At 54.9% G+C, this 136,860-nt stretch overlaps 5 protein-coding genes and 2 long non-coding RNA genes across 10 annotated transcripts in view; 3 read left to right on the top strand and 4 right to left on the bottom strand.

Annotated features, from left to right (window-relative positions):
* Positions 1 to 16,012, top strand: part of COG7 (component of oligomeric golgi complex 7) — a 16,728-nt gene extending 716 nt beyond the window's left edge. Inside the window, exons 3-17 of the mRNA XM_061349099.1 lie at positions 479 to 595; positions 1,111 to 1,279; positions 2,095 to 2,177; positions 2,943 to 3,065; positions 4,337 to 4,535; positions 6,530 to 6,657; positions 7,035 to 7,189; positions 8,338 to 8,454; positions 8,962 to 9,027; positions 9,768 to 9,954; positions 11,041 to 11,181; positions 11,629 to 11,712; positions 13,467 to 13,581; positions 14,705 to 14,848; positions 15,694 to 16,012. Of these exons, the coding sequence (XP_061205083.1) occupies positions 479 to 595; positions 1,111 to 1,279; positions 2,095 to 2,177; positions 2,943 to 3,065; positions 4,337 to 4,535; positions 6,530 to 6,657; positions 7,035 to 7,189; positions 8,338 to 8,454; positions 8,962 to 9,027; positions 9,768 to 9,954; positions 11,041 to 11,181; positions 11,629 to 11,712; positions 13,467 to 13,581; positions 14,705 to 14,848; positions 15,694 to 15,860 (1,995 nt within the window). The 3' untranslated portion in view covers positions 15,861 to 16,012. The remainder of the gene's footprint in view (positions 1 to 478; positions 596 to 1,110; positions 1,280 to 2,094; positions 2,178 to 2,942; positions 3,066 to 4,336; positions 4,536 to 6,529; positions 6,658 to 7,034; positions 7,190 to 8,337; positions 8,455 to 8,961; positions 9,028 to 9,767; positions 9,955 to 11,040; positions 11,182 to 11,628; positions 11,713 to 13,466; positions 13,582 to 14,704; positions 14,849 to 15,693) is intronic.
* A 3,854-nt stretch (positions 16,013 to 19,866) lies between these two features.
* On the bottom strand, positions 19,867 to 30,381 carry SCNN1B (sodium channel epithelial 1 subunit beta). Of its 3 annotated transcripts, none has more exons than XM_061349097.1 (14): positions 30,307 to 30,381; positions 28,326 to 28,644; positions 27,000 to 27,352; positions 26,878 to 26,954; positions 26,427 to 26,620; positions 25,526 to 25,629; positions 24,967 to 25,130; positions 24,410 to 24,517; positions 22,462 to 22,579; positions 22,063 to 22,138; positions 21,872 to 21,929; positions 21,287 to 21,348; positions 20,377 to 20,452; positions 19,867 to 20,294 (listed from the first exon to the last, which is right to left on the bottom strand). In XM_061349097.1, exons 2-14 carry the CDS (start codon positions 28,634 to 28,636, stop codon positions 19,911 to 19,913), a joined length of 2,085 nt encoding a protein of 694 aa, XP_061205081.1. In that variant the 5' UTR covers positions 28,637 to 28,644; positions 30,307 to 30,381; the 3' UTR covers positions 19,867 to 19,910. The 3 variants fall into 3 exon arrangements, with proteins under 3 accessions (XP_061205081.1, XP_061205082.1, XP_061205080.1); XM_061349098.1 differs by having other exon boundaries at positions 27,015 to 27,352; positions 30,307 to 30,380; XM_061349096.1 differs by having other exon boundaries at positions 26,878 to 27,352; positions 30,307 to 30,380.
* A 72-nt stretch (positions 30,382 to 30,453) lies between these two features.
* Positions 30,454 to 32,775, bottom strand: LOC133210011 (uncharacterized). 2 transcript variants are annotated; one of them, XR_009724832.1, is made up of 3 exons: positions 32,705 to 32,775; positions 31,041 to 31,179; positions 30,454 to 30,501 (listed from the first exon to the last, which is right to left on the bottom strand). It is a non-coding gene; the product is annotated as an uncharacterized LOC133210011 (long non-coding RNA). The 2 variants fall into 2 exon arrangements; XR_009724833.1 differs by lacking the exon at positions 32,705 to 32,775 and adding an exon at positions 32,483 to 32,602.
* A 10,631-nt stretch (positions 32,776 to 43,406) lies between these two features.
* On the bottom strand, positions 43,407 to 53,890 carry SCNN1G (sodium channel epithelial 1 subunit gamma). The gene is made up of 13 exons (XM_061349094.1): positions 53,782 to 53,890; positions 53,299 to 53,620; positions 52,237 to 52,531; positions 51,629 to 51,822; positions 50,653 to 50,756; positions 50,033 to 50,196; positions 47,067 to 47,165; positions 45,773 to 45,890; positions 45,303 to 45,381; positions 45,167 to 45,224; positions 44,761 to 44,822; positions 44,487 to 44,562; positions 43,407 to 44,074 (listed from the first exon to the last, which is right to left on the bottom strand). Exons 1-13 carry the CDS (start codon positions 53,810 to 53,812, stop codon positions 43,685 to 43,687), a joined length of 1,992 nt encoding a protein of 663 aa, XP_061205078.1. The 5' UTR covers positions 53,813 to 53,890; the 3' UTR covers positions 43,407 to 43,684.
* A 359-nt stretch (positions 53,891 to 54,249) lies between these two features.
* On the top strand, positions 54,250 to 77,974 carry USP31 (ubiquitin specific peptidase 31). Its single transcript, XM_061349093.1, has 16 exons — positions 54,250 to 54,889; positions 62,830 to 62,967; positions 63,427 to 63,515; positions 64,381 to 64,473; positions 65,016 to 65,151; positions 65,647 to 65,791; positions 66,545 to 66,728; positions 67,413 to 67,524; positions 68,106 to 68,200; positions 68,713 to 68,790; positions 68,956 to 69,085; positions 69,826 to 69,945; positions 70,094 to 70,319; positions 71,068 to 71,226; positions 71,900 to 72,052; positions 72,664 to 77,974. The coding sequence occupies exons 1-16, from the start codon at positions 54,302 to 54,304 to the stop codon at positions 74,205 to 74,207; spliced, it is 3,990 nt and encodes a 1,329-aa protein (XP_061205077.1). The 5' UTR covers positions 54,250 to 54,301; the 3' UTR covers positions 74,208 to 77,974.
* Positions 77,975 to 100,587: 22,613 nt separating this feature from the next.
* Positions 100,588 to 110,745, bottom strand: HS3ST2 (heparan sulfate-glucosamine 3-sulfotransferase 2). Its single transcript, XM_061349092.1, has 2 exons — positions 110,258 to 110,745; positions 100,588 to 101,871 (listed from the first exon to the last, which is right to left on the bottom strand). Exons 1-2 carry the CDS (start codon positions 110,719 to 110,721, stop codon positions 101,253 to 101,255), a joined length of 1,083 nt encoding a protein of 360 aa, XP_061205076.1. The 5' UTR covers positions 110,722 to 110,745; the 3' UTR covers positions 100,588 to 101,252.
* Positions 110,746 to 112,174: 1,429 nt separating this feature from the next.
* LOC133210010 (uncharacterized) lies at positions 112,175 to 112,574 on the top strand. Its single transcript, XR_009724831.1, has 2 exons — positions 112,175 to 112,293; positions 112,341 to 112,574. It is a non-coding gene; the product is annotated as an uncharacterized LOC133210010 (long non-coding RNA).
* Positions 112,575 to 136,860: the final 24,286 nt, after the last annotated feature.

Here is a 136,860-nt window from a genome sequence, read left to right as displayed (position 1 = left end):
TTACTGCAGTGGTCGCCTGCAGCTTGTGAAACCCTCAGGTGTCCAGAGATGTGCCTAGTAAACAGTCTTGTGAACCCGAGATAGACAAACCCACTTCTTTTAATGCTAATGCTGGGCAGGTGGGTGACACAGCCCAGTGCAGTGTGTGCTTTGTGAGGAGCAGCTGAGCATGCTGCTGCTCAGGGGAGGCTGCTGTTACCTGACTGGAGACACTGATTTCTGCCTCTTGGGTGTGTAGAGCTTTTCAGACACAGTGGGCACCAAAGGTGCAGCCCAGACTTCAAACCAGCCTTGTGTTGTTTGACCTTGGAGGTTGATTTAACCCCTGTCGCTCTGTCAGCCAGCTCCTTCCTCCTTGTAACAGGGGCATCTTTTCACACATTTTCTATAGGTCCAAGCCAGAAGCGCTCCCACAGGGTAAGTGTCTGTGGCAGTCTTCTCTTGTTTCAGTGGGCAACATGATTTATCTTTTGTTCAGGTCCTGGTAGAGATTGACCGAGTGAAATCTCGCATGCAGTTGGCTGCAGAGTCACTTCAGGAAGCAGACAAATGGAGCACGTTAAGCGCAGACATTGAAGAGACTCTTAAAACACAGGTAGATACCACATTATCCTGTCTGGTCTTTGTGCCTTCAGCTTTGCAGGGAAACTGAGTTTGAAAGCAGCTTTTGAGATGGATCTGAAACAAGAGCCTGTTTGTAAAATGTCATTGCAGCCTTCCAGTATCTGAAGGGGGCCTATAGGGATGCTGGGGATGGACTCTTCATTAGGGACTATAGTGATAGGAGAAGGGGTAATGGGTTCAAACTGAAACAGGGGAAGTTTAGATTGGATATAAGGAGGAAATTCTTTCCTGTTAGGGTGCTGAGGCACTGGAATGGGTACCCAAGGAGGTTGTGAATGCTCCATCCCTGGCAGTGTTCAAGGCCAGGTTGGATGAGGCCTTGGGTGATATGGTTTAGAGCGAGGTGTCCCTGCCCATGGCAGGGGGTTGGAACTTGATGATCTTAAGGTCCTTTCCAACTCTAACTATTCTATGATTCTATGATGGAACTGGTATTAATGCTTTCCAGGGCCGTTTTTGGTAACCAGGTTGCCTCCCCTGTGGCAGGATGTGTCTGTGATTTCAGCCAAGCTCACGAGCATGCAGAGCAGCCTGGCGATGCTCGTGGATACGCCGGATTACTCCGAGAAGTGTGTGCATCTGGAGGCCCTGAAGAACCGGCTGGAGGCCATGGCCAGCCCTCAGATTGTGGCTGCCTTTAACTCCCAGTCCGTAGGTCAGTAGCTCTTGGTGTCATTCACTATGAGCGCAGAGCTGATGGTCTTTAAAGAGTAAAATGTTTGGGTGGGGAGTTCTTGTCCTAAGGCTGTTCTGGGTGTGTGGAGACATGGGGCTTTTCTCCCATTGAAGAGTGTCCCTGTTTACACTGAAATCATGTGTTTTTCTGAAGTCCAGCTCCTGTAATATAAATCTGTAAACGTCCACAGAGCATCTGCTTGTGGTGACTTGCACAGATGAGGAGCACTCAGGTTACTTGGGGCTTTTGTTTCTCTGCCTTCTGAGTCCTGTTTGCAAACAAGGTCTCATTACTGATTACTGATGTATTCTGTGGACAGAGCTACAGTCACCCCCTCACCCTGCAAGCCAGACCTTTGAGGAACTGGGGTTTCAAAGGCTCATGTAAGAGCTAACTGCTGTTAGTCTCGAAGCAGCATACATGGTTAGGTAGCAGCCTGGGGAGTGGTGAAGGCAAAGCTGAGGACTTTGTGAGGTATATTCTGGTTTTGTAGTTAGCAGCTTATTTCTGGAAAACAGTAATTTCCTCCCAAGAAACGCTCTGGCTTTATCCATCTTGGATACTAGCTACATTGAAGAAGTTGCATTCATTCCTTGTGCCTGCTGCCTGTTCGTGTTCGAGTGTGAGTTTTAGGCAGTTCTGCTCCCGTTTGAGAAAATAAGCAAGCAAGAGGTGAAAGTGTGTCTTTCTGTGTAGGCTGTTGTGTGTGTTTCCCACAAAGAAGAATTCTCTTGCTCAGTGAGGCTAATGTCTCACCCTCACCTTTGACTGAACTATTACTTTGTTTTGTTTAGATCAGGCAAAAACGTTTGTTAAAGTCTTCACTGAGATTGATCGGATGCCCCAGCTCCTTGCTTACTATTATAAATGTCACAAGGTCAGTATCCGGATAATCCTTTAATACAGAGCAATAAAAACTTGATCTCTTGCTTGGCTTGGACCGTAGGGGGAGCTGCTACATCACGTATTTTATCTGTTCGAAGGAGGATGGAACCTGTTCTCTTAGGTTTCATTCTCTGACTCCTCTTTCTGGCTCTTAATAGCTTCAGTTACTCCCTCTGGTTTCAACAGTAAGTCTTCCTTCAGGGCTGTGTGTTTCTTCCTGCAATAGACAGAGGATATGTGGGTTCTGCTTGAATTCTCTGCACCTTGTAGTTTTGCTTTGCTTTTCTTGGATGTGGCTATGTCAGCAAAACTTTATTGCTGGGACTTGCCAGCTGCTGAGTTCTGTAAACTCTTTTCAAAGAAGATTAAAAGTTGGAATTCCAGACAGTGCTGTGGCCATAACCTGATCCTCAAATTTCTCTCATGACTGTGACTTTTGAGGATTAAGTTCAAGGCTGGGGCTTGCCAAGTATTTCAACTATTATGTGGAGGTATCGGTTACAGGCTCATTTTATGAGTAAAATACCAATGTTAATTAAATCTTTGTATCAACTAAGAAGCCTCTAGCTTCATGCTGAAAGTCTTTTCCTTCTGTGGTGCTGAACTATAACAAAATGCTATGCTGCAGTCTGGGGAGAGGGGTGAGCGTGGGCATTGTTGTTAGCAGAACTGCTGAACATGGCAAGTTCTCGGTCTGAAATAATATCTGGATCTGTGGACTGTCAGTTCTCCTCTTAGACTGGTTCTTCTTCTGCAGGTGCAGCTGGTGGCAGCATGGCAGGATCTTTGCCAGAGTGACTTAAGCTTAAATCGCCAGTTAACTGAACTGTACGACACACTCCTTGGGACCTGGCACTCGCAGCTCCAGTGGGCAACGCAGGTGCAGTGGCTGTTTGATGCTAGGTTAACAACAGGACTGAGCACACTCCTAATTGTCACAGAGCTCAGAGTAGTTCTTTTGTGCTCACCCTTTGAGTTGTGCTCTGCCTTATCGATGCAAGACAGAGCTCGCAACCTGCTTTCTGTTCTTGTCCAGTTCTTGCAGACAAGATCTGATTTCTGGTGTTCCACCAACAGCAAGGTTGCTGCATTATTGGCATTAAAGCTGCTCTATCACTTTCATCTGTATCTTAAGTTAAAACTAATTTGTTGGTGTTGCAAATGTGTTCTGTTGCAAGACATTTGAAATGCCTGAATTGCTTTATCACTTGGCCCGGAGGAAGCCCTCAGGGTTGTATTAGACTCGTCCATGTCACTGGTGGAAGATATCTGAGAGCTTCTGCTATCACCCCTTGAGTCTGTGTACGTGTTTTTCCTGCCAAGAATAATGCAGGATCCAAAAAAGCTGTTGTCCTTCAGTGAAATGAAGAAAGAAGTTCATGCTCTTGAGCCTCTCACAGAGGCTTTTCATCCATGAAGGGTAGGAGATTCTTATCTTCATGTTATGGAGCCTGGTGCAAGTGCTGGGCCTGTGCTGCAGAGGAGCAGAATGTTCCTTTGAAATGTATTTTTTCTGCCTAATGGTTCGATGTGAATTACAGGTCAGATGTCAGCTTACATTGTAGCAGATGCTCTTTGGTTGGGAGAGGGAAACCGCACCTGGGGCAAAGCTCATCTCACTCAGTCTCCTGTGCTGCATCTGCTTTCTGGAGAGTACTTAGACCTTTTTCACGGTGGTCCCAGCTTTCAAAGCAAATGACCGAGATGAGCTGGCAAAAAACTCCCCATCAAAGGCTGTAACCTGCTTTGTGCTGGAGTTGAGGGTGGTGCATGTAAATAAACGTTCTCAGTTGATTACAGTCTTTCTGACCTTTCCAGCATGAACTTCTGCCTATCTGACCAGTAACTTTGCTCACGATAGAGTACAATTCCTTTGTATTTTAGGGATACATGTGTTTTTTCCCCACACACCTGTGTAAACTGAGCGTTCTGTTTTCAAGTGCCTCTTTCTACCAGGTGTGTTTTTGAATCACTGTAGTCCCTGTGTGCTGCTGATTTCAGGTTTTACCTGTACCTGTCTTCACAGCTCCCTGTGCTGGTAGATGTGGTTTGTACGTTGGGGGTTCTCTCTGCAAACCATCTGCTGCTTTCTGCCAGTTGTGTTCCTCTGGGATAATGCACTTTTGCTTAGTAGCTCTTCTGCTGTCACAGGTTTTCAAGAACCCCCATGAGGTTGTGACTGTCTTGTTGATCCAAACTCTGGGAGCATTGGTGCCTTCCATCCCTGTCTGCCTCAGCACTGCTGTGGAGAGAACAGGACAAGAAACCAAGCTGAATAAGCTGCTGGAGCTCTATGATGCCACCGTCCACTTCGCAAAGGGGCTGGAGGTGGCGATGCTGCCCAACCTGAGTAAGGCTCTTGCACTGTGTTTTGTCATTCTGTTCATCAACTCCTTTGTAAAGTTCCATTTGGGATTTAATTTAGTTTTACACGGAAGGAGGGATTCTCTTCTATGGTATTGACCTTTGGCATTTGCACCTTTGTGTGTCTGTACATGTACGTGGCTGTCATGGTAAATAATGTTTAGCACTTTTATGAGCATTACTATTTCTTCTGCCTAATGGTTGAGGAAATGTCTCTAGGGAAGCTATCTGTGAAGCCCATTGTGAAAGATTACAAAGCATTAAAGTTGAGGAGTTTCCTGGAACTAAGTCACACCTGGCTAAACAAGAGAAAACCTGCTTGCAAGCTGCATCCATTGGGTGCTGAAGTTTTATTTTGGTAGTTTCTCTGTTGCTACTGGCTTATGCGATAATCAGGTGAAAACGCAAGGCCAGATACTATTTCTGAACCACTGGTAATTTATTCCCTAGCAGCATCCTGGGTGTTTGATACAAAGTCTAACCTGTGCTTTCCTTATCCTCCGATGTTTGTCATCTCGTTTTGGTCATGACTCAATGAATAATTCCCACAAACCACAATGTAGTGAGGTGTTGTGTTTACATAAGTTTATGCCTCATTTGAACTGTTGGCTATTTATAGTCCTTTGTTAATCTACTAGGGTCCCTTCAAAGACTGGGTAAGGGAAAATCCTAAATTAAAGCTAATGGAGCATTCCTAATGCTGCTTTTCCTGTGTTTGGTTCCTCGTACCATTGTCTTGAGCTATTTCAACCCAGATTCTTACTTGATCATGTAAATTACGATTACTGGGCAATTTCAGGGAGTATGACTGTCATTGTGTCTGTTTTTCTTGTCTTTGTGTACTCTTGGCAGTCATTTTCTGTCTTTGGCTTAGCTTAATTTGTGGTTCATGGTAGAAATGATTAAAAAGGACTTGGGAAAATGGAGTCACATTCTAGAAGATGGTGGCATAGGAAGACAGCTGCTGCCCGGCTGTCAGAGTGTGTGTAAGAAAACCCCAATAAACCTTCATTTCCATCTCTTGCTGTGGGGTAAGATGTTTGGCAAAAGAAGTATCTCAAGAATGGAAAGGCAGGTGACTCAGCACAACAGAGTCAAACCAGTTCCTACATATGTGTATATGAGGGGAGGGTTCAGTTATGATTCACAGGATAATTCAGGCTGGAAGGAACCTTAGGAGATGGTCTATTACAACCTCCTGCTCCAAACAAGGTCCACTGTGAGGCTGGACCATGTTTCTCAGGGTATTGCCTAGTCTGATCTTGAAAACATCCAAGCATGGAGGCAGCCCAGGCTTTGGGCAGCCTGCTCCATTGCCTGTTTGTCCTTGGGGCATAAAGATTTTTCCTTCTATCCAGGATTCAAAGTAATTATGGTTTGCTGCTAGTTTGAATTTGGCAAAGCTTCGCAGTAACAGCTGGTGTCCAGCTCTCATTTGAGAAAGGGTGGTTCAGACCTGGTTTTCCTTTGGGTTTGCAGCTCTGCTCAACAGGGTGGCACTGAAATACTGAGTGCATGCTTCAGCTTCAGCTGTGGTTGAGGAACACTGTGAAGTAGAAGTGCCAAGTGGATCGAGTTAGTGTCAATTTTAAGTATTAACTAGGCCTCCTGATAAATGAGATTGCTCCTGTTGGAAGGTGTGGGAGTAGTGTGTTTCACTTCTCAAATGGCTTCACTCCTTCCCTTCCACTGGAGGGTGGGATGTTTCATAGATTCTTGTCACCCAGGCTGTTGTAGAGCAGTGAGTGATAATTTTCTTGTTGAGGTAGAACATCTTGGGCCTAGGAAGCAGGTAGAGATAATAACCTTGGTTTTAAATAAATAAGTAAAATCTGTGTAGATGAGACTTGAAGCTGCTGGGCAACATTCCAGGGCTGTGTAGGCAGCAGGCTCCAACTGAGGGACTGCTGCAGGTTGCTTGAAGCAAGGCTTATAGTAGCAATTCATCCGTTTGTAGACTAAACACCTGATTCCTTGTAGAGGAGCAGAACCTGGTGAAAGTGATGGAACTGGTGGAAGCGGTGTACGGTCCCTACAAGCCCTATCAACTCGAGTATGGAGACCTGGAAGAAGAAAACCTCCTCATTCAGATCAGTGCAGTGCCCTTGGTAACGTCTTTGTTCAACTACACAGGGGGAGGCTTGAAACTTCTACTAAATACAAGGGTCTTTGTCATTGCTCTCCTTCCTCTTCTTAATTTTTTGGGAATGTTTCCTGCTTGCAGTATATGTTTTTATTGTTAAGTAACTTAAGAAGTGAAGTGAATTCAGCAGCACTGTCAGGTTGGCGGTAGCTCCTTCCTTCTTCACACAACAACCAGCACTGTGTGGATCTGCTGGAGACTTTACCATAATATTAATGTCAACCAAGAGCCTTCTTCAGGTTCAGTAGGATACTGGGAGAATCGAGTGCTACACAAGGTGTCTTTAACATCTGGACACTCACTGAAAGGAAGGTCAGGCTTAACTTTGTTGTTGTTATTTAGGAGCATTGGGAAGTAATTGACTGTGTCCAGGAGCTGAACCATTCAGTCAACAAACTCTTCATCCTGGCTTCTGGAGCCATCGACAACTGCATTAAGCTCACGGATGGACTGGGAGTGTGTGGGCTCCTTAAGGCCCTGAAAGCTCTTTTCTCCAAGTAAGGTGCTTTTAGTTACACTGCTCTCTTTATCCTGAGGGAGTAGCAAGTACTCAGTTTGTGGCCAAGGACTTTGTAGCTTACGAAGAAGGGCTGAGAGCGGAAAGTATCTATAACCAGAATGCATCTGATGTTCCCTCCTGTTGCTTCCTTCAGGCAGTGACTGTTTCTTAGGGGAAAATGGAAGCTTTTAATGGCAAAATCAGAGACTTTTCTTGGCTGTTTTCTCTTCTGGTTGGGCTGAAATTTGTTTTTAAAAAGTACTTTTGGAGGGGAAAATATTTCCCAAAACAGCGTGAGACAAAGACAAATTTGGCTGAAGAAAGTAGATCTCAGCGGGGAAAAATACACCTACTGGGACAAGTGACCTCACATTAGGAAGCTACATGAAAGGGCGAGGTACCCTATAGAGTGAGGTTCACTGCAAGTTCTGGTGTTGAAGTATCACTGACAGCCCACTTAGATAGCGTTCCAGTACCCATTACCTCCTGATACCAAAAGCGCTGCTCACAAGGTATAAATCAACCTGTTGCCTTGGTGCCCTCGGGGGAAGAGGGAAGCACACCTCTCTGATCTCACCTTCTTTATAGGCAGTTACATAGCAGTGTGCATGCCTCCAGCTTATGGGCATTATTTAAGAAAACGGGGGGGTGTGGAAGACAAAATGTTCTCCTTTTATCCATGTTCTCATCTGGGGAGTAGCTGAGAAAACAAATTCATGAGATTGTTGTCGCTGTGTTCCTGGAGTAGGGGCCAAGTGATGCTGGAGTAGCAGTAGCCTTATAAACTTCTTCTGGTCTTTTCTAGGAGGTGTCACTGGGGCATTGGTAATAAAAGTGTCTTACTCAGACCTTCTCGTGGGAGTGGAGAGTTTCTTGTAACCCATATGCAGCAAATTGGAGTAGCCCCACAGTATCTGCTACTCTGAGTTTCAGCCTGTCTTCTAGTGTAGGGTTGAGTGGGCTGTGACTGATCAGTTGTTCACATTCGTGTGTTTGGACTGGAACAAGTGTCTCTTCTGAACTCCTTTTAATATTCCTGGTTCTTGGTCCTTGTAGAGGGCTGAATAGGCAAACTGCAGGCCATGCAGTTGTGCTGCTCTCAACCTGTTCTCTTATGCTGGTGCTTGTCTCCATTCCTTGATACAGGTATACCTCTGACTTTACAAATACGTTGCAGTCTATACGGAAGAAATGTAAACTGGATGATATCCCGTCAGATTCCCTTTTCCAGGAGGACTGGACTGCATTCCAAAACTCTGTCCGGTAACGGGGGTTTCTTTTGCCCAGCTCAGAACTGATTTTTGTATCGGCGTCAAAGGGAATTACTTGGGGTCAGTTTACACAAGTGCTTAGTGCAGGCTGCGGGGCTGTGCTCGCTTGGTTGCAGTGCTGCTGGGAGCCTTGGTGTTGGTGACTGGGTTTCAGGTTGCTGCTGGCACAGTAAGTGCTGTGAGGCTCCCCACCCTGTCTGGAGCAAGGCTGCATGTCCTATTGCTTGGAACATCAGCAGCTCTTAGAATGTTCCCGGTGACTTGGAGCCACCCTTAGCCACGATGAGGAGCAGTATGTGTGTGGATGAGGCTGTCGGGCAAAAAAAACCCAGGTTGTTGCCAAATGGACACAGTGAATAGCCAAATTAACTGTTGATGGATGTGGCCCCTGTGGGCTGTGGTTTGGTTCTTGCATTTTATAATCATTTCTATGGGGGGGATCCTGGCATTATCTGCCTCAAATCTCCTAACATGCATTTTTTGTCTTGTCCTTTCCCAGGATCATTGCTACCTGTGGTGAGCTCCTTCACCAGTGTGGAGACTTCGAGCAGCAGCTGGCCAACAGGTGAGCACTGCTGAGTTCATTTGTGAGCTGTCAGCACAGGAACCAAGCTGAGAGAAAACAGCCACCAAGGCACTTCCATTGTGCATGGAAGGAAAGCAGAGCCTGGGAGTTTCCCCACACTGCCCTCCCCATCTGCTCAAATGTCAGAGAATGGTCATGGACTGTTCCACTCTCTTGTGCCCTGTGACAGTCACAAGAATCCTTTCTCTTGGATACGTGGCTGGCTATCAAAATGACACCACAAATGGGGTTGGGAGGGAATTTTCCATCAGCTCAAACTGGCAAGATTCTGACCCTCCCTTGTGAGATGGGGCAGGAATCCTTCACTGGGGTGGGTGTAGGTGTGCCTTAACCCATCGATTCCTTGTAACTTGAGCATCAAGCACAGGCAGCACGTAGATCTTTGGTTGCTTGTAAGCATTGCACTGCTCAGCCTCCTGTACCTTGAAGTGCTTTATTCTGACTTGAGTGCCTAGGCTCTGTATAGGAGACAGGGGCTGCAGGGGGGGAAGCTGGGTTTGTTCTGTGTTTGCCTGGTGCCCTGAGAGCAGAACCCTCTCTTCCTTCTCAGTGTTTTTGAGTTGCAGGCTGGATGTGAGTGTTGGCTGTCGTTAGTGTCCGCCACCAGTTAATACTCTCCTGAAGTGGTGTACATGTGGTGTGGTTCCTGGGGCCAGCATGAGAAGCACAGCGGTGCCTGCAGAGGATGTTGCTGGTGACTTCAGTGTGTTTGTTTTCAGGATTCTGTCCTCCGCTGGGAAGTATCTCTTGGACTCCTACAGCCCCTGTAGTTTTGCTGGCTTTCAGGATACCAGTTCTGCAGAAAAGAAGAGCTCCATCAAGAATCCCTGGCAGGAATACAATTACCTTCTGAAGGAGAATCCATCCGAGTATGCCAGCCTTATGGAAACACTTTACACTCTAAAGGTAGCTTTGATGCTGGGGGAGTGCCTCTGTCCTGGGCTGCTGCTGGGCCCACAGGTGGTAGATGAGACCCGGATTCCCCTTGCAGGGTGATTACTTTTCACCCTGAGCTGCAGCCTTCTGATGGGCAATGTTCCAAGTCTTCCACACAGACAGCGATCCATGGAGAGATAAAATGTCCAAACCCAGGAAGCCTGGACTCGTTCCATCTCTCCCCAGATCCTGGCTGTGTTTTGTGAACATGCCCTTATCAGTTCAGGTGAGGGAGGTTTTTGTCACGGAAAACATTGGGAAGATTGTGTTGGAGCCGTCTCAAGTTCTGGAGCCCACAGACTGGCTTCTCAGGACTTCCTTTGCCACCTACGCTCTACTGCCATATCCATTCTGAACTATCATTCTGCAAGATCATTCAGGCATGCATCTGTGAGCAGGGTAGAATGACTCCAGTTATCTCCTGATCTCAGTTATGTTTGCCATCATTGGTCACGTGTGGTTGTGAAGTCAAGGTTATGAGTCTCTTGTTTCCTCAAAATGTTCAGATTTCTTCTGCGCTTCATCTACCTGCAACATGTGAAGCTCTGCCTTCAGTGTTCCGTGTTTGACTTTAACGTTTGCTACATAGTCAAGTTCCAGAGGTACTCCTCATGGAAGACTTTTGCTTAGTTCCATGCAGGGAGTCAGTTGTACCCTTTGAGTGAAAGTTGGTTTTGCCATCTTCTCTGCAAGTGTCTTGGTGCCTGTGCTGGTGCCTGGCCTGTGCTGGTGCCTGGCCTGTGCTGGTGCCTGGCCTGTGCTGGTGCCTGGCCTGTGCTGGTGCCTGGCCTGTGCTGGTGCCTGGCCTGTGCTGGTGCCTGGCCTGGTGGAATGTGATGCTGGTTCTTTGTTCTGCACTACAGGGAGCAGTGCACAGTTTCTGTCATCACTAACTGGTTGGAATAGGGCATCCCAAAGGAACCAAGCTGTGCAGTTGCAGAGGACAGCTCTTTTGTATTAGGATGACCTAATAAAGATCTCTGAAGGATGTTAACATAGCCTCTCTGTGGGCAGCTTAGTGGCTTCTGTATGTAAACAGTTTTCTGTGTGTGTTAGGAGAAAGGAACGAGTAACCACAACCTGTTGTCCTCATCGCGATCCGCCCTGAGCCGCCTCAACCAGCTGGCACACCACTTGGCTTTTGATTCTGTCTTTCTTCGCATCAAACAGCAGCTCCTGCTCGTTTCAAAGATGGAGGTGAGTGGTGGGGGCATTGCTCTGGTGAGGTTTACCCATGGGATGGACACCTTAGGGCAGCTTACTGTTCGCTATTGCTTACCTTGCTCCTGTTCATAGTTTCCCTCTGGTATCGCAGCTCTTCCATGAGCTACAACGAGTGGCAAAGTTTGCATCCCTTCATCCACAGCATTCACCACAGACAGCTCTTTGCGAGCTCTGGTGTTAGTTTGAGATGTTGCTTTGACCTGCATGAGCACGTGTTTCTCACAGGGAGCTGTGTGGAAAGGGGTGTGTGTTCTGGGCCTGAAGGAGGATGAAGGAAGCAGTGTTCCCACTACCTGTCTTCTGCTTTCTGAAAGTCCTTGGGTAGTTGCAGTTCATGTTGCTTGGTGACCCCTTCCTGAATACTAATAGATTTTGTCCTCAGGGAAGTCATAGGTTCATTCCTCACATTTTGCCTTACAGGGTTGGAGTTCCGGTGGCATTGGTGAGACCCTGACAGATGACCTGCCCAACTTCAGCCTGACTCCTCTGGAATATATCAGCAACGTAAGAGAATGCTGGGGTGCTACTGGAAGCCCAGCACTCGGGGAATCTCTTCCACATTTCCCCATTTTTGTGTAAAATCCTAATGTTTGTTTAAGTTATTACATGATGGTGATAGATGCTCTCAGTGGTCCAGCCCTCATCAGTTGGGTTGTGCCATTCATTGTAGCTTTTGTGAAACCCTTGTCAAGTTCTGGACCAGGAAAAGAAGTCAGGAGCACAAGGAGTGGTTCTTCTGTTGAACTGCACTGTTTACAGTGTTAAATCCTGTAATGGGATGGGAACTGCCAGCTTTTGTTTGTAGGGGTGAACACTGACCACATCTTCCTAATGCAGCTCATGTAGCAGAGGAGCTCCTGCAGTGTGTTCTGGGGTGATTTAATTGTACTAGGAAGTTAAAAAGTCTTGAACTCTTACCCTTCTAATCCCCATGTGACTCCCTGGTTTCTCTTTCTGATGGAATAGCAATGAAACCTTCCTGGCAGTAGGGTGTCTGAGTGGCAAAGGAAAATGAACTGTGCATTCGTTCTGACTCGGCACCCCTCGCTTCTGTGCTGCTGAACAGCACCCAGACAGCTTTCCCGTTCTCTTGGTGGTTCAAGTCGCTGCCAGATTTGCAGTTCAGATATTAATATGAGCTGCTGTTATCTCAATACAAAGTATAATTTGATAAGGAAGTTTTTATGCTACTGGCATTCTGTGCGTTACACAGGGAATGGTTTTTCAAGGGCAGGCTTGGTTTAGATAGCTCACGGGCAGTGGATAAGGTAAAGCCTCAAGGGAAGGTTGCTGCTGAATTCTGAGGAGCTTTCTGATGAGTGCAGTTCACCAAGAGCTGTGTGTGTGGTTGGCAAGGGAATGAATCTTCTCACCTGCCCCTTTCACCAAGAGTTAAAGCTGAGATGTGTGTGATTGTTACTTGATCCTGTGAGGAATCAAAGGACACTTCTGCCTGTCCAAGGCAAAGAGGAACTTCAGAAAATGTCAGATGCAAAGCATTTGTTTCCTGACATCTTTTCAAATCCACCCTTTATCCTGCTGCTGAGTGATAGGTGGGCTAAGACTAAGCCAAGGCTTTCTCTTGGGTAGTCTTGAAGTAACACCCCTGTATTGTGCAGAAAACGAATTGATGTGGTGTGTGTGCTGCATAGGTGAAAAGGCTGGTTGATGTGAGCTCAGAAGACACTATTGATGAGTGCCCCATAATGGGGAGGCAGAGTACTCTGATCTGTATCTGCACCTAGGAAGAGTCTCTGTAGCAGCAGGTAATCATTTAGTAACAGTGCAGTATTTGCTGAATGCCTGAGGTTCTGCAGCTCTGGTGTGAATTTGTGAGCAGGGTCCTTTTCTGGGAGTGATGTATTTCTGTAAGTCACTGTTACATTGCCCCTGGAGTGTGGGTTTCTTCTTCAGTGGTTTTGTTTGCTTCCATCTCTTAGATTCTGCTCTAGAAAACAAATGGCTAGGAACACTCCAGAGAGCAAAGATTTGCTTGGAGGAGCAGTTCTGTGCACAGGCTCTTCCTAATGTGATTGTTTCAGTGACTGCTTCTCTGACCTTGTGAAAAACTGTTTCTTGTACAAAGTGCAGCGATGAGCAAGAGCCAATTTGTTCCTGGGCAAATGTAGGTTAGCGAGTGGCTGTCAAGCTCAGCTATCTGCTTTCAGGTGTGGATTACTGCAGTTGACTTTTCTCCTCTAGCAAAGTACTTGCTTCACGTTTGTTCAGTGACTCAGCTCTTTGTGCTTTTATTCTAGATTGGGCAATATATTATGTCGCTTCCTCTCCACCTTGAGCCATTTGTCACTCAAGAGGATTCTGCTTTGGAACTGGCATTACATGCTGGAAAACTGCCTTACCCCCCAGAACAAGGTAGGGTGAAACCAAAGACTTGAAGTGTCTGAGGAAAGCTCTCACATTTTGACATGACACGGGTGTGATGTGTTGTGCTGACAAAGCTGTTGGAAGTCCAGTTCTTATTATCTGGTCATGCTGTTTCTTCCAAGACTCTCGTGGTGGTACCCAGGAGGAGCCTCTAACTAATGGGTAAAATGTTTTCCAGTTTCATTCAAAGCAGAAGCTTTAGCTTGGTCTGAAGTTTAGTGTTTGTTGAAAGATGTATTGCTGTTTCTATCCCAGCCAAAACCAGGGCAGACGCTGGCCACAGTGATGAAAGCCCTGTGCTGGAGTAAGTGCAATGGTTGCTGCTGTCTGAGGCAGCCACAGTCCTCAGGCACAGAAGGTGCCTCTTCACAGCTTTCTCCCCAGAGCACACTGCAGGCTTCTTGCTGCATGTTGTTCCCCAGTTTCTCGCAGCAAGCTGTGTTTTGGCTCACGTTCCCTCTTCAGATGGCTGTCCCTACCTGTGTGTCATTCATCCTGCTGCAGTAACAACAGTAGCTGCATAATGCTTCCTGGCAGGTTGGCAGCGCACCACGGTTTGTGTGGTTAATCTGTGTTTACTTCCACTGACAGTCAAGGAAGCACAGAGCTTGGCAGTTAGGTCTCCTGAGCCTGCTGAGGACACACTCTTTAGTTCAGAGGTTTTTGCATTACGTAATTTGTCATCTTAAAGCATTTACATTTTAATAGCTCGTTAATTTTCAAAGCACTGATGAACATGGAATGCTTTTAGAGCTTGAAAAAGCCCCCATGAATCCTTGGCATTGCTGTAGTTTGCAAACTGCTCCTGGGAGGTGATCCTGTAGAACGTGACAGGCAGTGCCACAAGCTCAACCTGATCCCCTGTCAGCCCCGTGGAAATGACCTCCCTGGAGAAGTAGCAGAGGCAAGTAAAGTGGTTTGGGGCTTGAGCTAGCTTTCAGCGTTGTGTAGCATCAGGGAGGATATGCAACTGCTTTGACTACTCCAAAGAGCTGATCAGCTCTGGATACTGTAATGTCCTGTTGAAGAAGCAGTTACCCTTCCGTCTTGTAATAAAAGCAGCACCAATGCAGGTGAATGAGCTGCCAGCTAAGGAGAGTTCTCTGTGCAGGAGACGAGGTGCCTGAGCTGGACAACATGGCAGATTACTGGCTGGGCTCCATCGCCAGGGCCACGATGCAGACCTACTGCGAGGTCATCCTGCAGATACCAGAGCTCACCGTGCACTCCACGAAGCAGCTCGCCACAGACATTGGTAAGTGGGGGGCACACGATGTCCACAGGGCTGCTGCTGGAACACAGGGGCTGCTCTGTTGTTATGTGAGATACGAAGGAGCTGCAGTGTGTGTTTCTGCTGTAGTTATGAGTGTGTTGGTCTGATGCCCAGCACGGTGGAGTGGTTCACAGCTGCTCTTCTGCAGTGTCCTGTCACTTCCCTCTGCGAGGGAAGGGTGGTTTTGCAGTAGGTACTCCTGCTTCTTCACTGCTTCGCGTTTCTTGACTGTGGAAGTCAAAGTCCTTCAGAACTGAGGATTCCCTTCCAGTCTTAGCAGGGAAGGTCAGACTATCTCCTCAGCTCGCTGGAAAGTGTGCTTGATGCCACTGACCTTAGCGAGAGTCTTTTTGGTACTGCCTAAAGACAAGCCTGTGGATGTGGGGCTGGTTGCTCAGCATTCTCCCTGCCATCCTCGATTCCCCAGCTGACTCTGAAGCAGTGAGCTGCAATTCCCTCCTGCCTCACAACCCTTCACCTCTGCAGAACTTCCCAGCTTTGTTGTAAGCTCTTTGCCTTTGAAAGCGTGATTGTGATCCCTTATCTGTGACTGTGGTGTCTGACCACCCCGAGGGTGTTGTCTGCAGGTACTGAAACGTGACAGAACACGTCTCAGTCCTCTGAGCAGAGCAGGCAGTGTCCACACCAGGTTCAGGAAGCCAAACCTGTGCAGCAGTCAGCACAGTCAGCTTCCAAACCCACTGCCCTTCCCTGTGGGTTAGAGCCATCCGTGGCAGCGTTCTTGCCGCTGGGAAGAAGGAAGGATAACCATCACCTGCCCCGTGTCTGTGACCTGTGCAAGCACATGTTTATCCTTAACCTTGCAGATTATCTAATAAACGTGATGGATGCCCTCGGCCTTCAGCCTTCGAGAGCGCTGCAGAACATCGTGACTCTGCTGAAGGCAAAGCCAGAGGACTACCGGCAGGCTGCGAAAAGCACGCCCCGCAGGATGGCCAGCAGCATCGCTGCCATGCGCGGCCTGGAGTGCTAGTGGGGACATCCCTGTGCTGGACACAGCTCTGGGGCTGGCCTGCTGGAGTTGGGTTCGTTTCACTCTAGGCTTTGTGAGGACTGTGCACATCTCTGGGGATTAGGGGAATTAATTTCTGAATACCTTTTAATAAATGCCTTTGTGTAGGAAAAGCTTGTTCCATTTCTCCATCTCTAGAAACAAGGGGTCCTACAGGCAGATCCACCAAAGACTGGCTGGGTGAGCTTGACCAGGCTGAGCAGCGCTGGCTTCTGATTGAAATGCTCTGCTGGTTGTTGGAGAGCTCGTGCTCTGTGCTTCTGAGGGGACTGGCTTCATCAGAGAATTTAATCACTTCTGAATCTGAAGTGACGGGGTAGGTGCAACAGAGATGGGCCGATTGGAAGCTGGGCTGCCTGGAGGCCCTTGTCATTGCTCAAGTCTGTCATTAGTCACAACATCAGGAAGAGAGTCTCATCAATTAGTAGATGAGGCATGACCAAGCTCAGCACTGAGAATAAAACCAGTTTTGTAGGTTGTTCCTTGTGCCATTAATGTCTTCTTCTGAGAGCCATGAAGTTTATAAGAAGTTTAATGGAGGTGTTGCTCTCTTGTAAAGGTTGTTAAGGCCTGGTTTATAGTGCTTGGTAAAACAGCTCATCCAGCCCAAGTGTGTGTTCTCGGGTCTACAAGAGGTCCCACAGCTGGAATGCCCACCTGCTGCCTCTGCTGAGCAGTCCCAGGACTGGGTCAGTCGCACCAACATCTTTCCTGTGTTTGTAGCACACATGTAAGGTGCTGATACAGGCTTCTGGGTTACCAGTGGTGCATTTTGTGAGTGAAATTGGGTTCCTTGGCTGTTCTCAGCTGGACTTTGGTGAAGTTTCACTGCTACAATTGCAGTCTGGGGAGGTGAGGAGAGCACGGGTGCTTGATAAAGAGTTCTTGGGGTTTGTGAATCTTGGCACCTAGAGCACTGCAGAGCAGGGGAGTGAACCGTGTATTCTGGGCTGGTTTGAGCTCGTGGCAAGGTTTCAGTCAGACGTTTGCTCTTTTGTGTCTGAGTATGGAAAACCTGTTTTAAAGAGTGGGGGCTTCTCCGGTGCCTCATTTGGCTGTGGGAAACCCCCTGTACACACCTGCACGTGCCAGTGATGCTTCTGTGGGGCAGAGCCCAGCCCCAGAGCCCGAGCCGGGTACCAGGGACACTCACCATGGTTATCAGCTGTCAGACACCCTCTATAAACCAGCAGTGACTGGAATAGTAACACCGGGAACACGCTGTTCTCTTTACCTTGGTGTGAGGCGGGTGAATCCGCTCCCTGTGCCTCTCCCATCCTTCTCCTGCCTTGTCACTGCCCGGGGAGGGTTTTGAGGCTGTTTGCCACCCGTTGCTGTGGTGTTTCATGGGGCCACAGGCCCTGGGCAGGCACCAGCTGGGGTAAAGGTGTGCGGAGCTGGGAGACGCAGGTGCTGCAGGGGTGGGTGAGAGGGACACAGCTCTGCCTCCCCCCTCTGCAGGAGCTCCCCATGGATGCTGCTGTCCATGAGCAGAAGAGCAGGCTCTGGGGGATTGCTTTGCCCTGCAGAAAAGCATCTGATGTCCCTTAGCCCTGTCTGTATGTTTGAACAGCTCTTTGGGCCTGCACAAGACCAGACTTCTTGGTAGTGATGCTGACAGTGTTGTCTGGAGGTGAGGATGCTGGAAGAGTTGCCCAGGTTCTTGTTCTCAGCTTCCCAAGTGTTCTAAGCAGATCGCTCTGTCGTGTCTTTGGAGGGAGCGGCAGTTGGAAAATCCTGTCCCTTCACAAGAGGTGAAGGAGGCTGTGCTGTGGGTTTATGGTACCTGGGGGGAAGCATCCCCTTGGGGAGATAGGAAGTGAGGAGTCGGGCAGGAAAAGTCTAGGACAACCTGCAGGATCTGGATTTCTCCATCTTTACAAGCATCTCAAGTGCCTTGTGTCTGTCACCTCCCTCTCCTAGTGTTCGCAGCAAGCCTGTTGCTTGTTTAATGTGTAAAAGATAATGGTGGTGTTTCTGAGGCAACACTTGGGGAGGAATCGCTCCAGTTGCTAAGCCCCTGTAAGCATTAAGTTGGTGGAAGGAGTCGGAAGCTCTGCAGTGAGCCTGCTCTGTCAAGTGGCGCAGCCTCAGCTCCTGAATAACCTCCTTATCTCCGGAGTTCCAGGCAGTGGCAGTTAAAACAAAGCCTCCGGCTCAGGAGGTCTGTGAACTGCCCGGGAAGGACTGGCTTGTGCCCATGCCCTGGTGCCAGCTTTTCCCCTTGCATCCATTTCTGGGCACTGTCAGAATGAGGAGCCCCAGCGCATGGGCTGCTGAGCCTGCTCGAGGAGCAGAGTGAAGCCTCTGCAGGGTTCCTGCATCAGGAATCCCAGGTCTGGCTCTGGGGGGTTTAACTCGCCCCTTGCTGAGCATCCCACACGTGCTGAGCAGGAGGTGGTGGGAGTGACACTGAGCTGAGACCCAGCGGGACACGAAGGAGCGGCCACAGCCTGCACCAGGCCCTCCTGAGCCCTCGCTCAGCAGCAGAGAACCCAGCCAGGCTGCGAGAGAGGTTTCAAAAGGGCTTCATTAGTTGAGAGCCTTTTTTAAGAGGGTTTGAGCTCCGAGTTCCTGCAGTCACCGAGTGGAACCGAGGAGCTGCTGTGGAAATTCAGCTACCGAGGTGAGAGAAAATGAGCGCTTTCAGTTCCCATCGCTTTTGGGGCGAATCGTGGTATTTTAAAGTTCGTGCATCAAGTCTTACAAAGTTAAGACTGCAGAAGTCCTGTGCGTTATCTTGTACTGCAGCAGTGTGAGACCGGCACCTCCAGTGGGGCAGGGTATTTTGAACACAAAATCCATTGTGTGGGGCAGCACCAGGGGAGCCGGTGGGATCCCATCTGGCAGAAGGAGCCCCAGTTTCTTGGTCCTGCTTCTGGGCACCAGCACCAACCCCACCGCCACCAAGGGCAGATGGGGACCCTCGGCAGGCTCTGCCCTGGCAGCTCTGCACCGGGACGTGGTGGAGCATCGAGTGGAGGAGCATGGTCCTGCCATGGGCCTCCCTCACCGCTGTGCCCAGCAGCTCGCGCCGCGCCGGGCACCGTGCCCAGGACATCGTGTTCCCAACGCCCGAGTGAACCACGCGATCCTGTTTCCTCTGGAGGTTCTGTGGAAGCACCTGGGTAAGGCAGGGCCAGGGGTGGGTGGGATGGGATGGGATGGGGCTGGGGGAGCCCACTGCCCGCTCAGCACAGCCCCATGGGGACCACCGGGCCTCTCGGTCACCCTCACATCGGGGTGAGCACAGCGCATCCCTCCTTGGAGCTGCGCCGCTGCCAACAGGAAGCACGGGGCAGTGTTTAATAATGGATTTATTGCCCCGAGCGGTGCAGTCAAACCGCCCGGAGCTCCCCTCTGCCTGGGAAATACCTGAGTGCTGATCTGCACACAGGAACGGCCGTGCCCACCCGCACCGCAGCCCTGCGCAGCCAGCACACACACACAGGGCGCCCGCAGGCACAGGGATGCTTGGCTTCAGTCTGCTGCTGCTGTAGCTGCTTAGGGGTGGGAATACGGCGACCTTGGAAGTCAAAAGCTGGGTCCCAACCCAAGGGTTGACCATGGCGCAGCATCCAGCATCAGCACATCCCAGCCTATCCCCAGCACCGCCAGCCTCAGCCTGGTGCAGCCTCCATTGCCACCATCCGCTCTTCCCACTGGGATGTGCTTTCTGCCACCCCTTAAAAAGAAATGGTGATGCAGGATTGCACAGCAGATCTGATGTATAGAGGCTGCACATATGGATGGGGCTTGGAGCAAGCTGCTCTAGTGGAAGGTGTTCCTGCCCATGGCGGGGATTGGAACTGGGTGAGCTTTAAGGTCCTTTCCATTCCATGCTTCTATGAACATACCAAAGGCAGAGCCTGACACCAGCTCTGTGAGGGTCATGACCAGGTTTATTGGACAGAGCTTTTCACAGCGAGCAGTGGGGAGGGAGGGCAGCCGGGGCAGAGCAGGGGGCTCTCAGCCCATGCCTGCACAGGGGGTACCGGGCGCACTCGCTGCTCACTCGGTCTCTGCATCGCTGTCGGGCCCGAGGCCATCAGGGGGCTGCACCCGCAAGGAGTCGTAGTTGGGAGGGGGGGTGCCGGGCTCAGGGGGCAGCTCCTGCTCCTTGTCCCTGTCCCTGTCCGTGGGCAGGGTCACGGGGACCTCGTGCTGGAAGCCCAGGTTGGTGTGAGCCTCCACCAGCTCCGACACCGTTGGCGGTGCATCTGGGTACCGTGCCTGCGCCCGCCTCTGCTTCAGCCCCTTGCACCAGCTGATGATGTTGATCACGGTGATCCAGAGCGAGTCGATGATGATCTCCCCGAACTCGATGAGGCAGAGCACGGAGCCCCCCATCCAGAACCCAAACTGCCCCCCCAGGCTCGACAGCAGCCACACGATCTGCGGGAGCAGAGCCCGGTCACCCACTGCGGACCACCCCAGGAGCTGAGCCCCATGTGCGGAGGGCAGGGCCGGCACTCACCGTCGTGGCGGCGGACTCGGAGATGGTGCGGTAGTTGTACTCCTGGAAGTAGATGTTGAGCTTGATGATCCCGTTTCTGCAGGGGACAAGCGGCAGCTCAGGGCAGAGCCGGGATGCGCGCATCCCCTCCCTCTGCTCCAGCTGCACAGAGCCCAGCCCAGCCACCCGTGAGCATCCACCGAGACCCCTGCCTGGCACCTGGAGAGCCTACAGGTGCCACTGACAGGTCCTGAAGCTCCTCCTGGGAGTTCCTCTGGAGCTGTTTGCTCTGGGCTTCCAGCTGCCCTGCTTGATCAGAGGGGCCAGCACCCCTCAGTGCCCTGCTCCTCGTGTTCCTGAGTGCACAGACAGAGCCCCAGCACCATGACTGACCACAGTGCAGCAGCTTAGTGTGTACAGGTCAGCCAGCACCAGTGAAACCGTTCCCTGCCTCCCTGCTTTGGTTTGGGTGGTTGGTAGTGATGGGTTTGGGTAGGTTGGGGCTTTTTCCATGGGGAAAACCTCTTCTTTTTCTACTCTAATTTAGGGTTTAGGTTCTCAAAGGGTAACTCGGCAGCTACCCGTCTTGGTGCATCCCCTCTGCTGCTGCTGCTGTTGCTGCTGGCAGACTGAGAGATGCCAGAACATCGCGGTACAGGGGCTGGCCCCTGCAGCTCGCAGCTCCCTGTGTGCAGCTGGGGAGAGGGGCTGCCGTCAGCGCTGGCTTTGGCTGACCCCGGTTGTCCCCGTGGAGAGCAGAGCTCATGCACAAAGCGTGTTTCAGCCTTGCTGTCTGTATCCTCCAGGCAACCACGCGCCAAATCTTGTCCTCCCTTTGCATTGGTGTGCTCTGGCCCATGGCCAAGGCTCACGCTAATCTAATGTTAACAGCCTCAATGGAGGAGATAAAGTGGCTGTTCCTTTCACTCACCTGTCCAGAGTCACGTTTGTTGACATATCCCTCTCATAAGATAGAATATGGAAAATCCAGTCCTAGGGAAACAGAACGCGCTCAGAACCAAGCAGGAGCATCCCCTGGGCCCTGCTGGGGCAAGAACCTGAGCCTGGGGCAGGAGACAGCAGCGATTCACCCATCCAGAGCCCCTGTGCTTGGCAGCGTGTGGGTGCCTTTGCTCTTTTGCTGTGGCTGAGCCTGTGCTGGAAGAGCGGGGTCCTGCTGGCCACAGCCTCCCCAGTTCAGGGTCAGGGGTTCTTGTTATAAAGTGCTGGGGGTTTCTATAGGGAATATGTGCACAGTCCTCAGCACCCACATGCTCGAATAGATCAGAGGTCAGCACAGGTTTTGGGCTGTCACTGGCACCAGGGCAGGACCCCGGGCAGGAGGAGCTGCCGTGGGCATATCCCCCCCCATCCCATCCCATGGTCCTGCTGCCTGTTTGCATCCCGGAGCTGTGTCATTTGGCAAAGAGGCGGTTGCTACCCGGGCACTAGCCCAGGAGCGCCGAGTGATTCATGGGGTAAGGATGGGTGCTGCAGGAGCAGGAGCCGGGGGTACCTCGGAGGCTTCGGAGGGCCAGTCTGCCATGGAGATGGTCATCTTGTACTGCGTGTCGCTGCGGAGCGAGGGACGGGGCGTTAGTGGGAGGCTCCCCTCTGGAGTCACTGGTGCTGCAGTGGGAAGGTCGGGATCGCTGGGGGTAGCACAGGATCCCCTCCATCACTGCCCCATGTGGCCCCACTACTTACTTGCATGTTTCCTTACAGGAGTCGATACAGATCTGCCTGTGCCTTATACTTGACCTCAGTGATGAATAGCAATATGCTGTTGGGTGAAGACAAAAATCAAAGCACGTTTAGATGAGGGCCTGCTTGCTGGATTGCATCAGTATCATGTAGTAAGTGTTTAGGTCTGAGCCTGCTGCACAGGCTTGCTGCTGCCCCTCTGACCTTCCTTCCCTTGGGATACTCGGGCAAAAAGGTCGCTCCTTCTGCCAGCACTGACCCCAGTGCCCATGGGGAGACCTCACACGGGCAAAAGCCCCGGAGCTGTGCCATTTACTGCAGCAAAAAAGCCCCCATGCCCTCCCGCCCCCCTGCACCCTGGGACCCTGGGGTGTCTGTGCAGGTGGCCCTGCTCACACTTACCCCAGCCTGGGTAATCTTCGTTATTGCAGTAGTTTACCCCCTGGGGCAAAGGGAACATGTAGTGCCCGCAGCCGCAGATCTCGATCATGTCCCTCTGGAAGCAGGAGCGCAGGCAGGCCTGCGGAGGGAAGAGGGAGCTGCTCAGCCGAGGGCTGGGGCTGGGGGGCTCTGCGCTGGCTCTGGGAATCGCTCCGCTCCCATCAGTTCTCTCCCCCTTGCACGGAGCAGAGGATTCCCTGCCTGCAGGGGTGGGGGCTGCCGGTGCCCACCCTGTGCAAGCCTCCTCCGGCTTTGCCCTGGTGAGAGGCGGCTGAGCCAAGCTGCCCTGGCCAGGGTTACGCTGCGCTTGTGTGTGTGAGGCATTTGCACTGCTGCCCCTGGAGTCTGGAGGCACAGCCCAGTGTGAGCTGCCCGAGGGGCTCTCACCCCCCAGCCTGCTCCAGCCGCACAGAACCTGCTCACTTCTCACCTATCCTGGGGCTCTATGGAAGGCACATGGCTCCCAAAGGGAGCACAAGGGCTCTGTCTCACCCGCGGTCCCTGCCGTTGTCTCCAGGTTTATGGGACAGACTGCCCAGGGGCTGCAGTCCGCTTCAGAGCAAGGGCTAAAAATACCTCGCCACAAAGAGCAGGTTTTGAACATGGAGTTATCTTATCTGTGCATCTGCTGCTCCCCTGGAAGGGACTGAGCCCGGCTGCAGCGCTGCCGTTAGCTCAGCCAGGCGTGAAGCTGATCAGCTGAGATTGGAGCGGGCTGGGCATGAAACAGCGCACAAAGCACCAAGAACTCTAGGGGAAGAGAATGACATTCAGCAGCCCCAGCTCGGCAGAGCAGCCAGGGAGCTTCGGTGCCGTAGGAAATGCTTCCAGTGGAAAAGCCTGAGAGGTCTCTGCAGGGATGTGGAGTGCACGGGCCCAGAGCCCCCATCAGCGTTTACCAGCTTTGGAGTCACAGTTCAACCCTCCCAAGTGTTTGCTTAAACGTTATACAAGCATCTCAAAAAGAGGGGTAGAGTGGCCCAAATGGCAGTTACATAAAGGCAGAAATACATCCCCCCCCCCCGCTAGAGCAGAGCCCCGGCTTTGGGGTGCCTTGTTCTGGCATTGGTACATAACCCCCAATGGGTTTTGATGTTTTCCTTAGTGCTGGGTCTCACCCCCAGAAGCGCTTCCCCTTTATGTGACAGCCCATTACAAGTGAACCAGCCCCTCCTGCTTACACCCTGGGGTTCTACAGACTGAAGGTTTCTGAACACTGAACTTTCTCAGCCCAGTTTTTAAGTGCAGAAAAGGCAAAGCTCTGGCTTCATTTCCCATGGAAAACCAGTGGGTGTTCTCAGGGGGAAAAAAGGCTCAATTCCCTTAAAGGGGAAGGGATGAAGAAGAGCAGGAGTGTTGAGGAGAGGAATCCCTCCTGTACATCGCTCTCCTGCCAGGGACAAGCATTACTTGTGTACACAGAACATGAGCTGCTTCACGCAGCAGAGCAGTGCCATCCCTGAGCCCTGGAGCTCGGTGCTTCCCAAGCAGCAGGAGCCAGCCGAGCTGAGGGAAGGGTCCCATGGGTGTCCCATGGGTGTCCCACAGCCCTCCCGGAGCTGCAGCCACGGCTCAAAGCCCTGGAGCTTGGAGGAGTTGTCCTGGGGGGCTTGGATGCTCAGGAGCAAAAGGGAACACGGAAGAACCAGCAGGGTTTAAGGGAGCAGGGGCCCGGGCGCAGCCTGCTCTGGCTTTGCCTGAGGGCTCTAAGGTGGCCGGGCAGGAGGAAAGGACCAGCACTGACCCATGCTCAGCCCTTCCTTCATTGCCAGAAAAGAGGGTTCCTGGCTTCAGGCTGTGCTTTCTACTTGACCATGGCTGATGCTGCAGTAACCCTGCTTGCCCATCAGAGAATTCAACTGGTCATTTTTCCTACCCGGCTTTGTCTGCCTGAAGAGAGCGGTGTTACCTGTATGGAGTAGGAGGTGTTATATTCACTGTAGAGGTTTTTCACAGGGACATCAGACCCGTTCATGGTGCAGTCGCTGTAGGGATAGCCCATCCGCTCCAGTTCATCCTGAAAGAAAACCAAACCAGCTATCGTGAGTACCTGCTGGTCCTCCCGGGCCCCAGTCTCATTTTCTAGGGTGTCTGTCAGTCCCATATTCCTTTTTGGCTTTGGGACAGATCAGGGTCATGGGCAGCAGCGCTGAAGGAGGTGCAGCGTTGCCCAGGGTGGATTGAGGCAGATGAGGGTGCTCAGAGCAGCCTGTTTTAGCAAGGCACCTTCAGACACACTAAAGGAAGAGCCAGCAATGACCTGAGCTCACTATTTTGGCTTCAATAAAGCACTTTGCCAGGACAGTTACATAAAAGTCTCCATAAACTGTTCCAGCCCGCAGCTAGCCCATACCATGACTCTCTTGGTTTGAGCCAGTTCAGCCAAGACTTAAAACAAACTTGGTTGCAGTCCCATCAGATAACATTATTCTCAGCCAATCTGCTCAGGAGGAATGCTGCACATACCACCAGCACCCCGATGGAGGTTTCCGTCCCGGGCATGGCATAGATGCCCTGATCCTTCAGGAAGGGGAAGCTCTTCTGTTGGTGCAGCATGAGCCTGGCCCCGGCGGCGGATGACAGGTAAGGGATGTAGTCCTGCTGGCTGATGTCCAGGATCAACTTCAGCCCTGGGACACCAGACAAAACACTCAGGATCTGTATAGAGATGTGAGTCTTGGAAGAACCCAAAGTCGCTTTTCCTCTCGCTGTGCACAGAGGGGTCAGTTCCCCGGGGAAGGGCCGGGTCTGGCTGCCACAGCAGCCTCACGTGTGCCTAAATCCGCATGATGGAGAGTGCTCTGAATGGAGACACCCGAGTGTACGTTCAGACAGTGCCCCAGAGAGTTCCGCTATCCAGATGTTGCACTTCTGCTACGTGTCACATCTGTGCCCACAGCACTTGGCTCTAAGTGGCACGTTTCCCTTCGGGGGGCTTCCCCCCTCTGCTGCAGTGCTCCAGAGGCCCAGGAATCACAGGGCTGCTCTCCAGCAGCAATGGGCACTGCGGGCCACTCGCTCTTACCAAACTCAGCTCCCGGGTTGGAGGAATTCAGAGCCTCTTCGTCCATGCCCCAGTTGAAGATGTAGCAGTTACCATGGTCCGGGTGGTAGATCTGGGTGAAGTTCCTGCAGGAACCATGCACATAGAACTGTGACTCGGGGGTTACAAACCAAGCCCCGTGGTGGGAGCAGCGCTTGGCAGCCACCCCTGGGACCCACTTCCCATCGCTTCGGTTTTGGATGCCTGTGTGGAAATCGCAGCTGATGAAGTGAATTCAATCATTCTGCTGCTGGAGAAAAGAGCAAAGCCAGGCCCACCCGTGCTGAGAGCCAGCCGCTGGGGACAGCGCTTGGTGGGAAGGGGAAGGCACAGCCTGTCACACCGACGAGAGGAATAATTGCCTGATGGGAGCTGCGGTAACAGGCTTGGGCTGGTGATAAACCTCAGTTGTTGGCAGTACTCGGCTCCCTCTGCAGCAGTGGAGGCTCCTGCTGCTGCTGCTGGGGGGGGCACAAGGATCACAAGCAGGTGAGAAATAGGGATGGCTGAAATGTGCCTCGGAGCCTGTGTAGGGAGAGCAGGGGCTGTACGTGGGGCTGCACGGCTGTGCTGACTCAGCACTGGGCTGGCAGCTGCTGGTCACCCTGGCAGGGCCCTTGGATGCTCATAGTCTCAATACGTCACGAGCAAAACAGCCCATCCAGAACTGAAACTCAAGCCAGCACTATCCCAAACAACCTGTTTCTGCCAGGACCACAGCCAGAAACCCTCTGGGAAATGGTGTTAGAGTTAAGGACCACCAGAGACCTCTATTAACTGATATATGCCTTAAAAATTGGAAAGCAAAAGGCTGCCATGCCTTTAGCATCCTGTCCCACTCCTGATGTGACAGGGAAGGGCAGGGAGCTCGGCATGCACCTACTTGTAGTTGCAGGGTTCAGCGCCATAGAGACAGGCCAGGATCATGTCCTCTGCCTGGTATCCCATCCTGATCCTCTCCTGCAGGGGCACTTTGGAGAGGATGCTGGTGGACTGCAGGATGTACCACTCGGTCACCGCCTGCGCCGCGCTCGTGAAGTTCCTGTAGGTGCAGTTGTCGGAGCCCGGGTGGCTGCACTGGGGGGACACAACAGGCAGGTGTGAGCCGCCTGCAGCAGGGACCCACAGTGTGTGCCCCCCCTCTGCCTGGCGCCAGCCCTGCTGCTGCACCGGGAGATGGGAGCTGGGCCCAGAGCAGGCTGGGTGAACCCCTCTGCCGTGTGCAGCCAGGGGGAAGAGACACCGATCCCCACGGCACATCCCTGCCGAGGCACCCAGTGCTGGACATCCCTCACCCCCCCCCCCCCCAGCTGCCTCCTTGGGACCCATCTCACCAACTTCACTGCCAGCTTGTACTTCTTTTCTTCCAACGTGGTGTTGGCCGGGGTCGGTGCGGTGGCAGTGTGGTTGCCTGCACTGTGGTTGCCTGCAGTGTGGTTGCCTGCACTGTGGTTGCCTGCAGTGTGGTTGCCTGCAGTGTGGTTGCCCGCACTGTGGTTGCCCACAAAGCTTTCATTGCCCGCAAAGGCTGCGATGTCCACAGAGCTTTCGTTGCCCGCAGGGGTCGGGGTGTCTGTAGAGGACTGGATGCCTGCAGTGGTCCGGTTGGTCTCAAAGATGTCCAGGATGATGGGGTTGTCTTTGTCATGCTCGTCGATGAGGACCAGGGGGATCTGGTACCAGAGCTCCAGGTCGAGCGGGGGGGAGATGCTCTCGCTGCTGTTGCCCGGTGAGGGCTGCAGGATCCTCTCCAGCGCCGCATCAATGAGCCGGTCCAGTTCTTTGAGCAGAGGCTTCGCCTCCGAGTATCTGAGGACAGAGCAGTTACGGGTGGTGTGAGGGCAGTGGGGATGTGCAGCAGCTCCCGTGCTGCAGCCCCGGCTTGGGCCTGCCTGGGGACCCCTGTTCACTGCCTAAGGATTTACTGGAGAGCAACAGGAGCCTCTATGCAGAGCACGGGCAGCCCCACAGGAACATGCCTGCAGCCAGGTGGGAAACCAGCAGGAGGATGAGCAGAGCTCGCACTGTGAACCTGCCAGCGCAGACCTGAAGTGGGGGAGTTTACATGAAACACCCCTAGCAAGTGAGAGAAGAAACAGCCCCAGAGCAATTCCTGCCGTTGGTTGAGCGCATCTTGCCTGGGGCTGCAGTACTGGGTGGGTAGCGTTTTAAAGCAGCTCTAACAGGAATCAGTTTCTCCTTTAAAATGATGCACGAGTTGTGTCGCTGCAGCTCCCAGCAGACAACTGCTGTTTAACCAGCTCGTGTGGCCGGAGTGACAGCCATAAGTGGTACGTTCACAGCGAGGAAGGAGGAAGAACAGAACTATGGGGCAGGAAAGAGGCTGATTTTGGTGGTGACAGTGATTGAACTTATCCCTGAGCCAGGGGAAGTTGTCAAGGAGGCAACAACCACCATCAGATGAACTGATACAGTGAGGAAAGGCAGGAGGAGCGCAGGCACACGAACACTTGTCTGGATCTGAGCCATCCACTGCCACACTGTTCTCCTTTATTTAGCTGTTAGTGCCAGTTGGTGACTCCATTGATGCTCCTAATGTGATATCTGAGCCAGGAACAGGTCCACGGTGCCTTACACCAGCAATACCTTACACCATGGCACCTTACACCAGCAGTATCTTACATCATGGTGCCTTACACCAGTAGTACCTTACACCACGGTACCTTACACCTGCAATACCTTACACCACAGTCCCTTACACCATCAGTACAACTGCGGGTGTTAAAGCACAACTGGGTGAATTAGGCTGAGAAAGACTTACCTGTAAGGGTTGGCATTGCAGACTGTGACTGCTGGGAACTTCATGGTCTTAAAGCCGATAGAGAGAGACGAGGTGACGTTGTAGGACAGGTAGGTGTTGATGAGGATGCCCCACTGCCAGAAGACCAGAGATGCAAAGAGCAAAGTTAGGAAGAACCAGATGAGTTTCTTCTTCGGCCCCTCTTTGATGATGCGCTTGGGGCCGTGCGTGTTGGTGTTGTCGCAGTACCAGACCAGCAGCTCCTTGTAGGTGTAGCCGGGGCCCTTCTGCAGGCGGTGCAGTGCCCGGATGAAGTACTTCTTGAGGTTCATGCTGTGCTCTGCGAGGGGAGAGCAGACCACAGGCATCAGAACGATGGTGAGGAGCAGGTTGGTATCACACTGCGTGCTCTGGGGCTATCAGCAAAGCAGAAGGGGAAGTTATGTGGTGGCACCACCATGGGTTTATAACGCAGGAGCTGTTCAGAGCAGACGTTCTGCAGGGTCATGGTGTGGCAGTGAACAGCCCCTCTCTCCCGAGGGGGTGTGAAGGGCAGGTTTGTGTTTTGCTGCTCCGAAAGCACCCAATGGTTTTGACACATCCTTCCAGCCCCACAAGGGTTAAGGCACTGGGACCTGCTGAACGTGTGCCACCAGTGACTTACCCAGTACCAGCCCCGGGCCCTGCAGGTGTTGCAATACCCAACCAGGTCACTTTTTAGGAAGCAGGCACTTGGTGTGCAAACTGCTCCGTCTGCAGCACCGCCCGAAAGCTTTGCCAACACTAGATGGACCAGGCAGCACACGCAGGAGCGGGTTTGAAGCGAAACAGTGCTCAGTGTTCGAGCTAACACAGCGCTTAGGACAGCTTTTGTTAACAATAAAAAGCATCAGAGTGCAGCAGGCCATCAGAGGGGGCAGGAGACAGGGCCCTGGTACCTGCAGCACCTTTCCCAGCACCAGGAATGCTGCTCAGTGCTGCTGCCCGCCGGAGGAAGGACAAGGGATCGTTCTTTTCCACCAAATTCCTTTGTGTTTCAGATAGTATCGGTATGCTCGCAGTGCTTGTGTGAGGATGCTGCATAGCTCACATTCACACTGCGAGTAAATAGAACATCTTGTGCTGCTGTTTTAAGGTGAGAATCTGTGTTACCAAATCTCACTATCCCGAGGCAGGATTCAAAACAACCCCAGGCAGCTGCTGAGGGTGCTCTCCAGGTTTAAATGTAGACCAGAGTCAAGGACTGGTGCTGTGTGTAACTCGGCATCCCAGAGGAGAGAGGGCTGAAAGAGCACAACATTGCACCCGGGAGCAGCGCCCAGCAATGCAGAGGCTGGTGATGAAGAGTGGTACTTGCAGAGCTTGAGAAAAGTATAAACCCAAAGGATTTTATGGTGCCTCCCTCCATGATGCAAAGGGAGATGGGGATTTCCATTGCACACCCTGTTGCAAGTGTGTTGGATGCAGCCTAACACCCTGAGGTCTTGATGGGAGAGTGCTTTGGAAAGGAAGCTCCAGCTGCTTCCTCCAAGATCTGAGGCAGGCTCTACTCGTGTGGAAGTGTTTTGCTCCCCAGGGAACGCGTGTCCTGGGACTTCACCTTTTAGGTGTTTTAACTGATCCAGAATGTTTCTTCCCTGATGTCAAAGCTATGGGACCTGTTCTCTGCCAGTGCTGCTCCATCCTGTGGCCTCGCAGGGCGCCTGCCAGCAGGAACACAAGCACGGGATGGGGATGGGATTGGCTGGAAGAGCATCCTCAGGCAGGATGCCTGCAGCATCCCTGCCCCACCATGAAAACACATGGATCCCCACATCAAAAAAACAGGCTAAAAAAAGGTGTGCTGGAAATACAGCAACCAGCACCCTTCCCTTAGGTGTAAGCTCTGCTTTTAAAGCAGTCATTTGACAGAAGGATGGCGTTAAGCAGAGGCTGTGCTTGACCACACGTGGGTGACACCGGTTTGCACTCCTTTTCCTCACTATCATAGTTTTCTTCTTACCTTTATTTCCAGGATTTTTCCAGACTTCCTGTTCCTTTCTCCCTGATGAAAGCCTCCTTCTGTGATGTTCCTTGTCTGATGGGAAGCTGAAGCCTGTTACGGGAGTTCCTCACCCCAGGGACAGAGGCTCAGTGCTGGGATGCTGCAGTGGTGGTTTCAGTGCCCCCCTGCTCCTGCTCTCCCCCATCAGTGTACCTGCAGCAGAGAAAAGTGAGGGATGACAAAAGCCCCCTCTCCATCAGTGCACAGGTGACTGTCACCTTCCTAAAGCCCCTCTGGAGAAGGGAGCAGAGGCTGCGGTGGGAGAGGAGCTGATGGGGAGCTCAGGGATGTGGCGCATGGGGATGTCCCACGGTTACACACTCTGTCTCTGCTGCTGCCCCCAAACCCCTCATTCCCTGCGCAGTGTGCGACACTCATGGGCCTGGGTGTTTGGGTTTATTTCTTGTCTGGCTGCTGTACTTCCAGAGCCGGCTCGGGGAAGGGGAACACGCACCCAGTGGGCTCCCCCACTCCTCCTCCCCTGCATTTCTCATTGTCACATTGCTCTGGCACACTTACCCCTGACATACCAATGTCAGAGCCTGAGCCTGGGCCCCAAGAGCCCTGCAGTGCCGGGGTGCCCTCAACCCCTCTCCTGGCAGCACCCGCACCCCCGTGGTGACTGAAGCGGTCCTAAAAGAGCTCCTGGCTCTGGTGTGGTTTGTTCCATGCTGTGAAAGAGACGTCCTCACCTTGCCCAGCAGCCGCGAGTCCGGCCCTGCGTCAGCCCAGCATCGTCGCAGCTGAAACTCCTCCAGCTCACGGCTGAGATCAGACTCCTGCCTTACGAAAGGAGCGCGCTGACTGTGCCCAGCCTCCTCTGGGCTCTTCCTGCAGCGATTCCCACCTCAGAGAAATACAGACATAAGCAAAGCTGAGGGAGGCTCCAGGGTGGTACCTTGGCTGCAAAACCGCTCCAGCACTGCCAGCCCTGATACTGCCATTATTCAGTACTTTCTCCACTGGGACAGTCAACAGCGACTCCTCTCTGATCACCAGCTGCTGCTCTGCCATCCTCTGCAGAGCCCGGTGTAAAGACCTGGCTTCCCCAGAGGAGACTTTGATCCAACCTAGCAGCGCTTTCGCAAATTAGAGGCAATCTGTTTCATTACATCACAAGTTTGCAGGTTAAGAGAGAGAAATGGAGCAGGAACAGATCAGCAGGTGAGGACAGCCTGAGCTGGGGATGCTTCGGAGAGCGGCTGCCTGCTCCATCACCCACAGCGCCCGGTTGCGCCGGCGCCTCCAGGTCTCCAACCCCAGTGGGCACGCGTACAGCACTCCAGGTGTTTACAGTCTGCGAGTTTAGAGAGCGCTGCCTGGCTCTCTGTGCCCTACGCTCCATCATCCCTTCCTGCCCTGCCTAACCCTGCGTTTCCCTCAGTGGCCCTGTCTGCTTGGATGATGACAAGCCTCGCTCCTCACTCCTCACGTGCCAGTAAGGTCACATTGCTGAGAGCTCTCTGCTGCTTGTGCAATGAACAACGTGAAGCCTGGGATGTAAGAGGAGCAACCCCAGCAGCTCCCTCCCCACCACAGAGCTCCTATCCCGCGATAAGACCCGTGTCCTGGGGGCAGCAGCCCGAGGTGAGGGCATGGGTCCCGCAGCAAAGGAAGTGCATAGGGAGATACTCAGAAAGCTGCACTTTGCTCCCGTACCTGTTATCAGGGAGATCAAAGAACCCCAGCACAGACAGGGGTTAAGGAAAAAAGACAGCACCTGACCCTGTGCATATCCCTATATCCCAACAGCACCAACACTGGCAACACTGCTGCACAAGCATGCTGACATGGGGCGACTTCATGTCTGCATCATGCAGAAAGACACCACAACCGGACTGATGGCATTCCCCCCCGCTCTTCAGAGAGGGAATCCCGGACAGGTTTGTTTTGGAGGAGACTTAAAGCTCATCCAGCTCCAGCCCCTGCCGTGGGCAGGGACCCCTTCCACTGGAGCAGCTTGCTCCAAGCCCCTGTGTCCAACCTGGCCTTGAGCACTGCCAGGGATGGGGCAGCCACAGCTTCTCTGGGCACCCTGTGCCAGCGCCTCAGCACCCTCACAGGGAAGAATCTCACTCCTTAACCGCGCATCCTCTACTGCAAGAGGCGGTGGCAAACCCCGGTGAGGTCTCACCGCGGGCACTTCACCAACCGCTCACACCGGTCCAGCCCCGCCGCGCCGGCCCCTTCACCCCGGGGCTGGAGGGAGGATGCCCGCGGGTACCGGCATCAGCACCGGCACCAGCATCAGCACTGGCACCAACATCAGCACCGGCACCGGCACCGGCACCGGCACCGCCCGGGGTGAAGGAACCGGCGGCCCCGCGCCCCCCGCCCTCACCCGGTCCCCCCCTACCTGCTGCGCGGCGCCGGTAGCGTCCGACCGACAGCGGGACCGGTCCCGCCCCGTCCGCGGCCCCTCCCGCCGGCCCTGCCCACCCCGGTCCGGGCCCGCCCGCCGGCCCCGCCCGCCGCGGCTCTCCCGGGCCTCCCGGAGCATCTTTGGTCACCCCCGGAGCGGATCCATTCCACCGCGGCCCGGGCCCGCTCCCCGAGGGCTGAGGCTCCGGTGCCCTGGGCTCCGGCAAGGGGAAGGGGCGGTGGGAATGGATGGGCACAGGGAAGGAGGTGGCCAGGGAGATGCTGCCGGGGCTGGAGCAGCTCTGCTCTGGGGCCAGGCTGAGAGAGCTGGGCTGGGGCAGCCTGGAGAAGGGAAGGCTCCTGAAGGGGAGACCTTAGAGCAGCTCCAGTGCCTAAAGGGGCTACAGGAAACCTGGAGAGGGGCTTGGGACAAGGGCCTGTAGGGACAGGCCAAGGGGAATGGCTTGAACCTGCCAGAGGGGAGACTGAGATGAGCTCTTAGGCAGAAGCTCTTCCCTGTGAGGGTGCTGAGGCGCTGGCACAGGGTGCCCAGAGAAGCTGTGGCTGCCCCATCCCTGGCAGTGCTCAAGGCCAGGTTGGACACAGGGGCTTGGAGCAAGCTGCTCCAGTGGAAGGGGTCCCTGCCTGTGGCAGGGCTGGGACAGGAGGAGCTTTAAGGTCCCTTCCAACCCAGACCAGTCTGGGAGATCTTATACAAGAGCACAACCATGTAAAGTGAGTTTCTTGCCCTGGTTTGAGATGCCACGGGGGTCAGGACATCCCCTCATGGCTTTTGCTTTCCTCACTCCAACCATGCCCACAACCAGCTATGGCCCAGTCCAAGGCACTGCAGGTGAACTGCACGAGTGCCTTTAAAGAGGTTTAGAAGCCTTTTTAAGAAGATCTTAGAATCCATTTTTGAAAGACCTCCTTTCCCTACACTGGGGCCAGCTCTGTGCGTGTGCGGGAGCCCTGGGGCCAGCAGTGCTCTACAGCCACAGCCTAGAGGTGAAGAGCATCTTGAGTGACTGTGGGAGATGTTAACTCCTCGCAGCAGAGCAGTAAATGGGTCTGACCCTCCTGGGACCATAAATCACTGCAGAGCAGCACAGCATTGGGAGAGGCCACGACTGCCTCTCACTAGGAAACGTCCTCGCAGGTTCTCGTTCAATCAGGACTGGGTCAGACTTTCCCAAACGTCCCCTGGTGCCGTTGTTTGGGAACAAAGGGGATTTTTGTTGTTAAAGCTCAGCCGCTCTGCCAGGACTGGAATCTGGGCTTGTGTTTGAGCAGCGCTTGCAGGTGGAGCTAGAACGAACAGGTTGGATGGCCAGTACCAGGGCTCACCCGGTTCTCAACCCCGGTCCTGTCAATATAATCACCCTCTATCGCTACTTCTTTCCCCAGAGAACAATGTCTGCCACCGGCGCTGAAGAATAGAGCTGAAAATAGAGCAGGCTGCGTTTGTTCGCGGTGTGAGGGAGGCATCAGCTGTGGAGCCAAATGACCTTGAGTTGGGCTCGGCTCTGCCTTGTCTCCCTTGCCTCATGAGAACGTTTATTTCATAAGCAAAACCCTCCTGCTAAAAATACAGCTGAACACCCCGGGGGAAGCTCTGCTGCCGCCCAGGCATTGTGCTGCAGCCGGGCCCTTGTGCACCGCTGCCAGCAGCCAAATACAGCTGAGACCCTATGAATGGCACCACCGAGCTGACCCGTGGTGTTCCCAAAACAGCGGCTGGTCCTGCATGGCTCTGCTGAACGGGAAATGTTTTACTGGTGGCTGGAGCGGGTACAGGCAGCCTGAAAAGGTTTCTGGGATGGTTTTTAGACCTGTACATAGGTGAAGAGGTTCTTGTGCCAGAGCCCAGGGCAGAGACCCAGAGACAGCTCTGTGGGGAGGAAATCACCCCAAAATCACAGTTCAGGTCACTGGAAAACCCCTTTGACTCATTCATACGTGGCTCTGTGTGAATCTGCATCGCTCGTGGGTGAATGATGCCCTTTGGTGGTGCGGGAGGTGAGGGGCCAGCCTTTGGTGCTCAGGGATTTGGGAAGCCTCTTTGGGCTCCAGAAACAGGAGCGGTGCCCACGGCTCTGTGCCTGGTGTTACCTGCGAGTCCCCTCTCCCAGCCACGGCGGGCACGATGGCACTGCCCATGCAGCCGCTCACGGCACTGGCGTGCAGCAGGACCTGCCAGACCGACGTGCTCGGGATGAGTCACGGCTGCAGCCGTTTCCCGTCGGACGGCTCCGGGTGTGCGGGCAGCGCTCCTGCCAACCGGCACCGGGAGGAGGGCGCCCATCCCATGGGCACTGCTTGTCCCATGGCCATCGCTCTCCCTGTGCTGGTGGGGCCGGGTCTGTCCCATGGGCACTGCTTGTCCCATGGCCCTCGCTCTCCCTGTGCTGGTGGGGCCGGGTCTGTCCCCATGGGCATCGCGCACCCCATGCTGGTGCCCTGCATGGTGCTCCCCCCTAGCAGCGGGGAGGCTGCTCCTGCCGCAGGAAGCCGGGCATCACCCGTTCCCTTGCAGGGTGCAGACAGGCTCGTTCAGCACTTTAATTGCCCGGTTTATTGGGTGCACTTCCAGAAACATGCTGTCCCTAAACAAAATAGAGTAATTTAGTTGTGACCAGTAAAATCACAGTGGAACGATAGCGAGCATCTCACCAGCCAACCTGCTCTGGTAACCGCTGCATATAAAACCTTTTTAAGTGACCTCTGTTTGCGTTACAAAGATCAGGCAGTAAAACCAAGGCTGGTTTTGTTTTACAAGCAGCAGCAGAGGGAAGCGGCCCCCCCGGCCGGCTCTGGCACTGCGTGGTCCATGGCTTCGGAGTGAGGGGCTTGGTGGGCGCCTGGGCTCATGGTGCTGGGTGCAGGTACCACCTCTGTGAGCTGGTGGCTCAGGAATGGGAGGGATGGGGTAAAACCCAGCTTGGGGACAGTCCCACAGTGCTCTCAGCCTGAGCACTAATGACCCTGGTGACTGAACCTGGACTCAGCCCACTGGGCTGTGCTCCTCTTAGGGGGTGAAACCAGGAGGATGCTGTTGGCATGGGGCTATGATTTGTCACTGATGGGGTTTCCCCAGACCCACTCCCTCTCTAATTGATGTGACAGGGAATTAGCTGCACTCCTTTGCCTTTTCTGACATAGAAGTTATGGGAAAAAAGAGCCTCTGGCCAGGACCACATTGTCCAAAGATGGGGTGTAAGATGGGCTCTGGCCCCGGGATGCTGTGGCCCAGGCCGTGGAGCGCCAGCGTGGCGCCAGCCCAGACGGAGCATCATAAAGATCCCTGTGGGCCGGGGCTTTATGGTCCTCTCCCATGTTCTGGGGGAAATGTGAAGTATTTTGTGCCGGTGAGTTTTTATAACAAGGACAGGAGCGGGGATGATTGCCCCGTGTGATTGTGCAGGGGAACAGCTTGTCCCTTCCCGGATTCGTTATGTAAACTTGGGTGAGAAGGTCTTAAAACACCAGCGGGGACGGTTCTGAGCGAGAGGCGTTGTGAAAACACGGTGATTCACTGCGGGTCCGGCCAGCACCTGCCTCCAGCCACCCTGTGCGTGATCGCACCTCCACCAGGGCTGCGGCGCGCTTTAGACCCCAGCTGGGTGGGTTTGATGAAAGCAGGCGTTTGTCCATCCCTAGAACCAGATTTGGACAAAGTGCATGGGTGGAAGGAGGCCGCAGGGATCCCATCAGCGTGCGCTGGAGCCGGGCTGGCTCTCAGGTGGGCAGGAGGTGCCAGGCTGGCCCCGCAGAGGCTTCGCTGGTGAGCGTCCTCCTGCGCCTCGTGTCCTGCTGCTGCCGAGCAGCCAGGGCAGTGGGCATGGGGATGGGCAGCGCAGGACAAGCTGAGCAGGGCTGGGGATGTGGCTCCCACCCAGCTCCTTCTGGAAGGGAAACTGAGGCAGGAGCCTGAGCCTGGGGGAGACGAGGCGGTGCGGGAGCGTGACAGCCAAGTGCTGAAGCACAGGGATGATGCCAGGCAGGACCCAGCGCCAGAGCACGCTGCCTGCGTTTCCCTGCTTGTCCCTCGGGCTGTGTTGCAACCAGGCCCGGAGCGGCCGGGTCAGTGCCCGCAGCTTGCGGCTGCTCCTGCCTGGGCCCGAGGGACGAGCCCCAGTGCAGTGTGTCCTGCTGGGGCAGGAACCCGCTGTGCCGCATTCCCACCCGTGCCGCAGGGACAGAGCCCCTGCCCGCAGCCGCTGCCACCCGGCTCCCACGGCTGCGGCATCCTCAGCACCCACTGCTCTGGAGGCAGGTGGATGTGATGCAGGAGAAGAGCCTTGGCTTTGGGAAGAAGGGGGCAGATGGAGGAGATGTCATCAACCCCCCAAGGGAAGCGGTGCCCCAGCTGCCAGCACAGGGAAAAGCTGCTCTGAGCCTGCGGTTGTGCAACCGTGCCACTGGGCGTGCGGTGCTGACGGGGCACAGCAGCACCCATTTGGGAGCAACCAGGGGCCGGTGGCTGAGCATCGCCCGGGTGCTAGGGTCTGGCTCGGTGGGTTCAGGCTCTCACCCATCATCATTCACCCACAGCGCTGCCCTCGCAGCGTGGGGCACTGAGCCACCGGCACGGTGGGGCACAGGACGTGCTGTGAGCAGGGTTACCCCGGTGCTGCTGGAGGTGTGAGGAGTCGGTGGTGACTGCACCTCCCGGTCCGTCCTGTTTGCAGGGAGATGCTGGCGTGGGGATTAGTGCCGGGGCCGTGTCGCAGCATGTCACTGCGGGTGCTGCAATCCGGGGTTAACCTTTGACTCAGCGTGTCTGAAACCTGCAGCACTGCCAGGGCCCGGCCTGTGCTCGGGGTGCTCCTGGAGGAGCCTCCGCATCCCCATGGGGTGGTGGGGGTGGCTAGGGCCTGGTATTGTGGTGGGAATTCTGGCAGTGCTCAAGGCCAGGTTGGACACAGGGGCTTGGAGCAAGATGCTCCAGTGGAAGGGGTCCCTGCTTGGAGCTGGATGAGCTTTAAGGTCCCTTCAACCCAAACCAGGCTGGGATTCTATGAATTGCCCCAGGGCAGTTGAGTGGTGGTGCTCACCACTGTGGGACCATAGAGCAGGAGCTGCCACAGCCCTGGGAGCCCCTTGCTGGGTGCCTGGAGGGGACACTTCTCAGTGCCGATGGTTACGGAGCTGGATCACCTGCCCCGGAGGTGAGGGTGAAATGGAAGCATCCTCAATGTCCCGCCTCCCAGAGCTGCATCTGACTGCAGGGCCCAGGTGGGGGCTCAGAGCCTGAATGGGTTTTCCATAGGCATGTGCTGGAGATGCCTTTCCCCAGCCCAGCCCCATTGACATTAATGAGGCATTTAGCTCCCAAACCTGTGTGGACCACTGGATGTCGCCAGTGTGGAGGGGGCCCAGGCAGCCCTTAACCCCCTCAATGCTACCCAGATGGGAGCAGCTTTGGGCAGCTTTAAGCAGCCATCTCCTTGCTTCGAGGGGCTGCAGTCACCATGGAGGCTGACATCCCGGGGCTGTGGCCATGATGGGGCTGGGGACAGCGGTGCCTTGGATGGCTGGGATGAGGATGGGGCCAGGCTGCATCTCAGATGCATTCTCCAAGGAATCTGTGACTTTCATTGTCGCACTCCGGGCAGGTTGGCCGGAGGTTGGATGCTCCCATTTTTCTCTGCATTTCCAGGTGTAATTCAGCCTGACCAGGAAACCTCCCATCCTTCCCACATTTATCCCTCCTGTTTCGAGTCACTTCTGTGCTGGCTGCTCCTGAAGAGCCAGGGGAAAATCTTGTTCTCCACCAGGAGAAGCCTTTGCCCAGCAGTTTTGACCCTCAGAAACACTGGAGGAGCAAGTCCTGCTGCTGGAGGTGGTGCTGCCTCTGCCCCTGCTCTCTCACTGCGCAGGTGTTGGTGCAGTGCAGCTGGGAGCACTGGGGTTGCTGCTGGACCTGTGTGCTTCCACCACAGCTCAGGCAGGATGAGCCCCTGCAGCCTGTGAGTGCTCTGGGGTAGGTCAGGACAGTAACTATGGAGAGAGGCACCCACAAGCGAAACACCTGAGCTCTTTGGGTTCAGGTTGGGTTGCTTTGAAGGATGGATCTGATCCATGATCCTGAAGGCTGTTACAGGGCAGCTGTGCATTAGCTGAGAGGAAGCAGGTCCTGGCTCCGGCCGTGCATGGAGGTGCCTGTGCCCGCAGGACCCGGCAGGACCCGGGCCCTTTCACACCCATTTCTGTCTGCGCATCCCCCAGCGGATTCCTGCAAAGCTTCCTCCCCATCATCCCCTTCCCCAGCAGCTCCTCCATCACCTGCAACCTCCTCCGGCTAGGAGCTGCAGAAGAGCACAGGCACAGGTACAGGGGCAGGGACAGGCACAGGCACAGGTACAGGCACAGGCACAGGTACAGGCACAGGCACAGGTACAGGCACAGGCACAGGTACAGGCACAGGCACAGGTACAGGCACAGGTACAGGCACAGGTACAGGTACAGGTACAGGCACAGGCACAGGTACAGGCACAGGCACAGGCACAGGTACAGGGGCAGGGACAGGCACAGGCACAGGTACATGCACAGGCACAGGCACAGGCAGCCTTTCCCTGTGAGTCACCAGCTCCTGGTGCTGCAGGGCTGTTCCAACACCTCTCCCTGGGGTGTCCTTCACGCGGTGCCTGCGATGCTGCCTCTGCCTTTGCAGCGTGTTCAGGTACCGCATGAAGCCAAAGCCATGGGGCTGTGGAGCTGGGGCCATCGTCACCCCCACCGGGACCCCTGAGCTCCCTGGGCTCCCACCAGTGCCCTGGAATGCTGGCCCATGGGAAGAGCTTCCCACCCCACCCCGGTAGCAGCAGCGGCAGAAGGGACATCGCCTCCACAAGCTTTACAGCCTCTTGTTCCCATAAAGCCCAAGCTGGTTTACTCAAATGCTTTCGGTTTATGATGTTCAGCGTGTGTCAGAGCTGATCCTCGCACCGTCCCGGGCAGTGCTCATGTTTAAGGTGACTCAGCAGCTCAGTGGAGCTCAGTATTAAATTTGGGATGAAGTAATCCCTTTCTGGAGCTGCTCCGCTGCTTCCTGCTTCCCAAGGGTTATTCATGCAAGGAGCAAAGGTGCTGCATCTGCCCTGAGTGCAGTAAATGCACCTCCAGGAAACCAGGGCTTTTCCAAGGAGCTTGAAGTGAGTGTTTGTGCCAAAAGGTGCTTGGACACATCTTGTGTTACCCACCAGCGAGGCCTCACAGGCACGCTGCGGGCAGCGTGATGCTGCAGCAGCCTTGCTCCCAGTCGCATGGTGCTTTCCCTGTTAGGACTCAGCCATCGGGTGCAAGGTTTGACCAGTCCATGCTGCAGGACTGGCACTGCTCAGTTTATTTTTAAGGCCTTAGTTTTGCTCTGGGAAGCCTTTGGCACAGGGTGCCCAGAGAAGCTGTGGCTGCCCCATCCCTGGCAGTGCTCAAGGCCAGGTTGGACACAGGGGCTTGGAGCAAGCTGCTCTAGTGGAAGGGGTCCCTGCCCGTGGCAGGGGTTGGAGCTGGAGGAGCTTTAAGGTCCCTTCCAACCCAACCCAGGCTGTGATTCTGTGACTCTAAGCCTTTCTAAAAGGAGCACATCACTGCAAGGCTTCACCTTCCCAGGTACCCCAGAGGAAGCACTGGGAGCCAGCCTGCAGGCACAGCTCCAGGCTGCGATGCGGTCGGAAGCAGAGGGACAAGAGGCCATGTCCCCTCGGCCCATCCTGAGCTGTGCTGCAGGGCCCGGTGCACCGATGCTCCAGCAGCAGCTGCAGGAGGTTCCCATGATTAGCACCTACTGATATAACCCAGCCCTTGGGTCAGGGGGGAGATAGAGTCACTTGAGGTGCTGAAGAGGAGCTTCTGTGAGAGGGGATAGTGCTGGAGAAGGAGCCGTGCAGTGCCAGTAGTGAGCAGAGCTTCTGCAGCCTCTCTTGGCACTGCCTGTGGTGTGCTATGTGAACAGAGCTGGTGCTGCACACACTGGTACAGGTGAGTGCTGGAGCTGTGCTATGTGAACAGAGCTCGTGCTGCACACACTGGTACAGGTGAGTGCTGGAGCTGTGCTATGTGAACAGAGCTGTGCTGCACACACGGGTACAGGTGAGTGCTGGAGCTGTGCTATGTGAACAGAGCTGGTGCTGCACACATGGGTACAGGTGAGGACTGGACCTGTGCTATGTGAACAGAGCTGGTGCTGCACACACTGGTACAGGTGAGTGCTGGAGCTGTGCTATGTGAACAGAGCTGGTGCTGCACACACTGGTACAGGTGAGTGCTGGAGCTGTGCTATGTGAACAGAGCTGGTGCTGCACACACTGGTACAGGTGAGTGCTGGAGCTGTGCTATGTGAACAGAGCTCGTGCTGCACACACTGGTACAGGTGAGTGCTGGAGCTGTGCTATGTGAACAGAGCTGGTGCTGCACACATGGGTACAGGTGAGGACTGGACCTGTGCTATGTGAACAGAGCTGGTGCTGCACACACTGGTACAGGTGAGTGCTGGAGCTGTGCTATGTGAACAGAGCTCGTGCTGCACACACTGGTACAGGTGAGTGCTGGAGCTGTGCTATGTGAACAGAGCTGGTGCTGCACACATGGGTACAGGTGAGGACTGGACCTGTGCTATGTGAACAGAGCTGGTGCTGCACACAGGTACAGGTGAGTGCTGGAGCTGTGCTATGTGAACAGAGCTGGTGCTGCACACACTGGTACAGGTGAGTGCTGGAGCTGTGCTATGTGAACAGAGCTCGTGCTGCACACATGGGTACAGGTGAGGACTGGACCTGTGCTATGTGAACAGAGCTGGTGCTGCACACACGGGTACAGGTGAGGACTGGACCTGTGCTATGTGAACAGAGCTGGTGCTGCACACACGGGTACAGGTGAGGACTGGACCTGTGCTATGTGAACAGAGCTGTGCCACTGCAGTGTTCTGCTTTGCTTTTCCCTAGGGAGGTTTTCCCTGTCTCAGTGTTCTTAGAGGCTGTGCTTTGTAGAACTGGAGTCAGTGCTGGCCCCATCAGCCCCTGGGAGCTGGTCCTTACCCAGGTGTGGCTGAGTCAAAGCAGCTCCTATAGAAAGATGCAAGAAACTGGTAAGGAAGGCACTTACTGTAAGGTGTTACGTAGCTCTGAAGGTTGCTGTCATTTCCATCACTGCTGTAGCCAGGATGGCTCATGCTGCTTATGTGAAGGTGTGCATGTGTTTGCACAGGCTGTCAGTCTTCCTCTAGGTCTGGTCTGCTGTTCTTGCAAGTGGGGCAAGCCTGGTGCAATGAGGGTGGTTGGTGTTTGATGTTGCCTTAGAGGTGATGAGATGAGCAGGGTTTACTCCAAACACCTCCCCTTCCTGCACTAGAGAAGGGGCTCTGGGGCAGAGCAAACCCACTCCTCTCTTCTCCTGAGGTCTCCAAAGGACCACCTGGAGAAGACCTGTCTGGGAACAGTGGTTTCAGCCACCTTGGTGGTGAATGCTGTGTTCCAAAGGGCATTTTCATTGTGCTCCTGAGCCAGGTGGAGCAATGTGCTGCAGCACAGGCCTGGGGACCTGGCCAGGCTGCTCGGGGTAAGTCCTGTATCTCCTGGCTGTCTGTGGATAGACTTGTCTATTGGTGACTTTAAAACGCCAACAAAACAGCAAAGCAATTATTCAAAAATATATCTTTATTTTTTTTACTTTATCAGCTATTTAAATAACTCAGTTAAAATATCTTTTATTGCACATCAAAGAACCTTTCTGGATTCTATATAAGCTTATACAGAGAGAGCAAAAGAGGCTTTCTTACACTCACACATGCGCACGCACACACGTGCTCTGAATCATTCTTGCTCTACAAAACCCTAAGCAGCCAACCCAGTGTAGGCTATGCTCATCCTCAACACCTACAGTGTGCTCTAGACAGCTAAGAATCGGCTATGGCAGGAAGGAGCTGGGTGCAGGACTGGCAGCAAGTGGAAGGGTACCCCAGGGGTCTCCCCACAGCCATGTGGGTGCAGGCAGTGGCCTGGCTCAGTGCACAGGAGGCAGAGTGTGAGTGTCGATGCAGCACTGTGGAGTGGAGCAGGTGTAGGCCAGTGGATGATGTGCCATGGGCAGATGGATCCTTCAGCCTCCTCCTGCTGTGCGTGGAGCCCAGGGCACTCTGAGGTGCTGAAGTGGGTGTCAGTGCTGGGGCTCAGTAGGAAGAGCAGCAGCTCCTTTTGAGCCTGCTGGGGAATCACATGTGGCTGAGGCTGCCCGAAGAGCTCCTCTGAGACTGTGATTTCCAGCTTGGGTGATGTGGAACCAAACAGGGTATGCAGTTCGTTGCTGTGATCCAAATTAGATTTCATGCTCTTTCAGATGATCCTTTTGGGCTGACTTAGGCTCTCCTGCTCAAGCTGTGTAATGACTTGCTCTACAAGGACATCTATGGCTTTCTTAACTTTTCATCTCGGAATAAATTGCTCCTCAGGCCACCTCATCAAAATTCAACTTGAGAGCTTTCCTTTTATCCTTTCTGTGCTCTTACCAAACTGTCATGCCCCTTCCTGCAAATGTCACGCTGCATTCCTCAAAGCCCTGGGTTTTTCCCACAAGTCAAGCAACACAGCACAGAGCAATTAGTTATCACTCAATATGGCACCAGTTTTCTGAAGCTGTGGAGCTATTCCTGCCCATACAAGGGGGTGTGTTCAGTTGGTTGCTAATGATGATAATGCCTCTGTCTGGCGAGACAGCTCTGTGCCACATCCTGCTCCAGCCATCTCCTGCAATGATTAACTTGAGAACTGAATGTTGTTGAAGTTCCTAATGTCCCCGAGCCCTTGGCTTTTGTGTCTGAGCTTTGCTCAGAGAAGCTTTGACTGCAAGTTCAATCCCTGAATAAGGGTCTGACCCGAAAGGCCTTCAGTGCTTATTTGGGTATGTGCCTTTCCCCCTGGACACACGGGTCCAGCACCCACCTCTTCTTCTGGCACCTGGGTGGGTGGATAAGTAAGGGTCAGTGCTGGCCAAGCTCCAGTGTGTCGGGCAGCTGCTCCGTGAAGGCAGTCTCTAGCCGCAAAGTGCTGTAGTTGGGGGGGGGAGTCCTGGGCAGGGGGCTCTCGTGGGGCAGCGGCAGGCGCAGGGCGGTGTTGAAGGTGGGCAGGTCCTCGTCCATGCAGACGGGGTTGTCGTGGCCCTGCCTCTCCAGCTCTCCGGCCTGCGGAGGCTTCCCTGGCCGCTCCCGTTGCCGGTTGCTCCACCACTTCTTTGCCTTTTGCCACTGGCGCCGCATCACGATGGAAAGCGAGTCGATGAAGAAGACCTCGATGATCTCAATGACACACACCACCGAGCAGCTCATCCAAAGGCCCAGCTGGCCTCCGAAGTTGGAAAGAAGAATGACGAGCTGGAAGAGAAGAGAGCACAAGGTTATGGGTTCCTGTGGGCACCAGTTCCATGTCCATGGCACTATTATGGTGTGTGGTGAGTTTGTGCTGAGCTGGGGCACCCAGAGCTTGCTGAGCACTACTGAACGTGGAGAGCCCTTCCTCTGCTGCCTGGTTATCCTCTCCTGCTCTGCTCTGGCAGGAGCTCAGTGCTACACGTACCATGGGGAGCCCACCCCAGTGCAGGGCTTGGGACTGGACAGTTGGAAAAGCAGCCCCATATAAAAGTGCTGCGAAGGGTAGGACTTGGCACATCATCCAGGCAGTTTCCTGTCCCTGCTGGATGGGACAACTCCCCTGGCCAGATGAAAGCTTCCAGCCTGCCTGAGGGAGGAAGAGCCATATCTCCTTGTGGGTGAGGAGGGAACTCACCGTGTTGGCAGGATTCTCCGAAATGAATCTCTCATTCAGGTCTTTGTAAAACACCATGAGGTTCGCAAGGTCTGTCCTGAGAGAAGCAAGAGGCAGGTTGAGGGTTTAGTAAAACAATAACATGAAACATACTGAAAAACTATGCAAATAACCAGTTGGACCAGTAGGGCTGGGCCGCTCTAAGGGAGCTTTTTTCCCAATTGCCATCATTAGGGCTGCTGAGATTGTATCTGAGCTTGAGGTGCAAGCTAGAAACACATACAGGGAAACTTACTTGTTCAGCTTCTTGTTGATTTTTTGCCCTTTGTCCCAAGAGAGAACTCGAAGCATCCAGTCCTGGGAAAAAGACAGAAAAAACTGTTATAGCTGTGTGTGCTTGTGTAGAAACCCCCTGGTAAGGAAGCTCATGCTCAGCACCTCCTCAGACCAGTGTGGGTGCCAGGACTGAATGTGTGTGATGGGTCCCTGAGGGGATCTGCCAACCCACAAGCCAAACCTCGGTTTAATGGTGAACCCCTGAAGGGAAGCCCTGACCTGGTCACTATAGCCTGAGCCTCTGGGAGGAGCAGCACTGGAGGGCTAACAAACACCCCAGGGGCCCCCAGCTTCCGCTGCAGCTCTGGGTTTGTAAAAGCCTTGCTGTGCCACGTGCTGTCACCACACTGTGATTAGGAACTCACCTCTGACACGGTGGATGGCCACTGGGCGATGCTGGTGGTAAGCGCCCACTCCTTGAAGCTGGGGAGAGAGGGAGGCTGTCAGCTGGGAGCTCGGCTCTCACCAGGCATTTGAGCTCTGGTCATGGGCAGGACTCACCTGCAGGCATCTTTGCAGATTTGCTGGCAGCCCAGTTGCTCCTTCACGAACTTCTCGTGCAGCTTGTAGTAGCAGTACACTGCAAGAAGGGAGCAGGACATGTGGATGAGAAGCCAGAAAGAAAAGCTACCTGTGCTGGAGTGGAGCTTCTGGGGTGGAGGTGTCCTTTGTGGCCATCACCTCTATGGTGAGAATAAAAAGAGTTACCCTGTAAATATTGCAAAATACCCTGAGAAGTAGTTGTCACTTGCTACAGGCATGAACAATGGCCTCACCAGGTCAAGTGTGGTGTGCACAAATGACAAGCAATTAGGACAACTGTCAGGAACAAGTCAATCTAAACAAGAGCACCAGTCTCAGGCTCTGGTACAGGGTCTGAAGTGGGCTGAGGAGGTGCTGGGTGCAGGTAGGGCTGGGCTGTGGTGCTATGGCCGGCAGCTGAGGCATGTGTGGTGTGTTTGAATACTTACTCCAGTTGGGGTTCTTCTTGTAGTTGCAGTACTCTGCCCCAGCGGGTAAGGGCTGAGCGTACTGGGCACAGCCACATGAGTCCACCATCGCCTTCTGAAAGCAGGAGTGCAGGCAAATCTGGTGGAGATAAACCAAGGGCTGCTGTGCCTCTGCAGTGCCAAGGCCCAGGCTGTGTCCACCTAAAACCATCCGCTGTTTATACCAGTAAGGTGGGAGCTCCACTTCCCTGCGCCTTAAAGCTCTGTTGCTAACGAATATAAATAGAGGCAGAAAGTGCTGTGGAGGGTGTAGGCTCTAGTGCAAGAAATGAGTACGCTCCTCTCTGAGGGGGGCTCTGAGAGTGCCCCCACTTGCCCTACAGCCATCAAGAGCTTCAGTTGCTGCAGTTGCTCTTTGCACAGCCAAGGAGGTTTTCTGTCTGCTGTGGCATGTGGTCCATGAATCAACAACTAGGTGTGGGAAGTGACTCACTGGTGAAAACGTTCACAGCTTTGACCAAATTGTGCTGGTGCCTATTTGGAGACCTGGAGTTTTAAGGATTATTGGGCAGCAGTCAGTGTTTTGAGCTAAAACTCTTAACGGGTTGGAACAAGCAGGAACTAAGCTTCTCTTTTTGAAATCCCAGTCAAGCCTTTTGGTCCCGGTCCCAGCCCTCCTGAGCACTGAGTTTCAGCGAAGTACTGTTATTAAAACCTGAGATAATGTCTGTGATGCTAACTGGCAATACATCACAGCAGCTTTCAGGTATAATACCCCATAAACCAAAACCCATTCTAGGCACAGGCTTTGCAGCCGGCAGCAGCTGATATAATTACAGTTCTTCAAGTGGAGAGTGCTACAACAACTGACACCCTCCAGGAGGACCCAATTACAGAAACCATGCAAAATTAGTGGAAACTTACTCTGCAAACAAACATCCTGCTATCTGGATACTGATTAGATGGTATCTGTTACTCTGGAGAGTCCTAAAGGTCACAATTTCTGGCTTCAAGGGTTACTAAGCTGCAACATTTACTTGGCCAATATTTTCCAGTCTCACATTGCTTGAAAATTGCCTAATGAGCTCATGTTCTTTCTTTATCTAGCAGGGTGCCTAAGGGAACTTCAAACATCAACCACTTAGGAATAAAACTTGGATTCTAAAAAGTGCTGTGGTATTTTACATCAGTGGTTAAGGGCAGTGACCCCACGCCTGCACTGCTCGCAGCCTCAGATCCTGAACTCCAGAATATCAGAAGGCTTTTTAGGAAGGTAGTTTTCAAGCAATTGACAGAACAAATGCAACAGATTTACCTGGAGTGAGTAGCTCTTGTTGTAGAGGTTTTCTACTGGAATATCAGCCCCGGTCTCCGTGCAGTCACTGTAGGGTTTGCTCAGCTTGCGAGACCGAGTCTGAGAACCAGGAAAGAACAAACCTTGGTTATGGAGTTCAACGCAACCGCAGGATTTAGTGGCTGTTCATCACAATTCTGAAACCAAGTGCTGGGGCAGGTCTGAGCAGCACCTTTAGCTTTTGCCATCTCAAATGATTTGTCAATCACTTGCCAGAATAAGGGGTTGTTTTGTTTGTGATTTCCATTTCCCAAACCACAGTTCTGGCTGAGTTATCTGCTGCCTTCACTGAAAACCTCTGCAGGAATGCTGAGGTGCCATAATCACAGCATCGAGGATCTTTCAAAGCAGAGTTATTCATATGTATGTTTTCTGTCATTGCTAAGTCCTAGAGGCACAGTTTATCCTGATGTGTTTGTGTTTTGAGGGAAGGGGGCTGTTGGTTGGGTTTTGTTTTCTTTCCCCTGAAAACCCACCTTCCCAGGCTGCTGTTGCCCTGGCTGCTCCTGTTCCATGGCTAAAAGAGCACTTTAGGCTCTGCGAGTGCTCAACAGCACCTCTCCAAAACGTCTCTAAACCAAATGTTTGCACCACCTTCAGGACTTTTTCCAGGTACTGCTTTGACCCTTCCTCTCTGATAAATGCCAACACCTCTTCCTGTTCTGCAATCTCTGCCCAGACAGAGAGCTCTGAAATGCCAAGTGCCTGTGAGGTCTGATGAAACCAGGCTGGGAGCCCTCAAACTCACAAGAGCTGATTTAGGCTGCACTATTGCTTCCTGCAGCCTGCCTCACCTCAGCTTGGAACCCTTCTTATCTTCCTGCAGTAATTATTCACTTCATAACAAAGAAAGTGGCCTGAAACCACGAGAAATGACACCCATTTAAGGATCCATTCACCTATCTTTCCCTACAGAGTTTAAAATTAGGGGCTGAACCTAAAAAGGATCAGTTCAGTAGGAACCTGAGAAAAGCCTGCTTACCTTCAGGCACTGACTATGCATCTGCAGGTTACCGAGGTCAAACCTGATGGCTAATTACCACTTCTGTCTGCAGCAATAGGTGCAGCTCTAAAGGAGCTGACATGCATGATACAAGTCAGATCCTTCGGAAAGGTGCTCAAATCTCTTTGAAGGGGACACAGAAGCAAGTGGTTTCAGTATTAGGGATGGATTACTTCTGAAAACTGAATGAAACCAGCTTTTAATATGCTTTTAAGTTCCACAGATAACCTAGTGTCAGCAACCTTCCTCAGTCTGCTGTAGCATCTTCCACCAGATGACAGATCCTTTGTATAGAACTTTTCTGTTGTATCGTGTACTCCTATAAGAGCTAACTTATTCATTCAGTTACTGAAATAATTCCCAAACTAAATATTTAACTGAAGTACTGAAACTCCTACCAAGCAATGCCTTGTTTGCATTCCAAACATCTTGGAGTATTTTTGGAGGAGGTGAGGGGGGGTAAGTCCCAGTACACAGCAGAAATACAGGAGCAATAACTGGACACTGACATTTGCATCTGGGAAACGTGGATTGCCATGTTCAAGCCTGTAGTGAGCAGCACTGTGTGTGGCACTTCGCTGTGTCCTCCTTTGTGTACCCGGAATGTGGGTACAAGGAGTGATCCAGCACCTTAGTGGGGCAGCCCTGTCCTGACAATCATGACTCCCTCTTGGATGGCTCTGGAGTAATCACAGCTATTTGTTTTGAGTCCAGAAGCTGTGCCCAGCTTCCCTCTTGGCTGTTATGTTAGGATGCAATTGCATCACTTCCTCATGCCAAATCTTTTAAACACAGCCACTGAGATACGTTCAGTTTTGGTTTTTATTCTATATGCAACAGTCCAAATGGACCGTGCCAGGAAAATGTTGCATTAAATACTGAGGCTCTGCCTGCAGTGACCGTCTCCTGTACAGTGTAAGAGTGACAAAGGAAACAGTCTTGTGAGACTCTGCCTCCTTTACACCATCCTGGCTCCAGTACCTCCTAGTCACTTTATTTCCCACGTAGCATTTACCTGGCTGGTCAGACCAAGGGATTGCTGCCCGGTTTTCCAGACAGCGGGAAGATAGTGAACTATTTGCAAACTTAAAAAACATCAGCCCTGTTCTCAATGTCTTTTCTTATGCAGGCACCAGCTCAACCTGGCACACCCAGCCGGGACAGATAAGGGCTGGCTGATGGACCCGACCCACCATCAAGGAAGAGAAGGCAGAACTAAACTGCTCACTTAACGGCCATCCAGATGAAAGGGGAAGGTCTGGCTGGCGAGATGGCTCTGATTTCACTTCTCTGCCATGCAAAGCAGCCCCTTGGGTCAAATGCCCTGTCTGCACTACACTAACAGGGGAAATTTGGAGCTGCAGCTCCCCCTGCCCTCACTGGAATGTTTCACTAAGCTGGCAAAGGCAGAGTCACTGCCCACGAGGCACTTTTACAGCTGGGATAGCAAGAAGCCCACAGAATAGCTACAGGGGTTGTACTGCAGACCTGACCCCAAGGCAGGTTCCCCACAGCTCCAACTCTTTCCCTTCCTCCCCAAAGCCTGCGTGGGATGCGAACTCGGCTGCTGATTACCAAAGCGCAACGAGGCACTTAACACATTTCTGTGGTTGTGGATTTTGCTGTGAAAACAAAACAAAAAAAATCCCCTGGAAAGGCAAGGGGTAGAGGAGGAGGAGAACAAACAAAATCCCCGTGGCTGGTTGGCTTAGCGAGACCTGGTTTTCCAACAGCCTCTGCGCAAAGGGAAAACTTTGTTCTGAAAAGTGCTATCACAGGATTTTCCTCGGGCCACTTGAGCTGCTCAAGTGTGAGGTGTTAGAGCCTTCCAGCTGCTGGCCATGTTCAAACATCTTCAGTTGGTTCGTATCTACACCTGTCTGAAGGCAAAGGGGCAAAAGGACATGGGACTGCTGTCACTCACAAAGTGCATCCCGATGGAGGTGGCCGCTGCGGTCTCAATTTCTGTGCCGATGTCTTCAATGAAGGGATATTCATTCTGGTCATGGACGATGATCTTGGCTCCTGTGGATGTCACCAGGAAGGGGTTGTAGTCTGCTTCATCTATATACAGAACAACCTGCAGTCCTGAAGAACAGAGGCAAGGCAGGAGCAGTTACACCAGAAGCCAGAGCCACTTTTCTGAGCAGGGAGAGCAACACAGTTTGTTTTATGTTATCTGGCCTTAAGTAGAACTGTAACAGCCAAGCAGAGCTCTTACAATGCTAGACTGAGACCCTTGCAGCAAGCACCGTCCCTCTGTGGCCCCAAGGCCAGTGAGCAAGCTGTGTCTCTGTAGAAGGTAGCTGAAACTTACTTTAAAAAGTTATATAAGCGGGAAGCCGTAATTCCCGATGGAAAACATTAGTGATGCAATGGTATTATCTTTGTATTCTCTGGCAATGGTTTGCACTAGTTCAAACAAGCATTTCCCCAATCTGCTTGCACATCTAGAGCCAACACATCAATCACTCTCCAGTGGGATCCAGTTCACTGAACCACTGTTATCTAACAGCAGTTCTCAGCCTCCGGTCGGTCTCTTACCGTACTCGCTGCCGCCCGTGGAGGTGCTCAGCACCGTTCCGTTTTCTCCGCTGTTGAAGGTGTAGCAATTCCCATGCAGGGGGTGATGGAAGCGAGTGAAGTGCCTGCAAGAAATCAAGTGCTGTCACACTGCCCTCGGCAGTTTTCACTGTCTGCGGGAGCAAATCAGCAGAGCTGGGCTCTTTGCTTTGGCAGAGATGTGGCAGGACAGGATGTTTCCCTTTTTTTGTTGGTGGTGATTTATTCTGCTGAAAAGCGTGAGTCCTTTTCCTAGTACCTTGAAAGTACATGGCAATATGATATGGCTTAATAGCACCAGGAACTGAAACGTTCAGGAGGTTGCTGTGTGGGAGTGGGGGCTGAGAGGGTGGGGAAGTGCATTTACAGCACTAGGAGGAGGGTGGTGGTGGAAGGGACACAGTCCTCTGTCATTCAGCAGCCAAGGGTCTAAAGGATCTTGGCTTTCAGAAGAGCTGCTGCACAGGGGAGCTGATTCAAACACATTCATGTCTGTCCTCTGAGCATCCCATCCCACTCAAGCAAATGTCTTCATTCCAAGAAAAGACATTTTGCCTTTGTGCAAGTACAGACACATGCAGAACGCCCTCAGCAGTGAGTGGTACAGGGCAGCTTGCTCCTGGCAGTGGGGAAACCACTGAAGCCAGGTACAAGTGCAGTCTGAGCCCCGTAACTGTACAGGGAAACTGATCCTGCCAGCACACACAACTGCACTGCCACCAACATAAACAGGGAGATTTGATTCTGCCAAACCCCACAGGTTTACATGAAATGTGGACACCAGAACACGAGGGTAAATGAAATTAAAGAGAATAATTAAAGCTGATGAAGACGCAAATGTTGGCTTTCATTTGGAAACGGCTCCTGCTGGGATTCATCGAACACCAAATATTCAATTCCTACACACTATGTACTTGGAAAAAAGCCGTTAAGCTGGAGGGATGTTCTGTGCACTGACCTTTTGTCACAAGATAGGCCATCAAAGAAACATGTCAGTAGAAGGTCATCAGCAGAATAACTCAATTTTTCTTTAGTCTCCAGGGGAATTTGTGCCATGATGTTCATGTAATGCAGCTTGTACCATTCCTGGATGGCATTAACACCAGAACTGAATGTATACAGTGCACACTCACTGCTGTTGTTTGCATCACACTGATAATTACAAAGGGGAAAAAGCGTTTCAGGTGAAATGAAATCAAGTGTTCCACAAGGTACGGGTGACCCCCAGCAATGCACACACAGAGTCAGAGTGGCACCAAGGGGACAAAGGGGCAGCAAAGACCTTTCATTCAGGGCTAAGTGATAGGATCAAATGTTTCAGGCCCAAAGGAAAGGTCACGGGAAGCACTAAGTCTATTTGGGCAGACTTCAGGAAGGTATTTCTCTTCCAGGGAGCTGGAGCTGAATCTGCAGGCAGCCACGGAGGCCTGAGTAGAACAGCAGGTGGAGGGTTATTCACTATAAAGCCACCTAAGGAAGCAATAGAACTGGCCGAGGGACACCAACCCAAAGCACCCCTTTGCTGCCCCACAGGGAACTGGCTGGCCGAGGAAGAGAGGCACTCACCAGCTGAAAGCCGATGATATCGTTTGAATCCCCGGAGTTCACGATGGATGAATCCTTGTGAAAGACGCTGCCCTCTATTTTCCTCTTCTGGCCACTGTGAAAGTCAGTCGCCGTCTTAGAGAAGTCCTCAAACTTCAGCAGAGGGATCTGCTGGAAGAAGTCGCTCCCTGAGCTGTTCCACTCATCCACCGACCGGCGCACCTTGGACTTGCCCTCCGAAAAGCCGTAGAAAGTCTCCAAAGCCTTTTTTGTCTCTTTGTCCAGCTCAAATAAATAGTCTTTCATGGCACTGTACCTGCATTGGAGACAACATGGTAAGAAGTGACATCCTATCTCACCTCACCCACTGCACTATACATCCTATCCCTTGGGACAAGACTCTGTGCCACAGACTCACATTGATCTCTCACCACCCCATCGATCCACACCAGAGCAGGCACAGCTCTGGGAAGGACCACAAAAAACAAAGCAGAGACTAAGCTACAGTGAGAGCCCTCAGACTCCCAAGCTCCCTGGAGGTTGTGTCAGCAAGCCTGAGGAGGCAAAGCATGTGGCAACAAGGTTCTGCCTTTGTGCCAAGAGGAACCCGGGGAGCTGGGTCACCCACAGGGCCAGGCAGGGCAGCTGGGAGCAGAAAATAATTGATGTAAATACAGCAGAAGAAAAAGTATTGCTGATGGATAATGTCAAAGCATCCTATGAGGTAAGGAAGAGGCAACATAAGAGTGACAGACATTCCTTTTCCAGTATTCAGGAGATGCCGTTGCTTGTAATCCTGAAACCTGGGTCCTGGAAAGATGGGGATTTGAAGAGAACCACGGAGCCGAGCAGAAACTGTCTGGAGCTGAGACTAAATCGACCGAGTCCAGTTGAGCAGGCAGGGTGTGAGTGTAACCACGCGTGCGGAAAGCGCATCGGCACAGAGGTGGATGTGGTACTCAAAGTGCCATAGAGGGGAACCCGGGCAGGCGCGACTGCGGAGCGCGGCCCAGAGGAGGTTTGGCCATGGGCTGAGAGGATGCCCAGCGGCGGGGCTCACCCTCCCCGGCACCCCGAGCTTACTTGTAGGGGTTGATGTTGCAGATGGTGACGGCGGGGAAGGGCAGCTTCTGGAACTGGACGGTGACGGACACCGAGGCGCTGTAGTAGTTCATGAGGAGCTCCGCGCACTGCCAGACGATGAGCCCGACGGCGCTGAGGGTGAGCAGGATCCAGAGGAAGCGGCGCAGGCGGCCGCGGGACACCACGATGCGGCGGCAGCCGTGCGTGTTGGTGTTGAGGCAGTACCACCGCATCAGCTCGCTCAGCGTCGGCGCCTGCGGGCCCCGCACCGGCAGCGTCCGCTTGATCCGCGCCGTGATCTTCTTCCCGGGGGCCATGGGAGCTGCGGGACACGGACCGCGCCGCTGAGCGCGCCGGGGGCAACGGGACCCCCGGCCCCGCCAGCACCGACCCAGCGCTGACAGCTCCGCTCCCCTCCCGGCCCGGCCCCGCCGTGAGCCGGCCCCGCGCCCCCCAAGGCAGCCCCCGCCCGCCCCGCCTCACCTCGGCCGCCCTCGGGGCCCGGCGGGGCCATGCTGCGCTCCCGGCCCCGGCGCCACTGCCGATGGGACGGCGGCGGCCCGCCGCGGCACCTACCCCGCCGCGGCCCCGCCCCGGCCCGGCCCGGCCCGGCCCGTCCAGGCCTGCCCCGCCCCGCCACAGCCACCGCCGCCCCGCTCCGCGGCCGCGCAGCGCCGCCACACGGCGGGGTTGGGGGGCGCGGCGGGGCCGGGCGGGCAGCGCGGGGCAGGGCCCTGCAGCGAGCGGCAGCGGCCGGCGGGACCCCGCGGGGCGGGGCAGTGCCAGGGCAGGGCCCCGCTCGCTCCCGCCCCGCCGCCGCGCCAGCAACAAAGATGGCGGCGGCGCAGCACCGCCTGCCCGCCGGTCACGTGAGGGCGCGCCCCGCCCCGCCCGCTGCATGGCGGCGCCGTGAGGCGGCGGAGCCGCGGCGGCTGCGGCCCGGCGGCGGGATGCTGCGGCCGGCGGGCTGAGCGCGGGGGGATGCGCGCTGCGCCGCGCAGCCATGTCGCGGGTGAGCGGCCCCGGCCCGGCCGGCAGCGCCAAGGAGAAGCGCTCCTTCAGCAAGCGGCTGTTCCGCGGGCGGGCGGCGGGCGGCGGCTCGGCCCCGTCCGCCTCGCCGACCCCGTCCGGGCGGTCGCTCGGCGGGTTCATGAGCCGCGTGCTGAAGACCCTCTCCACCCTCTCGCACTACAGCAGCGAGCCCGAGTCCCGCGGCCCGCACGCCCCGCGCCTGCCCCCTTCGCAGGCGGCCGGCGGCCTGGGCAGCTGCTTCCCGCCGGGCCCGCCGCACAGCCCCGAGCCCCCGCCGCGGCCCGCCGGCGGCCCCGAGGCCGTGCCCGGCGTGGCGGGGCTGCGCAACCACGGCAACACCTGCTTCATGAACGCCATCCTGCAGTGCCTCAGCAACACCGAGCTCTTCGCCGAGTTCCTGGCCCTGGAGCAGTTCCGCGGGGGGCCGCCCCCCGCCGCCCCCAGCCCCGCCGCCGACGGGCCGCCGGCCGCGCCCGGCGAGGTCACGGAGCAGCTGGCGCAGCTGGTGCGGGCGCTCTGGACGCTGGAGTACACCCCGCAGCACAGCCGCGACTTCAAGGTGAGCGGCGGCCGGGCCCCGCGGGTGCTGGGCTGGGGGGCGGCCGCCTCGTCCCTTGGAAGCGGGAGGACCGGGTGCGCGGCAGCGGCCGGGCTCGAGTGCCCCGTTCCTGGGGCTCGGGGATGGGGGGGCCGTTGGTGCCCTTTGCCAGGCCGCGGTGCCCATGGCCGGGCTCCACGTGTGGTGCTGGGGGCCGGTGGTGACACCAGGGAACGTGTTTCCCCATCGCACGACGCCGCAGGCTGAGCGGTTGCGCTGGTTGTGAGGGTGTGGTGGGGCCTTGTCGCTGGTCCAGTGGTTCACAGGGTGTGGGAAGCCCTCTGGAGAGCTGCTTCCTCTTCCCGGTATCCTTCTGGAGAAGCAGAGCCCGGCCCTGCAGCCTGGCTGGGACAGTGTGGTGTGCCCATGCCATGGCAGTGGTGGCTGCTCTCACTGTCCCAGGGTGAGACGAGCGGCTCCCTTCGTTACTGACACTGTGTTTGTTAGGGGTGGCGTCGGACACCGGCCCACAGCTCCGCTGCTTTTTACTAGTGAAAGTGTCCATTTTGCTGTTTCATACCTTTGAAGTGCCGCTGTTAGAAATGAGGCAACTAATTGTTGTTGAGGCGCCAGAGCCGGGAGCTGCGAGTGCACAGGAGGAGGAGGAGGCTGCTGCGAGGTCCTCGCAGCACTTGGGAGTTCGGGCTGCTTTGGGGAGTGCGTTGCAGGACAGCAGCACACCCACCTCCTGCTGCGAACTTGCTTCACACTGTGGTGTTCTCCCCCTCGGAGCCCGTGCAGGGAGATGTGATGGAGACAAGACACAGCGGCCTTTAGAGTGCTCCAGGCCTCGCTTCTCGAAACGGGTGTTGTGAAGTTTTATTGTAACAGCTATTCCCTGGCGCATAAAACTGTTCATCCGTGTGAAAGAACGAGAGGGTAGGTGGTAGCTTCCAAACCATTAACTTAAAGACCTTTGCTTTAGGGGAATTCTTCGTGCAGAGGGAGTTGGAGAGGGGATGTGCAGATGCATGAAAATACCACAAGAACGCAGCTCACGCGTCCTGGGGCTCTGCGTTGAGGTCAGGTGGGGTGCAAGCAGCAGGTCTGCAAGAGCAGTCTGCTCTTCCTCCGTGTCTCTGTTGGATGGTTGGGTGCCCAAGAGGCAACGCTGGGGTGCCAGCAGTCTTTGGCACGCTCAGTCACTTGGGTTGATGCACATCTGGCACCTCCCTTCTTTTCTCCTGTGTGTTTCCAGGCGGTTGCATCCACCCTAATGGTGGGGTATTCCCTGGAGAGCTGTTTGCCTTTAGAACAAAGGGACCTTCTGTGACTCTGGTGGCTTTGGGCAATCGTTGCTGGAGGGGCACTTGGGCAGCCAATCCTCTCGGCTGCAGTTTTAGTCCTGGCAGCACCACGGGCACTCACCTTTGCTGTAATCCCTCAGTGCTCTGGAGGTGCGCTGGCAGGAGGAGGAGAGGTGGATTTCTCCTCAGTAATAGCAGGAATAAAAGGTTGTGAAAGCAGAATTACCTCTTGCTAGTGTAGCCGATAAAATCCGAGGGGAAGGCAGACTGCTTTCTAGGCCAGCACTCGCTGTTCATGCAGGCCTGGCGTAGAGGTGTTCAGATAAGAGTGACAGGAGGAAGAGAAGCAGGTCTGTACATTAAATTAAGGCCATGTTCCAAGGGGTTTTTTTCATAGTGGAATTTGGTTTGCCTGCTTGCAGACATCACTAACGGTAAGCAAATGCTTTTCTACTTGTTGTGGATGTAGCTGGAGCCCATCAATCTTCTCCCTGCCAGGTCCCTGGAGGTTGTTAAAAAGCATCTTGCTGCAGGGGATCTAGGCTCAGTAGGTCCTGTTCTGTGCTGCACAATGTCAACAGCCCCTGTCCTGCTCTGGAGGACTTTGTCATTATGTCAAGCACCTGACTCCTTATGGGGTCAATTACTTTTAGTAGTAAATTAGCGCCTCTAAAGCCAGTTAAGTAGCATGAACCTGCTATTAAATTCAATGTTCTTAATTAAATTTGTTTTCAGCAGCAGATTTCACAGTTAATTTAAAGATGTAAATAACAGGCTCAGATTTGAGAGCGGGGAAAATTGGCGCTTTCACTGTGCAAACTGCTGCTTCTCCCCACAACAAGAGCATCGCCCCAGGCTTATTTTGGATAGATGGTGGAATGCTCCCCACCTGCAGTGCCCTCATTATTTGTAAGGGTGAGAAGTGTTTTCAGAACAGTCCTGCACTTTCACTCCAGCAGAAGCAGCTATTGACAGTAGCAGTTATTTGGTAGTCAGAAAGCTCTTTAGCCAGCATGTGTAGAAATCCGTGTGCATTGGGCTGTTTTTTTCTTTTCCTTCCTCTTTTGTCACTGGATATACAGGGCAAAGACACTTTCTAATTCCTAAATACTTATCTGCAGGCGCTAAGCGTCTTTTAGGATAAAGGATAATACTTATCCTCTTGCTTGTTCTTATATCTATAGGCTTTTCTCTTGGGGCAGAGGAAATTCATTACTAAGAGAGTGTCTGAGTCCTTGTGGACAGAGACCTTTGAGGGGGTGAGGTTTGAAGTGCTCTTTACCCTCAGCTGGTTTTCCTTGGTAGTATTTTCTGCCTTTTTAGGTTGGTCTCCAAGAAATAACCCATCCCACAGGTTCATGAATCACATAGTGCTGCTGCTGCTGCTGCTGGAAACGAAGAAAGGGCAGTTCAAACGAGTGGTTTTGATAAAACGGTTTGTCTTGTAATGGCAGGGCTGAGAGCAAGCTAATGCATGGGGAGGGGAGGTGAAGTGCTCGCCCATGCAGCAGCCAGCACACCATCTCTGCTCAGATCCACTTGAAACCATAGGATCTCTGCCAGTGTTTGTGTTTTAAACCTGTTGTTGGAAGAGGTTAGGGAAGGAGTGGAGTGGGATGGGGAGGTTTGGATCCTTGAGAAGCAGGGGTGGGAGCAGAGGGAGCCTGGCAGGACAGTGCAGGAGCCCCATGGTGGAGGTGATTGATGGTGGTTTATATCTCGGCTTCGGGTGACTTTCCTGTTGGTCCTGTGCTCCTTTGCAGTTTGTTTGAACAATGCTTTCAATTGCTCAGTGGGTTTTATTTTCCTGCCCAAACAAAGCTGCTGCTTTCATAACAAGGGCCAATATTGCAGCTTGTGCTTCCTCTTTCCCCTTTGTGATGGGGTGACAATGGTGATAAACATCTATTGTATGAGCGGTGGCTGTGCTTTGGGCTTGTTATTTTCCAGGGAGCTGTCCCGCTCTGCCTGCGAAGTTCCCGGGAGTGTCAGCCAGTGAGGACAGAGTGCTCTTTGTCATGGGGAGCTGCTCTGGGGGGGAAAGGGCTTTATTTCAACTAATTGGGCTTGAAGAGCTCTGCGTACTTACCCAGCTCCTGCAGGCCTTTGCCTGCCTCGGAGCACCGCTCTCCTGGGGGTGATGAGGCTGTGTGCTGTTTTGAGGCTTTCTCGCAGCACAGCCAGTTGCACACTGAAGCATGTCAATGTTTAACAAGACCCTTTGTGCGCTACAACTGGTGATGGCATTTTTTTGTCCTGCAAGATGAAGAGTGCCTTATTTTTGTGGCCCACAGTGTATAAAGCAAATACAGCAAAATCAAAACAACTGATTGAGTGGGATTATCAGAATTACATCTGAACCCAGAATGAATCCCTGTCAGTAGAGCAGCAATTACTGTGCCAGGTTCATGATTGTGCCAGGCTTCCAGCTTTATTTATACTTAACCCCATGTTTAGTGTAGGGTTTCACAGTAGCTGTGTGTAACTCTTACAGTTTGAAGGTGCTGGTGTGTTGGAAATGCACTAAGAGCAAACATTGCACTTGGGACAAGCAGTCTGTCGGCTAAGTTAGTCACTTTGTGAATTAATAAATAACTCCTCTGCATTATGGGGGACTCCAAAGTGTTGACGTGCTCAATGTCTGTACCTTCTGTTGTAGCTTAAATGACAGCAGTTCTCAGCATGGGGCTGCTTGGTGCGGTTTGGGTGTTGGAAGCCTTTGGGTCCTGCTCCGGAGCTGTTGACCATGAGCTCTTCCGCTTGCTAGAGCTCTCATGCTTTGCTAACTGGGCCAGTTATATGTGAAATGGGATCCCCCAGGTCATATTTGTTATCTTGCTTTCTGCCTAGCACAGCAATCAGTGGTTTTATTCTGCACAGTGTTAACTGCTTATTCCTAAAATACTTCAGTGGAGAGCAGACCATCCTCCCGTTACACAGAGATGGAGGACTGGGACATGAAAGAAGTGCAAGACCCTTCCTGGTTCCCTTGTCTCTTGGTTCTGGTGTTTCAGTTCCTGTATTCATCTAAAAGGACTTTGACTGGGGCTGGGTAATGTGGGATCTTGAAGTGCTTGTTGCAGTTCAGTCCAGGTGCTCCCAGTGGAGGTGTTGTGATGGGGTGGCTTGTCCTGGGGTTTGGAAGTGACAGACTTCACTTGAAACAAGAAGTGAGTTACAACTTTTCTGTATCATTATTGTGACGCTCCTTGTCATCATGGGAATGTGCTTCCTCAGTGGGATCACAAAGGTCTTGGGCAGCCTTTCCACATCAGACTTTTATAATGTTAATGATCAATGAAATGTGAGTCCATTTTGTATGGGGGTTTTGGGGTATTTTTGCTTACTTTTTTCCTGGTGTTTTCTTACTATCTCTTCACCGCCGGTGCCTGCACAGAGAAGCAAGCACTGCGTGTGCATACAGCAGCCCTGGAAGGTGTCATCTTGACAGGCTTTGCCCTCTCTATGTGCTGAAGAAAGGTGGTTCATCAGGATTAACTGAGGCTTCACCTGGGAGGGTGTGAGTAGCTGCCAGCACGAGATGGGTGTCCAGCAGGGGCTGGTGGGGTGATGCTCCTTGTCCGGCCTTGTTAAAGTTGCTGGAGGATGCCCTGTGGTCCCGGCACACTGTGCTCTGCCTGCTGCTCTTGGCTTTACTTTCTGAAGTGCAGCCATAAAAGCTGTGCTTTCACCCCCCTGCAGCAGGCAGGGCCCAGCTCCTGGTAGCTGTTCTGGCTTCCCAAAGAGCTGCCGTGATCTCCCGTGGGATGCTGCCTCCAGAGCCCCAGCATCTCTGGGATGCCCCATGGATAAAAGGAGGAGTGCTGTGTCCTGCACTGGCTGCTTCGACAGAGCTGCTGTCTGCAGAGCTCCCTTCTTTGAGCTGTGGTATTGCTTAGCCACAGGAGATCTCTTCTGTCCCTGGCTGGACCAGTGCCTTGTCCTCAGTGCTGGGCAGGAGGTAGGCAGCTGGACACAGGGCTGGTGCTGGCCTTGGCCTTGTCCCCATCCCCGGCCTGGGGGAGAGCAGAAGACCTGAACTGTTTCCTGGGCATTGCTTTCCCCAGAATACACCATCTCCCTTCAGAGAGGGGAAGTTGCTGTTTGTGTGTGTGAACACAGGGAGTAACTTAGATAAACGCTCCTCATGAGGTGTCTGCAGCAGACGTTGCCCAAGCACAGAACTGTGCTTGTGGGTTTAAGAAAGAAAAATAATAACCTGGTTGAGCAGAACTTGATGGTGCTCGGTGGAAGATGAAGAATAGCCTTTCTTTCCTGCTCACATGTGGCATTGTGTCAGGTCTCTAATGAGCTGGCTTCATCCGCTTATGCACAAAACCCTCCCCACAGCTGCTTCCTACCAGAGGCACGCTGCAAACCAGCACACTGACATTATTCCCTGAGTTGTCTTTGTAATCTGGAACAATAACAGCAGCAGAGGAGAGGCCAGAGGTTCAGCTATGCTTGCATTTATTTATTGCATCTATTCAGAGCAACAGATGAATGATTATCAAACTTCCAGCGGCTGATAAATATGATAATGCGTCTTTGCTGTAAATCTGCTTTATAGACAGGCAGGGACTTGGGTGGTTGTTGGGTGCTTGCATTAGGGGGTTGGGTAAGTGTGTGCAATCAATAGGAAATGATGATTTTCCCCGTTATCTCTACTGGTGGTGCCACTTCCATTCAGGGTGCCTGCGTGCCGGCTCTCACACATCCTTCTGCACGCTCTTCAGGGCTGAGCCGAGGGAAGGGGCTGGAGGAGCCTGGCTGCATGCTCATGGAAGGGGATGGGAGGGGGTCAGTGTTCATTGCTGGAGCCCCCCATCTGAAACAGCTGCACTGAAATCATCTCTGACCCGTTTGTAATACCTCTGGCGATGGATGGGGTCTGGTCAGATTTGCCACCTACACTTCCAGCAGAGCCAGATTAGGGGCAGAGGATTAAAGCTACAGGGGGCTGGTAAATGCAGTGGGTTTAATGTGGGTTGATGTGTTTTTTAAACCAATTGCTTCTTAACTCTGTATCTGCAGCCTGTTGCAGTAGCAATGGGACCCCACGTGTGCTCATAGAGCCCAAAGCGAGGGGCTGGCTGGGGAGGGAAGCTGTGGGGCTGTGTTTGGGTGCAGAAGCAGGCAGTTGAGCAGGGGCTGCGCTTTGAGTTCCTGCTGTACTTCTCAGACTGTTAAACTGCTTGATTCAGCTCCTTTATCTCTTGCCCTGGTCCGTGTTCCCCAGCACTGCCTGTTCCACACTGTGTGTCTGCTGTTCCTCCTTTGCACCTCGCCAGCCTCGCAGGGCTCTGCTGTCCCAGCAGCTTGGAGTGCACATTCCATAGAGCAGCAGATGCAGAGGTTTAAGCCCTAACAAACCCGCTTGTAGCGGTGGCGATAGGAAGTGTGAGTGATGCCGGGAACACGCTGCTGCTGCTGCTGGAGTGGTTCTTGTAACGGAGCCTCTTGTGAGGGAATCGCATCTGATATGTTGTAGTACTTCCTGAACCCTGTCCAAGATGTTGTGATCCATCTCCACAGGCAGCCCTTTATTCTTGGTCCACTCAGGCTGTGGGAGTCTTGAAATCAGAACAGTTATCCTGGAGACGGGGATGGCACAGATACAGGCACATGGCTGATTTGAATCCCTGGGGTTTGCTCTGCTCTGGGGTGCTCAGCTTGTTCAGCGTACTGTAGGATATCACATCACCAGGAGCACACGTCAGTAAAAGGCAGTGAAGGTCTAGGCTGGAGTGATGTGCTGGCGACACAGAGGGAGATGATATAAGGGATACTCACCTGGGTGCCTGAGGTGCTTACTGGTGTATGTTTCCATACAGACCCCATAATGCCCCCTTTTTTACTGCAAATACAAGATTCTTCCTAGCAACACTAAAGCCCCTTTTATCTTCAACTCTGTCTAGCCTAGGACTTGCAGTGTGGTGATACCACCTCCTGGCTAACTTCACCAAGCTAGAAGGACAAGCTAGCTCAGGTAAGGCAGCTGCTGTCAGGAGGGCTCGTGCACACGCGAGGAGAGCAGATTATGTCTGTTTTCCCTTGTTTTGCTGCTTGAGGCAGGTGCACAGATTACAGAGGGCAGGCACTATATGTTTGTCAGTCCTTTCCTGTCTTTTTCACCACCCCCTGCTCCTGGTGACCCCATTTTCTAGAGGGATAAAGCGAGCAGCCCAGCCTCATTTCTCAAAGCTGTTGCCAAGTCTGATTAGAGGAGTGGAGGAGCTGGGGCTCCGTGTGTGTGGTCCTGCCTGGCCCCTCGGTGCTCCTGGCTTGTGTGCAGGTACAGTACACTGATAGGGTTGAGGCTCAGTTCAGAGGGGTTGAGCACCAAGTTTGCTGTGAATGCTTCTGTTTAACGATGCTGCAGTTCCTCCACAACCACTGCCTTCACCCCTCTGCTCTGTCCTGAGGTTGGTGGCAGTTTCCCTGCCCAGCAGGGCACCGGGTGCTGCTGGAGAGGCTTGACACGCAGTGGTAGGTCCTGTCTCATGCCCACTGGTGTGGGACAGCAGTGTCCCTCCAGAGCTGTGTCTCTCTGGCTCTAAGTGCGCTGCCAGCCCTGCCTCTGTGGTGATGCGGCCTTGCTGGAGGGAGTGCTCCCTGCTGCTCTCCCGCTGTAGCCATCTCCTCCCTCCGCAGAACATTGTGTCCAAGAACGCCATGCAGTACCGCGGGAACGCCCAGCACGACGCGCAGGAGTTCCTGCTGTGGCTCCTCGACAGAGTCCACGAGGACCTGAACAACGTGGTGAGCTACAGCGGGATGCCTCCGCTCAAGGTGAGGGGTTTCGCTGGGAGCCAGCATGGGACAGTGGCTCTAACTTTGGATACAGGCTTCCTTTTCCAATCCCATCTCCTTGCTGGCTTCTCAACTCTTACAGTTTGGATGGAGCGAAGGGTTGGGTGAAAACACTGTTTGTTTCATTAACCCCTGGTGGGTGCTCCCCAGTGCAATCACTTGGGAAGGGTCTCATGCTGCTCCACAAGAGCTGGGAGGCACCACAGGCAGGAGCTGCCAGAGCTGCCCTGCTGCGAGGTCCCTGCTCACCCCAGGGCTGCCCTAAGCTGCCTCACACTGTGTAACCCCCATGTGAGCACAGCACACTCCTTAGTTGAACATTTGGTGGCACTTTTTGGGTGGCTTTGGGCAGGAAGGGCACAGATTCAATTAGGGGTGCTGGAGCCATCCAGCACTCCACGCCTGGCAGTGCTTCTAGGGTTTGTCCTTCTCTTTCAGCCGCCACTGGAGGATGATGTGCTGCTCGAGGGACCAGCCTTTCCAATCAGCAGTACTTTCGTGCAGGAGCTCTTCCAAGCCCAGTACAGGTATGATACTTAGTACATTTTCAGGCATTAAGGCATGTATTGGTGACCCCAGTACGATTCTGCCCTGACACTAGATCCCAGTGCAGTTGAGACTGTTGTCAGTGTTGTTTGTGAATTCCTGAATGAAATCTGAGCTAAGATCTTGCTCCAGAGGGGAGAGAGAATTTCATTACTTCAAATTTGGGATATCCTGTGAAAATCTACAGCATGTGCCACTTCACCTGCCTCAGTGCATCCTGAAAGCAAGTCAGAACTAATACAAGAGAACAACCTGACTTCAGTGTTCCTTGTATCTGTGCTGCTCTCAAAATTGGAATTGCAGGGCTTTCTCCCCAGTATTTGCCAGGGATTCCTTTGTGATGGAGAAAACAAACCTGGTATAAAAACATGAAGCCAGTGTAAAGTGCAGGTTAATGGTGGATGTGAGAGGTGAATTGTCTGGAGTTTTTCCCTTCAGAGGAAGAGGTCTGTACACGTGTGGTGCTGATGCTGCCATCTCCCTCCTGTCACTTCACCTCTTTTCAAAGCCAAAACCTTTCACGGCCTTCCATGTTGGAGCAACTGGTGGTGCATTGTTAATTTGGCAGTGCTGTTTATTAAAAGGCAGTGAGTGGGGGGAAGTCTTGCCTGGCAAACCCTGTAATGGACTTGGAACCTAATTAATCAAAAAGACCTAGGAACCAGCATCCCATCACTTACAGCAGCTCTGTCTGTAGAGCATCTGTGAAGAGTGCTTTGTGGGGAGGAGGAGGAGTGGAGAAGGGCAGCCAGGTTGGCATGGGAAGGCTGTTGCTTGTGCTTTGGTGATTTATCTGTTCTGATGAAATGAGGAATAACTCTGCCCTGTCACTGATGTTCGCACCAGGTCCTCTCTGACGTGCCCTCATTGCCAGAAGCAGAGCAACACCTTTGACCCTTTCCTCTGCATCTCTCTGCCAATTCCTTTGCCTCATACACGGTATGTAGCTATCGAGTTGGCTGTTTCCCATGCACATAGGGGTGTTTAATTTCCTACTGAAGGAAGAGAGGTGTCAGCAAAAATCTCTGCAGTAAGTCTTTAAAAAAGATGGATAGGACCATATGGGGCTTTAATTCTTTAGCTTTGCAGGTGAATTGGAAAATTAAGCCTCTTACTTGTTTCAGAATGGTCCTCCCCCCTCCCCCTTAGCTTCCTATAGAATTAATTTTGGGGAGAAAAAAAATCTTTGATTCCTGTAACCAAACATTCTGCTTTTGACTTTATTTGTAGCATTTTTAAATTAAGAAAAGGATGCAGCACTTTTCTTTAACTTTCCTTAGAACAGCCTCACTGATGACTCCAGTGTCAAAAAGTGAAGTGAAAAGTTTTCCTGCCAAGTGCTTATGGTCTTTTTGCAAGGCAGCAGTTGCTGGTAAAGGAAGAAACTTCAGGGAGGGGGAAGAAAATCCAGATAAGTTCAGAGCAAGGATAAAGATGCAGAGCAAAGCTGCAGGGTGTGAGTGCCTCCCTGCTGTCTGCAGGCCGCTCTACGTGACCGTGGTGTACCAGGGCAAGTGCTCTCACTGCATGCGCATTGGCGTGGCTGTGCCAGTGGTGGGGACGGTGGCCAGGCTGCGGGAAGCTGTGTCCTCAGAAACCAAGATACCGACAGAACAGGTAACGGGCTGGGCCTGTCCCCTGGGTGCCCTCCCTTCATCAGGAGGGAAGGAAGGGCTTTTGTACCATGTTGGGGGTGTAGGAATTGAAATTCCACCCGTGAAGCAGGGTGGTGGTAACCTGGATCATGCTTTTCCCTGTGTATGGGTTTCTTGAAACCTAGTGATGTTGGGATAGCCATCAGTGGAGTGTGCAGACATTCCTGATCACACGGGTATTCATGCATGCTGTCAGTGAGGGAACCGTCGGGCATCTACTGTGAATTCCTCTGTAGGAAGAGCTTCAGGAAAGCTGTCTAATCCCAAGCTGAAAAAAGCCTCTCCATGTGCTGCCCTTACCCTAGCTTCTCGTTTGTGTCAGTCTTTTTCCCTGTTCCTTGCTCCTGGCCAGTGCCAGGAAGTTTTGAGGAGTGCCATCCCTTAGCAGGGATGGGGCAGCTCAGTTGAACCAGGCAGGGGTGGTTTAATGGTTCTGGTTTGCTTCTGCTGGCTCTAGATTGTGCTGACAGAGATGTACTATGATGGGTTTCACCGTTCCTTCTGCGACACTGATGACCTGGACACTATTCATGAAAGCGACTGCATTTTTGCCTTTGAGACCCCAGAGATATTTAGGCCCGAGGGTATCCTCAGTCAGAGAGGTAAGTCAATAGCTCTGCTTAATGCCGGCCACAGGCTTGTTTTGGAAAAGGATATACTTGAGAATAGAAGCCCCACAGGTAGTTGAAGTTCTGGTGTATTGATTTCATCTCTTTGTCCAGCTTCATTCCAGCAGACTTCATGGTGTTGTCAGCTGGGAGGTTATCAAGAAGCCATGTACACTCCTTTCTACGGCTTCCCAGGTTGATTCTGCACTCCAGGCTGCTTTAATGTGAAATCTGTTGTCAGGCTTAATTTAAAGACCTGCTAGAGGCCAGCTGAAGCCATTGAGTTTGTGTTATTTAAAATCAGATTGCCAATGATGAATAAACAGGCTCAGGAATGAACAAACACTTTCTCTTTCAGAGCTCAGAAGCCTCAGCTTCTCTGCATCTCCTTCTGAAAGGGAGTAATTGCATCCTGGCTGGATGGAGCATAATCAAAGGCAAATTTTATTATTGGAAATCATAGGCAGGGTTTGTGTCTCTTCAGCTTTTCTTACAGGCAAAGCTGTGAGCACTTGTACATAGGAAGTGCTGTGGAAAGTCAGTTAGGTGAGCACTGGCAGTCAGTTTCTTTCCGTAAAGAGTCACTGTGAAAAGTCATTGCTCTTTGCAGCCTTCATGCAAATGGCAAAAGTGGTCTTGATCCCATACTGACCTGCTCCTCTGCAGCCCAGGAAGGGTTTCCTGAGGGGGGGCATCAGAGCACTAAAGCAAATGACATGAAATGTTTCCTTCCCCCTCATTTTTCAGGAATACATGTGAACAATAACCTGAATAACTTGAAATGCGGCACTGAACACTCCCGAACAATATCTTACACGCAAGGAACAGCCAAGTCTGGAAAACTGGAGCAGTCCTCTCCTAAACCAGCAGCGAATGACAAGATTGTCTTGCTGGTGTGTAACCGAGCGTGCACTGGGCAGCAGAGCAAAAGGTGAGTGGCAGCTTCACTTAGAGCTGCTCTTCTGGCTGCATCCTTAGTTGACCTGGGGCTTACTCACCATGTAGTGAAAACACAAAGTGAAGGAGCAGCAGCTTGCATTCCTAGCTTGCATTAGGTGCTAAAGAGAATGTTGATGAAAAACCATTAATGAATACAGCAAAATATTCCTAATTTTGGTGAACTTCAAATAGTCCTGTGTTAGTGGGAAGTGGTGAGTGCAGAGCAGCTGGAAGCTGTGCCACCTCTCTGTAAGCTGTCTGCTTCCAGAGAGCAGCAAGCATGTCTGACCATCTCTGTGATGTGTGGAAGTTTCTAATTGGGAGTCAAACGGGGTGGGGGGGAAGTGAGATATGACCATGGCAAAGGCATTTGTACCAACAGCAGACTTGGAACTGTCTCAGCTGCTCCAGTTTGCTTCACAAAACATCATCCCAGGCAGGTCACAAAGCTCTGCAGCCTGAACCTGCTTGAGCAGGGAGCAGGACTGCCTGTTGGAAGGGGCCCTCTGCATGGGCAGCTGTGACAGCGTTATCCCAAAGTTAAGTGCCTCTTCCCTGGAGAGAAGTGTTCATCTGGAGAGTGCAGAGTGAGGAGAGTGGCACTGTCAGAGTCTGGGGATTGATTGCTGAACAGTAGTCCTTTAATTGCTGCCTCAACTGCTTCTCCTTCCCATAGGTTTGGCTTGCCCTTTGTGTTGCATTTGGAAAAAACAATTGCTTGGGATATTCTGCAGAAGGAAATCCTGGAGAAGATGCAGTATTTCCTGCGGCCTGCAGCCTGCCTGCAGGTGAGGCAAATCTCTCTGGTTGAGACTTCCAGGTCTGTGACAGGGACTGAAGGGGTGGAAGTCAGTTACCTGCAGTGATGGTCATGCTGCATACACTGAACTAAGAGCTTCCCAATACGTCTTTATGCAATGATATCCAGATCTGGTATTCCACCTCTTTGGTGCTTTTGTTAATTTGTAAAAGGGACAAGTAAGATTAGACGGATCAGGGGAAGAAATTGCTTCATCTCCTTATCTTCAAGAAATACTTGAGAGGTTAGTGCTGGGGTCTGCACTGGAATCCACTGGTTGCTGGTGTTTGTCTTAAAGAAAAGCTGAAACATTTACTTAGTGATGGTGCTTTTCTGATGAGAACCTGGTGTCTGCTCAGGTCCCTGTAGAGGAGCTGTTGGGTGCAAAGCCTCGCTTGCTGTACCTCACCCCTCTGATAGCTGCTTAGGTATAACTGAGTCCTTGTGATTTTGCTTGCTCGCGTAAAACACATGTTCTAGGACAAAGTACACCTCAGCCAGGCTGAGAGCAGGTTTGCACTTGGGTAACTGGGTTTGAGCCATTGAGATGACTTCTACTCCTTGTTGCAGGTTTGCCCATTCAGCTTGCGAGTGGTCAGTGTTGTGGGCATAACGTACTTGCTACCTCAGGAGGAGCGACCCCTCTGCCACCCAACGGTGGAAAGGTGAGCTCATTCAGGGGTGGAGAGAGGTTTGTCAGCTGGGGACTCCATGTGCAGCCGTGCAGGAAGGGGTGGTGTTGGTGTGGATCCGTGGAATGGACTCCACAGGCCATAGGAGCAAGGAAGCAATTGAGTGTCCTCAAGAAGCTGTGTGAGGATTCTCAGTGGTAGCTGTGATGCCATCTGGAGTCTGTCCCCTTTGGAATGGAGAGCACAATGGAAGTTTTACTCCAACCATTTTACTTCTTTGTAGTGTCTGTTATTCTTTAGAAATCCGTGGATATCTGTGCTGTAAATAAGTGTCTGTTTGTTCCCAGAACCAAAGTACTGGGTAGTGCAGTTTGCCAGCTCTGCCGTGTTCTTTGCTATGTGAATGCCTTGTACTCCTTTGCAAACATGAGCTGTGTGGGAGTGGAGGAAGGATGGGGGGCAGGTGGAGAAAATTTGTGCATGTAAAAGATAAAGTAGACTTGAGACTGAAAGATGGTCTAACTTCTGTGTGCTCCTCTCTGCAGGGCATTGAAGTCATGTGGACAGGGGGGAACTGCTCATGTGAAATTAGTGGTAGAATGGGACAAAGAAACTAAAGATTAGTAAGTATAAAGTAGAAATCCTTGAAGTGTGTTCACCTCAAGAGTGGTGCTGTGTGAATTGTGCACCCTTCAGCAAACAGGAGAACCCTCAAGCTGCACCCCATGGTCATAGACTTGGGGCTGCTGGGTGGATGTGCTGGTAAATGTGTTGTCTCCCTGATGCAGCTTGTTTGTGAACACTGAAGAGGAGTATATTCCAGACTCCGACAGTGTCCGCCAGCAGAGAGAGCTTCATCACCAACCTCAGACCTGCACTTTATCTCAGTGTTTCCAACTGTACACCAAAGAGGAGCAGGTAGGGGCAAGACCGGACTTGGGAGGCCTGGCTTGTCCACGTGCTGCACCAGCTCCCACACTCAGCACAGGAGCTGTTTTCTGCAAACATTGATTTGTTGAGACAAGAGAACAGTTCTGTAACACAACAGTAGTTACCAGCCCTGCTAGCAGAGATTCTCTGCAGTAAGGAGGAAGCTGTGGGAGGTGCTGTTTCTGGGGTTTTTGCCCAAATGTTGATAGGAGAACGCACTCCTCTGTTCTGCAGTTTCCTCCCTGCGAACCAGCCATGTCTTTTTCTGGCACACATGATAAAGGGTTAGAACAGTGTGGCTTCTCCTGGGAATTTGCTGCTCTGTCTTGGAGCAGCTGTGTGTTTCCATGCCTGAGCCCGCCTGGGGTGGGCTCAGGTCAAACCCACTGAGTGGGACCCCAGCCACTGCACACAGTGCAGTGCCCACTGAGCTCATTTCTCCAGGAGTGTGGCTGCTCTGCTCGTGGTGGGAGGAGGTTGACGTGACAGGAGCAGACTGCAGATGGGTCTGATCTGGCCCTTGCCTGGAGCACTGCATGATCTGCATCTCGTTGCCAGAGGTCTGATCTGCTGTAAAAGGGGATGGTCCTAGAGGTGAACCCATGACTGAGCTTTAATTTTGGAGCCTGTCTTGTCTCCTCTTTCAGAAGTGAGGGAAAAGATGTTTGACAGCTTAAAGCTGCCTTAGAATGTGAAAACTAAAACCCACTCCTTCCTCTTCCGTGTAGCTTGCCCCAGATGACGCATGGCGATGCCCACACTGCAAGCAACTGCAGCAGGGTAGCATCACACTGAGCCTCTGGACCTTACCGGATGTTCTCATCATACATCTCAAAAGGTTTCGACAGGTAAGGATGCCTCGAGGCCTGCTGCTCAGCCAGGGGGAACCTGGCTACACCACCTCTTCTGCCCTGTGTATTCCTGTCCTGGCTTTCTGTCTCCTCCAGGCATGGTGGCCTTGCTGCCACTGCAGTTCATGCCCCTCTGTTTACACAGGAAGGAGACCGAAGGATGAAACTCCAGAATATGGTTAAGTTCCCCCTGAGTGGTTTGGACATGACTCCTCACGTTGTGAAACGCAGCCAGAGCAGCTGGAGTCTGCCATCTCACTGGTCACCCTGGAGGAGGCCCTACGGTCTTGGGAGGGATCCTGAGGACTATATCTATGACCTGTATGCTGTCTGCAATCATCATGGCACCATGCAGGGGGGACACTATACAGGCAAGTACCTGCCATGTCATGTGTGGTGGATCCTTTCAGGAAGAAAACTCTTACATTGACATTTGAGTGTCTGTAACTTCCTCATCTTTCTTGGCAAAAGGACATAACCCACCTGATAAGGGCTGGCTGTGTAATACTGCAGGGGTGGCTTATGACTTTGAGGAATGGAGTAATGCCTGTTAACCCCAAATCTTGTACTGTATGTTTCTTTCTTGGCTACTTTTTTTCCTTCAGAATAAGGTAACTGGAATTTCATGCTTCAGAAATGCTCCTGGCCACTCAGAGCACAACTTGCATAGTTGCAACAGGCTGTTAGACCCAGGAAGTGTTTGCACATTGCCTGTGTGCACAGCCAGTTTATGAACTCCTCTGAGCCTGTTCCAAGAGCTCTGAGAGCAGCCAGAGATAGACAGAGTTGCTTGGTGGGTCTTAGGATTTGTGTGACTCCACACAGCAGCCTCAGAATGTGCGAGTCCAATTTTGCCCTCAGTTTTTGTCTGTAATGGTGTCCTGTTCTGAGCAGTGATGCTGGACAAAGGAAATCCTGGAATGGGAGCTGTTTATTGTATTCTGGTGGCCTCAGGTGCCCATCAGTCAGACTGGAAGAGGATGTGTTGCATGAATAAATCTGTTTCTTTCATTTCCCTCAACTCCATCATAGCAGATAGGGTCAGATGTAAGTTATCAGACAGCAAACCTGACAGTAGCAGGAGTGAGGAAGGTCTAAGAGTCATGTTTTTCCTCTCAGCATATTGCAAAAACTCGGTTGATGGTCAGTGGTACTGCTTTGATGACAGTGATGTTCAGCAACTTCCTGAAAACGAAGTCTGCAAGCAGACAGCTTACATTCTTTTCTATCAGAGGCGCACAGCAATCCCATCCTGGTCTGCCAACAGCTCTGTGGCAGGTAAGCCCTGCAGGCGCTGTCAGGGAGTGGTGGTGGTTTGTCTTTCACGGATAGTTTGTTCTTCTGAAGGATTTTCTGCCCGGTTTAAGCCGCTGCTCTCTGTCCCAGAACTCAGTGAGGCTTCTCTGAGCCTGCTGCTGTGCAGAGGGGCCACAGGAAGCTCCCACCTCTTCTGTTGAGGATAGCTGTGTCAAAGGGGCTGTGGAGATGGGGAACCCCCTCCACCCCATGGGTGATGCTGCTCAGAGCTGCCCTTGTCAAAACCAGGACATGAAACGGGACAGTCAGTTTCCCTCCAGCAGAGCTGCTGGTCTGTGGCGGGCAGGAGCTGAATCCTGGGGGAGATGGGGGTGGATGCAGATGCCTTTGGGAAGGAAAGGATGTGCACTGTGTTTTTGTGGCAGCTCAGGAGCTGCACCTCTGCCTGCCTGCTGCTGCACTGTTGATTCACAGTGTACTGGGCTGGGTGCCATTCTGTCTTTCACTTACGGCCACACTATTTCATGCAAGCGAAGACTTGCTCTCAGCAATGTCTGGATGCTGTGGCTGTGTCAGCCGGCTCCAGACTCCAGGTGCCTGTTGAAGCCAGTGCCATGTGGTATGTACCCAGCTCTCAGTGTCCTTCCAGTGTTTCCCATGTTCTGGCCTGATGTCCATGCCTGGTTCCTTGCAGGCTCCACAAGCTCCTCACTCTGTGAGCACTGGGTCAGCCGCCTGCCCGGCAGCAAGCAGCCCAGCATCGCTTCAGCAGCCTCGTCGCGGCGCACATCCCTGGCTTCGCTCTCGGAATCAGTAGAGCTGACTGGGGAAAGGAGTGAAGATGATGGTGTGTATCAGCACTGCAGTGCATGGGGGCCACTGGGCTGCTGTTTCTGCTACAAGATCCCTATTAAAATAGGTGCAAAATAGGTAGTTTGAGGGACAGTTACTCTAGCAGCTGGGGAGGCAGGCACTGTGGGTTCTGGCAGATGGGTTCTGGGACAGGTGAGCTTTTCTCTGGTATAAAAGGATGGAAAAGAGTAGGACAGAACCTTAAGGAGCCTTTCAAAGAAAGGAAATGCTGTCAACGAAACCTCTCAAGGACTTGTGCTTGTGTTTTTTTAGATAAATATGTGCACTTCTGGGAGCATAATCTTAGTTTTGATTTGAGTTTGAATTGATGGCTAGTTTCAAGGACTTCCAAGGTACAAAACCTGTGTTTGGTCTCCTGCTGCTGGTGGATGAGAGGAAAATCTGGGGTTTTAGTTACAGGCTGCCACTAGCAAATAACTATTGTTGAACTCCTTATTCAGCTTTCATGCAAGAAGCTGTGGCTGCAGCAGGCATGGGGAGGCAAGCAGCGTGGTGTAGGTGGGCTGTCGGACACAGGGAGCGGTGTCTGTGGATGGTTGGGACAGGCTGGGCCTAGCTTTTACACTGAGGGGTCTTTTTCTGCAGGAGGATTTTCGACTCGTCCCTTTGTGCGCAGTGTCCAGCGCCAGAGCCTCTCATCCCGATCGTCTGTCACCAGCCCGCTGGCAGTGAGTGAGAACGGTGTCAGGCCCTCCTGGTCCCTCTCTGCGAAGCTGCAGCTGCGCTCCAACTCGCCGTCGCGCTTTCCTGGAGACTCCCCGGTGCACACCTCTGCTTCCACCCTGGAGAAGATCGGGGAGGCTGCTGATGATAAAGTCTCCACCTCCTGCTTCGGCAGCCTGAGGAACCTCTCTAGCAGCTACCTGGAGCCCTGCGATGGCAGTCGGCGGGAGCACAGGACGGCTCGCAGGGCTCCTTTGGCTGTCATGGAAGGGGCGTTCAGGGAAGAGGCTGTTGTAAGGACATCTAGCTCCGATCTTTCAGATGAGTATGGCAAAAGCTCTGTGCAGCCAGACAGGAATCACCCTGCTTTGGACCCTTTTGATAACAACAACCAAATCGCCTTTGTTGATCAGAGTGATTCTGTGGATAGCTCTCCTGTCAAGGAGGTGAAAGCCCCCAGTGGGACAGGGCTGGCTGCAGAGAAGGCAGATGGCACTCCTAAGAAGGTTCACAGCTCCAAGGGAGTTTCTGAGCCAGACAGAAGTTTGAGGAAGGGACGGACAGTCTTAGCTACGCAAGAGACCAAAGTCTCTCACGCTTCTCCTCCTCCACTAAAGAGTGCCCAGAAAGTGTCCCGGTCTAGAAGTAAGACGGACTCCTCTAGGGCCAGCGGGCGCCATGGGTCTCCCGCTCCCACTCAGGCTAGGAAGGACCATAGCACGAAGCCCCTTGAGGTTGCTGTCCCATCGGCCCCGCAGAAGCAAAGGCCAGGTTCATCTCCATCCTCCACAGCTGCCAAGAGAACCCCATCGGGCTCATTGACTAAAGGCTCTTCTGCTGGGAAGAGCCGGACTTCAGACCGAAGCCTCAGCAGGGAGGGCTCCAAGCTAAGCCTGGGGTCGGATAAGACGAGCGTTACCAGCAGCTCGAGAACGAGCTCCCCGCGCATCAGCCACTCCAGGAGCGACAGCCGGGCCGTGGACAGCAAGCACGTGCGGAGCTCCTCCATGGCCAACCTGCGCTCTCCAAACGTGGGTGTGCGCTCTGCCCTGAAGAGGGACAGCAAGTCCGAGGAGAAGGGGCTGTCTTTCTTCAAATCGGCCTTAAGGCAGAAGGAGACGCGGAGGTCAGCAGACCTGGGGAAGACCACGATGCTCTCCAAAAAGACGGGGAGCGGCAGTTCCAAGTCAGGCAGTAAAAACGTGCTGGAAGACAAATCAGAGAAGGGTGTTGTCCCACCAGCCTCCCAAACCAATGCCAACCTTACTGCAAAAGAAAAACTTGTCCCTAAAGACGCTGCCCCCAGCAAACATTCTCTGCTATCCAGTCGCAAGTCCAAGTCTTCCCAGCTAGATCCCGGGGTCCAGTCTCCCCCTTCCAGTGGCAAGCAGGCTGCTGACAAGCCACTGAAAAGGTTACCTTCCAGCATGCAGGTGTCTGTACGGCCTTCTCTGGAACCTCAGTGAAATGCTGCAATCCAGGTGTCTTTTCTTCTGCTGAGAAGCTAATTTATTGAGCTCTTGTTTTTTTGTTCATGTGCCTAATGTCTGTTTTGAGGAGAAGTTAACTGCAAGTTGTTAAAGCGCCTTTTGATTCTGCCATCAAACCAAATAGCCACAGGCAGCCAGCACTGATGCAAGTAGTCTAGCTGGAGTCGTTGTTGAACATGAATGCAGCTGTCCCATAGCACTTGTACGGGAGTCTCTTTATAGGAAATGCAACAACTTCCTTCAGATTCGAGCTCTGGAATCTGAAAGGCAGTTGTACTGACACTAGTGTGCTTTGTAGAGCTGTGAACTGATATTCCTTTGGTCTTGTTCTGAGCAGGCTGTGTCCACGCTGGTGTGGCCTTGTTCTGAGCTGGGGAGGATGCGAAGGTAACTGGGAAGGAGAGGCTGCCACTTCTTCTTACGCTCTCTCTTGACCCCCTCTCCCTGCTCCCTTCTGTTTTCAAGCTTTCTAAAGGGCAATATTTCAACACTAATGTTGTTTCTCAGGTATATACTCAGCCAGTATAGGAGGGACTAGCATTAGTGGATGTGCAGAAAGGTACCTGTGTGTCCGTGTGTCTATAACAGTTCATTTTGCATTCCAGCAGCTGAAAGTGGGTGGTTTTTTTCCATGGAATGTAACCTGCCTTTTTTGTTTCTATGTCTGCAAAGAGTTCAGCTCTGTCCATACCTGAGGCAACCTCTACCCTGTCCTCTTTAATTACTTTCTCTCTTCTGGAACACTGTACGGAGCAGCAGAGGAAACCGCTGAGCTGCAGCTGGGTGCCAGCTCCTGGTACCTGTGGGACATGGTGGCAGTGCCGTAGGAGAGCTGTCTTCCTGCCCCTGGGGTGGGTGATGCTGTAGGACCCCTGTTCAAACTCCTCAGAAGCATTTCCTGAAGTGCTCAGATGCTGAATCGTGGTGGTGTGAGCATAGCACCCGTTACTTAGAGCAGTGATGTTTAGATAAGCCGAGCGTCATCTTGTCTTCTCCGCCTTCTCTGAGCGTGCTTTGAGACAGCCTCTTGTGGGGCTGGAGGGGCTGTACCAAACACCATGGGGCAGTTTTTGCCTCTGAATGCTGCTGTGTCCCTGCCCTTGCACCCTCCTCACCTTCCCCTGTGGGTCTGGCTCCCACATGCCCCTTGGAACCACTCCCCAGTCTCCTGTGGATGAGTCTATCAGGGTTTAACACTACATCTGGTGACGTCTTTGTTTACATGTCCTTCTTACAGGGGAGATTCCTCAAGTTCTTTACGAGTCCTCCTGAAGGGTGCATTCCTCAACTCCTTTTGTCTCTGTGGTGGATTTAGTTTTGTTCATCAGAGTGCCGCCTCTCCTTATGTTCAGCAGCAATCCATGTAGGTCACGATGGGCAGTGTGCTGGGCGCGCTTGTCTTCTGAATGAGGGCTCTGCCTCTCTTCCAGGCTGCTGTGGCAGAGCTTCCCTCGGCTTTGCTGGTGGACGGGTCTGTTTGTGCATCTCTTCCCTTGGTGCAGCAAACAGCCCTCAGCCAGGTAGTGACTCTAAGCTAGTCTGTGCCACCTCCTCCCTTGAGCTGGTCTGCTGGGGAGCCTGAGAAGCCTTTCACTGAGGTCTGCTGGGCACCTTGCTGCTCTGTGATCACTTCTTGTACTCAGCTCGCCACACATCTGCAGCAGGCTTTGGAGGGGAGTGTTTTGGGGGAGCTGGCACCCCAGAGAGCAGGCAGTGTGTGTGGCAGTGAGCTGGGGGTGCTGTGAGTGCGACAGTGAGCCCGCCTGCAGTGCAGCCCTCACTCTGTCTCCATGCCTTTCTGCAGCACTTATTTCCTGCAGCCCAGCAGCATGCCAGCAGCCTCCATGTTTCACCAGTGGGCTGCCTCTGGGCCAGTATTTTGGACTGTATTTTTAAACCTGAACACAAGCATCTCTTGATGCATCTCTCCTCCCAGGCATTGTTTCAGTCTCATTGCAGCAACAAGATTGCATTACTTGCTTCTTAACTGTGTGACTTGGATTATTCTTGGATTATTTTTTGTTACATCCAGCAGAGCAGATAAGACTTGCTTCACGTTGTAGTTCTTAAATTACTCCCTGAAATGTTGATGTTGGAGTATTTGTTTAAGGTTTTATCTGTATTAAGGTTGTGCTCTATGTTGGCTTTTCTCTTCTAAAGGCTCTTGTAGCAAGAATGTAATTCTGGTAGCTGGTGCAGACTCAGGGTTGTCTTTCCGTGGCCAGAGCCTGGTTCTCTGTGTTTTGCCATGGGACACTTGTGACAGGTTATTTTTATCAAATGACAGTTTCTTTTCCTGCCATCGCTCACTGAAGTAGTTTGAAGTGGAAGCCGGTGTTTGGCTGTTGAGGTGGTTTTGCTCCTGTGCTGCATGCCTGGGCTGGAGGAAATCTGAAGGTGTGTGCAAACCGGAGCCTGAGCTGAGTGCCAGTTCAGTCTGCTTGCATCTGGGGCATGAGAACGGGCAGTAATGCTCCCGTGTGGACAAAACGGGAATAGGAGGTCCTGGTTTCCAGCAGCTGATGTTAAGAGCGGTGCAGAGCGTGCTGTGCAGGACCTGTTCTGTGGCTGTGTCAGTCCTGTAGTGAAGCAGGTTGGAAAACAGCGTGTGCTGCCCCTCTGCATCCCTGCTTTTGGTATCATGCATTCCAGTGGTGCGTGCACTGCCTTGCATGGGAGAGGGTTGAAAAATGTGGGTCCAGGAAGCAATGATGTTCATTGTGTAGAAGCAAGCCTCTTGCTGGTAAAGTTATGGCTCCATCAGTGATGCAGAGTAAATCTTCCTAAAAGTGAATGTAGGTTATTGCAGTGATCTGGGAAAAAGCATCATCAATCTTCTCTCCTTGCTTTACAGCAGACTTATTTCGTAGCCTTTCCATGCACAGGAACTCCTGTCCATGTGTATTGTGTTGTCCAGATGTAAGGATGTGGCATGGTACCAGGAAACACTCCAGGGAGGGATTTCCAAGTCCTAGATGTCAGCATCACCTTGGCTTTGTGCATTGATCCTTAGAGCAGCAAAGGCTCAAGGCTGTTCTGCAGCAGCTGCTTGTACATGGTCACCTCTTTTCTTTAAAACTCACATTTGGCTCCAGCAGCATTCTCCATTCTGCCCATCATGCACAGTGTGGGGCATGTGGAATGGCCCCTGGTGTGGCTGCCTTGGGGCTGGTGGAGCCTGGGACCCCCATCTGGTGACCTGGGGGCAGAGGTTTGTTGGGTACCTCATGCTGGTGGGAAGATGCCTTCAAAGGGGGAGGCCCAGCAGCATCCTTGTGCTTGGAGCGCGTGTGAGCTCCATGGGAAGGAGGCTGCCAGCCCTCTGAAGGCTTTGTGATGTGTTTCTGATCAACTTCGGGTTGAGCTCACCTTCGTCAGCCACGTGTAACTGCCATCCCAACCACATCCCTTGTCTGACACTTGCTCCTGTTCCTGGAAGTGGCCCGGGGGGTGCAGGGAAGCAGCATCTTCACCCCAGCGCCAGGTTCCTGCTGGAGTCACGGAGGGGAATTCTTTTTACCCTTTTCTGGGCTGTGTCTTTTGGACAGTATTTAGTAGTATACAAATTATAAGCACATTTTCAACGACGTGTATTAAAGAGGCACCTTTTATTTGTATTTATCACGTTTGATAGACAATTTGGTGCCTGCAGTTCTCTGTAACCTGTGTCTCACTTTGGGTGTATAAATTGTTAACCCTGTCAAACTTATCAAATATGGCTAAATAAAGAAACAAGACGCTTAGGATAGACAATTAGCAGCTTAATTACAGAACACTTGTTCCACTGTAAGTGCCCTCATCGCCTCAGCTGCGGGGTTCTTTGCTTTCCAAACTAAAGCTGGAGCATGAGCACCCATCCTGTCTCAGCAGCAGCTGTGCATGGCAGCTCCCGCCTCCCACCGCATGCACTGGACTATGCAAGCGCTGCTGCAGGCACCGGCCACGCTTCCCGGCCGGTGCCGGGCTCTGGAGCGCCGCTGGAGCCTGACTTGTGTTAGTGGTGTCGGCACATAGGAGCATGGCCCCGGGTTCCTGCTTTGTTTGCACATCTTTGATCCTTTCCTTTGCAGGCGTTACTGAGCAGGCTGGAGTGTAGCACAACGTCAGAGGGATCCGGAGTGCTGAAACGAGAACAAACTGGTTTTCTGTCTTGTATTGTTTTCTCTTTATTTAACAGGGGAACCCCATCTGCGCTCTGTCCGTAGCCTGCATTCCCCAGGTAACTGTAAGGACATGCTCTGCGTTGGGAGCGGAGGATCTGCCTGTACCCGAGCACCCAAACGCAGAGGTTTTGGTTGAGTTTCTGTGCTCAGGGTGTTGGGTGGGCTCCGGGTCCTGCTCCCCATGGGCTCTGTGCCCATCCCCTGCAAGCAGCCAGCACGGAGAGGGTTTGGAAACGACATTCCAAATAGTTTTCCTGTTTTCTTTCTTTCCTTTTTTCCTGTATCTCTGTCATTTGCCTCCTAATCGGAAATAATTTGGCAGTATCTGATGTTATCTGTGGAGAGAACTGAAATTTAGTTTTAATCTGTGGTGAGCTGCAAGCACGACATGGTTCTTGTCACAAAAGCACCCTCAAGCATTTCCTATTAGGAGCTTTGTTTTGTAGAAGCAGAGCACCTCAGGACCTGCACCGTGTCTACATTGGGTCTGAAGGTTTAGGGAGCCTTCTGGTTCATTAAAGGCAGCAGCCCTTGGTGTGCCTGCAGCCAGTGTGTTCTAAAGACACAGATGAAAACCAAGTGGAGGCACCGCTCCCGGTTCACTCGAGGCCCTGCAGCACAAAACGGCGTTAGGTGCGGGTGGCATTTGTGCAGTGCAATAAGAAACCATTTCTAGGTGCTACATTGCCTGGGGGGGGTGACACAAGGGAAGCCAGGCTACAAGCAGCTGGATTATCTTCTTGGGGCCTTCCAAGCATTGGTTTGTCCAGGTTTGCTCACCAACTGTGCCTCACCATTGGTTAAAATTGAATTTTAAGTCCTGGTGCAAAAGCAGTTTCTCTTCTGGACACCGTGTGAGGTTTTACACTGGAATATCTACAGTTCTGATGACTGCATGTCACGTCACTGTACACCAACCTGGGCCGTGGGGCTCCCCACGCTTCGATACTCTCCTTGATTGTAGTGGTTTTGAGCTGTACAGTAATGGGGAAGCAGGCTGGCTGTGCTCGGGACCCAACATTGTACCATAACTTAAATTATTTGAGGACAAGTGCATGAGACTGTGTCAATGCCTTTTATTATTTATTTGTATGGTTTATTATTCAAGGTGTATGCACTTTTAATAATGCAGAATTTATATTTTTATGTTAAAAGTCATTTTCTTTCAGAAAGAAGAGTTTGAATATGAGGAATTGGAATTAAGTGCAAAAAGGGGAATATGTAATAAAATACAATAAATTTATTACTAGGCACCCTGCCTGCGTGAGTGTTTTTCCAGGTCCCGTGTGGGATGGGAGCAGGGCGAGGGCTGTGACATCCCGCTGCATCCCAATGGGGCTGCTCCTGGGGGAACAGAACCATGTGCTGGGGAGAGGGGGATGCGGGCTCCTGCTGTACCCCTGCTGTTGTTCCTGATGCTTCCCTCTGCACAGACCAGCAGCCCAGGTCCTGCTGCTGGTGTGTCCCTGGGGTGCAGGACCTGGACCCCCAGAGCCCTGGTGCTGGTGAGTTTGTGAGCCCCATGGGCAGGGGGATGAGATCTGCCTCCTCTTTGGGGTCTGGGGGCTCACACCTGGACAGGCAGGAGCGGAGTGTCCCCTGTGCACCCAGCCCTACCTGTTCTTGCCCCTAAAGCCTTGGGGTGCCCAGAGGAGCTGTGACTGCCCCATTCCTGGCAGTGTTCAAGGCCAGGTTGGACACAGGGGCTTGGAGCAAGCTGCTCCAGTGGAAGGTGTCCCTGCCCATGGCAAGGGGTTGGAACTGGATGAGCTTTGAGGTCCCTTCAGCCCAAACCAGGCTGGGGTTCTGTGGTTCTAAACACTGTTTTCTGTTTAGCAGGGTGGGCAGCGGTGGCCCTGTGGCCATGGAGGAGAGCACAGCCTGGTGAGGAGGGAGGATGGAGGAAGGAGGACCTCTCTACATGAGTGGCTGCACCATCTGCAGGTGACACCCGGCTGGGTGAGCAGCAGCTGCTGCGGGCAGGGCTGGGAACCATCCCCATGGCTTCTGGGCTGCTTCGGCTCTGGTCTGCATGGTGAATGGTGTGTGAAATGCTTCAGCAATCCAGTGTGTTATCTCTGCTGAAGAATTCCCTCTTGTGTGCATACTTGTGTGCATACTTGTGTCTTCCCGCTTGCAGTGCAGGAGCTGCAGTCACGGTGTACAAGACCCATCCCTTTACTGCACAACAGAGAGTAATCTTCACGTCTTGTATGGAAATGGGATGACAAAAGTCGTCTTAAATCACTGGGTCATCACTTATTTATAAGTGATTATATTAAAGGGATATTAATATAGCCAAAGGCTTTGCAGAGTTAGGGTTAATATATTTTTGTTTATTACATTCACCAGTATTTCTCCAATCTAGGCGGGTTTTATGGCCACTTTATTCAATAGACATCCCACTGCAGCTCCCGAGACCCAGCTGGGAGCGGGGAGAGGCCAATGGGGAAACACTGGAGAACTGTGATCCCAGAGGGATGCGATTTGATTGTCCCCTGGTGTACGTGGGTCTGCGGTGGTGCTGGGGGCAGATCGGGACATGAGTGGTTGCTAAATCTGGGTCAGGAGGGGAGCTGTGCCTGGGCACGGAGCTGGGGCAGATGTTCGGGTCCTGGGCTGGGATTACGGCTGCGCTAAGCCAGGATTAGGTCCCTGTGGAGCGAGGGGCAGGTTCCTGACGCCCTGCAGAGGTTGGGGTGCTCAGGGTGCTGGTTGGGGGGCACCAGGCTTGTCCCTGTGCCCTGGGGCAGCTGGAGCAGGGATCCCCAGTGTGCAAACCGGAGGAGCTGAGGTGAGGAAACCACTTGTTGGGCTGGAGGCTCTGAGCCCATGGTTCCATAGGTGAGGGCAGGGGCTGGTTGTGCCGGTGGCGGAGGATGGATGTGCTCCCTGCAGGCAGCTGCTGTCCTTGGGGATATTTATGAACACCCGGCGCTGCCGAGAGCAGAACAAGCCCCAGTGAATCACAAGGTATTAGCGCTGTCACCCGCACCCCCGGGTCTTAAATTCTGCTCTAATTAGGGTATCGCTTTTCCTCTCTCAGCACTTTCTCCCCTCTGCTGGTATCGATCCTCCCTCTGGGGGGACCTGGCCAACTGTTGACAATTTATGGTAACATAAAACTGGTTCCTCTTGGAGCAAACCCGGCTTTCAGCGCAGTGCAAACCGCTGACACCAGCCCCTCGCCGTGACCCAACGGATGGAGCTTGGCACATGGGGCTTTCACTGCGACACCGAGCGGGCTTTCGGTTCTCAGAATATCTCATACACACAGACGTGCCCCAGTGACAGCTCCGAGGCTGAGGGGAAGCCCTGAGAGCCCTTCTGAAGCCTTGCCTGGCTGCTGGACACCCCCAGGTCCCATTGTGAGCTGGGCGCACTGATGGACTCACCGATGGAACTGCTGATGGGATCGTGCTTTCCAGCTCCTGGGGGATGCTTATGTGCAGGGTTTTGTCATAGGCTGAGCATGGAGAAGAGAAGATTCCAGGGAGACTTTATAACAGCCCTCCAATACCTAGAGGGGCTGATAAGAAACCTGGAGAGGGGCTCTGGACAAGGGCCTGTAGGGACAGAACAAGGGGAATGGCTTGAACCTGCCTGAGGGGAGACTGAGCTGAGCTCTTAGGCAGAAGCTCTTCCCTGTGAGGGTGCTGAGGCGCTGGCACAGGGTGCCCAGAGAAGCTGTGGCTGCCCCATCCCTGGCAGTGCTCAAGGTCAGGTTGGACACAGGGGCTTGGAGCAAGCTGCTCCAGTGGAAGGGGTCCCTGCCCTTGCCAGGGGTTGGAGCTGGAGGAGCTGTAAGGTCCCTTCCAACCCAAACTGGTCTGGGAGTCCCTGACTTGAAGAGCCTGGTGTGGTATCTGATGGTGTCTCCCATTAGTGCCTCAGGGGCTGCTGTGCTGAGGAGCCGGGCTCCTTGCAGTGCCGCTGGTTTTGCACCTACACAAGCCCTGTGTCACTCTGCAGAGGGGCTGCCCTCACTGATGTTCTGCCCTCCATGGGCTGGCAGCTCGGAGCTGGGGGTGCTTCACTGCCCTGGAGAGGGCAGAGCTGCAGCTCCCTGCCGGGCTCATCCCCCTGGGCCACTGAGCGGCACCCCGGGGTCTGCCCCATGGTGCGGGGTGGTGGTCACAGCCTTGGGCACAGAGCCTGGCCACTGCCTCCGTGCAAAGGGGTTGGCACCACTGTGCTGGTGCCAGTCCTGCTGCCCCTCTCTGCAGGCATCTAAACCAGGGGACGAGAGCCTCGTGGCTGCTGGATCAATTCATCCAGGTACTGCACAGCCCCTTCTCCACGTTAGCTTCACCCAGTGAAGAAAAGCAGTCAGGAGCTGCACGTCCGCCTCAACCCCTGCAGTTCTGAACCCCCGTGCGGCGGGGAGGCTGCAGGTTTGCACTCGGTCTGAGCCAAGCGGTGACGAATTGATCCTTCCTGGAGGTATTGAACCTGTCTCAAACTATTCGTCAGCCCCACAACAAATCCGCTGTCGGCCCCAGCTGACGGCCGATTTGAAACCCCCCTCGCAGCCCCGGCGCGGGGGAAGCAGGGACCTCATCAGTTTTTAATGCGCTGCAGCTCCTGCTCATGGAATATTTATAACAGGGTTGTTATTTACCAAACAAGCCGGAGCGCTGTGGGAGCCCTGCTGGGTACAACACGGGCAGCCCCTGCCTCTTCTCGGGCTGCTTGGGGTGTCCTGCCCTAAATGCCCCAGGACCTGGGTCCTGGTGTGTCTCTGGCTGCGTGCTCCTGCCCGGAGCTTGCTGTGGGTGATGCAGAGGTGGTGGCTGTGAACAGGGGACACTGCTGTGTGTGGAAGCTTTGATGCTGGGAAACCTCCAGGCCCTTTCACTTGCCCTTGCTCCAGCTCCCCTGGTCCCTTTGCCACTCTCCTCTGCTATGAACGCTGCTGTGCAGGTCAAGGCTGGTGGTAGATGAATCGTCACGCACTGGTGTATCCCTGTGGTACCCAGCACTGCTGCCCAGCTCCCACTCCAGGCGCATCACTCCCTGGGCACCCTGTGTCTCCAGTCCTGCTGTACCAGCCCTCCCATCCGGGGCCAAAAGCACCACTCCATGTCAGCTCGTTCTGGGTGTCACCCCTGGGGTAATTTCTGCTCTCCTGCACTTGCTGTGTCTGATTCTTTTCTCACTGCAATGAGTTGCTCTGGGGATGTGGGGATGGCTCCTTCCCGAGCCACACAGGCGCTCGCTGCCTTTCTAATCCGGGAGAACCGGTGCGTTCCCAGCGCCCTTGATGCGGTTCCGCAGGTCAGGCTGCCCAGCAGGGGGGCAGCGCTGGGGCCGAGGGGTTTCCCTCCACTGCTGCTCCGCACCGATAGCTTTGTGCTCCAGCCTGTCAATAGCGCAGCATCCGATAGCTCTGTGGTGAACGCATTTCTCCTGTAAGAGGCACAAGTGTGAGTGTTGCAGAGCAATCCCTGAGGCCCCTGGGACCGTCTTTAAGCATGTTAGTATTTTGCAAATGATTTGTGCTTGGGCCCGAGCAGGTGATGCGCTCCTCTTGAAGGGTATGGATTATCTGTTAGAGTCCAGGCACAAGAGGCACTGCAGATGGCATCCTGCTGCGGGGAGCGGAGCGCACAACCGGCCCTTTGCTCTACAGGAGGGGTCAGGAGCTGCTGCCCCCGCTCAGGAGCTAACGGCTCCCCCCCTGCTCCAGCGCCAGCCGCAAACACAGCGGGTCCTGGCCCCGCTCCGCTCCTGCCCTGCTGCCGCTGGAGGCTCCAGCCCATGGCGGCTCAGGGCGGATGAGTTCATGGCTGTGATCTCATCTCTCCAGGGCCCCTGCTCCGCGGGTGCGGGAGCGGGAGCGGCTGCAGTGGTTGCTTGTGGAGCAGGCGGTGCCATGGGGCTGGTCCCTGCCCCCGGCAAGGCCGGCCCGGGCTGGCACAAACGCGCTGCTGCAGTGGGGATGAGCCGGGCGCTGCATCCCTCCACAGGGGTGCTCCTCCGTGCTCTCTGCTGGGGGGTTCTGTGTGCTGGGTTCTGTGTCCTGTTCCTGTGGGTTCTGTGCACTGGGTTCTGTGTCCTGCTGCTGGGGGTTCTGTGTGCTGTGCTCTGTGTCCTGTTCCTGGGGGTTCTGTGTGCTGGGTTCTGTGTCCTGTTCCTGGGGGTTCTGTGTGCTGGGTTCTGTGTCCTGTTCCTGGGGGTTCTGTGTCCTGTTCCTGGGGGTTCTGTGTGCTGTGCTCTGTGTCCTGGTGCTGGGGGGTTCTGTGTGCTGGGTTCTGTGTCCTGTTCCTGGGGGTTCTGTGTGCTGGTTCTGTGTCCTGCTGCTGTGGGTTCTGTGCACTGGGTTCTGTGTCCTGCTGCTGTGGGGAGCTGCCCGTGCTTCCCGCAGCTCTGGTCCCATGGTGGTGCTGTCTCCATCCCTTGGGGATGGACAGTGGGGCTGAGCTGGGGTACCTGCGGTGGGTCTGCCCTGGGCTGGCCAAGCTGCCCCACATCCAGAGGATCAGATGCTAGGAAAGGTCTTGCTCTGCTCTTGCCTGGAAAGTCTGGGGGGCACAGGGGTCTCACTGGTCCAAGATGTGTGGGGCTGGAGAGCTGCTGCCCCCCATTTGGGCAAGAGCAGGCAGGGGCTCCAGGGCTTGCCCTGGGTGCCTCTCAGAGCCTAGAGCAGAGCTAGGCATGTGCAGAGTGGCACCGCATGGCGCGATGCTGTCGTGGAGTGATGCTGATCTGTGGCATAGCCAAGCCATGCGGCCAAGTGGGTTTCATGGACTTGGGGTGCCGGTGATGGGGACACGTGTCCCTGGGGTGCTGGCTGCAGTGGCTCAATGGGTGCAGGTGAGGCGAGATGGGACCTCGCTGCTGTGCAGTGGGTGATGCTGGTACTGGGACTGTGTGAGCTGTCCCATTGCTGCGCCAGCTTCATTACGGTGAGATTAATGCTGGTTATTGGGCTGGGAGTTTTATCACCGGAATGTTCCCTCTCAGCTCCTGAAACCGAGTTCAGCCCCAATTTATTACCTGGCAGATAAATAAAAGTGCAGGTTTATTTTACATCCTTGTTCATCAGAAAGGAATGAAAATGTAAGCAAAATATTAAAAATAAAATAGACCCAGTTTTACTTTAATTGACCTTTGATTTTAACTTAATACCTTCCCCATGTTGCTGCTTCAACCTTTAATTTCTCTTGGTGAAGTGGCTGTGTTCAATGATTCATTCTGTCCCGAGGCAAAGCACACACTGTAATTGGTTTTTAACTTCCTGGAATGTCAAAGCCAGGATTGAAATTTTACGTATCACACGGCCAATTCAATCCTGGCTTTAATAATAATGTTGCAGAAAGGAAGGCAGATTTACAGCTGTAGAAAAATGTAATCAAATTTTGAGGCAGAATGCAATAAGTCCAAATGCTGGTTTTCATTTGGAAGCTTGTTAGATAAATGTGGTATCACCTGCGTGGTTCCCGGAGCGTTTCTGCTGCTCCTTGCACATGGAGCGTGGCTGCCGGAGCTCCTGCCTGTGGCACTGCTTCAGGATGGGCACTGGCTGTACATGGGGTGGCCGCATGGGTTTGGGGTGCCCCTGGTCCTGCAGCCTGGGATGAGCCGATGGGAAGCACGTAGATGGGAGCTGGTTGTGATGGCATCTGCCCATGTTCACTCCATGCCCATGCCCATGCAGTGCTGTGGTACCCACCATGGAGCTGCTGCCACCCTCCTGCTCTGCCGGCCGGGCTGCTGCTGGGGCAGAGCCCCCCTCATACACGGCACATGCTAAATAAGTAATCGAATTTGGCCAATTAATGTCTGATAAAAACTAATAACCTTCCTCTCCCTCTCTCATTACCGAATGACCTCCAGCGGTCCATTAGTGTAACAAATGATATGCGAGCGCTCAGCATGGCTAATGGCTCTGGATTAAACCCACTGACACCCAATTCATCAGCGCACTCCCGCACCGCACTGCCCATCCCATGGGGCTCTCGTCCATCACCGGTGGCCACTCTGTCCCCTCATCCCTGCCTTGCTCTGGCCAGAGCCACTGGTGCTGGGCTGGACCCGGCTTCACCCAGCAGCTTGGGGGCTGCACTGGGGCTGCAGGGTTTGGGGACTGTGCCTCAGTGTGGCTGGTGGCCCCAGGCTCTGTCATCTCCCTGCCCCACTGCTGCCCTGCTGCGGCAGCTCCGCTATCCCCGCTCTCTACCCAAGCTGTCCTACAAAGCCAACTAAGCTGAAATTATTTCCCTTCTCTTGAAAAGCCTTTGAATAATGCATTGCCCTCTCTTGTGCTGCTTAATGTTTCAAAAAGCCACGGGGCCGGTGCTTTTCACCCGTGTGTTTGCATCTGTTTGTTGTGGGGTCACAAATCACTCTTGGTGGGGGTCACAACCAATTCCCTCTCAAGGCAGCATCACCACCGCTGGGATGCCAGGCACTGCCTGGGTGCAGTGGGATGCGGTGCTGAGCAGCACTGGGGGAAGGAGTTGCTGCTGGCAGGAGCACCGAGATGCTGGGCACCGGTGTTGGGTACCATGGGCCCTGGTGCATCCAGCTGTGGGGTGTGTGGAGTGTCCCCACAGAGCAGTGATATACTGGGTGCCCATGGTCCTGGCTGGCCATGCAGTTCCCTGTCCTGTGCTCAGATAACGGTGAGTTGCAGTTAAATCTAAACCACTGAAAACAGCCCTAAAAACATCCTCCAAAGAGCCCAACCTACCAGGAAACGGGGATAAGAAGCTGCTGAAGGAGGGATAAGTAACCCAGGGGAACTGTCAGCAAAGGATGTCCCATCCAGAGCAGCGAGGGCGATGTTTCCCCTCCTGTGCCGGCGTTGGATGGGTTCCTGTGTACTCTGTGTGGTTTTGGATGTTACAACCAGAACTTACCCTGCGTTTGTCAGGCTGTCAGGGCTCCAGAGCTCAGGACCCATCACATGGTGCTCGGGTGGGATGGTCCTGGGTCACTTGGAAGGAGATCACAGCCCTGAGCCGCTTCCCAGGCTGCCTGAGCTGGGAGCTCATCTGCAACCTGAATGTCACAGGAAGGAAGCTCTCCCAAGGGCTAAAGGAGGTGTGAAACCGGGTAAAGGTCAGAAATCCCTTCCATAAAGCTCCTTCCAGACACATTCCCCTTCCCCTCCTGGTCACTCTGTGGGACCCGGCCTCGAGCCGCTGCTGCTCAAAGGGATCATGGTTAAACACTGGTCATGGTTAAATACTGGTCATGGTTAAACACTGGTCATGGTTAAACACTGGTCATGGTTAAACACTTGCAATGGTTAAACACTGCTCATGGTTAAACACTGCCCATGGCTAAACACTGCTCATGGTTAAACACTGGGCATGGTTAAACACTGGTCACAGCGCAGGAGGCTCCGAGCATGGGGGGGTCCCTGGTGCCACCCCCAGAGCACCCCAGGGCCACACATGGGCACTGGAGAGCCCCCAGCCCGGCCTGGCAGAGCAGCATGAGCAGCGCTCGCAATTACCAAACCCCATTTGTGATTCTGTTTCTTCTCTCACTTCAGTTTTTAATCCTAATCACAAACACTCCTCGCTGTCAGCCTGAGGAGCAGAGGAGCTGATCCAATGGGATGCTCCAGTCATCACTGCCGCTCGTGGGTTTGGCTGTGGTTCATGCTGGGAGCTCTGCGACCAGCTCTGGTGCTTGAGCTCTCCCTCCATCATCTGCTGGGGTGTCCATCTGAGCCATGGCTGAGAGGGAGGCACATTCCAGGGGCTTGGAACTGGATGAGCTTTAAGGTCCTTTCCCACCCCAGCTGGGCTGGGATTCTATGGTTTTATGAATCATGCAAGCCCTTGGAGCTTCCCTCTTGATCCTGAAAAGCTGAAAAGTGGTGCTGGGTGGGAGGAGAACACACTGTACCAAGAGACAGCCAAGTGAGTGAGTGACTGCGATGGCTTGGACAACTACATCCAATTAGCCTGACATTAATCTTGGGCAAATGGGTGGAAAAACTAATGCAGGATTCAATTAATGGGAGAATTACAGCCTGGGAATATAAATTCATGCCTGTCATAGAAAAGAAGCAGGACCTGTCAAACCACCCTGACTTCATGCTCTGATGAGATGGTGGTGCAGCAGTGACAGGCTCCGGACAGGGGTCACTCAGTGCCGTGATGCCCTGGTTAAAGGGGTGCTGGAAAGAGGAGAACCAGGAGGGGATGTGGCCATGCCGCCGGTTTCCTGCGGGGTCGTGGCATCTTCCTGGGGGACACCAACCACTGGGTGCTCAGTGCTGGAGCTTTGTGAACAGAGCAGAGACCTGAGTAAGGCCCCCCTGCTCTGGGGCAGCTGTTGGCCCATTCCCATGGGAATGTGGGTGCTGCCCTCCATCACGTGCCAGCTCTCAAGGAAATGGTGCCTTAGCAGCAAGCATCAAATCCACTTTGTTTTCCTAAACCTTATGTGGAGATGGTTCTGAGCACAGCAAAAGCCCAAAGTAAGACCCAACTCCATGGGATTATGAAAGGCTTTAATTAACCATCATATTCCCTTTTATCAGAGCTCCAGCAACAGATTTACGCAGCTCTTGTCTCATCCCTCTGCACCATCCCAGTGCCTGTTTCAGGATGAAGGAAGAGCCCGCCTGGTTTAGCACAGGGCTCTGCCCATGTTCTGTTGTCTCCAGCACCATGGCCCTGACCAGGTCCTCGTGTCCCTGTGCTCAGCACCAGCTCCTGGTGCTGCTGGGCTTTGCTCAGGACACACCGTGCTCTGGCTCCATTCATGGCCTTTGCTCTCCAGACCTGGTTGCTCCTCCAGGAGCTCTCAGGCAGGCTGGGGACGTGCAGTCTGTGACCCACAGCGCTGTGGCTGTGCCGTGCTGCTCAGCCCCTGGTGCACATTACGGACCCCACGTGTCCTCTGTGTGTAAAGAGCCCCACTGGGGTGCATTAGGAAGCCACGACTGATGCCTTTCTGCTCTAAAGTACTGCAGCAGCTTTCCAAATAGACCAGCAATGGAAATGTTGCTGCCAGCGGCTCTGTGTCCTGCGGGTCTGCTGCTTGGGATCAGGGCTGCGAGGTCGGAGCCACCCCGGGCCTGCAGGAGCTGCACCAGTGCCAAAGGGGATGGCTGTGCCCAGTGCTGCATTTGGGGTGCTCTTCACATCCCCCTGCTCCAGCAGCTCAGCCAGGGCAGACCCTCAGGTGAGGATCACATACTCCATGGGGTGCAGCAGGTGAGGATCAGGTGAGGATCACATACTCCATGGGGTGCAGCACCTCTGGCACATTCGGGTCTGTGCAGTGCCCTGGGCAGCACCTGGGCATCACCCTGGGGCCAGCAGTGCCCCAGCTCTACGGTGCCCATGCAGGGGGGCACAGGGAGCCCGGAGCGGTGCTCGGGTGTGCTGGGAGTGATGGCCCCAGTCCTGTTTCCCTGGACTGCCTCAAATGAAGTCCCACCGAGCACTGGGGCTGCCCTGTGCGGGGTGATGCTCCCGTGGTGCAGGCAGCACGTCATGGCTGGAGCATCCCAGTGCCCCGTGCCTGGGTGCCTGCCGGTGCCCACGGAGCTGATGGGCAGCCGGGTTGGTGGCTACGGAGCACCCGCAGGAGATCTGTGGCTTCAGCTCCAGCATGAACCTTTCCCATTTCCCCTTGGAACTGTTCCTGTCACTGTTTCAGTGCCATTCGGGCTGAGTGCAGGCCCCGCATCCCGGGCACATCGTTTGTCTCCTGCTCCAGCTCGCGGCAGGGACCCAGCACGTGCGATGGTGCCGGTGGCTCCTGGCTGGGCAGGATGAGCAGGGCAGCAGGGCCCTCCTCTCCTCCTCTCCTGCTCTCCACGTGCCTGCAGGTGCCATTCCTGCCCATGAGGTATGTTTATCTGGGGGAAAGAAATGAGGTCTTAACCAGATGGCGGGGCTAATAAATTACTCAGGAAAGGCAAAGCAGAACATGCAGCCCACGTCTGCTCTGCGCATCTATTGCAAAGTGCCAAAAGAAATCTGTCTCAGGAATTATTTCAGAGAGGGTAATTTCTGCTTCCCAGTTGCTGTCATACATTAGAAATATCTGAAATGCCTCCAGTTGGTTACCAGTGGTGAGGACCAGCCAGGGGCTGCCATGGATGAGAAGCACTAAAAGAAAATAAATTAGCCTCTTGCACTCAGCCCTCCCCTCGGCTGCCGAACCACGAGTGACAAGCGGCTGTTGCTTAAGTAACGACCAGAATAATGAGGAGAACAGGATCCATAAGGGAATATTAACTTGGAGGAACAACGGTTCCGTCCCCTTTTGAAGTTCACCCCCGGCAGCCCCTGTCCTGGGGCAGAGGTGAGCCACGTCCTACCAGAGCCAGCATGAAGGGTGCTGGGGGTGCCAGAGCAGCCCATGGCTGTCCCACAGCATCCTCTGTCCCACAGCATCCTCTATCCCACACCTCCAGTGCCAATGCTCTTCCCTTCTTTTCCCCTCACTGATCCCATGGCAGTCCATCTCCTCCTGGCTTAGCCAGGTGTAAACCCATCACGCTCCCTGTAACCACCCAAACCCAGTCACCTGCAGCCAGGGGAGCTGCTCACACACCAGTCCTGCAGCGAGGAAAGAGCCTGAGGAGGTGGCAAGGGGCCAGACTGGGCCATGCAGGTAGATGGCATCTTCTCAAGTGTAACTGAAGCGAGCAGAGGGAGCAGCCGGAGCTCACTACTGGCCCTGGCTGAGCCCTGTGCTAACGTGCAGGAGGGCAGGAGCTGCAGCTGCGGTCTCCAGGTGTCTCCGGCAGAGCTGACAAACGGAGCACCGGGAGGAAACAGGGAGACGAGGAGCAGCCCCTGGATCTGCCATGCACCCATCACCTCCTCCCCTCTGGTCTCCCTCCAGCACGGGGGGCTGGCAGGGCCGGGTGCGGGATGTGGTTCATGAGCCTGGTGTGACTGCTGGCACGGGGCTGTGCCTCGGCTCCCTTCGCAGACTGACGGGCCAGGACAACTGGGGGAAGGATGAGGTTTCCAAGAGGCTGCCCGAGGGTGCTGGGGCTCACTCTGCAGAGCCTCAGGGCAGGCTGTGTGTGCAGCTGGTGGATGCAGCCCGTCTCCATCACCTCTCTTCCCAGCGCTGGGCGATCCCTGCTTTGGGTGCAGCCCGGCAGCTTCTGCTGCTGCGGTGGGGCCGGCAGCACACACACTCCTGGTACTCCAGGCATGAAATGTCTTAATCGGAGCTCGGTAACGCACCCTGAGCATTGGCAATCTGTCCCCTCTCATTCTCTGCTTGATGCTCGCGTTGCTCTAACTGCCAGTTTCACTCATGCCAGGGAATGAGCCTCTGCATGGGGCCACTGTGGCTCCAGTGCTCTGGCAAAGCTGAGCATCCACAGACAGGGGCAGAGCTGGGCTGGGGAATGGCAGGAGCCTGAGGGTGGTGTCTCACTGCTGTGGAGCTGCTTTATGCAACAACAATTCCTCTCCCAAAGGGTGCTCAGGCATTGGAACAGGCTGCCCAGGGCAGGGCTGCAGTCACCGTCCCTGCGACTGTTCCCAAACCACACAGACGAGGCCCTCGGTGCCATGGGTTAGTGGTGGCCTTGGCAGTGCTGGGGAGCGGTTGGACTGGATCTCAAAGGTGTTTTCCAGCCTGGTTGATTCCATGATGCTGTGATCTCGGTGATGCAGGGCCCTTCACCTGCACCGCTCTGCCCCGGCACCTCCAGTTCTGGGGCTCTTCTGCTGTGCCCTGACCCTGTTTCTCTGGAGGCTGCTCTCTGACAATGGAGATCTTCAGAGGTGCCTCCAAAGGCTCCCGAGAGCTCACCAGGCTGTGCCGAGCCCCGGAGCTGCTGCACTCCCCCGTGCCAAGCCCCCTCGCTCCTGCACTCACTCCCCCGTGCCAAGCCCCCTCGCTCCTGCACTCACTCCCCCGTGCCGAGCCCCCTCGCTCCTGCACTCACTGCCCTGTGCCTCGCCGGTGCTCCCGGTCTCACGCCAGGCAGGAGCGGTTGCACAGCTCTTACCGGGGCTGGAGCTCGGCTGTGCTGTGCCCAGCACAAGGAAGCTCATCCCTCAGGCAGCGCAAACTGGGAGCCCCCCTGAATTTCAATTCCTTTATCTCCTCTGGCTGTCGGAGTCCCCTGGGGAGCATTACCCTGACTTACTGCTCCTTGTTTGTACCCACTAACTGTTATATGGGGGTGCAGTTCTGAGAACTGCCTCGTTTCACAGTGTGTGATTAATGATGGTAATCTTCTTTCCCATTTAGCACTTCGTTAGATACCTGTTGCAGCTGCAGCTGTCCCCAGGAGGACACGGGCTCGCTTCATGCGATATTGCAGGGAAAACAAGGCATGCTTCCGCTGAGAAAAGGCAACGAAACAAGCCGAAATGGGGCTGTAAGTGTTCTTTGTCTGATTTCCCTCCAACGTCCTTTTCTATCCATCCCTCACGTGCAAGCAGCAGGGAGGAAGTCATTTCACTGGGGGCTCTCCCCAAGGGACTTACGGGGCCGTATTCGCGCTTGCTTGGATTCAGGTCAAGATAAGATTTGCTTGTTCCTAATCCTCTCAGGTTGATGCAGTGCTGAGGAATCTGCCGTAGCTGCCTTGGCTCACAGTGGGATCACTGCCGGGAGCCTGGCACCCGGGCTGGATGGGGCTGCCCCTGCCTCAGCTCTCAGCAGTGAAGATGATGGGAGCTGGGGGGTTTCAGCTCCTCCATCACTGGGGACAGGATTCACCGGGAGCCACACGGCTCTGACATCTCCCCCCTGAGCTCCATAAGCGAAGGGCTGGCTCTGAGGAATGAGGAGCGTTCTGAAGGTGCTGCCTTTTGGGATGGAAGCAGAATGTGCAGAGAGCCCTGAGCACACTGAGCCCATGGGGAGGGTGCCCTCCAGCCCTGTGCAGGGCAGCAGGAGCAGGCAGGGTCTCCAGCATGGGACCAGGCTGGCATTCCTGATGCGGGGGGAATTGTGCTGTGCCATGGGCAGAGCCCGTGCTTGCTGTCCATGCACCATGGCCGTGTCGGTGCCGGTGTTGCATGTCCGGTGGGCACAGGGCTGCTGGTGGCTGCAGGTTCTGGGAGAGGCAGCTCTTGGCAGCATCACTGTTTGGCAGGCTGCAGCGCAGGAGCGAAGGCATTAAAATGCTTGTGTTGATCTGGCAGAGGCAGCCCTGGGACATCAGCAGGCGATGATTTGCTGGTAAAGAGGAAAATGACAATACTCTCCATCAACATTATTATAGCACCATCCCTTAGAGCCAGCAGCCCGAGTGCTGCGCGGGAAGATTCCTTCTTTGCTGGCTTTTCCTAACAAGGGGGGGTTTAATGGCACTGAGTGCAGCTCCGGCCACCAGGCACCATGGCACTGAGCACCGTGGCTCCTGCTGACTGCACCGAGCACATGGCATGGCCAGAACCCTGCTCCCAGCCCGAGGCTGTGCGAGGAGCCCTCCCCGCTCCACTTATTCCTACAGAGACAGGCGTTGGAACGAGCTTGTCAAGTGAGCTTTTCTGTCTGGTTCGAAACGGGGTTTCGAGCTCCTCACTCACTTGTAAACAGTTTTAGTGGTCCCCAGCCAAATCAGCCACAGCGAAAGCAAACATCAGCCCGAGCCAAGGCGGTCCCTGCAGGGAAATCACTGGCCACAGAAGGAAACAAACTGCATGATGGCTTCAAAAGGCATCCATTAAACTGTGCTGGAGTGATTCATGGTGCTGGTAGTTAGGCTTTAATTAGATCTTAATCACGTAATTTCATCTTTGTTTTAGAAATTAGAGCTTAATGACTGCGCTGCTCTCATAACAGCGCCGTGGCTGAGCGCAGGAGCATCACAGGCAGCGCGGCAGCAGGCAGAGATGGGACAGAGATTATCTGCTGGTCTCGCATCATTATTTCTTAAACACAGGAGTACATCTGAAACACACAAATGCGGCAGGGCCTCAGGGGAGGGGGAGAGGGTGGGAGCTGCGCATGGGCTGAAGCCTCTGCCTCCTGACACCAGCGATGCCCTTTCCCATGGGGATGGGCACTCTCCCTCCTGGGGACACCCTGGGCCCCGCAGGGGTGTGAGCCCAAGAGCACCACAGGAGAAGGGTGTGTGTGATCCCGAGAGATGGATCGCAGGCTGTCACTGCAGCTGGCAGGTCGGATCCTTCACAGGATCAGCTGCAGAGTAATTAATCTCAGTCACTCCTGGGTACTTTCCTTTCCATGTGGCCATTCGGAGCATCAACACACCTGTGGAGCTGCTGGGCCCTGTGGTGTAGGGGATGGGCCATGCACTCTGCAGACACACACAGACCCTGGACACGTCTCCAGGAGAGGATTCTCCCCCGTGCCAGCTGTGGGGACACGTCACTACCTGCAGCAGAGGATAACTCTGTTCTCTACTGAGTCACATGAAGTCAATTCGAGTTTCCCGGGTGAGTCCATGCAGCAGGCAGGGCTGGGATAATGCTGCTGAACCAGAGCCCAGCCCCATGGAGCCGGATTCATCCCATGCCCTGCACAGGAGCTGTGCCCTGCAGTGCATCCCTCCCCTGGCAGGGGAAGCAGCGCTTTCACTCGGGTCTCAGCCTCCTTTGCCTCCTGTTGGGCTCTGCCTGCCCCTGCCCTTGACCCGCTGCTCGGGGAGGTGAGGTCCCAGCTTTGTGTCCCTTGCTGTGGAGCTGCAGCAGCTCCTGAAGCTGAGCAATCCCTGTCCTTGAGCCCTGCCTGCCCTTGCTGCGATGGCAGCGGGCCCCTTCCCACCTTCCCTTTCCTGCTTAGTATGCCACACGAGCCACTTGAACTCATTACTGTGGCAGATTATAGGTCCCCAGGTAATAACGTGTATTCAGATAATTACTAACAGATCCTCTAATAGGAATGAACTCAGCTGAAGCCATTCAGTCGCTGGGTAAATATTTGTACCTCAGCCGTCCTTATCTCCATTGCTGGAGCCTGCAGGTCTCTGTCCTCACCGTGTGCTCACTGCAGGAGCTGCTGTGGTTAGCAGAGAGCTGGGGCTGGTGTGGACCTGCCTCATGCCGCGGCTCAGAACCAGCCAGGTACCCCTTGAGCCCCAACCCAGCTCCCCTGTCCCTCTGCAGAGCCGGGATACCCCCCAGCCTGGCACAGCATCCCATTGCCTGGCGACCTAGGGACCGATGCTGCAGCCAAGCAGGGTCCTGTATCAGAAGCAGCGCTGCCTTCATGCCCGGCGTGGTGAGAGGTGCCCTTCCCTGGGGTGCCTACTGTGTCCCCCTGTTCCTGGCCACAATCACACCATCTTCTGCCATCAGGGTCCTCAGGACTGCTGCAGAAATCAGTGTTCCTGCAGGGATGTGTAAGAGCATCGTTCCTCGGTCAGTGCCAAAGTGCTTCTGATGGGCACAGCACCCACCACCAGCTGTTGGCAGCTGTTACAGGGGCATCTGACACCTCATGGGCCCTCTGAGCCGCTGGTAAGCATCACCTCCCTGCTCCCTGCACACCCCGAGCCCCGGCGGCACTGGAGTCACCCTAATTGGACCAGCTGGCTAATTAGCTGTCCGGTAATGAATTATGCAGTGATGCCTGGACGCCAGTGCAGATTGATACCATCAGGGCCTCTCACTCCTTCATGCTCCTGCTCGCTGCAGTGCTGAGCAAAGCCTGTGGAAGAACCTGGAGAACTCTCAGAGTGAATCAAAGGTGTGGATCAGCCCTGTGCCGTGGCACGTCCTGGGTACAGGCATCACCACTGCTCTGTGTCTGTGCTGCCCAGGCAGGTATCAGCATCACCGGGTGATGTCCCAGCCAAACCCATCCTGGGCAGCGGTGGCAGGTCCCAAGGGGCTCAGCTGGCAGCAGGTTTCTGTCCCTGCTGCAGCCTGATAAAATAACAGGAGGAAACTTGACCTACTTGGCTGTGCCAGCATCGCAGCTCTTCCTGAGCATTAATCATCTCCAAGGGTTAGAGGTGCCTGTTAATGATCATATTTACTTGCTGCACAGCTCTGTGTCAGGCGGAGGGAGGGGCTGTGTCAGAGCTGTGTGTACCTCGGTGCAGGGCCTCATCCCTGCCCAGGGATTGTAATGGCCAACACAAGGCAGGGTCCAGCTCCCCGCAGCAGGGCTGCCCTCACCCACTGCCCCTTGCAGTGCTGCCCATCCCCGCCACTACCCATGACCATGGAGCCAGCAGGGAAGCTGAATTGCATTCATTAATAAGAAGTTAACCAAGTTCTCCCTGTGCTCACAGTGCTGTGACTCTGCTGCGGTCTGCGGGATGAGCGATGCTCCATGTGCAGCTGGACATCCTGGGTTCGGTTCAACGTGCCACTGCAGGGCTGCAGCTCGGGGCTGCTGCTGAGGAACTCACCATGGAGCCAGCTCCCGGCTGGGCTGCCTGGACCCTGCCTGCTGGCACAGAGCAAGCGCGGTGCTCACCTCTGGGTCCGGGTTCCTCGTCAGGAGAGGGGAGGTAAATACCCAGGGTTCCTCATCAGGGGAGGTAAATACCCGATGGAGATGCCTGCTTGAAGGACTGGCGGTCCTGGGATGGTCCTGCCAGGGAAGAGGCATCCAGAGGTGCTCTGGGGGGAGGCTGCTGCTGGGCCGGAGCAGTGCTGCGATGCCATGGCTCCAAGGGATGTGCTGGTGGCTCCGAAGGGCTCTCACCAGTGATGTAAATGGCCCCTGGGAAGGCTTCCCTTGACCTAGCACATCTTGAGAGCTCTTCAGTGTGAAGGGGATCAGGGACCACTTGAGTCATGTTCATTACATTTCAGTATTTATGAGCTGATAAATATTAAACAGCCGCTCTCTGGGGTTCAAGCCTGAGTGAACCGATCAAAACACAGCGCACACAATGGCAGCAGCCATGCCTCTGGGGCCAGGGGATGTGGTGCACCAAGGATGGCTGTGTACCCTCCTGTCCATCAGCAATGAGCACCTCTTGGCACCTCCTGGCATGGCCAGTGCTCTGTGACTGTGCTACCAGTTTCACTGGTGTGCATCCCATGGGTCACCCCATGACAGCTTCAGTGCAAGCCATGGCAGCTTCCCAGGCACTGCCTGATACAAGTGCTGGGGCTTTCTCTGGTAGGGATTGCTTTGGTATGCTCCCTCTGCACCGTGTTCTGCCTGCAGCTTGCAGCAGGCCCATGCAGGTGATAGGCAGCTCAACCTCTTCTCCAGCCTGTACATTTAGGGCATCACTGCATCCCTGCAGCTCAGGATCTGGCACCCTGCCCCTCCCCTGCAGCAAGCTGGGCTCAGAATCTGGCACCCACCTCAGTCAGGTCAGCAAGGGTCCTTGTCCTGCTGTGAACGCTCGTCAAGGCTCTGCACTGTGCTCTAGCAGGGCTCTTCATCACCTTTCTCACAGAAGCAGTTGCACTAAGCCACGTACCTTGCAGCCCATCACAAATCATACAGTGGTGGTTAGACTTTACATCCTGGCTGAGAAAGTTTGCACTTAAGGAAAGCACTTTCCTCCCCATTGCCAGAGCCGTTTAATGGTGTGGGTGAGTGGGGGGACCCCCTCTGGCAGCCCCTCTGCTCAGCATCACTGTCACCAAACCAGCACTGCTCAATGTCCTCACCAAGCCCCTGGCTCGCCTCTTTCAGATGCACATCATCTGCTCTCAGTTTTTTTAAGCCACATTTCAAGGGCTCCTAATGTGATAAGCATTCTCAGTACGGGCCCTCCTAAGCCCTCATTTGCTCACCCTTTGGAAACCTAATACTTGATTTAAGCACATTTCTGCTTCCTCCATTTGTAAGGGCAAATGTAAAGTAATTGTTTGGTATTGCAGTGGTTTCTTCAGGCTCCAGCTCTAATTTCCCTCTAATACAGTATCGTCAGGGGGATCAATCTAACCCAGCACCTTCTGTCTCCTTAGAGTGGATTGGAAATGGCTTTTCTATGGTGAGGCTGCGATTTGTGAGTCTTGCTATGAATGTTTTTCTCCTTTAAAGGAGAAATCACACAAGAAAACATCCCATCTTCCTGCAGACAACTGCTAATGCCCTGCTCTCCTTCAGCTGGCTCTGGGTCCCCTCCCTGCTGGGGCCCCCCATGGCTGCTGCTGGATGATAGAGGAAGCCATGCAGATAGGGATCTATTAGATCTCTATTAATTATCTCCTATTTGTTCTAGTAGAGCTCGCTGGACAGTACCACTTCCAGTAAGGCCTCAAACTGCTCTGTGGTTGCGGTGCATCCCCACAGGGCCACTGTGCATCGCTCCAAAGCATCCCCAGCCCTGTACCAGAGGACAGAGGGTGTCTGGGACTGTGGCTCCCCTCAGTCTCCTGCACCCTGGTCCTGCTGCCATGGGGCTCTGGACATGGTCACAGATAACTGGGGGTCTCTGACAGCCCCGTTGCTGACCCCTCCGCAGGGAAGCCTCTGGCTCCTGTCGGGAGCACTGGAGCACAAGGGGAAGGAGGCACCCAGGCGTGCCCCCTTCCTTCGCACTGGTCACAGCCCCCATGCAGTTCTGCCACCCAGCACGTGGGGATCTTACAGCCACCGGTGCCCCAGACACCCGCTGCACCGCAGCACCCATCTGTGCTGGCAAATCCTGGCACATCCAGCTCCTCCTGGGCTGCTCCTGCACCGGGAACTCGGCTGCAGTGGCACAGGCACCAGTTTGCGCCGGCACTGGGGAGAGGCTGAGATTTAGATGCTAGTGGTAAATTGCAGCCTTTGACAGAAATGCCTGAGATTTACTACAAAAATCAATAGATGATTCAAACAGTCCAGCTCTTGGAAAGGCAAATAACACCCTGCCAACAAGAGCTGTTATTGATATTCATGAGCAGCGGTGCTCATTACAGGGCCTGCTAACAGGGCGTAAGATGGATCACTGCAGGATGGGATGGGGCTACGTGTGTGCATCCACAGTGTGGACACCCCCATGGCCTCGCTGCCTGGACTGACTGAGCCCTGCAGGAGCTGTTTAGACCCATGGACCCCAAGGTGCTCAGGAGGTGCTGAGCCAGAGCGCAGGGATGCTGAGCCGGGAGCGCAGGGATGCTGAGCTGGGAGCACAGGGATGCTGAGCCGGGAGCGCAGGGATGCTGAGCCGGGAGTGCAGGGATGCTGAGCCGGGAGCGCAGGGATGCTGAGCTGGGAGCACAGGGATGCTGAGCCGGGAGCGCAGGGATGCTGAGCCGGGAGCGCAGGGATGCTGAGCTGGGAGTGCAGGGATGCTGAGCTGGGAGCACAGGGATGCTGAGCCGGGAGCGCAGGGATGCTGAGCCGGGAGCGCAGGGATGCTGAGCTGGGAGCACAGGGATGCTGAGCTGGGAGCACAGGGATGCTGAGCCGGGAGCGCAGGGATGCTGAGCCGGGAGCGCAGGGATGCTGAGCCGGGAGCACAGGGATGCTGAGCTGGGAGCGCAGGGATGCTGAGCCGGGAGCACAGGGATGCTGAGCCGGGAGCGCAGGGATGCTGAGCTGGGAGCGCAGGGATGCTGAGCCGGGAGCACAGGGATGCTGAGCCGGGAGCGCAGGGATGCTGAGCTGGGAGTGCAGGGATGCTGAGCCGGGAGCACAGGGATGCTGAGCTGGGAGTGCAGGGATGCTGAGCTGGGAGCGCAGGGATGCTGAGCCGGGAGCACAGGGATGCTGAGCCGGGAACGCAGGGATGCTGAGCCGGGAGCGCAGGGATGCTGAGCTGGGAGTGCAGGGATGCTGCACCACCTCCAAGCTCCTGAAGATGCAGCCCATCAGTCTTGGCTCCAGGCAAGATGCTGAGCTGGGATAATTCCCTGTTCCCAGGTGCGCTGCAGTCAGAGGTGGCTGGTCCCTGGAAGGAGTATGGAGGTGGCACCTGACCCAGGCTGGCTGCGGTGCCCAGGGGTGTAAATCAAAGGACAACAGTGACTAATGCAATGGGGCCAGCTATTGAAGTGTGTGGCCCTTGGCACTTCATTGTATGCATGGGCTCCTGTAGAACAGCCCCCGAGGCTCAACCGTAGGATCCCAGAGCGGCTGGGTTTGAGCAGACCTTAAGATCACCCAGTTCCAGCGCCTGCTGTGGGCACGGACACCTCCCAGCCATAAAGTACTGCTGCTTGTGTCTAACACAGCACCCACCCCTCAGGCCTGGCAGATGGCACTGACCCCGGTCCTGCGGCACCCCTGAGCGGTGCTGTGAGCCCTGCGAAGGGCTGTGCCCTCCTCAGCGTGCTGAGCTCTGTGCCCACCACCTCACCTCACCGGACCCGACCCGACCCATGGGCACGTGCCTTGCCTAAGAAAAGCCCATGCTCCGGACCGGTGGTAGCTGCTTTATTCACAGGAAGGGGTGACATGCTGAACAAGGACACTGGTGCTGCTGAAGTACCCGTAACAGCAGGATTCTGTGCTTTATTCACAGGACAAAATATCGGTACAACATCTCTGATAAACTTCTTTTCCAAGCAGATACATCTCACTGTCCTCATGGTCACACACTGCACTTAAGTGATGAAAGGCGAAGTGGAGCGGCTGGAGCTCTGCCTGCCCCAGCACCAGGGCGGGATGTGGCCCCACGGGGTAGGCAGGGGTGTCCAGGAGCACCCGTTTGCTTTGGGACACAGAGGAGGGACGTGCTTTGGAGCAGCCCATGGATAAGCTGCAGGACAGGACCATCACCAAGACCCTGGGGACCACATGGCAGTAAAATCAAATGGGACCCCACGGAGCCAGCCCTGGCACTGCTGACCTGCCGGGATGGGCAGTGCCTGCTGGGCACCATCCCTCAGCGGCTGCTGCAGGACTCTGTCTCCCCAATCTCCACTTGCTCTGGAGCATCCTGGCCTCCCCAGGGCTGGGGAAGCCCCTCGCCTGCCTCTGCTCATGGCCTCTGGGCAGGACGGGCTGGTCGGGGGGTCCTGGCTCCAGCCCCCCTTCATGGAAGACTGCAGCCTCACGTCACCGCAGCTCTGCTCCCGGACGCTTATTCCCACCTGAAGTCCTGCCCAACTGTTTCATAGAACTTGATATTATAAGGTCTATAAAAGTCCCGAAGCTGCTCGATCACCTCGGGGTCTATCTGCACATGAGTCCTGCCTTTGGACTTGCCCAGGCAGCGAGGCAAGCCGCTGCTCTCCGACTTCTTCAGGCAAGGAAAGCCTTTCGTCTTGTTGAAGTAGAAGTGCTTGTCTGTGATAACCCGTTTGATGCCCAGGAAGTCCTGGACTTTGCCCATCTCCCCCGCTGGGTCCGTGATCAGCTTCTCCCCGCTGACAAAGTGGATCTGGGAGAGGGGGAAGTACTGGAGCCAGCTCTCGAGGTGCACGGCATACATCCCGATGCGGATGGCGTTCCAGGAGGTGTCCACCAGCCCCAGGCTGCGGTTGCGGAAGGACAGCCCCTCGAAGGTGGGGATGTCCGGCTTCTTGGAGAGCGTCTGCGTGTAGTCCGAGATGGCGCGGGTGACCGGGTTCCGCACCACCACGATCAGCTTCGTGTCCCGGGACATGTTGAAGATGCGCCTGGGGGCCTCCTTGGTGACGAAGTAGCTGGGGGTCTTCTCCACTGTGATCTGGCTGTCGAGCGTTCGCGGCATCAGGCTCCTGCAAGCGAAGCACAAGGTGATGATGAGGAAGGAGCTGGGCACTGAGAGGTGGTGTCCGCAGTGTGGGGCCAGTGGGGCGTCCCCTCCCGCAGGACAAAGCAGGCACAGCTCCTCCTGCAGCACTGCAGGAGGCCCCTGCCCATGGACATAACCTGTGTCCATCCCAGCCATAGGAGACTCCATGCAGAGGACACGGGCACCGGTGGCCCTGCACAGCAGTAAGTGGAGATGCTTGGCTGCAGGGGGAAGCCAGAGCCAGGCAGGACCGAGGGCAAAGGCAAGGCCAGGCTGGGGTGACCCTGGGGTTGCTCTGTCCCATCAGCAAGTCCTGCCTATTTCTGCATGGGGAGCCAGGCTGCAAGGGCAGGGAGGGAGCACCAGACCCGGGGAGAAGGCAGCATCCTGCAACCCAGCCTAGTACTAATTAAATCATCTGCTTTGACATGGGAACATCCAAATCAAATAAAAACTAATGGGATGGAAAGATTTATAAATTGCTCTTGCATTACTAACCTATCAGATCCACTGCAGCCAGACTCACTGTGCCGCAGGTCTGGCTGGAGCGGGCAGGGAATGCTGGCAGCCGGGATGAGGCCAGCAGTGCTCTGGCAGGGATGCCCACGTCAGCATCCCTGTCTGCAGCAATTCAGCTGGAGCGAGCAGGGCACTGATTTATTCCTGGGATAACCCCACGTAGCCGCCATGGCCACACTGCCTCGCTGCAGCACGGGGGTTCCGAGAGCTCCATTAGCCCAGTGGCTGGGACCAGACACCTCCAGGGCCCCTAAAACACGCTCCACAGCCTCCAGCTTTGGGGCTTCCTCTGTACAGAGAAACCCAACGAAAGCCCTAACCAGGAGGAGGTACAAGAGCAGCTCACAACATCCTATGTGACAAGGGGACCGTGACAAAGACCTGAGGCATCATGGGGAGCAGCAGCGTGCACCAAGGGTGGGGAGTCCCCATGGGGACAAGAAGAGGCTGGACCAGGTGAACCAGAGCAGCAGCTGGAAGAGACTCATGAGAGAAACTGGAGAGATGTGCCCAGAGGTCTGTGCCAGGCTGCTGGGGATGATGGCAGGGGCTGGGCTCAGGGCCTGGGTGCTGGCACAGTCCCCACATGACCTGTGATGGGGTGCGTGTGCTGGGGGCCGCCACCACACACCCCCTTGACCAGTTTCCTCCTTTGCAAGAGAACAAACTCATCAGTCACTGTGAATTAACGGGGCTGGCTTACCGAGGTACCTGAGCATGGACGTGGCTTCATTGGCCTTTCCCACTGCTCGCTTCCAGCCCCATAAATCCAGATTACGGTCCCCATTGTTTAATGACCGCCAGGCACCACAGCTGCATCTGCGCCTCACAAACAAGTTTCACCATACATCAGCGTGGGACAGCTTTGTAAGTGATTCGCTATTACAGCCATAAAACTGCTGTTTCATTAATGGCTCATCTTCAGGCTTGTTAGACTTTCATTACGTGAGCTATTAGGGCCGTGTATTCCAAAAACGAAATTACAGGTTCTAATCCATTATGAAAAACACAGAATCTCCGCACAGTAAATTACGGAAATGAGACAAGAGTTTGTTTCTTTTTAAATGGAGTCCCAATGTTTGCTGATCCTGAACAACAGAGACTGCTGAGGCAACAAAACACAACCCGAAGAGATAAATAAATCACCAGTGAAACCGTGCAAGGGGGAGAAGTGTCATCCAGGCATTCATCTTCACGTTAACAGCAAGATCCCCAGGGCTGCAGGAGTGGGGAAATGCATTGCAAACTTAATTACACTTGACTTTAAAATGATATTTTGGACTTCTGCATTCGCAGGGTTATTTGCATACAAATAGCATGTCACACAGTTTTAAGCCCAAGGTTCGTGTGCTCAGGTAGGAAGGCTCTCGCTAGCTGGTTTGTGGTGCCGCACGGCCAAAGCTCAGGCAGGGGCCAGTCCTGCCCCTTTGGGGACCCGTGCCGGTTCCCCCATGCCTGTGCTGCCCGCACTGGTGTCAAACCAGTGCTGCCAGGGCTCTCCCCATCAGCACGGTGAGGCCAGAGGAACACTGAGGTTTCCCCACCAGCCCCGGTGCGCCCACCATCCGCATGTGTTCTGATGATGGGAACCTGTGATGCAGCAGGAATGGAGGAGGGCAAAAGCACTGATGCTGAGTGAACACCAGGGCTGTTCTGTGCGGGAATCATTAGGGATGATGGAGCCAACTCCACTCTGGCCCTGCAGCAGTGCCGTGGGCTGGAGCACGGAGCTGCCTGTCCCTGCCTTGAGCCTGCTCCCTCCGACTGCCTGGGAGAGCAAACCCTCCAGGGAGGGCATTTAATTGCCAAGGGCATCTCAGCTCGCCCCAGCACAGCCCGGCAGTGGGGCTGCAGGCACATGTGTCCCATGGTGCCCCACAACCCCCCTGGGGCCGGGGGTCCCACACAGCAGCATCCACTGGGTGTACCAGCCAAATCCCCAGCTCAAAGCATAGCCTGGCAGTTGAGACAGCGTTAATTCCTCTTGAATTAGAGATTATTGCCATTAAAGTTACTCAGTTCTTAAAGCCCTTTAGTGCCATTTGATACGGGCATTAGCGCTCCCTCCCAGCCTGCAGATGTAGAGGTTGTGTTCACCCACGTTACAGAGTGGGAACACGTGGGACACATCCAGTCGCCAGCACGGCTGCAGATGATGGCCTCGCTGTGCCCCATGGCATGTCCCTGGGCAGCCCCATGGCTGTGGGGCAGCAGCAGCAGCAGCGAGCCCAGCCTGGCTGTGCTGATGCAAAGGCAGAGCCTTGCCCTGAAGGAGTTAACTTTCCCCCAGCCCCTTTCCCACACCTGAATTATTAACTTGCTGATAATCTGCCTTTGGGCACCCCGCGGCCCCTACAACACTCCCACATTAAAGAAACATGCGCTCCCTCGCTGGCTGCGCTGCTTTGATGTCGAACATGCGTGAAACACTCTCCCGGGGAGGAACTGGTACAAACCCTCATCGGATGATTGAGATATTGCAGACAAGCGTGTGTGGGGAGAGCGCTCATCCCATAATCCCGTTACAGACCGGCCCCTCCATCCCGCTTGCAGAGCGGATGCGCGGGGCCGCGGCAGGCGCATCCCGGGCTCTCCTGTGATGCAGTGGCTGATGCACACGTAACCCTGGCCTCCATCCACTCACCAGCACAAACCCAAACTGTTCAATGTGGCAAAAATTCCCAGTGCTGCCTCTCCTGACGAGGATCCTGCGCTTTCCTGCTTCCAGCTGATGCCGCAGGCTCGGCCGCTGCAGGCAGGGATGCTGCCTGTGTGCAGGCAGGGAGAGTGACCCTGGCAGCCTGGGAGGCAAAGTCCTCCTGCAAAGCCCACAGGGTGCTAGGAGAGGGGTTTGCTGCACGTGCACCTCCAGCTACAGCTGAACGTGCTGGGGATGAGCACCAAAACTCTTCCAAGAGTGCAGACTGGCACCGGGATGGTCCTGTGGGACCACTCTGCCCTGATCCAAGGACAGGTCCTCACCCCACAGCCTGTCCCGTGCCCCACCACACTGCCCAACAGGAGCAGCGGGAGGCACAGGCTGGATCCCACTGGCAATGGTGCAGTGAGACCAGCTGCTGCACAGGGCTCAGCACCCGGCCCCAAGCACCCTGCCCAATGCGAAGGGGCTGTGCCATGCCAGTATGTGCCATGCCAGGCTGTGCCGTGCCAGTCTGTGCCGTGCCAGGCTGTGCTGTGCCAGGCTGTGCCGTACCGTGGGTGCACACTGCTGGCAGCCACCACCGGCTCTCTCCTGACAGCCCAGCACTGCTGGGCTCCGCACGGCTGCAGACGACAGCAGCAGCAGATGAAAGCCCAACCAAACCTACCGGGAGGTTTAAGCAAAACTGGGTCAAGCACACAAGAAACGGAGGTGTGAGGAAGATAAAAGCTCTCCCCAGCTCAGTGACATTGCAGCGGGTGTGTAGGACACGGGGACACCCAGCTCAGGGCTCACAGCGGTGCTGGCAGTGACGGAACGGGGCAGGCAGGGCCCCCCTGCACTGATGCCACAGCACCGGGAACGTGCTGGCCGCGGGGCCTGGCCATGCTCAGCAGGATGGACCCCCCTTGTCCCCACACATCCACAGATCTCCCCACATCCACAGCAGGGAATGGCCCAGCCCCATGTCCCCACGGCCACCGCCCTGTGCTAAAGCAGCCTCAGATTTAATGATGGATCATCTGCCTTTAATAAATGTTTGTGTTCAAAGAACTCACACCAGCCCTCCCCGGCAGCTAATGAGGGACATTGCGATGCATAAAAGCAGTTTGAACAGAGTAATTAACTTTGTGGCTGATTCAGTTTTAATCATTTAAATGCTCTGGAGATATGCAGTGTCCTTTAAGTCAACAAAATCTTTTCCAAAGGGCACTTTGCCACCACCCTTCACACACACAAGCCAACGTGTAACTCCCATCTTCCTAAATAACCATCCAGCACTGACTGAGGATCCCACAGATCCCAAGGGCAGCGCCAGGAGAAAGGCCCCGGCCACCGCACAGCTCACACCAGATACTGCAGACAGCGCCTGACCCTGCAATGGACACCCAGTGTCACCAGGGACCAGCACCCTTTGCTCCTCAGCTTCCCGAAGCATCTGTGCCCGTGGCCATGCCGGTAGCTGGACTGCGAAGGCTGGAACAAACTGCAGCACTTACAAACAAGGTCACGGAAGACAGAGCAAGAACACACACCATTAACACTGCAGGCTTGGCACCCTGTGTGGATTGATGCCCCTGCACTTCTCCCAGATCCTTGGCGAGGGTCTCAGCAGCACCAGCCCGCCCGGAGGAAGGCAGGGCCGAGCACGGCACACGCTGCCTGCAGGGCAGCTCTCACACAACCTCCCTGCCAGAGGTTTCACTCCCATTCCGCAGAGCTGGGCCACTCTCTGAAGTCAAGGGAATTTCAAAGCATCCTTGAAGCTTGCTGCCTTCCTCTCTTCTTACTAATTAACTTCAGCAAAACGCGCTGTCAGTCAAGCCCACAAAGCAGTCCGTGTCGCTGGGCAAAGCCTAATGGGCTCTTGTTTGTGTGTGAGCCAACCTGGCCATTAGCAGAGAGCAATTAGCGAGGCAGAGTGCGGGAGCCCGGTTTGCAGCTCCCTCTTCTCCCTCCCGCAGGCACTGGGATGCGGGGATGCTCTCGCAGTGCCCAGCACCCAGAGGCCAGCACCGCTCCATGGGCTGCCGCAGCCCCAGGAGCACCAAACCTAAAGGCAGCGCAGGGAAGAGCTCCAGCAGCACGGGTGCCCTTGGACCCGATAGGAAAAGCCCCTCTCCATGAAAGCAACATGGAACAGCATGACTGGGGAATCCTGGGGAGGAAAACTGCACCCCGAGATGCTGCAATCAGAGTCCCTGCTCAAAGTTAACTGCAAATTAAGCAGCGCTGTCTTCCCTGTGTTCTGGAAATATTGAAGGTTATTGGTGCATGCCACCTGCAGCAGGAAAAAGCTCAATATTGAGCCTCCAGTCCAGGATTGGTAATGAATCGATATCCCCAGCAGCTGGCTGTTCGGTTTCAGTTGTCTTAAAACAGATCTTGCTAAAAATATCTTTCCTGTAGTGTATCTGTAGCTAATGAGGTGGATTAGAGAGACCGATGGGAACCAGAGACGCACCCGGGTGTTGTGGGTCCGAGGCCTGTGAACAAGGCAGCTCCCGAGGGGTCCCAAGGGGAAGCCGAGGGGTCCAGCTCTGCGCAGCGCAGGGGGAGCCGAGGCTGCTCTGGGTGACAGCGGGGGCGAAGTCAGGAGGCACCCGGAAAACAGCAGCTGGAGCGAGCACGACATTTGGAGCCGCAAGGAGAGCGGATCAGGAGATGTCCATTCCCATCCCGCTGGTTCTGCCTCCTCTGCATCAGGACAACGCCAGGGCATGGGAAAACGTGGAAAGATGGGAACTGATGCGTTCAGAGCATCAGAGGGGCTCAGCTCTCACGCTGCTCTCAGCTGCATTGAAGCCCTACTTGGTCCCCCCAGGCAGCACACCACTGAGGTACGCAATGGGAAGGATGGAGCTGGACCAGGCCCTCAGCAGCACAGCCGCCAGAGGCTCCTGCAGGTGAAGTCTCTGCTCACGACAGGGAAAGCCTTTGCCATTGCCTTTCCAAGGGGTCTGTGCTCCAGGCTACCCGCAGTGCTCCCCAAGCACAGGAGCACCACTGCTCCCAGCTGGCAGCGGGGGACAGCCCCCAGTCATGCCAGGAGCAGCCCCTTGCCATGGGAGAGCCCTCAGAGCCACAGCATCTCCATGCCCTTCCCGGGACACGGCTGGACCCTGCTCTCCTGCTCCCCGGTGCCTTGGCAGAGCGACAGGAGCTCATCAGGCTGCGGTCAGACCTGCTCCACATCTAATTGCTCCACTTGCAAGGAGGAAAATCAATTCCACGTTTTCTCCATTAGCAGCCTCTGTGCTTAAGTCCTGGCACATTTGTGAGGTTAGAAAAAAAAAAGAAGGTAATAAACCAGGGAAGTGTCATTTAATTGTTTCAGCTGAACTAATTCGGAGGCTCTGCTGCTCCAATGCGATCTCTCCATCGATCCAAACACAAAGGCAGGCCCAGGCAGCTCCTGCTCCCACCACTGCCACTCGCTGCCACAGGCTCTGTCCCTCCCGGTCATGGATGAGTCCCTTCACACAGAGGCTCCTTGGCTGAACCATGGCTCAGAGAGGAGGTTCAGCTGCTCAAGTGTGTGTGGAGGGGACGTGGCTCCTACCCCCACATCAGCACCGCACTGGGTGCCACTGGGTGCTCCATCACCCGTCCTGCTCCTCTGGACGCTCTTAGACAAAGCACTACTGCTCCTGTCCTTACATGATATATTGCAGGGCTGCTCCCAGCTCTGCTTCTAGGTGATGTAGGATGGGTGACAGTGTCTGATGTCGGTGGGAGGGTGTGGGAATGACACAGACCTGCCAAGGGGGCAAGAACGGGTGAAAGACACTGCTGCGGCTACCCTGCAAAGGGCAGGAGGAACTGGGCATGCTGCAGGACAGCCTTAGGAGAGGGGAAAAGCTTCAGTGAGCTCCATCCCTGGTGCTCCGCATCACTGGTACCACTGCTAAAGGAGCTGAATGTTCCTGGCTGCAGGGACCCAAGTACAACACCAGACAGCAGATGTGCCTGGGTCTGCAGACAGCCCTCCTGGGCACGGACCCACCACAAGGGCTGAAAACACCAGTCCAGGGCCCAGTGGGCTGCTCTGAGCAGCTCTGACCCACTGATGGTCAGGAACCAGCATCCTCACGCCACAGGCAGGGCTCGTGCCTGCTCAGCGAGGAGATGAGCCAGGGCCCCAGCAGAAATGGGAGCGAGCAGCGTGTCACGGAGCCTGCCGACCTGCTCAGCAGCTGATGAGCACTGCACCGCCCTGGGACAGGGACATCTCCCCTGCGATGGAGGGGATGTGAGGTCTGTGCATGGCCCCGTGAGCTGCCTCCCACCAGCAGCCGTGGTGCTCCAGCACACACACTGTGCCAGGCACCCTGTTCCCTGCTGTGAGCTTGCAGGCACCCGGGGCCACAGCGAACCCTCCTCTGCTTCCTGAGGCTGAAGCCCAGCAGAAGCCCCACGGCCCTACCCCAGAGCTCCTGCAGTGCTCCCCAACGGCACAGCAAAACACGGGTACTCTGGGGCTGACACAGTGGGGAGCAGGCAGAGCTGCCTGCAGCACCACGTGTGGGTCTGTGGGCAGGGGATGAGCTCATGGATGCTGTGACCTGCTCATATTGAGTGCTCACCGTCCCTTCGAGAGCACCCCTGAGCTCCTCACTACAGCCTTTGCTGACATTAAAACCCCACCATCTCCTGCGGGAGAAATGCAGTTGCTCTCTGCTATTACGGATTTGGGATATACCTGCACTTTGCTGAGTTCAAGGAGACAAGATGAAGAATGACAGGGACTATCTCCCTCAGAGCCAGAGATCAAACCCACTGGCAGTAGGGCTGCAAGAAGACAGCGGCGCCATCCCTCGTTCCAGCCATTCACACCCGTTTTGGGGGCTCCATCACGCACACAGGAGTATCCTCAGGCGGGATGGGAAACCCGTAACCGTCCCTGTGCCGGAGCCCGTCCAGGCAGGGCTGGGGCTCTGCCGGCTGCAGCTGCAGCCCTGGGCTCTGCTCCGGCAGCCGTGGTGCCCTGCCGGGAGGGAAAGCGCTCCTCCGGGGCGGGAGTGGAGAAGGACGAAGGAAACCCCCCCGAGAGGGACAAAGCGACCGGCTCCGAGGCAGGACGAGGCGGCGGGTACCGGACCGCCCGCTCCTGCCCCTCCGGAACCCGAGACCGCTGCCGACGGGAGGGGAGAGGAGGGGGCCGGGAGTCCCGCGGCGCTGCCCTCACCTGTACCACTCCAGCCCGCGCTCGTAGTTCCTGTCGAAGAAGTGGGGCTCGGTGCCCAGGGCGCGCACGTCGGGGTGCACGCGGATGAACTCCAGCACGGCGCGGGTGCCGCCCTTCTTGACGCCCACCACGATGGCCTGCGGCAGGCGCTTGGCTCCGGGGCGCGCCGGCCCCGGGGGGCTGCCGGGGGGGTCCCGCGGGCGGCGGGCGGGCGCGGGGGGCTCGGCGGGGGGGGGCCGCCCGCAAGGCCGCGACTTCTGCAGAAGTTTCTTGGCGGCGGCGCTGCGGGCGGGCGCGCAGCGGGCGCGGGGCGCGGCGGGGCCGCCGCAGCAGCAGAGGAGGCTGTAGCAGAGGTAGGAGCAGGACAGCGACAGCGTGAACAGCACCAGGACCCTCCGCGCCAGCCGCCGGGACGGAGCCGGAGCCGGGGCCGGGGCCCGCCCGCTCGGCGCCCTATGCGCCATGGCTCCATGGGGCCGCGCCGCCGGGCATGGCCCGGCCCGGCCCGGAGCGCCGCTGCCCCCGGGACCCCGCGGCGGCCGCGCCCCGCACCCTGCGCGGCCGCTCCGGCATGGCCCGCGGCTACGGACCGCCCGGGGGGCTGCGCCCGCCGCCCCGGCTCCTGCGCCGCCCCGCCGCGGCTCCCATCCCCGGCGGGCGCTGCTCCGTGCCCGGTGCTCGGCGCTCGGACGGCGGCGGCTCCGGCTCTCGTCTCCGCGGGAAATGCCGGGGCAGAGGCGGCTGCGCTGCTATTTAAGGGGCTGCCTGACGTCAGCTCCTCCCGGAGCCCCCGCTATCGCTCCGCGGCCGCAGCCTCCCCCGGGCCGGCGGCACCCGCTGCACACAGCCCTCCCGACAGGGACCGGGACGGGGCTGGGGCCGGCCCCGCTCCCCCGCCGAGCCCGGCCCCGCTGCGAGCATCCTCCCGGCCCCGCGGGCAGCTCTGGACCCGCAGCGCGTTCGCAACTACCCGGAGCAGTCCCGAAGGGTCGGGAGCACCGGCGTCTGCTCCGCAGCCCCGGCCAGGAACGCGAACGGGCACCGGAGGGGTGCGAGCAGCCGCCGGGTCGGGAGCCGGGCGGGCCCGGCTGGCACCGGGCTGTGTGGCCGCAAAGGGCCCGGCCGGTCCCCAGGGCCACCCCTCCCGCGTCTGGAGCCGCTCCCTGCATCCGTCTTCCCCCGAGGGAGGGGACAGGAACGAGGAGCGGCAGCAGCGGATTCTGTCCTCGGCAAGGGCAGGACGAGCAGCCCTCGGCCGCCGGGTACCGCCGTGAGCAAGGAGCGGCTTGAAGACAGTGCAGGAATTCAGTTCCTCTGGCAGGCCGGGGATGCTCAGCCTCGCCTGTGTTTGTGGTGCCCCACAAGCAGGCTGGCCCAGGGGAAGCACAAGGCTTCTGCAGGGTGCGGGTGCAAATTGTTGCTTCATCCCCAAGCTCCGGCTCCCTCTGCTCCGCTCGGCTTCCTTCCTGCTCACACCCTGACAGCCCCAGCTTCTGCTTGGCTGCTTCTGCCAAAGCGCTGCTTGCAGCACCGCTCGAACACGAGCAGTCACCGTCCCTGCTTTCTCAGCACGGAAAGCATGTTCTGCTGCAGAAAACTACTTGTCTTGTTACTTGGGAAGAAGGAGGGTAATAGAGAGAGACAGGCAAGAGGTGCCAGCCCAGCACAACCAAGGATGCTGCAAGCTCTGGCAGCTGGTCCACGGTGGGGATGAGGTTTTGTCCTGTGCAACACCCAGGAACTCGATGCAGATACAAGGAAAGATGGGAAAGGCGGATGAAAAGCAGTGCTCCCTGCAGCCTATCCCCTCTGCTGGTGTGGGAGCAGTGGAGTTGGATCCCTCGGGAGTTTAAACATGGTTTCTTAAGGAAGAGTCTGCGGGCCCAGGAGAGCTCTGGAACTGTAGCACAGGGGCTGAGTCCTCCTGGGGCCAGCCTCACCACCCCACTGTGCTGAAGTGACCCACAGGGGTTTTCAATTGGAGCTAGTGTGAACTCACCATGTCTGGTACCTCTACCCCAGCCACTGCAGCACCAGTGGCACTGGTGGAGCAGGGGCTGCTGCCCTGCCCCTGCAGTGACAGCAGGGTGGGAGCACTTGAGGGCTCCCCTTCCAGCAGCAGGATGTGCCCATCACTCAGTTCCGCTCCATGACAAACTGCCAAATCCGGGGAAAAGTTGCTTTTTCCATTTTTAGCCATTTTATTGCCTCCATGTGGCGATCCAGCCTCGGCAGCAAACACATTGCTTAAGGATGAACATTAGAGGCGTCTGGATAAATAAAGCTGGTGAGGATGCCTCGACACCTCCGGGTTTCACTGCTTGCAAGGGAGGAATGTTTTGTAAAGCTGACAATTCTGCTTTCAGTCTCTCTATCTTTGCAGGGCATGTCTTCCCCATGACATGACTGCTGTTTACACCCCACTCCACACAAACAACAGGTTTCCGGTGCTTCCAGCACGCTCCCAGCCCTGCCACCTGCACCAACAGGAGCCCTGCTGGGATCCCTCCATGGGGGACACAGGCACTGTGCTGCTGCGGCAGCGGACCCGGCACCACGGGGGGAAGGAGCCTTCCGAGAGAGGGCAGGAGGTTCTCCTCTCGTCACCCAGGGCCTCGCAGCACAGGGGGAATGACTGTGAGCTCTGGCAATGTCCTGCCCCCCCCTCCATCCCTGAGCTGAGCTCCACTGCATTTCCCTGCCAGCCTCACACCTTCCTCTCCTTTAGCTTTTCCCCACCTCCGTTAGCCCCTTTCAGGGTCCCACTGGTGCCCTCCCCTCAGTTCCTGGCTCTTCCCGTGTCGATCTTTCCCATCTCACCTCTTCATCACTCCCAAGCTCCCCAGTCATGTTGCTGAGGGGGGATTTACCAAAGCAGCAGAGACCCCCCAGCCTTGCCCAGCATTCACCCTGAAGCCCCCAAGTCCTGTCCCTCCGGGGCCACTTGGAGCTCATTGCTGCTCCTGGACAATGGTTTCCCCCAGGAAGTTTCTCATGCTCCTCCTTTCCCAGAGCCATGTCCAGCTCTGTGGGTGGCTGTGGCCAGGCAACACTCAGGACACAAGCACCATGGAATGGATGTGGAGCTTGTCCTCACCCCTTTCACCTTGCTTCCCCCAAGGCACTGATCACCCAGGCCATGAACTGACATCAGGCAAGAGCTGCTGCTGCCAAGGGGCTCCCAGCTCAGTGGGTTCACTGGGGAGGACCCAGCCCAGGGGCTCATCCCAAGCACAGGCACTGATGGGCAGGGAGGAAAAGAGAGGCTGTAGAAGTGTAGGGATCAGGAGGTTGTTACAGGAATACACAAAGAAAAGCTGTGCCAGGAGCACATGAAACTGGTGGGAAAAAGGGGAGGAATTAAATGCATACAGGAAGTAAGAAACGGGATGAAAGGTGGGATTCTGCCCTTGGTGTCTTCAGGTTGTAAGCAGAACAGATCAAGGTTAGAATTTATTTCCAGAGACAAACAAATCCCTACGGGCCAAAGTGCCATTGTTAATCCAGTTTTCTGTGTCTAATATGTATGTCCTTAACCACCTTTTGATTCTGGGCTGACAAACTGCACCCCCCTTTGTGCTGGGAACTGATGGCTGAGGGGTACCTGGGCAGGGGATCCTCAGTACCACAGGGGCTGAGCTGCTCCAGCCTCCTGGCCCTGGCAATGTCCTTGAATGCCTGCACGGAGCCTCCTCTGCAGGTTCTGCTGCCCGGGTGCCTCCTGGTTCTCCTGTCACAGCGGGAACTTGGGGCTGGAGGAAGGACACCTCCGTTCGGCAGCCAGGAAGCAGATGAATGAGGGATGCAGCCGAGCCAGACCCATGGGGAGCAGCAAGGGGGCAGGAAGGTGCGAGGATGGGACTGATGGTGCTCAGAGACCTGCTGCACATCCCCCAGGGCCACTGCAGGCACACACCAGCGGCACCCAGCCATTCCCAAACACTGGGAACACACTGGGACTGCCTCTTCCATCCCGCTCCAGGCAGTGCCAAAGACTCTGGCATCACCGAACAGCCATCAGCTCTCAGGTGGTTTTCCCTCTGTGCCTCCTCCTTGGTAGAGCCCTTGCACCATCCCAGCTCCTGCAGCCCCTCAGTTCATCACCACCACACTCAGCACCAACTGGCAGGTCTCCAGCTCTGAAGTGTGGGGCCTCCCATGGGCAGCAGAGCCCAGAGGTGCCTGTCAGAAGCAGGGTGGAAGCAGAGACTTGCTGAGGTGCCTTGAATTGAGTCAGGCTCCTGTTAGGCCTGGTTAATCAGCTGTAAATGCACCATGCTCCGAATGAGGCCAGAAGCAGTACATTCAATTTAGACTCTGACTCAAGCTACTTGGTCCCAGTTCTGAGCCTCCTGCCCAGCCCTGGCCGTGCTGCACAAACTCATTTGATTCCAAAATGCGTTTTTAAGCAGGATGGAGCAGTGCTTAGAAGCTAAATGGCTTCCCCTGACTGTAATCACTGCTAGCGGAGTCCCAGAATGAAAGGGATAAAGTCTGGGGTGGGGGAGGCTTTAATCTTGCTGAGTAGATTACAGAGATTACTGCAATTTAATCCTTACGTATCTGTCACTGACGCTGCAAAGACCATAACTGGAGGTGGGCAGGGGTGGGCTGGAGACTCCAGCTCCTGCCCCTCACAGCAGTGACTGTGCCACAGCCCTGCCCGTGCTGGGATAACAGCGGCTCCCACCAGGATAGCTCCAGTGGGCACTGACCCCAGCGCTGCAGGCAGCGGATGAGGACCCAGGTCGGGCTGAGCCTCCATCCCCACAGAGGAGGCAGCTGCTGTGGGACCTGGATCCTGCCCATGGAGCTGGGCACCTCCAGATGTGCTGGGGTTGGAAATGCGCAAAGGGCTGAGGATGAGCCATGAGGAGTGAAGGGGAAGGGCCCCACGGGTGAAGGTGACCTACAGGCTCCTTCTGTGCTGGCCCAGAGGACAGCTGGATCCTCCCTCTCTCCATCGCAGCATCCTTCTTGCCCAGCGTCACCTCCCTGGTGTCGGAGGGCTCCGGGTGCTGTGCCAGGTCTGGCAGCGTCTCGTGCCGAGGAGATGCCGTAGGAACAGCACGGACCTGAAGATGATGCAGTCGTCAGAGTTCATCTGCAAGCTGCAGCAAGCAGCAGCCCCGCAACCATGCCCCGCTCCTCATCATTACACCATCATGCACGGAGCTCTGCCAGACTCTCCACAGCATCTGCTTAGGTTAAATCTCATTATCATTCCTTGGGGATCACAGGGGCAGGAGCTAGTTCTCAAATAACTAGAAATATCTCTTTGGCTCACAGACCAACACAATTATATTTAACTGCAAATGAGGAATCTGTACTCAAACACAAGCTGCTAAGTTTTTTAAGGCTTGTTTTCGGTGTCGCCTCATGCTCAGCCGGGCTCTTGCACAGCTTTAGAACCACATCCTCACCTTACGTAAACGGGAAGGCAGAAAATAAGAAGCAGTCTGCCCCATTCACACTGAAGGGAGAGAACAGGGGAATTCGTACTCATTCCCAGCACTGCTGCATCCTCTGGCCCTGGGTGGAGGAAGACCTGCCCTCTTCTTCCTCATTGCTCTGGGGAGACCCCCTCCATATGCCAGGAGGTGTCACTCCCCACATTAGGAGCCATGGGTTGATTATAAAGCCACAGAAGACCAGGAGAGCAGAGTGTGGGGGCACCCCCCAGCCCAGGAGGGTCCCTGCAGTCACCCCAACACCACATCAACCCACCTGCACCACCTCCTGGGGGCTGCTGGGCATCCGACCGCGGTTCCTTCCTCTTCTGACCCCTCCTGGAAGAGCAACCCCATGGCTCTGGTGCTGGGGGACCAGGCACTGTGTGGGGTACCCAGCTCACCCAAGCTCTGTGCCGTGTACACAGAACCAGCCCATACAGAGAGCCTAAGCAACAGCAAACCCACTCCTGCCATACCTGCACTGCCAGAAGCCTTTACAGCCTCACCCACTGCCAATTTATGTGTCCTGACTGATCTCCTTCACACTCCTCACCAGGGGCAGGGGAGACCTGAACCTGCAAGGTCTCTCCATGGGGATGCTCGGTAGGGACCTAGCTGTGGCCTTGCTGGGCAGCCTGGGGAGGGATGCTGGGGCTGTACCAGACACGGGAGGTTGTGACAGGAGGAGCAGCAGAAGCTTCTGTGGCAGCTTTGCTCTAAAATTAACTTCTTTGAGAGCAGTTTCTGGTGCATTTCCACAGGAGCCTGAGGTGTGAGTGAGTGAAGCACACGAGTGGGAGCGAACAGGGGAAGTGCTCCCTGTGTGTGTGAGGCCCATCCCTCCAGCCCATCCTCTCCTGCGTGTCCCATCATGGCCCATGCAAGCCGGGGCAGTAAATGCACCTAAAGGAGAGGAGAGGCTGCATCTGCTTTCCTGTCACTCCATCACTCCAGCCTGCACTGGGCTGCCCCTCACCTCCCCACACCAGTGCCTGTGTCAGCAGCCATGGGCACCAACTGCCCAGCTTCACCGCACCGTGCCATGAGGAGCTGCGGGCTGGGGTGCCCCTGTTGCACCGGGGCAGGGCCTGTCGTGGCACACATGGCCCAGCATGGCAGCGCATAGCAGAGGAGCTGCAGGGCTGCATGGCTGGAGCTCTCCTGCGGGCGCAGCCGCCCGCATCAGAAGGCGCGTTTCCCAGCGGATGCACATCCTTCAGATGAGAAGCGCTCTCCAGCAGGAGCACTTTGAAACACCCTGCTTTCTATTTATAATGGGATTGAAAAGAGAGCAAAACCATTTAAGAACTTGAGGAATCAAAGCAAGTGTCCCCACATCACACCCAGCGCTCACAGCGATATCCTGATTAATGACAAGAAAGAGAGGGGAAACAATATTTAATCACACCCTGTTTATACTGGAGCCAAAAATCAAAGCACTGCATTCCTCTTTCATGAGAAAAACGAGGTGGGCATTTCCCCTCTGGTGATTAAGTTCTCCACTATGAGCACATCAATTTCCGTGATTTGGCATGGGGTCCTCGATCACACCACAAATGAGGGCTTCCTTAGCAACAAAATATTACAAACCCCGAGCCAGATCCATACACAAGACACCAATGTATATCTATCATTTTGTCTGGATTATCTCAATATGCTTCTCCTTGGGGAGCTGGAGATAAAGCAGCTGCAGCCAAACCACTGTTAACGATTGGCACGGCTGCAGCAGCCCTCAGCCAAGGAGACTGGCACGCTCCAGCCATGGGACAGGGCATGAGGGCTTTGGGGGCTGGATATGGGGGGCTGAATACGGGACCCCATTGTGCCGGCAGCGACCTCGTGGTGCTGTTGCTGGCCAGACCCGCAGCAGGAACCAGGTCCCACATCGCAGTGCTGAGGAGGAAGCACAGGGGTCTCAGAGCTGGCACTGGGCAAGGGGGTGACACAGACCTAGGGACCCCATCTCTGCTCCCAGCCCTGAGAAGTGGGCCAGGCATCGCTTCGCCCCATGACACCCACTTGCTCCGTCCTCTGCTTCCCTCCTGCCCACATTGATTTGCTCAGGATTCCTTGATTAATTAATCCCAGAGAAATGCAAGGTCTGTTAATTACCCATGATTAATTAGGGTGAACTTTTAATTGTATCCCTAAGCTGAGATGTGCCGTTCAATAGGTTCCATAATTAGTGACCCAGCAATCTCTTTAAACCAATTAGCCCAGTGCAACAAGTGGAACAAGCCGGTGGCAGAGGGCTCCTGTGCTGCACTGGCACAGTCGTGCTCTCCTGGGCTGCTGTGGCTCTGCCATGGGGCAGGCAGGACCCCAGAGCTTCCGAGTCCCTGGGGAGCCCCTCCATAAGCTGTGATGCCCCTGGTTAAACACACAACTCGGCCCCCATCTATAGAGCAGGGACACGGTGCTTGGCTGAGGAATAGCGTGCACAGGCAGCCCCTTGCCCTGCTCACTCTTCCCTATGATGCCTTCCATCCTTCCATCCCTCCATCCCTCCATCCCTCCATCCCTCCATCCTTCCATCCCTCCATCCCTCCATCCCTCTGCCTGGCACTTGCACAGCTGAGCAAAAGGCTCTGGCAGGCAGAAGAAAACTTTCTTGCCATTGACATATTTTCATCATCTGCTGCAATTTAATATCCAGGTCAGGAAGCAGATGGAGACCAGCCCAGTTCTCCTGACTAATGGGGACAGCAGCAGTTGCTGCTGAGTCCTTGTTTACCCAGTCAATTAACGGCGCAAACGCAACCAGCCACCGGCTCCCTCCTGCTCCCGCTCCTGCTCCCACCTCCCGCTGCAGCCCAGTGGGTTGGGAATGGGGCAGCACAGGGAGGGACTGGAGGAGGGTCCAGCCGTAGTGAAAGCCCCCCCGGACTCCAGCCTGGGGGGGCCACATCTCAGATACGCCTGTGGAAACGCTCCAGCTCGTGTCAAGCATCCAGAGATGTGGGGCTGCACTTGCCCCAGCCACTGCTCTGCCTCTTGGTGCAGCCACCGGCTGCCAGGCTCAGCAGAGGGGCACCAGGCCCCTGGCAGCATCCTCATGGGGACCAGGACCCGTTCTAATGCCCCACACCTCATCCTGCCTCCCGCTGACCAAGGGTCCCTCCCTGCCCTCCCGACACTGCCTCCCGTCAGAGCCGCCCGGGGCCTGGAAGTCATTAGTAATTAATTTGGTTTCTAATCCTCTCATCCAGCTGCTCCTTGATTTGATAAGCGAAAAATCTGCCGCGGCCACATGGTCTGTGCGGAATGTCCCCTCCGAGGCACTGGCAAGGACCGTGCCACCCCCTGCATGGCTCTTCTTGCGTCCTGCCCAGCCATGCTGTGCCATGCAGTGCTATGCCATGCAGTGCTGTGCCATGCAGTGCTATGCCATGCAGTGCTGTGCCATGCAGTGCTATGCCATGCAGTGCTATGCCATGCAGTGCTATGCCGTGCAGTGCTATGCCATGCAGTGCTATGCCGTGCAGTGCTATACCATGCAGTGCTATGCCATGCTGTACTATACCATGCTGTTCTGTACCATGCTGTGCCGTACGATGCTGTGCCATGCCCAGTTGCTGGAGGAGGTGCAGGGAGCATCCTAATGATGCAGGGACAGGACTAAAGTGCCCAGACCCCTGTCCCAGCCCAGAGTGAAGGGGCTGATGTCACTACATGCCCCCAGCTTGTCCTTTACCAGACCCGAAGCCAGACAATTCCCAGCTCTGTTTCAGGGCTGAGTTCAGGAACCACCGCACACCTCCGGGTGCCAGGAGAGGACCCTTCCCTGTCCATTTTCCCACTATCCCATATGGAGTGGGCACAGCCTCTGACGAGCCATGCTCCAGTGGCAGCAGCTATGAAACCTGCCTATAGCACAGCCATGGGGCCGTCCCAGGGGCTGCCCTCCATTTGCCAGCATTCCCTGGGCTCCGGGCCCTAGTTCTGCTCTAAAGCATCACAGCAGAGCAGGAGCCATGTACCCGGTAATGTCCCCACAGCCCCGCTGGCACCGCAGGCACCAGCCATAAGGTGACGGATGGAGCAGTGAGCAGCGGGGCTGCAGCACCCGGTGGGATGAGGGAACATCACAGATGAGAGGCCAAATCCTTCATTAAACCCCACATTAATCTCCAGGAGCAGCCATGTCAAAAATCATAGCAGCAAACCTGAATTGTGCAGCTATGTTTCAGCTGCACAGAATCAACCCTAGTTACGGTGACACAGGCAGGGCTGTGTGGGGCCTGACCCACGCTTACCCTGCTCCAAACCTCAGCTCGGGAGCTCGTCTGTAGGAAAGAACTGCAGATGTTTCTGTGGCAAGGGGCTTCCAGTGTGCAGGGCTGCTGGGGCTGGATGCAGAGGGAGGCAGCACACAGAGTGCCCCAGCAGAGGAGAGGCAGCGGGAGCAGGAGGTGGTGCTGGTGGTCCCTGGGCAGTGTCTGTGGTGGGCTCTGCTCCTGCAGCACTGCATCCCACTAGCATCACCAGCCCCTGCGCCTGCGCTGGGCTCTGCTCCATGGGGACTTGCTTTCAGCCAGAATGAAGCTCATCTCAGAGGGAGAAATCCTGTGCTTAAACACATTTTCCTTTCGGTTACATTCAAAATTAGACCCAGAGTGCCAAGGGAAACCAAGCGGGACCTTTTGTCCTATCCAGTGTGGGATCTGGGAGGGAAATCATTGCAACTTAGCTGTGAAAACCTGACTTTCTCACACAGGAAAAGCAGACTGCTGCTGTGCAGGAGAGGGTATCCTTAGGGCACTGCGAAGAGATGCGTGCCCAAAATCCAGATGCTGGACTCACAAGGCTGTGGTCTCTGTTCCCCCATAGACACGGCTGGAGAACAGTCAGGGGCAGAGTGGAACTTGCCTTTTGCTGCAGCAGGGGCAGCGGCACATCTGGTGTGGCTGGGGCACATCTGGCTGATGCGCAGCAGCCTGTGCAGGGCAGGGGTGGGTGCTTGGTTGGGCTGCAGCACATCTGGACTTGCTGGCACTGGGGTCCCGGCAGGTTGGAGCATGGGGCACCCCTGGGTTCCTGTCACAGGCAGTTAGTGTCACGTTAGGAGATGATCCAGAACAGGTTGTTCAGGGGCAAAGGAATTAAAATGGGAGGGAGAGTTTTAATTAGAGGAAGAAGTCAGAGCCCATAATGAGCCGGGTGAGTGACTGTCCGCTGTGGGGGATTCTCCATATGTCAAATGGCATCAATCAAGATGCCACTTCTTACACAGCTGCCCCTGTGAGGAGCAGCCGCTGCTCTGTCCCTGCGCCCAGGGCTGTGCTGTGCCTTGGTACGGCATCCCCTGCTGCACCCCATGGCACATGGGAGCAGGGACCGGGCCAGCCTGTCCTGTGCCTTGTGCAGAGTGGAACCAGCACCACTGCACCAGGCTCCTGCTCTGCGCTGGTGTCTGGGGGAGTCCAGGCGTGGGGTGGCTTCTTTGGGGCCCATAACCATCTCCTCTGCCATTCTCCAGGCTGATCACAGACCCTGTTAATCACTGCAAACACTTTAATTGTCCTAAATACAACACGAGGCGTTTCCCGGTGCGCTGGGGCAGGAGGTGGTGTCCGTGAGCAGGATGATGGTGAATGGGTCCCTTGGCCACGTTCCTGCCACATCTCCCTGTCCTGGGTGCAGGCTCCCACCCGTGCCGGGCAGTGCTCAGCAGACACCTCTGGGGGCTCCTATAGGAACATGTTTCATGCACGATTGTTCAGCAGCATGGAGGTAAAGGGGTTCATGCTCTGCATTCCTCCAGGATGCGGGTAGCTCCCCTGGAGATGAAGCTGCTGGGTGGGAACTGGAGTGCTGCCGTGCTGAGGGCCGGGCTGAGCCATGCGGGATGCATGGATGCAGCAGGAGTGATGCAAGGCTGGGGCACCCCCACAGGAAAGCGCCCCTCTGTGGTGTGGGATCCAAGGTGCTGCATGTCCCAGGGTCTCCCTTGCTGTCTGCCGTGCTGGCCCAAGGACCAGCCCATGAAGGGTTGTGTTCCCCATGGCTCCCTGCTCTGTGTCCCCATGCACAGGGCGTTCTCACTGTGCCAGCAGCTGAGCTAAACACTTTTGGCTCTATTCATTACTAAAACATTATGCAACTGGGTCGTGTTCCTGCTATTTTTTATGCATGAGCCAAGCAGCAAATCCCATTATTTAAAAAAACCCTGTTTTAGCTAGTGATGCACTAGACCACGCAAGTAAATGCCCAAAATAATTCCAGTTGACACCTTTATGAAGGCAGAGTGAAGTTTAAAGACTACACAAGCCTTTCATTTGTAATCTCGCATCCCTCCTAACTGTCTGCTGGGAGCTGCGCTTTCATCCCGCTCTTTAATCCCCCTCGCTGGCTGCTCCGGGGGGTGCAACCCCCACCTCAGCACAGCCCTGGGTGCCTGAGAGAGCCTGGGCTCTGCTCCAGCTCCGGCTCAGCTCCCAGGGCAGGATTTGGCCTGGAGACCCCCTGAGATGCGCTGCAACAGCACCCACCGCCTCCAAGCACCTGCAAAGAGCGCACAGAGCGGGACCTGGCCAGGGAGGGCTTCAGGGCAAAACCATGCAGAGAAATAGGGAGAGGCTGAGCTCCAGAGGGAGCCTGGGGAGCCCCCGGGCACTGGAGGCTGCGTGCTTGCTCTCAGAGGCTGCGGTTCATCACACAACCCCATCACTTCCAGCTAAATCCCACCCTTCAGCCTGACCTCGCTGCTTCAACAAGCAGGACACTGGGGTTTTTCTGACCATAAGAGAATTTGGTCGACCCCAGAAGCAGAGGATGGCAAACAAACCGTGATATAAATAACCTGGCCTTTGGAAGAAAGCATGAAAGGTAACCTAGCAATTAGCCCTTTTCTCGCCAATAAATTGCTGCCCTGTGGCGTCTGACCCCATGTTGACATTTCTATAACCCGTTTGCCACTGTTCATGTCTTAAATGGCTTCCAGTCACCCTAAATTTGGAGATTTTAATCCCGTGTATTAAGTCAGTGATTCTTAGTCCTTCAGTGATTGTGTTTTTATTGGCTTTGTAAATCAGAGCTACCCACGTCAGCGGCCACGGTGAGGGGAGAGGCACTTGTCTGTGAAATTGGGTTGACACAGGCCATTGACCGCGGTGATGGCGGGTGATGTGCGGGGCTGGCCGGACCGGTCACTCACCCCGGCAGGTTATAACGTACCAACGGGGAACCTCATCACTGCTGCGGCACTCCGGGGCTGAAGGGGAGGGTGGGTGCCTGCTGCCCTGTGCTCGCTGCCTGCTGCTCCTGCGCCAGCATCCCCTCGCCACCGGGACAGCCCTGACCTTGAAGGAGAGGAGCTCCCGGACTGTGCCATGCACCGTTTTTAAGAGCTATTGCCATTATTTAACTGGCTTCAGGCTGAACATCGATTCCTGCAGAGCTGTGAGCACCCCCGGGAGCACAACCTGTAATTAATATGTTTGCCAGCCCACGCTGGTGCTGCTCATGAACCAGCATCAGCACCAGCTATGGTGTGCGTGGGCTCAGTGAGCAGCACCTGAGCTGCACCCCGGTCCCTGGAGAGGGGACAGAGGATCTGGGGGCACCACAGGACCAGCAGCTACAAGCCTGGCGTAAACAGTGGCTGCGCAGACCCTGGCACCAAGGCACAGCTCCAACGGCACCGTGCTCCCCAACACTGGCGCCGAGGCACAGCTCCACCAGCACCGTGCTCCCCAACACTGGCACCAAGGCACAGCTCCAACGGCACCGTGCTCCCCAACACTGGCGCCGAGGCACAGCTCCACCAGCACCGTGCTCCCCAACACTGGCACCGAGGCACAGCTCCACCGGCACCGTGCTCCCCAACACTGGCACCGAGGCACAGCTCCACCGGCACCGTGCTCCCCAACACTGGCACCGAGGCACAGCTCCACCAGCACCGAGGCACAGCTCCACCGGCACCGAGGCACAGCTCCACCAGCACCGTGCTTCCCGGCAGCACCCCTCGTAAATGTGTGTCTGAGCAGTGGCTGGAGACGTGGAGGAGAGCTGTGGTTAACGGGGTGTGCGGAGGGCATGGCAGCTGCCCCAGCCTGCTCTGCCGGGAGCACAGCGAGGGCTGGCGGTGGCTGCGATTTACACACGGGGCTGGTGCTCAGTGCTGAACCTCCTCACGCTTTCGGGATGTGCTCTGTGGAACAGGAGGGATGGGACCAGGAGCTGAGAGCAGCTCAGTTTGGACTGGGAGGACCAGCACTGGGGTAAGGGTCTGGCTCTGGGCACCAGAGCTGGGCTGAGCTGGGCAGGGTCTGCGGTCTCAGGTGCAGGATGGCCCCTGGGTCTGCTGCAGGTGCAGCACCCGGAGATGGTCCATGTATAGATAAGGTACCCCACAGCAGAGGGTTCTATATTTAACAGGCCTTCACAAGAAGGGCCATGAGGGTCCCTGTGCCACCTCGTTCTGCAGATCCTTGTCTGAAGCATTTGCTTATCACTGTGGAGGTGCTCGGTGATGCTGCAGGGTCTGCACTGTGCAGAGCACCTTGTCTCTGCTGGGGAAGCACATCACGGGTATCTGGGAGTAGTAATTCCTGGTAGAGATGAATAACGTCATGAGCTGTTGAACACGTGTCAGATGACCTTTCCCTGCACTCCCCACGAAATCCCGTTACTCAGAGAGCGGAGCAGAGCTAAGAACTCCCTAACAAAATCATTGTACTCTGGGCTTCCCATTCATCACACGGCTGCTCAGCAGCCTCTGTGGCTGTTAGAGGATCCCCCAGCCTCCCCTGGGGAGCACCCCTCCCTTTCTGCTCCTGTCCTCCAGCTCTGCAGGCCTGGGGCTCCCTTTCCTGCTAGAACCTGGCAGATTCCCACTCATGGGCTCACAGTCACTCATCCTTGGTGGGAACCTTGTGGCACCTTCCCAACTCCCTGCCAGAGCAGCAAGAGCTGTGGTGGGGGGGGGGGTGAGCTGGCCATGGGGTGGCACTGACATGTGCCAGCACAGCCAGGGGAGCAGAGGCACCGCAGCCACCTCGGCTTGCCAGGGGCTGGGTGAACCCTCCCTGCTGCAAGCGCCTGCATGCAGGCATATGCATGCACAAGGACGAGCTCCAGCCCATGGGGTGATGCTGTGTGTGAGGCCGTGGTGCTGGGGTTGAGGTGCTGCAGGACCCCCAGGTCTCACCAGTGGCTGCAGGGCTCCAGTGACAGCACTTTGCAAGGCCCTGGTGAGCCGGCGGCTCGTGGCAGGGGATGCTGAGCTCCCCACTGTGTGGTTTGAGCTGACCTGGGTCTGTGATCCAGGCCCCCCTCCGGATACTCCCTTTAACTCAGTCCTCTGGGGAAGGGGCTTGTCAGGGTTGCTGTTCTTGCTGCAAGACGAAGGAAAAGGTGTGCAAAGAAGAGGCTGGAGGGATGGAGCAGATTTACAGCAGCCATCGGCTGCCTGGCAGGGGAATTCCCAGGAAGGCTTTCTCCCGGAGCACCCCTGCCAAGGGGCTGCTCACCCTGGGCTCTGTAAGGAGCTGTGAGCCTCCCGTGCTCCTCACAGGGGGATGTGAGGCTGAATCAGCCCTTTCTCCTGGGAAACGTGGGTGCTGCTGGCTGGGGCTGGTGATGGACCGTGGCCAGCTCATGGCACACAGGCACACTGCTCCCCAGGCACCGGTGCGAGCTCCCTGAGCTGCAGTCCCTGCATGCTCCCATTTAACATTAGGAACCTGTGACAGCACCAGATCCCTCAGATGTGCTGCACAGATCCGGAGCCTTTGATTTGAGGAGCCTGAGCTTGTCCTGGTGCTTCTAATGAGGATGACGGGGATGCGGAGGATCGGGGTTGCTGGCTGATGCTGCGCTCCCAAACTAACAAGAAAAGATCAGTCGAGGTAACTCTTCGTCTTTTCAAAGCTTTGCAGCCAACAAATGCAGACAGGAACACTTCTGGACGGAGCCTGCCTATTGCTCATGCAGGAAGCACAGGGGCTGCTCTGCCAGTGCCTGGTGATGGGTGATGGGTGACAGGCAGGCAAGGTGGGCCTCCCATCCCATCTCCAGCACCCTCCTGGAAAAAGATCTTCCCTGGTTGCTGGTAACCACAGATCAGGACAAAGTCCCATTTCCAGGTGTCTTGTGGATGGATGGCTGGGGACAAGGTGAGTCCAGAGACTGCAGGAGGATCCCAGTGGAACATTTCAATGTGAACACGACAGTGTCTCAGAGGAGACAACACTGCAGGAACACTGGAACAAAACGGGGGAGAGCTCTAATGAGAGGTGGCGTTTACACTTCACATCATCTCTGGTTTTCCCATGAGGGTTTCATCAGGGCTGACATTTGCCTTCAGAACACCTCAGTGTCAGCGAGCTGGGGCTGGCAGTGGGATGTGTTCAGCCAAGGGGATCCAGACCAGCTCCGGTGGCATCCCCGGCTGACCGCCCTGGGGTGATCTGCTCCAGCCAGGCTGGCCTGGCAGCTCCTGCCCCCTGGTTTGGGGGGCTGAGCCCTGGGGAGGGAGCTGTGCTCCCAGTTTGCCCAGCTCTGGTTACCGTGGGCACCACAGCCCATTGTGGGGTGCGACTCCAGCAGCCCCCAGGCTCCCTGCCCTTGCTGGCCGGAGCAGAGCTCCTCTCCAGGCAGGTCTCTGTCTCTACCCCATCAGTGTCTGGCTGGGACTGTGGGATCCCAGAGCTGCTCATTACCAGCTCCAGCCTGGTGCTGCCTTTTAATCCACCCAACATCTCCAGGAATTAATTTGCAGCTGTAGAGCAGCGCTCAGCAATATCCCCCGGCATCTCCCTCCTCAGCGAGCCCCAGCTCGCACGCTCCGTGCTTAATTAGTGAGTTAAATACTCCAGAGCTCAGGCTGCCTTGTTGTAACTCAAGTCATCTCCTGCTGCGGCGTCCCTGCAGACACCCTGAGCACTGGGGATGGTGCTGGGCCTGCGGCGGGGCTGAGCTGATGGTGGGATGGGTGCTTCCCATCCAGTCTGCCCAGTATGGCCGTGCCCCCGGCCGCCAGCTCCGCCGGCACAAGGGGCATCTCACACACCGGATTTCATAGAAGGGCTTGGGTTGAAGGCACCTTAAAGCTCCTCCGGCTCCAACCGCTGCCACAGGCAGGGACCCCTTCCACTGGAGCAGCTTGCTCCGTGAATTTCGGACACTGGGGAGTCAGGAGCAGGGAGCAGCTTCTCAAGGGATGATTTTTCCCTCCCTTGAAGAGTGGCAGGGATGGACAGAGGGGTCTCAATCCCCCCTCCATCCCATACCTGGCTCTGGTCCTGGAGCACAGGGCAGGAGGAGCAGGCGCTGGGGCAGCGGGGCAGCCAGTGCTCCCAGGGTTCAGAGCATGAAGGGGGCTGCAGTGACAGGGAATCCCTTCAGCACCAAGCTGAGACCCTGCACCCAGGGCTGGGCTCCATGGCCGGGATGAGCCACTCTGTGGAGATGCTCGGCACTTGGTGGCCTTGGTGGCAGTGGGAGAGCCATGGCCCCATGGGGAGAAGCAGGTCACTGAGGAGAGATGGGGCTCCCTGTGGTGGCTCCATGCAGTGGCTCTGTGCACTGGATTTGCCAAGGCAAGTCAGTGGAGGGGCAGAAAGCAAAGGACGGGGCTCACAGGAGCCCTGGAGTGAAACACCAGTGACTCAAATCCAACACTTCTGAAAGCCATCTATCAAAGCAGAGCAGTCTGAACTCTGGCCCCCGTGAAGGCCACTTATTCATGAGTCATCACTAGGTATAAGCACAGGGCGTTAATAATGCACATATTGATTGGCTCCAATGCTGCTCCACATACGTGCTCGGGTCAATGACCCTGCTCAAGTACATGCACCACAGGACTTTGAAACAACAGCAGCCTGCACCTCAGCACAGCGCCGGGCTGTCCCCTCCTGACAGCGCTCCCATCACACTGAGCCATGGCCGAGACCCCCTCTGCCAGCACCAGCCCCTCACAGCCCCTCTGTGAGCTCCTGAGCCTGCCCAGGGGAAAGGAGATCACAGACACGAGTGTGGGGTACATAGGAGCAGGGTGTGGGGATGTGCCTGCAGGTGCCCAGGGGAAAGGAGATCACAGACACGAGTGTGGGGTACATAGGAGCAGGGTGTGGGAATGTGCCTGCAGGTGCCCAGGGGAAAGGAGATCACAGACACGAGTGTGGGGTACATAGGAGCAGGGTGTGGGGATGTGCCTGCAGGTGCCCAGGGGAAAGGAGATCACAGACACGAGTGTGGGGTACATAGGAGCAGGGTGTGGGGATGTGCCTGCAGGTGCCAAGCGCGCGGCACGTTCTGATATGGATGCAAAGAGCTGCGCCATCGGGAGCAGCAGGTGAGACCAGCCCCATGGACCACATCGTTCACCAGATTATTTCAGGGCTGTTAGACGCTGCTTTATGCATCTATTGAATTGCAGACAGTTTCTTCCTGTGGAAGCGTGTGGGCAATCACTCTGCCTGACAAGCAGCAGGGCCAGGAGCAGCATCGGATGCACAGCACTTGGATTTGCCATGTTATCCCGTGACCCTGCTGCTCAAGGTGCTCAGCAGCAGCCAGGCTGAGGGGAAGATTTAGAACACCAGTGTGATGATCCCGGCCCCGGGTGCTGTGTTCTGCACGCCCAACGTGGCACCTCTGATTGATGAGTCCTGCACTCCAATCTGCTCGGAGTTAGGCAATGGCAATCATTTTTTCCAAGCCTTGTCATATATAAAAGCAATTGAGTCAGCAGGCACCAGTTGTCTGGCACAAGCAGGGATTGTATTTTCACAGGGTTTTGCAGAAGGTCTATAAAAGTTTGTTCTTTCTTTAAAGAATAAACACAGAAATGTCAACACCCTCTGAAAAAAAAACCCCAGAAAAAATTAAACTTGCAAATGGAAACATTATGTCTGCAGAAGATGTGCTTAAAGAGCCTTTCATCACCCACATCAAATGACAAGGGGTTTGTGTAGCAACTGCTTTTCAGGCCAATGCCTTTGGAAAACCGGGAATTTCCCTGGTAGTTCTGGTCCCAGGTTGTGGAAACACTGCTGCTCTGCCTGTGTGCTTCCTCCCATGGAGGAGAGCAGAGGCCAGTGATGCTGGGGGGCTGCAAAGCTGCTGGTGCCCCAGGTTTGGTGGCAATGGGCAGCACAGTGGGGACATCCAGCTGGAGTCAGAGCTGGGGTTGGCATTGCGGTGGGCACTACATTACCGTGGATCCATAGGGAATACCCTCAATCTCTCGTGGAGGGACCAGCTGTGATTCTCACTGGGGACTGGAGCAAGAACCGAGGGGGAGGGTGCTGCTGCTTCACTTGCACTGTGCCCAGCATCATCCATCAGCAGCCAGCAACACCCATAAGCATCCAGCATTGACCATCAGCACTCAGAAGTACCCAGCATCACCCATCAGGACCCATCAGTCTCCCCTCCTGGCCCAGGGGAGGCTGTGCCGTGCTGGTCCCTCTGTGCTGCGCTGTTGGTGTCAGTTCATTACCACTGGTTGCTCAGCGGCTGTTGGAGCTGTGGAAACGTCAACGTGAATCTGCAGCTATGGATGTGTTTGACAGCCGCTGACCCCGCGGGACTGCTGCTCGCTCCCTGCTCGGGAAGGAGCTGTTGCAGTCAGAGAAAACCTTTTTGCAATGATCTTTCATTGTAGACTCAGCGTATTAATTATTAGAGGCTATTAAAGCAAGCATTAGCCCTCTGACCTCTGGAGATGCTCACGGGGGTTTCAAGGGCCTCCTGCAGATCTATCAGGCCCATGGGCTGCTCATGAGGGCTCCCCTTAGGAGCAGGCGATGCAGAGCATCCCTTGGGATCACCCGCCTCCTGTGCCCTACTGCAGTAAAACCTACCTGCGGGCAGAGATCTCGAGACCAGGGTCCTCCCCTGACCACCCGCCCAGAGGAGGAGGTGATGGGCACTGTGGGGCTGGGCACTGTGTGCACTCCGACCCCTGTTGCCCGTGGGTACGTGTTAGTGCTGCTGGGCGCCACTGGGGCTGGAGCTCAGCCGCAGCCCCACACACCTCCCACCTGGACACACTCGTCCTGTGCTTGAGATGCGTGTTCAAGATTTGTCTTCGCCTTCATTAATGCTGGAATTTATTGCAGAAGAGAGAATTCCTGCGTCTTAGAAACCTATAGGTGGAACACAAGCAAATTGCTACTTTTACTAGCATATAAACTGGAAAAACCTTTGAGATACATCTACATTACACTAAACTGCATCCATAATTCATACCTAAAGGAGAAATGTTTAGCTCCCTCGGAGGTTTGCTGGTATCCATTATTGATGGGACCATGTTAGGCAACAATAGGCTCCCTCTTATTCACACGCCATTTACTGGTTGAGTCAGGCTGCAGCACCTCCGCTCAGCAGCGTGAGCTCTCAATTAGGTTTTTGCAAGGATTTGGAAGGGATTTACTTAAGAAGCTGAAGTGATGTGGATAGAGCAAGTTGGGAGAGTATTTCTAGAGGGATTCCCACTCCCGTGGTTAATCAATAGATCAGGAATGTGAAATACACTCGGAACAATTAGTTTCTATTCAGGTCTCCGAGAGCAGCATTTGCTCAGCAAAACTCTGGATAGGAGGGCCTTCTGAACTGGGAATGCCGTAATCCGTTAATCCCGGTGACCAGGGGCGGGTGGCTCCTGCAGAATCACCAGTGTTTAACTGTGCCTGGTGCAGGCAGGTCCCAGCTCCCTGCTGGGCAGGGAATTACGGCTGGATTGCGCTGCTTGCAGACCTCTCGGAGCCATTGGGACGAAGCCCAGGTGCTGCAGGCAGGAATTGTCCCCTCTGTCCCTGGTTTGGGGGTGACAGGAGGGGGGCTGGATGCTGGCGTCACCCCTCAGCAGGTCTTGGGTGTGTATCCAGACCTGGGCTTGCTGGGGAGCCTGTAGCTGCTGAGGGGATGAGAGCCCACATCCATCCCCAGCCCCTGCCCGTGTTGTGGCCCATGGGATGAGGAGGCATCAGCCCTGCACCCCTCTGCCTGGTCCCAGAAGGCTGGGGAGGGATTGCACAGACGCCAAGAAGGAGCATTGGCACCACCAACCCCAAACCCTCTCTGGAGAGAGAAGAGGAACCGACAGCAGGTCTCATCATGGTTATAACGTGAGGAAATGTGTCTAGCACATGCACGTATTTACACAGCACGTAGCAGTTAGCTTAAATCTAAGATAAAGGTTCCTGTTACCATAAAAATCCCATCCTTCCCAACGCATCAATTCTGCACTGAATTAGATCCAGGAACCACAGTGCAAATCGCAGGGCTACAAATCTCGCTGACAATATGTTTTGTTCCACAAACAGATGCAAAGCCAAGTATAAAGCTGCACAACAACCCTTATCTGGCAGACTTCTCTTTGATTAGCTTTTAATTGCTCATTAAGGTTTGGGTGGTTTATGTCTTTTCTGCACAGCAGAAGAGCAGCATCCCTGCAGGGCCAAATGTCCGGCTGGGAAACCAGTCTCCCACTGGAAATCAGCATTCCTGCTGCTGCTCTCTGCCTTGGGTGATGCTTTCTGGTTTGGGAGCTGCTCTCTGCCTTGGGTGCTGCTCTCTGTATCTCCCCCTCCCTGGTTCATTCCAGTGTCAGTGGGGGATATTTGGCATGGATGGAAACAAACGCCTGCTGAAGGAGATGCAAAGCACAGTCTTTGTGGAACGAAACCCACCAGCCGTGGCTCAGCACCAGGGTGGTCATTGCAGGATCTCAGCAGTGATGGTGCCGGGTGCTTGGCTGCCAGCAGCATGGGAGAGCAGCGGCAGTCCTGTCCTGGGGAGCTGCAGCAACACAGGGCATGGATGGCTGTGGAGCACCAAGGATGCAGGGCATGGATGGGGCAGTGTCCAGGGCTGTGGGAGAAGCTCTTCATCCTGGACCCTGGCTTTGCTGCAGCACTGATGGCCCTGAGGAGCCATCCGGAGCTCCTGAGCACCAGGCTCTCCCTGTGTCCTGGGTGGAAACTTGGGCTCCTCCATCCCCAGCAGTGCCTGTGCTGGAGTCCTCGGCTCCAGTGTCTCAGCATTGAGCGCACTGGGAGGACAAAGCAAAGGCTTGGCACCGTGCAGCACAGCAAGGGAGGGACAGGGAAGGCCTGGGCAGGGTCCCCAGCCAGCAGTGACACCGGGGCAGTGCTGCCAGCCTTTTAAGTTTCTCCTAATTCCCCAATAAATCAGTATGGTAATTTCTCCCTGCAATAAAGCCCCTATTCCCGTCGCAAGCTCTCATAACCGGCACCTCGATCTTTCTGTGCTCTTTGCTCTTTATTACCTTTCAATGACTTAAGCCCCTGAACTGAATAACTTCATCAAGGTGTCAACCTAAACAGATTTTTCCCTATAATGGCCCAACTCTCACAGGTTCTTAATGAAAAATATTGATTCCAAAGGATTAGTTGCAGATTTATGTGGCGGATGCTGATCCCTCTGTCACCTGATACCTTATCAGTGGATGAAGGAACTGATCCTCCCCACATGGTTTTAAAAAAGCAATCACAGACTGTGTCAAGCAGGAGCTTATTCCCAGAGAAATGCATATAATGCCGTGTCTGGATCAGATACAATGCTTAACAGATAGCTAATAGCAGGGCTGTGGAACCACCAGCATGGCCAGGCCGGTTTGCATCTCCCTGCCCAGGATGTGAGCCTGCGTAGGCAGCACCCCAGCAGCCCCCATGGCAGGAGTCTGCTGGCTCTCAGCACACCCCATGCAGTCACACAGCCCTAGGAAAGCAGCCCCTTGTACAGCACCACAAACAGCCCCATGCTCCCCATCTCCCACTTTCCCCCTGGGACTGGTCTTTAACATCCTTCACTGCAGAACCCAGTTAAGGCTGCTTCAGCATCACCTAGAGGAGGGTTTGACGTCCAAGAGCACCCACCACTGCAGGCAGAGACCCCCAGCACCCATGGGGACACGCTGTGGCCATCGGGTCCCAGGGCAGTCCCGGTGATGAGCTCTGCAGGATGCTGTGAGAGTGCAGCAGAGGGGATGCTGGCAGAGCTGCATTTAGTGGCAGTCACACATCCGAGCATTAATCTTCCCTTTTCCCCTCCCTTCAGAAACTTGCAGCTGAAATTAATGCATAAATTACGGCCCGGAGCGAGGCGTTATAAATAACAGCAGAAGGGCTTTGATTATTTACATTTTTATGGAATCTGAACTGATCAAACACATGGAAGTCACCAGGCACAGGGGAGAATTATGGGGTGCTTAAAGGCCGCGCAGGAGGGACCTTCCAGGAGAAGGGGCCGGCCAGGGCTGGTCACCATGGGCTGGATGAGCAATGTACAGGCACCAACAATAAACCTCAGCCCTTTGGAACATGGGGGAGAGAAGAGGGATCCCTGGCTGCCCGTGATCTGGCATCGGCCCCTCATACCCCATCCTCTGCCCGCCCTTTGCTGGCGCCGTAATGAATGTTTTGGCAGCAGCCCTGCTCCGAACCTAATGAAATGATTCAGGGTTCTGCGAGGAGCCTTGGCAATGGGGCTGTCCCACAGCTCTGCCTTTTGGGTTGATTTAAAACCCCATTCGTTTTTCATTAGCTCAGAATTGCTGCAGACGAAGGTTCATTTTTCCTACGTGCGTGGAACGCGAACGAAAATCAGGATTTTGTTTCTTCCATTTACCCAGCGTGTAAACTCACCTGGTTTGAGGATGAAAGGAGTTATTTACTTCCAGTTACCTAAAAATGACTGAGAGCAGGTATCTCCCTTCCTTACTATCAAACGACTCCCGTGTTGCTCATCCTGACAGGCTGCAGGGCATCGTGACCATGGAGCAGGTCCTGCAGTGAGCCATGGGTGCAGTGTCCTGCAGCACCCACTGCCCGTGGCTGTGTCTCACTGAGCATGGAGCAGGCAGGAGCTGCCCGTGCCTGGAGCAGAGTGGGCTGACCTCCCCAAAAGGGGTGTCCAGGCCCCCCCCACCCCGGTACATGCTCAGCACTGATCCCCGTTCCCTCTGCCCAGTGCAACCAGAGCACGGAGTGGTGTTGGGCTGGGATGCTCTTCTTCCTGGTTTTTAATTTACAGGATCATCACACTCCACTCGCCGTTCCAATTACTTTGCCATCCAGCAGAGAAAAAACCATCCTGCTAATTAAAACTGCAATAATTAAAATCGAGGCTTTGCCTTTTACGTGGGTCACAAACTGCCCCACATTCCTAATTTCAAAGCTCTTGTCAGGGTCCCAATTTCATGGCTAATTCATAGAGCCAGCACCCGCCGCGGGGGCATTCCCGCATGCCCCTCCTGCATGTCTACATTGCTATTACTATTATTATTGTGTTGTTACTGGTATTTCTTCACTTCTTATTATTGCTCTGCAGACATCGAGTGTTCCCCTGCATGTGGGGGTGCAGGGGCTGCTCACCCCCCCATTTGCCTGCTCTCACCCCCCCATCCCTAACCCTCCCCGGGTCCCATCCCTGCCTGTGCCCTGCTAGGATTACTGCAGAGCTCCCTCTGCCCACTGCCTGCACAGTGGGAATCAGTTGGGCTGTAACCACAGGAGGCTCCTTCCCAGCCGCCCATCGAAGCAGCAGGGCCGTAGCACAGCTTTGGTGGTGTTTTCCTCCCAGTCTGGCTTTGCCCAGCAAAGCTGGGCCTGGATGCGCCCTCTGCTTCTGGTGGAAAAACAGGAGTGGAAAAGCAGTGCATCTTTTATACACATCTATATATGGTGTCCCTGCCCGTGGCAGGGGTTGGAACTGGGTGAGCTTTAAGGTCCCTTCAACACAAACCACTCTGGGATCCTGGGATTCTACGATTTTGTATGCAAGAATAAATAAGAGTGGATTTTAATCACTCTTAATTGAGCCTCCAGAATTCAGACAACTTCCACATTAACACCCATTAACACAGCATACTCGATATCCCATAACATTTAATTAAACCTCTTAAAGTAAGATCTTGAAGCTCCCCTCCACACTTCACAGAGATGATCCCATCGGAAGCTGCATCATAAGGGTACTTAAAGCCCTCACAGCAGCAGCAGTTGCAGACGCTGTGGGGAAGCTGCACCAAGTGCAGGGTGCTGGGGATTCCCCTCACCACTGCCTGAAGATGCCCTTGGATGCTGGCAAGTGATGGATGGGCCCTCTTTACCCTGAGCCTGGTTTATCTCAAGCCCAGGGTGCCCTTACTTGGGGCTGCCAACCCCCCGCACACAGCCAGGGGCTGCTGGCTGCATCCTGGCCATGATGGGAGCTTGCTGGTGTGGGCACAGATACACGTCCCCCCCATTCCTCATTTATTATATGACATCACTGGAACACTTCCCGTCCTCATGGCATAAGCCGGTTACACCAGACCAACAAACAAGGCACAGCTTTGGAAGTAAACATCTGCTGGGGAGCCAGCTGAATAACTGATAAAAATTGGTATTTTTCTGCTTGTCACCATCACAGATCACAGCCCTTATAATTTGCTACCTACAGCTCCCTGCTGGATGTGCATTTCTCGTCCCCAACCTGCATCTAAGGCAGAATCCAGCTGTGCACAATCATATTTCACTTTATTTAGTGTCATGGAAACCTTTGCCTAGACAACAGAGGCACAATGCCAGCCTGGTGCAAGGCACTCAGCCTGGGGGGGGGGGGGGGGGGGTGAGGTCCCCGTGCTGCCCTTGGTGTCTTGCTCAGCCCTGGCCATGGCACAAGCCCCTGTGGTGCTCAATGCCCCATACTGGACCAGCCCTGCTGTGCTTCAGGGGCTGCTGGCTGAAATGAGGGTGCCTCCGGCTGCAGGCAGCATCCCCACTGAGCCTGGGGATGCTCATGGTGACTGCAGCAGCCTTGTCCCCCGGGTCTCCCCCTTGGTCTCCCCCTGGCCTCGGTGATGACCAGGGGGCTGTGGTGTCCAGGGGGAGGTGGGTTCCAACAGTGATGCTGCCACAGCCTGGGGTGAGAGGGGAAGGAAAGAGAAGCCCCTAAATAACTGACAGGGTGGGGAGGCAGGCAGGGCTGTGGGAAAGGCCATGAGGAGCATCCATAGCAAATGCATTCTAGAAACCTGATGAACTAACACAGAGCCTCCCCTCCTCCGGCAGCTGCTGACCTCAGCCGAGTGCCGGGGGATGAAAATAGCAGAAAACACCAATTAAATATTAAACCTCGCAAATGTGATACAGAGGAGGGGAGGGGAAGGGGTGGGCGTGAGCTCCAAAGGCAAGGCTGGGCGCTCGCCCCAGTGTCTTCGCCACCTGCAGGTAATAAGGATGGTTTGTATCGGAGGTGAAGGAAGAACATCCACGTTCATCTATAATGAAAACCCTCGATGGTGATGACAGCGCTAAGGGTGTGATGGAAACCCACCCACCGCGGGGGCCTCTGGCACACTCACTCCTGACACCGCTCTGCTTTGCAGCTCCTCTGCGCCTCAGTTTGCTCCTCAGCTCCTGGAGGCAGCAGGCAAGGAATGGGGAGAGATGCACTGCACCTCCTGCCCCCCCCAGGAACCCCCAGGGACCCCCTGCCCACCCTTTGCACCCCCCCCACAGCCCTTCCCTTCCCTGCAGCTCAATCCTTGGTCCAGGAGCCATTTGTGGACCTGCAGACCTGCTGGGGACAGCACCAGCAGAGAATCCAGCCAACCCAAAGGGTCCTCAGGGAAGAGGCTTTAATAAGCCAAGGGGGAATCATCTTCTTCAAGGGCAGACAAGAAACCAGGGCGTTTAAAGAGGGGATTTAGGCAGGACATGTGCTTATTGAGCATGGAGATACATCTGCTTTGAAGGAGCAGATGAGAATGTTTCACTCCCAAGACAGGCAGAGCTGTAACATCACCTCCACCTTGCTTGGAGCCTCCACCAGCAATGCTCACATGTGGCCTGTGGATGCCATGCTGATGCCATTAGGGAATGCTGCTCTGGGGATGCTCCACAGCCCTGGGGACCAGGAACACACCAGCAGCCAGGATCTGGCCCGAGGGGATGGCACTGGGGAGCAGCCAGTGTGTCCAGAGATGCATCCAGCTGGAGGGACCATGGGGTCCTGGGGATGTTCATCTTCCACAGCACCCCTGCTCCAGCCCAGCATTCCAGCCCTGCAGCACCCAGGAGCATCAGGAAGGGAGGTTCTCCATGGTAAAAGGTGGGGAAGAGCAATGCAAACAACAGGAAGATCAGTTTCGTGCCTCCTTTAAAGTGTTATCACACCTCAGGAATATGCATAAAG

Source organism: Neopsephotus bourkii, unplaced genomic scaffold (assembly GCF_033783945.1).
Source record: "Neopsephotus bourkii isolate Nb327-2 ecotype Australia unplaced genomic scaffold, CSIRO-AGI_Nbou_v1 NB_384, whole genome shotgun sequence".
Classification (NCBI taxonomy): Eukaryota; Metazoa; Chordata; class Aves; order Psittaciformes; family Psittacidae; genus Neopsephotus; species Neopsephotus bourkii.
The sequence above is the reverse complement of the archived record's forward strand: the minus strand, read 5'-3'. Positions and strand labels throughout refer to the sequence as shown.

Bases quoted from the DNA above. Each gene is read 5' to 3' on its own strand.
- SCNN1B (XM_061349096.1), bottom strand. From the start codon at position 28,636: ATGAACCTCAAGAAGTACTTCATCCGGGCACTGCACCGCCTGCAGAAG. The intron at 22,580-24,409 runs GTAACACCGCTC...TTCCCTCCGCAG, and splicing joins ACACCTCCTACTCCATACAG to GCCTGCCTGCGCTCCTGCTT. The intron at 20,295-20,376 runs GTGAGTGCCGGC...CTGCTCCCGCAG, and splicing joins CCGAGTCCGCCGCCACGACG to ATCGTGTGGCTGCTGTCGAG.
- SCNN1G (XM_061349094.1), bottom strand. From the start codon at position 53,812: ATGGCCCCGCCGGGCCCCGAGGGCGGCCGAG. The intron at 50,757-51,628 runs GTCAGTGCACAG...GATTTCTTGCAG, and splicing joins GGCCTATCTTGTGACAAAAG to GCACTTCACTCGCTTCCATC. The intron at 45,382-45,772 runs GTAAGTATTCAA...CCCTTCTTGCAG, and splicing joins CAAGAAGAACCCCAACTGGA to TGTACTGCTACTACAAGCTG.
- USP31 (XM_061349093.1), top strand. From the start codon at position 54,302: ATGTCGCGGGTGAGCGGCCCCGGCCCGGCCGGCAGCGCCAAGGAGAAG. The intron at 69,086-69,825 runs GTAGGGGCAAGA...TCTTCCGTGTAG, and splicing joins TGTACACCAAAGAGGAGCAG to CTTGCCCCAGATGACGCATG. The intron at 69,946-70,093 runs GTAAGGATGCCT...CTGTTTACACAG, and splicing joins ATCTCAAAAGGTTTCGACAG to GAAGGAGACCGAAGGATGAA.
- HS3ST2 (XM_061349092.1), bottom strand. From the start codon at position 110,721: ATGGCGCATAGGGCGCCGAGCGGGCGGGCCCCGGCCCCGGCTCCGGCT. The intron at 101,872-110,257 runs GTGAGGGCAGCG...CTTCGCTTGCAG, and splicing joins CGCGGGCTGGAGTGGTACAG to GAGCCTGATGCCGCGAACGC.